Source organism: Bombus bifarius, unplaced genomic scaffold (genome assembly GCF_011952205.1).
Source record: "Bombus bifarius isolate JDL3187 unplaced genomic scaffold, Bbif_JDL3187 scf7180000008006, whole genome shotgun sequence".
NCBI classification, from domain to species: Eukaryota; Metazoa; Arthropoda; class Insecta; order Hymenoptera; family Apidae; genus Bombus; species Bombus bifarius.
Window position 1 is genome coordinate 1,420,753 of NW_022884384.1, and position 102,127 is coordinate 1,522,879.

Consider the following 102,127-nt stretch of genomic DNA (forward strand, 5'->3'; position numbering starts at 1 on the left):
GCGGTTTGCGATAGGCGGTCTGTGCAAACGCAGCGATCACGACGCCGTTGGTAGTCTTGGTGTTGCGTTGGCGCGTATCACCGGGAACGACGATGTACCGGGCGTCGTATTCGTGAACATCGCAGTGCCACACGTCCCATAGACTATGAACCGCGTTCCAACGATTCCACGTTTCGTACGCGGTGACACAGTGTATTGACTGAGCGTGGATTGTGCGCCGCCGACTGATTTGCCGCGGCTGCGCAAATCTGAGCTCGGAGCTGCGGCCTCCGTATATCTACTGGCCTGGTGGTACCGCGTATTCGGGTACTGTACCCTCGTGACTCGTTCCGTACCCTTAGTCCGTGCTCGTGGCACATACACACCGCGTTCGACTCTCGCGTACAATCTAGCAGCCGCGCCGTCGACGCCGACGCCGACGCCGACAATCACCTTCTCTCACGCTGTGCTCCGTTCTCCACGCCGTCGCTACCACCACCATCTCTCACCCTCTCTACTCGCTCGCTCTACTCCTTCCACTTTCGTTCGGCGCTCGGACAACCACAGCCGCGCAACTGGCTCGCTCTCTCGCACCGGACGAAATATACCGCGAGATAAAAACATGTCGATGACAGGCGTCGTGCGGAACGTACCGAAACGTCAGTGCCGGTCCGATTCGGGACGACGCGTCGCGATATAGAGAAAGAGAGAGAGAAAGAGAGACGGAGAGGGAGGAAGAGAGATCATCGCTCATCTGACAGATCACCACGGTCCTTCTGTCTAAAGAAATCGTCGCAGGACACTGTGAAGAAGAATCGACAAATTCGATCGGAATTCCTTTGGTTGAAGAAGAAGAGAGTGGCGATTGAAAATTCGCGTTTATTATCGTGATTATTTTTCTGCCTGCAGTTCCTTTCGTTTGTTCCTTTTGCTTGTTGGTTCGTTGGTAACTTACGGTGTACGGTTTATTCAAATTTCTTATTTAACAACACGGTGATCGTTATTTGTGAACCGATTTATTGCACTACTGGTGGACCTCGAAGACGAGTATCCAGAATATTCAGGGACATAGTGTGTGTCGACGCGTTAAGCGGTTACGGTGTCCTGTGGTTGAGCAGCCACGGCAGCCGGCTACGCTTCTCCATTGGAACGTGTTGTTCATGTGATGAACGTGGTTTAATGGTTGATCCGCTAAAACTCTTCTGGGTTATTACCAACAGCACCTATTTAGGTACGTTGAGTGACACGCTTTCAATATCGTTGATAATCGTTATTTGTCTTTTACGCTATAAGATCACGCACGACACGCTCGCGAAACCAAGCGGAAAAAACAGGGGAAATGAGATAAGGATAGAACCGGGGAAGAGTCACGGTAAAGTAAGTCTCGCGATAAAAAGATACGAAGGCTTTGTTTCTTCCAATACTATCTATCAGGATTTCGCATCACGGACTCGCGAGACTAGCTCGATCTTGAGAAAATTCAACGAGTTCTAGGATACTCGAGGACTTTGCGAGTTCGCTACAGGATCGCCCGTCTTGTAATTAACGAGCTTTGTGTCGGGCAAATTCGTGCGAACGATCCGCAAGTTGCGCAACACGGATTCCTCTTCGTGTATCCCAACAGGTGAACGGCATATTTAACACGATGCGAAACCTGTAGAGAAAAGAAAGTTTTCACGGTCGAGAAGAACGCTCGAGAAATTCTTTCGCATCAGCGTTAGAGTTTTTCGGAAAGCAATTGCAATTTCCGCGGCGAGCCGCCTTATCCGCCGCTCCATTCCATTCGATGCTTCTCTATTCGTCCTCCGGAATATTTGAAACGCGATCTGTTTCCCGCCAGCGGACAAACTTTTCGACAAAAGCTTCAAAGGACGAACCGTGACGAAGGAAGGCGAAAAAGGGGCGAGAAGTGGTGGAACATTTCCGACGAAACGGTGGTCATCCGGCGACGATCAAATTCTCGTTACGTCGTTGCTCGACCAAGTAGCGGAGAGGCAATTGGCGAACGTCACTCCCGATACGAGCGATATCCACCATCCTTTCCGCGTGCAATCATCGATCGAGGTCGCTGTTATTTTCAAAGGATACGATGTGTACACTGTACGTGTACAACGACAACCGGTCCAAGCTTGGTTTGCTTCGCACAATTGGGATATCGTTCCATTCAACCGACGGAAAATCAATTCGGCCTGGTAATTACGATCCGCGCCGACGGAGAAGATATCGGCGACATCGTTGCGTTTGCATCAAGTTGCCATTCTCTCGTGTACCGATCGTTTGTTTTACTTACGTTTCGTCGATCGTGCGACGCGTTGCGGCTCGCCAAACGCGACATTGCCATCGAACGAAGACTTTGCTCGTACCACTGGAAACGGTCAACGAAATTTTCCGTGGTCCGTTTCACCATTCAGCGGTTCCATGCGAACAGTTTAGCAGGCAGAATCGCGAGAATATCGCTTGCTAGCTTATGAACGGTAGCTTCGCAAGATTTAACGTGACCACGCGACGATAAAATTACGTACTGTCTCTGAACGGTCGAGTCGTAGGGCTACGGTTTATCGCTGGATATCCCGGTAAAACGCGTCCTGTTTAAACAATGAGATACACGTTTCGTTACATTCGACGGACGAACGACTCTTGGCCGCGGTTTCTCACAGAAATTCGATTAAGAGTCGGTTCGTTTGATACTATCGTTCTTCTTTGTTCGAAGCTGTTTTTAGCTAGCGTTAAATTCTAATTGTAAGTGGTTCTCCGAGATGAATTCTTCGATAGTTTGATATCCGGATTGAAAACTGGGAAACATTTTTGGGGAATATACAATTTCGATGGTATTTAAATAGTACGGAAATCAGAATTTTCTTGCGATTATATTGGAATTTTTGGTTTCGGAATATCATCCTCCCGCGATCAATTCTTCGATATATATAATAGTTCGATATTTCAATTTATCTCGCATGTTGAAAATGAACGAACAAATTTCGAGAAGAGATCTTATCGTTTTTTAAATTGAATGAAAGTAAAGTTGACGTAATCGGTATTTCCTTGCGATTGCGTCGTAATTCTTGGATGCGGAATGCCATTGGAAATGTTAATTTTCAAACGCTGTTAATGTGTTAATTTGGTAGGTTATGCAGAAACAAGGTGTTTGAAGGGGAACTCGTGTCGTTGGAAGAGATAGATTGGACTGCTGTCAATTACGACGGCTGAAAATTTGCACAATCTACCTTTGTGCAACAGTGTCTTACTAATTATACCGTGCTGTATTTGCTACTTTGAAAGGTGATATAGTTTGAATTTCGACATCGTTTCAATTAATGTTTCAATGAGAAATGCGAAATAAAAGATAATTCCGTCTCAAACTAATTAGATTCAACATCGATTTAGTACACCGAAAAGTATCTTTTAGTTGACTCAATTTATATTCTAAAATAATGCTAGCTACAGTAGCGTATTTGATCTAAAAGAGCCACTAACTATCTGCTTCATGCCTGAACGTAAAATTTAGGATAATCAGTGAACTTGTTTGAAAAGTCAAGTACATTTGAATTTCATTACTTGCACATACGCATTACATTTCATCATAAAGTGAAGTTTTGTAACTGGCGCGTGTAATAAAGCTGCAAGTTTGACATAAATCTGTTCCGAATCGAATATGTGTTTGTCAATGGAATTTGTATTTGTACAGTTCGTATTCGTATACACGCAGTTAGTGTTGTGGTATTTTAATTAAAAAGCTGGCCAATGTTTAATAGAATTGACTCGCAATTTATATCGCGAAATTGTATCGTTGCATAGTTTACCAGGTAGCAAAATTGAAAATTAAATAATGAAGCAGCAAATTTTGCCATTGCAGAAATAATACATTTTTATTACGTTGTTCTTATCTGACTTACAAAAATACAAAATCAAGATTACCAAATACATGAAATCATAAAAATTATAATATTAATGACAAATTATATCGATATAATTGTATTCTATTATTATACCAACAAATAGACGTGTAACGTTATAACAATTCATTTCCTCAAATACGACATTTGAAACAACGAGTCTATTAAAGAGTCTTCATTAGCGAAAAAATTTGCTCAACTAATGTGACACAATGTAATTTTCTTCAATTTATGAACGTAAATCGTCTCGCGACAAACGCTCAACCGTACGTATACAAATTTTTATGCGACAGACTTATTCGCGATGACATTTATTATGAAAAAATAACTATGTATTGTAAAAAACAAAAAAAAAATGAAAAAATGAGAGGGGGTCGAGTGAGATAGCAAATACGATCTCGACTTTTCGTATACTTTCTAATTAGCAAATGTAGGTTAACCGCTTGAAATTTTCAGAAATAAAATTTACATTACAGGTTTGATAAAGTCTCGGGAAGATTTACGATGAAAATTGAATTATCGAATATAATGACGTAAGATGGTTGCGCGAAAGTGCTGATGGAAGCAATTCTTATCGCGTCATTTCTTCGAATTTTTTATTTTCGAAAACTTTCCTGACACGCGTTCATCGAGAGGAATAATTTAGGATACACCACTAACTTCGTGTTTATTAATTATAAGCTGCTGACGCGTTGCTTTTTACAATAATTAATATCGTCAACTTTAATAAATATCCAAAATCATCAACAACAGCGTTGGTGTTACTGCTTACTCATTCTAAATTCATCTTTCATCGTACTGTAAATTCAACTATAAACCAATTAATTTACACGCTACGTTTTATTAACATATATACGAGCAAGACTCTTCGTTTATATCTGTGAATCAACATTTCCAGAAACGTTACAAATGTCGCGTTATTGCAAAATTTGCTGGGGAAAAGGAAGATATAATGTTGTATCACGTTCGTTGACAAGGAAACGTTGCTTTTATTCATTCCGTTTACATACCAATACATGGAAAACTTACACCGAACAGAGCGAAAAGGCATTCAATCATTGCGTTTGTTTCTCTTTCGCCATTGTTCGAGTGATTTAATCCGTTACGAAGCATTTTTCAGTCAGCGCACGTTGAATCGGCTCGATATCGTCAAATACGTGGGTTGCAACGCGTTCCGACCGTTCCAACGCAATGATCCTCGCCAAACAGCGAAGAAAAATTCTCCGGAATACACTTTCGTAGCTGAATTACGAGCAAAGATCGATCTTGGCATGCGCCAAGCATCGTCGAGTTTTTTACATTTGTCAGCATACCAAAAACCACGTAGCTTGCATCGTCCGCGAACTGAACAAACAAACCACGTTTCACGCGCTTCTGTCGGGTTCCGTTGGTCGAACCAGTCGTTTCGTCGCCGAAGACACTCGCTGTTTGACAATCGACAAAAGAATAAACTAGTCGTAGTAATCGTCCCGTGACTGGACAGTGTGAAGCGAACGACGATGATTCGAGAGAGACGAGGAAAGTTACTGTTCGATTTGCTTCGGTAATCTTGGGGCTGCGTCAAAGGTGGTACCCGATGGTTTCTCGCGAGACTCGAAAATTTCGTCAAATTCTTTCAGCGAAACTGGAATCTCACAGATACGCGACAAACATCTGCGATCTAATGTTATCACACCGATCAGAGTCGAGTTTCTAAATCTCCAAGGAACGTCGCTTTCTCCGCTTTGCGCTACCCACAGGACTACCTCAACCTTTATTCTCGAATCACAGAAACCATCCGTTATACTGCAACCACGCGATCAAGTCTGTCGACATGAGAAACGCAGCGTATACGATAGTATGTATCTTCGCGCTTTTCCCCATTGTATCTACCAAGCCTTACGAAATATCCTCGTCTACGAAGTTCCAAGAGATACTTTTCCTAAATTTCGATGTATTAAAAAAGAAATACGAATGAAAGAGATATCAGGTGTTGACAAAAGAACGTCATCGAATACACGCGATATTAATAAAAAAAAAAAAGAAGGAAATGTGAAAAAAGGTAATCCCAAATCGAGAAGATGTTATCCGTCGCCATTGTGCCTGAGGTATATCACGGAGCAAAACTGCGTGGACGTTCATGAAATTGGAAACGGTGCAGAGCTCCGGCATTCAACAGGAGATAATACGCGCTCCAGTATCGTTGGTAGCAGGTGAGATCGATGCCAGCTCTCGAGATGTACGTGACGGTGTGTAGGTGGCTACTCTATAGGTTGCAGAAAGCTTGTACCTCTTTCATCTCTCTCTCTCTCTCTCTGTCGCTATCTTGCATGTTCTTGCATCGACCATCTCTTTCTTGTTGGTGATAAATCGACGCGAAGTGCTCTCGGAAGATCTGTTGAACGACTTTCAAACGACAGGATAAATCATTCATATACTCGCGTTTGTCCGGAAACGGCTGGAAGCAGGCTTTTCGAGAAGAGAGATATCGGTTTAAAGGTGGATCGATTCGGTCTTCCATCCTTTGCCATTGAACGTTATTCGTGCGTCGCGTCGCTTGCGTCGTTCGTTGCGTGTGCTGTCGCTCGCATGGAAAAGTAACCCCCTACGGCGCTCGAACGTCCTCCAGCTTCTTTATGTTCATATTTCACACTTGACAACGCTGATAATTCTCCGTTTTCTAGGACAAACGCGAACGAGCACGTTACATGAAAAATACGGATTTTTCTGCCAATGAAAGGGGGAAAAAGCCATGTGTAAGGAGTTGCGCGGTAACATTCGAACGAAAAATGTAAATGCCTGGCCAGAGAGCTGCCACCAACTTAAATGATAAGGCGACCAACTGATTCGGAAAGAAAGAATAGAGGGTACCGACCCATTTAGACGATTTTTTTCTGTTTCGTTGCGGAATCCGTAACAAGACCGCTTCGAAATATTCATGAGGGAGATTTATTTAAATACGGCAACGAATTGTTATTGGATGATCAGCGAAAGAAAGGAACATCGGATCTTCCGCTTTGTTTTTCGCGTTTCGTGACAATACGTAATCGAGCGATATATAAAGATATTTGCTCAGAAATTATGACTTTATATCACTTTCGTATGTTAGTCTAAGTAGCGTAAGTTATTATTAAAATTTAATTAAAGAGCATAGATTGAAAATGATAAGCAGACTACTGGTGTTTATGCAAATTCATATTTTTATGAACATAGCTAAAGAAATGGAAGTTTAGCGGAGATTTCTTGTATCTCCTCCATTCCCCTCCATCTCCATTCGACAAAACTTAACGAATCTGCTACGCGAAGATTTCAGATAATTTACATCGAGGTCCTAAATTATTTTCAAGCTATTTTAAATTTCGTCAACATCGAGTTTGCCTTATATAATGATTTTCCAACTAATTTTATAAATTTCACTTCACCCATTAATCTAAAATTCACATAACATAATTATACACCGCACCACGAATGATCTCTGTTTATCACGTATTCTTCTCACGCTAATCTCGTCCGTGTTAATATCATAAAATCTCCAATTACTAAACGATGAAAATTTAATAAAAACGCACCGCTCGAAGGCAGTACAGTTTCTCAATTAACCGCAACTTCCCTGTACATTCGATAGGTTGCGACGGAACCGTTTTCTCTTGGATCGTTATCAATTCCGAGTCTTAATTAGCGCGAATCTGATACGCGAATCCGATTCGAAGGTTAATTCAGGCGAATACCATTCGATCGGTTAGTTCTTGTTGGTGTGGCGGGCGTACGTTAGCCACGTTTCGACGTCGCGTCGTCCTATGTACGCGGCGTCAATGGTTTAACTACAAAATCCCAACCAATAATCCGGTTACTTTGATCTGGATTTCTATATTCGAGTACGGTGATTCTAGACGAGGCCGAAACCGAAACCGTGCCATCGCGAACATCCGGTGATTTCATTCGTGAACGACCGGTTTTCTCGGTGAAATAATGCTTCGTGTACATCGTCGCGATTCTGCAGACATCGTACTTACGTCCGCTGGAAACCTTTTTTGGTCCCCGAAACAAGTCGAAGAGAAGGCCATTCCCTACGGCGCGCGAACAATCGATTCTCTACTATCCGGCGAGAAATAAAATCACTTTCTTTTCTATTCCTATACATTTCGTGCCATTCGCGTAAAACGTTGACGACGGAGTTGTTACGTAGACACATTTGTTTGATCGGCTAGAATTTGCCATTTCTCGTGTGAAAATTTGCTGATGCAGACAATTAGCGGATCGCTCGTTCGAGGGATTTTATGAATTCGCTGCTAAGCAACGCGTAATACGTATCTTCAAAGCTGCTTCGATTATTCATGCTCAATGTCGGGGGAATATGTTCGTTCAATTGCTTATTTACTAAGGACGAATGCACTTGTTTCTTTCTGAAGTTGCAGGAATCACTTTTTACTAACCCTTTAGCCTACAACTACGGGCATAGCCCGTAGTACGATGATCCGACCGAACGTAAACTTTGCGAGCACAGCCCGTAGTAGATGATCGGACCAAACGTAAATATATAATATAATATATAATAGCTTGTTTACGTTTTTGGCCCAAAATTCTCGAACGTAAATCGTAGGTTAAGGGGTTAACAAAGTTGTGTATCCATATGTTTATCAATATCGTGTTCCGCCTTCGTGTGTCTGGTGTTTCATAACTTTCTCACAGCTAAATTATCGTTCAATTTGTGAGAAAAATTGCTTTTTACCAAATTATTGGCAATAGGAGCACACTAGCGTTCGTAAAGAAGATTATCGAAAATAAATATAAAATAAATATCACTGGAACATCTTGTACGGAGTATGAGATTATAACGAAAGTGCAAACCGACCGAGAATTCTGACTGTACCGTCTTTCGATTTCGTCACGACGCGTCTCTTTAAAGCTATCTTTCGTTCCCAAAGAAACTAAAATCTCTATTGGGTTGTTTCTTCGTCGAGGGAGCAGGTGTACGCGCTCGAAAGACTCCGGCCGAAGGAATTCTTGCGAATTGTTCGCGATTTGCATAGATATTCGTCGTTTCGCGCGTGTAATTGTAGCGAGAATTACGAAGCATTTAAATTCAATGCATCGTGCCTGTTATGCTCGCCGACTGACGTGAAAAATTTCTATCGATCTTTTCTCGCGACTTGTTCCTTGTTTCGTGGTTTCGTACGCTTCTCGAATGTAAAGAACGGATCGAGAAAATACACTCCTCTAATTGCTACGTCGTTTCTTTGTGCAACGAACGCAGCGGATTCGAGGTACATATTGGACTGACAACTATGTGATTGCGGATTTTGTTATTAGGTGATAATGACAAAATTCAATTCCGATAGAATGTAACGAAACAAGCTGAAATCTTTCTTTTTTTAATTTAAATTGAACTCGTCTTAAACGACTGGCCTCAAATTATTATACGTATATTCGAAATTTCACGGTATTAGGCGATGACCAAGAAATTTCCTGCGACTAATTCTACTTGACCAATGTACAGAGAAGTCTTTGAAATCGGAGCTTTTGAAAGCTGTACTGGCACGGATGTCAATAACGCTAATCTGGGTCAGTTGGAGTGGACGGTGCGCTAAGCACGCGTGTATATGTATGTGTTTCGTAAATAATGCAGAGCATACTAGACGATAGAGAAGGCGAGAAGGTTCCAACCGCGTGGAAAACCACGTTGTTCGTCCACTGAGAGTCCGCTGACCAAATTTCCGTTATTGTAAGAGACACGACGAGTTCGTTCAAATATACAGGATGCACCCGGCTTTAATAGTCAAACTTCGCCGGTGTATTTTGTGAATATAATCCACAAGCAAACGATATTATATATATATACATATATATCATTAATTTTTGCCTGCCGGCTACAAAATGAGATTGATTTACATAGACTTTTTCATTTAACCTTAATATACACTATAATATACACGTGCAAACGATGTTGTATAAATATTGATTATTTAAAACTTCGTTGAAAAAATTAGAATAAAAATAGGAATAGTAAAGAGAGTAACACTTTGGTGTCCAATATTTCACGATACTGGATTTTTATGTGTCAATAGTTTTAAAGAAGGAAGATTTATCAAACGAGTGTTCATACGCGTGGCGCTGATACAAAGAGTCTATCGATTCATTGAGATGAAGCAAAATGAGCTTCATAGAATAATAGATTTTTAGAGGTTCAGTTTGTTACTGTCGTCGGTTTTATTTCGACAGGAGCGATAAATATTTTGAAACGTGATATCGATAGCTAATAATTATATCGATTGCAAACCTATTCTTGTCGTATAGCATCGTAATCGTAAGTCCATTACTGTTTTTTTTACTCCCTCCTACTTCGTATTTTTATTCTAACTTGTTTATTGAATTCCAAATAACCTGCCTTTAGATAAACAACATTTGTCACTTGGTTATATCTACGGAATATATTTACGATATTTGGCTGTTAAACTTTGCGACACTCTGTATATCTAACATCCCCATAGCGAGGGACATTAGAAATATCCTCTCTGAAATTCGTCGCCTTTGACCATTTTTCGGTAAAGCGCGATTACGCGAGACAAGTTGTACAGTTAGATTGCAATTATTTGGATTGTTAAAAGAACATGGAACAGGTCCGTTCGTCTGCTATTCGTCTGCTGTTCGTCTCGAGGAAATTACAGCTACGATGAAACAGTTCTCCGCCTGTGTTCGTCCGCCACGGAAACATTTAAATAACGAACAGGGATTTCGTGACTTATTACAATTATTATTTACCTACTGTGACAAAGAAACTCGAAGATGGAGACGGTTGCAAGGACACGGCAGCAGATGACGACTGTCCCCCTGGTTAATATTATTTCAGACTGTACTTTTTATCGCTTCCTCGCTGATGTGTTTTCTGAGATATTGCTTAGGATTGTGGTGGTGCCATTTTTATTTGCAATTTACGGGGAAATTTCTCGAATAGTAGCAGTATTATTTTACACTATTAATAAGGATGTTTTCCTTGGACCGACTATCGAATATAAATGTTATGTCGTCGATCAAAAAATCCAAAGACCATTTCTAAAGATATACGGTACTTTCTATGATAATATCAAAGATTTGAACTAAACCCGGTCCTTATCGTCGGATGATAGAGCGCTAACTCCTTGGCCAGGTAGCTTAGTCCGTATGAATATCTCGAACAGAAAAGCTATGCTTTAGCATAAGCCCTTGAAAATCCGGAAAATATGAAAACCCAAATTAATAGAGCTTACGAGGAATTCACAGCGAACGTGCCGTGACTTTATGGACACGCTGGAGTATGGCTCGTGCTCATCGCAAGTTATCTTTGAAGTTTTACAGATTTCGATTACTTCCATTCCAATCACATTCACTCGCAACCTTCGTAGTTCGTTTCCGCTTAATTAATTAATACTATCGAACTTCGCGTGTAATTCGACAGCTCGTTCGAATTCGTACCGCAAAATATTCTTGAAACTCGGCCAGTTGGACGGCTTAATAATGGGAATATCGATTTCTCATAAAGAAAAGTTTATTGTACCATGCTTGGCCGAATATAATTTCCCCTAGCATTAGTAATTTAAATATTCCCGAAAAACAACTGATAAGATTCGCGAATAATTCGCAAATCATATTTCGATGAACTTTGTATTCACAGAATACACGCGAGTTGTGATTTCTTCTCGACTGTTCTTTTCATTCCTTGCTTTTTCCTTTACCATTCCTTTCTTTAATGAACACACGTGCTTTTAATGTATGCGTGCGCGTTGATATAAATCAGAGACGCGACTCGCATTCCTGTACCGTAATTTGCGAAATTAAAAATTCTTGCCGTTCGTTATTCTCGTCCAAATCGCGTCACGCTGCGTCGGCGAAGTAGAAAATTTTTCAATGAATTGTCCGATTGCTTTCGATTAAATATTCGCGATTATTCCTTTAAATATCGAAAACTAATGTTTGATATGACAAATTATTTGATTATTTCGTAATCCAAGAAGAGAATACAACAAATTGTTGCCGCAGTCATAAACGCCTGTGACATTCGAAATCCACTCTGATATTTTACGATTGTTCTCACGGAGCTGTACAATTTACCAAAAGAAATACCTCGTCATGATAGAAGCACAAAGTATTATTTCCATTACTTCGCTCTTTCATTTCCAGGGATTACTGTCTCGTGGGCAAATGTTGGAAATATCGATTAAAAAATTACTGTGTGCGCCACTCATTGCCCACCGTACAATTACCAAATAAATTGCCAGAAATAAAATCAGTGGAAAGAAGTTGGCGAAGAATTTCAGTTCGTTAATTAATTCAAACTTTTTTAATTTAACCTCGAAAATGAATCTCGTCAATTATTCGCGATTCAAACAAGGCGCAGAATAGAAATTTACCGAGGCCAAAAGCAATAACGATTCGGCCAATGAATGTAATTCATCAAAATTTGCCTCTGATTGTCAACCGTATATATTTTATTTCGCTTTCCCAACGCTGTTCCTTCCCTTTTCGCCGTGAGTTTCAAACAAAAAAACCGATCAAAGCAGCGATCATCAAAAATGTTCGCCGCGTTAAAAGCAGAACGAATTTAGCTGACGAGATACGGAAGATCTCGCGCGAAAACATCGGTTCGTCCCCAAAGAAATATTTGATATTTCTTTTACGTAAGCGCAGATTTTTGCGGAAATAATTCCTAACGGAATGGAAGTGAATTTTCACGGTGTTCACTTTGTTGCTTTCAGTTTGCTTCGAGTTGTTTTCCTCCACTTTTTTTTTCTCTATACGTGAGACGTGTTTATCAGGTGGAAAGGAGAGAAAAGAGGGAACGAGAGAAATTTGCAATCTCTCATAAGTTGACAGCCACGCGAGGAGAAGAGACGTCATCGTTCAAAGCTTTATTCGTTGAGATTACGCAATGGAAACAAAGTTTCCTTATAATCTCGCTTTTATGAAACGAACGTCGAGATTTATGAAGCGCTCGCGTTTTTACTGGAATTGCGGGGAATTTTTGTAGTTCGTTAACGTTTTGAGAAACGTTCTTCTATAAAATTTATGGAGTGATCGCGTGTTCGATGGAGAATCGTTTGTGGTTTGTTAACGTTTAACGAATTTATAAATCTGCCATTAACTTTGAAATAAGGCTTCCGATTAATAAGGAAGAAGCAGAGAGGATAACTATTTACGCACGATAAATAGTATACGTAATTAATCATAGAAAAAATTACTTTAGATACACACGTTTGTTTGGATAGATTAATATATTTACGGAAGTATCTATAATCTCTCTTTGAACTATTTTATTGCAATACGTCTCGACATCGAAATATCAACATTTAATTATTCATAACTAGACTAGAAAATATATAGAACGCATTTAGTGTTGGAAAATATATAAAATGTTCAAAATAAAATTCTCGTTGTTATCTCTCGTAGGCGAAACAAATTTTTGCCCTTCAGTATTGTTCAAAAAAATGTAAATTTACATAAAGTAGAAATTTGCATTCGCAGTCTGTCTATAACATTTATTCTTCGACTATTCGAAGATATCTATGGCATCACTTGTTTAGTTTCCACAATTCTACATTTTCTCTCTCTACTATCAGCATAACAAAATTGTCGATTTTCTTTGCCACTGAAGCTAACTGAAAATCTAGCGAAAATAATTCTACGCTACTATTTAGCCTCTTAGTGGACGTGATTCTCATTTTCACGTATTATTAAAGAAAATTTTTTATTCTTCAGCATTTTTCTCTTACGTTTGGAACAATGGTAACCATCGTCTCACATTATCCGAAGTCCGGATCTTTTCGAGGCCCATATTGTCCGGTTTTCGCAGAGGAAAAGGAAGTAGACGAACGCCGGGAGAAGGTTTTAATCGTCAAAAAAAAAAAAAAAAGGATAATCGAGGATTAAAATTCAGAAAATCCGCAATTATAAAAATGCTGGAAATTAGAAAGGGCTTAGCCTTCTTTTGGTCGCTAAATATATATTCTACATCCTAAAGATTATATTAAAAATATAATTACAGATAACGATGCTATGAGATGTGTGTGGACGAGTTAACTATATATAAAATGTCAAAGGAAGTTGATACAGAGGTGAAATATTCTCCAAGTCGTTGAAACTGGTTTATGAAAGTTCCAACGATTGAAATAACGGGAAACTTCTTGCAAGTATCAGAAAGTTAATTTCACTCGAGTCCCTATGATTACTTCAGAAAATCTATAAAACTGCTACAAACCCCCAGTGAAAACAATAAAACTGTCTTGAAAACATAACCCTATTAGGCCTTCGAGTATTTTATAGGGCAAAAATCGCTAAAATAGGTTAAACGCTTTTTCATTTGCACCGCGTGGTACATTTGTACCAGGAATATGATAAAGTCAGTTTACAATTCAACCACTACAGAAGCTATTAAGCCCGTTCTCAAGGAACATTCTGCTTCCGTAATGACACGCCCTTAATTATAATCTCATGTAAATAACCACCTTTTCCGCGATTTTCATTTTCCACGTAGCCGTCTTGTCCGATAGTCGGCCATTATTCTCCGAAATTACGACAATTCCTCAGCCGCATTATCTTTTCCCATCGATTTCTCATCATGTCCGTGCATTTAATTCATGCCATGAAAAAGGGGACTCATTAATTTCGCGGAGTTTTCGGTTTGTCGTTCACCGCGTAGATCGATCGGTCACCGCTATCAAACAAAACGTTCCATAATATTAACCAGTTCTGCTACACGAGCTGACGTTCGATGAAATTTACCACGTCAAAAACGATGTTGAATAGTTTGTTTAACCGACGATTTTTCTCGGTCGATGAAGAATACAGAATTTATATTTCGACGAAAAGCAATGTAATGGATTCAGATTCGTTCTACTCTGTCCTGTTGCCAAATAAAAAACTAAAATGGAAGTAAAATCCAGAATATATTCTCTTACGTTTTCCGTGCTTCAGCTTCCATTTTGACAGCGGCAATTTGCTACTTCGGTTTAGCGCTTCCGTTAATTCCCCTTGATTGTAACGGCAAACATTTCGCTTACGTGTTTCCGTGCTCTTGCACGGAATTCTTTACCGGATTAAAGCCCGTAATTTCGACTTATCTTTTCACCTGCATCAAGCGACGTTCCATTCGTCTATTTTCGCTAGTACGTTAGGTCTCAACTGGTGCTACGTTCGCCGTCGAAATAACAATCGGAAAGTAATTCGAAGTATCAGTAAAATAAAATTAGAAGAGAAACAATAAGATAGGAGGATAAAAAAGGAACGAATATCAGGAGAAAGAAAGGTTATAGATCTTTAAATTTCTTTTTCTTATTTTATTCGATCTAGCGAAAAGAACATGATAAGTGTATCATGGATAGCAGAATCAGTTGCTTCGGCTTAAAATTAAAAGCAAATTATTTTAAATTCGCTATCTTCTTACTTTCTCTTTTAATAATTTCACTTTCAGAACTACCGATATCGCTCTTTAAAATAATTTTTCTCGATATCTAATAACTTTAAGTCCAAAGTCAATTTGATGGTGAAAAAGAAGAACTCGCGTGATTCTCTACTACAGTCGAACGAAGAAGAAACGATCGTATCAAAGTTCTCCAGTTTAACTACAGCTGAACAGTCTTTCTGGTTTGTTACTAACCGATATCATTCTTCTTACGAAGGTATTACAGCAGCGAAATCAATACCCCGGCGGACCTATAACCAGAACGTTACAAGCAACTAATTTTGAGAAACTACTCTTGAAAGTTTGAATAAAACAATCGTATACGATCGCCCGAACACGATCGAGTTACGAAACGACTGGCTCCTTTATAGATTTCGAATTCAGTATTCCCTTTAGAGATTTGCCGGCGCACCAGCAATTTCCTCTCCCCCGAGTGAGGGAAATACTAGGAAAATTCCGGGAAATTCGTGTCCTTCTCTAAAACGTACCGATAACTTCACTGTTCCAGTTTCTATTGCAAGATTTGTCCGCTGTGCTGAAAGAAAAAGGTTTTATTACATCGAATTGTAAAAAGTTGAGAAGCTGGCCGAAGACTTTTTTCATCTTCATGTACAATCAATGCGAATTTTGTCTACGGCAAATTATATTTGACTCGTTGCTAAACAAATTTTTCGAATCGAATAAACCTGCTTTGACGTCTTTAATGTTGAATAAAAAAAAAGAAGAAAATTCATCCCTTGCAAATTGATTAAGAAGCTAATGAATTGATTGTTATTTGTAATCAGTAATCAACTTCTGTGATCGTAAATAATTTAACAAGGAATTCGTATCATTTCGATCTGAATACTATCCTCCAGATGTTTACAAATAAATGGTACCTGTGTGTCAATATGTATGCAAAATTCAGCAATTAGCAGCATGTGAAATATTAATATCGGTATCGTACTTTTACCGCGTTAAATATCGATATGTGAAATTAATTGGTATTAAAATAGCTTCCTTTTTTGTAAAAGTATTGAAGGAATCCTTGTTTCTTCCGCAGGACTATTTATTTATTCATTCATAGCTCACGGACGTTGAACATGAATGGATAATTGCTTAAATAAGATTCGTGGAAACGATATACGTACATCGGGAATAATATTTAGCGAATTTAAATGGAGATCGATCGAATAAAACAACGCCAGCGATATTCATAGTATTTCGTTGTTATTCGATTTTCAGTGTCGGGTTAACGCGAATCGAATCAATTTTACCGTGCTTATAATAAGCGAATCAACAATCATGGATTGACAGTACGAGATAATTCGAAATAAGAGAGAAAATAAACATTTTCAAGATATTAATTGTTATAACATCGATTATATCTTTAATAATTTTATCGAATTTCGTGCACTCGTTTAATATTTCAGTTTCATAATAAATCTTCTTCCTTTCGATCATCTCAATCGACGTAGATCAGAAAATCAAGATACGTGGATTTATCGTGTTTTTCCTACGTTGGTGATCTTCGTTTGTAGTTGTATCACTTTTAAACGTATCACGTTCGCTATGTCTTACGTACCATCAACTATATTTAATAAGAGGAATATTTAATCATACTTTGAAATTAATCTCTCCAAATCATCTCAAGATTCAATATGAAATTCGATTTTTTCTTTCGTGATGATTATCAAGGTATTTATGTCGCAACACCGGCGTTTAAACGAGAATTAGTATTTTAATTTTATGATTTTACTGAAAGTGATTTAAAGGTGAAAGATTTTGTTCGTTCGCTTCACCGAGCAAACTTCTCTTGCGTTTCAAACGTTATTTACCTCTTCACCTAACTAATTTCTGGAGTCATTGTTCGAGGAATTCCTGCTTAACTCTCTTCTTTTTCTTTGTCGATAACTTCTAACAAATTCCTGCTATTCGTCCTGTAGGACAATCGGCATAATTGTTAATGGTAATTCCATCGGATCAGCACTATTACAAGAACGTATTTATATTTCTTCTTACGTCACCAGATCCTCTTTCTTTTTCAGTTTGCAGTTCAGGTACTGTCAGCGTACAGTATATTGGCTAACACGTATGGGTGGTTTATCGTTCTTGTTTCGTAACTGTCCGATATTCGCTGAATTTTCTCCTTTACAATGGGGATTTGAAGATCTTCGCGTAATTCCATTTCGTATGTGCCAATGTGTGTCCGACGATACTTTACTTTCTACCTGTATCCTTTCGTGTATGTGCCGTGTCCATGTCAGTTTTCAGACTGGATGGAGTCCCAGGAGTTTTTACCCACTTCGTTTGTGCTATTTCATTCGCTTAACTTAGCAAACAAAATTTCTTTTCAGTATTTCTACGGTGCTCCCCTTCAATGATTCGGTGTCATTCTCGTTTAGAAACGTTGCGGCGTTCTCGTCGCAACGAGAGAAGAGCGCATGCACGTACAAACAATTTCGCGGGATCACGAGCGAAAGTTGTTCGTGTAACGAGCGTGTTTTATTATTTAATCCCCCTTAAACTCTTGCAGATTATGGCACTTACGGCGACTCCTATCCACTGCCATCAGGCCTGCCCTGTTTCCACCGCCGGTGACATCTCCGCGCTAATTAGCATCCACGTTCGCTGGTTTCACCTGTCTGCGAGTTCTCGCGTCAAAACCAACCACTTCGTTCGCCTGTTTTTTGCACTTTCAATTTAGTTTTCGCCAGCGTGTTTCACCGACTCGGCTTTATCGTGGATTACGTGACTCTTTCTTAGAATTTATGAAACTGAAAATGAATCTAGCGTTCCTTGCTTCGATTTTTTGCTTCTCTTTTCACATTTCTCTTACTTTTCTTTAGTTTACGGCTGCAGTTACAGTGGAACGTGTTCTGACAAAGTGTTGTTCAGACGAATGAAACGTCTGCAGACTGAGATGCACTTACTTATAAGAACCTATATATGTACATATGTATGTATTTGAATGCTCGAGTGTATATATCGAATTCGTCAGAACATGCATCCACCACAACCGTGTCTCGATATATTTCATACAAGCTCGTTATTTCCTCGCATCTGTCTTCGTTCCTTCGTCAAAGTACCGCGTCAGCAGTTTACGATTTAATATCTTCTGTCTCCAGTTATTTAACAACGATTTATTTTTTATTTAGGGAAATCGAAGTATCTGCGATAAGTGAAACAACATTGCATAATTTAATTTAGGGTTTGAATATACCTATTCAACACCCGTTATAAGTCGATTACGAATCTTTCGCTTGTTTATCTATTTTTCCTCTGCCATAAAATACCTGCAGTCTTCTAATATCCCATTCTGCGTATATTTAAATGAAACTCGTCATTTCGATTACTCGAGCATTTCGCTTTACATGTAAATTTCGTTATGCAGAATTTTCTGATTATTCGAATTAATGGAGTATGAACTCTTTCGTAATTTTTATTTTTCCCGGAGAACGTATTAATGAGTTATACAACAACAGCAGACAATATATTTGGACAGGAATAAAAGAAAAAAAGAAAGAGAGAGAGAGAGAGAGAGAGAAGCGTATAATACATCGCGAGTAGGGAAATTTTATTAATTTCATACAAATGAAATCCAGCATTAAATGAATTCTTTCGACAGATACGCATTTATAATATTCATTAAATAAAATTCGGAGATTCGTCAGGTTGGGAACATAACGCGAATCGACACGAAATATTCGTTATATTTCTTTTAATGGAAACACATATTTTTAATTAACTTTTAATAAATGCTTTCAGTACGCATATCGATGATGAATGAGCTATCCAAGTTTTAATTGAATTCCTACATCATTTTCTATATCATTTCAAGTTACAATAGTATTCTAAGGCCTGAGATATTTACTTCTTCGAACGACGAAAAGCAATATTTATGTATTCTTACGAAATCGGATATATCATCGAGATCAGAAACCAAACACAAACCGTACGTATTTTCGACCAGCACGCCAAATCGAAACCTCTCGATCCTCTCGTGTTTCGAGCAGTCATATCCAACAAATATTCGATTAAAGCTCCAACAACTCTGGAATAAACGCCGTGGCAGGTGCTTTAATTCTCGTTACAGCGAATCGAATTTGTAACGAGAGGCGGATCAACGAAACTCAAGTAATTCACTACGGACTTCTATTACCAAACCACAACGTTTCTTTTCCTTGAGTCGATAGAACGTTTGCAAACTCGCCAGCCTAAAACTCTCGCGTTACTACGAATTGAATTATCAATTAAATTCGGCTGCAATGAAAATATATTGCAAATTTGTCAAAGATATACGAACTTAACTAATCCCTGATTGAATATGTACGAATAAATAATAAGATGTTCGCTTGGTGCATTCTCGGTGAATTTACATATTTAATTTTGTCGAAAACGGAATTTCAACGAGAAGATATCTTATTCTATATTTTCTACTTATTTTCACGCGTAGGTTAATTTCCTTCGTACTATCCGTTCCCATCGCTTGTTCGAAGAAACTGCTTCTTTTCTATAACTTTGCTATTATATCGTGGGTAAAAAATTATGCTTTTATAATTCCTTGAAAGCTATAGAATGACGTCATATAGATATTTCTGGTGCCTGGACTACACGAAAATGGACCACTTTCTGTCATCTTCCTCTACCGGTATAATAACTTCAGATGCTTTTGTGAGTCGCTGTACACTCGTTGTCCTGTCTATCGAGGTCAGTTTGCTCTCGGAGCTTAGACTGCGTTTAATTTCTCGTCACAATAACCTCGAGCCAGTGCATAATACACGCGAAGCACGCACTTTGCTCCTCTTCGATTTCGGGATTAATAATGTCCCGTACATTCGACTATCACTGTTATCGACAACATTCTGTATCACATTGCTTTGTTACAAGTTAATTAGCGACCAGTTTCATCGTGAACGATGCGCATTGAACTGGCAAGGAAAAAGAGTGGCGATCCCATTTATGTTTAGCGACAACGCGAGATATGCAGCAATTACACCGTGAACGCGGACTTGTGTAGTTTCGCTTCGATAGTTACGTGACGATAAATTTTTCTTTGTTTTCAATGAATTAATATTAATTAAATCCAACACGTTGATTAAATCTACGCACGTTTGCCTTGGTAAGCCCCCTCGTGTATTAGATAATCCGAAAAGTTTCTTTCGTTTCATAAGGTGATAATAGATGAACAACAATTTCTGTTTTATATTATTTTATTGAATCAGGTATGATCCATTTCGTTCTGTTTCTATTATTACGTTCGCACATGGTTCACTAAACTAATATAAAACAAAGAACACTGTGCGTCTATTATTTCCTTATAAAACGAAAGAAACATTTCGGACAACCTAATACAAGGAAAGATGAGTAGAGGATAGAAATCAGGAAGAAAGAAAAATATCTGTAACTTATAATTTCCTTACCCCAAATGTTATCGTTGTTGGATTTTTCTATAATTCTATAAATCGTTATATCATTAGATTGTTTCGAGTTTCATAGCCTACAGTATTTTAATTGAAATGTATTAGTTCGTTTGTAACATTCGAAGAATCTAGATGTTCGAGTATTTCGATATCGAAACGTTCATATACAATGTATACCAAACAGTGTAATACCACTATACATTCACCGTTAGCGGATAAGTTGTAAAATATTCATATCTACTCACCGTATAAAAGTCTTAATTCGCTGTGCGAATTCCTGAATATAAGCGACATTTTCGCGCGGGACAATAACATTCGCTGCGGTGTCCGGTAGTTTAGGGCTGAAATCAAGTTGTTTCACGAGCGAATTGTATCCCGCCAATTTTACACTCGCAATGCAGGCACCGGTGTGCCGAATCACCGCGTACTCCACGTTAGTTCGCGCCGAGTTTTCGCGAAATCTCGCCGAGACTACGCGTCGTATATACATCGTGTATACGTGTACGTACACCGACAAAATTTCGCTTTTCACAAGGTTTATCGTTCCTTGTACGTGTCTATTGTCTCTATTTTCGTTCGCTCTGGTCGGAAAAATACCATCAGCTCCTAATCTGTATCGAAAATTAATTCCACAGCAATGTACGCATACGCACGTAGGTACATACATATCTATATTATATACACGTTTACAGGGATTTTAGAAAGAAAAACATACATACATACATATGTAGTAAAAAAAAAGGAAAAAAAACGAAACGAATCAACGTTCGTGTATGGCTTTTGCGGATCTGGTTAGGAGTGGCCCAGATTTGGTAAATCCAATCCTCGTTTCAGCGCAGTCGCTCGTGCTGTACGCAGCGTTGCAGAATAAGATATAAAAAGAAGAGAGCGTGTATAAACGGAGCGTGCGGTGGCATTTAATTATCGTCTCGGAGCATGGATAAATTCCGGTGAAAGGGCACAGTGATAACGGTCTCAGCTGATCTTTCGAGAAACGCCTATGCGATAAGAGGTAATATTTATTCGATTCGTTGTATGTCCCGTTATCCGATTAGAATCTCTCTTGTACGCCTTATCACGCTATGAAACAACGTCGTTTCTCGTCGTTTCAGCAACGGCGAAACTACGTGAAACTGCGATTGCTTCTTTATTACGTACGATCTTTGCTTACGAGTTTTTCTAACGAAAATTACTTTGTTTTTTTTTTTTCATTGCGAGAAGGATTTTGTCTGATTGAGTATATCTCTTTTGACATTCAGTAATATATAACTCGTAAAAAATCAGGCACTTCATGCGGATCAAAACATCGACAAAACGAAACAAAATACTTGCGAAGCATCGCCAAACGCTGTACAGCGATATGTCGCAATTTTGTCGCTACGCCGTTAGTTTCCACAATTCGCCGTTATCTGCATAGAGGGTAGCGACAGGCCAACGAGGACCAAAATTTCGTTGCACTACGCATTGCTAACTTTTAGTTGCCACCGACTCGTCCGCTATTTATCTCCGGCAACTTTTAATTCTCCACTTTTCCGGACATCTCCTCCGCCGCGTGCACAAATTCAATCCACCCGGTTAATTAGTCGTCGTTGCGGATGTGAATTTGCAGACGATTACAAAACGAATTTCGACGCGTAATTAATCATTGAGAAGTAAGTAAAGGCGGTAAAGCGGGGACGATGATGATTAAGGGTTCCACGACCCAGCTAGAGCTTAATTAAATTATCGTTGTTTTAATTTAATCAGTCGGGCGTGGCTGACGTCCCCAGCTAATCCACTGTGAAAAGTTGACGAACGATCCTTTTCGATCGTCGGTTCCAGCGTTGTTAAACAACGTTACGGTGAATGGCGAGGAACGACTATGACATTGGACTTCTCATCGGTCTGACGTTAATCATCGATGTTTGAAAGCGTCGAATATCAATGAGGATAATTTGATAATACCACGATGAAAAATTGATTTCGACCGAGTGAAGTTCAAATAGTGAAATATTCCAATTATTTTATCTCACTAAAACGATCTATTTTTCTTTTCACAATTTCTATATTTTTATATATCTTATTCTTTGGATTAGATGATGAATAAGTGAAAGTAGATTGCGTGGATTAAATGGCGAAATAGTACGGATATTTAATCCTAGTTAAATCGATATTTCAACAACGTTTTTACTCATATATACATATATATACATATCCTTTTTTTATCGCACCATCTTAAGCAGCGAAATATTGCAAATATTGAAGCGTGGTTGATCTATATGTTTAGCGACATGTACATAGAGGTCATAAGAGAAACACACGACAAGCAATTGAAATGTTCATTTTATCAGAAATTCGGATTCTCGTAAAATATCGTAAAGTCGCTTCCGATCTTCCTTCTACAGATATTTTCACGTTCAAGTTTATACAAAGTCTACAGTTCGAGCGATAGCGTAGGCTCGAAATCTCTAAACACCGAACATCACGTAAACGTAATACAAAATTTCAAATCTCGCGATCGCAGCGTGACTTTCACGTCGGCTCGACGTCCGCGGTTATTAAGTTTGAAGTAGAAAAACTGAATAGCCGGCTAACTAATAGGATTCCATCGATCTCTCAGGAGCTATTACAAAGAACGAGCAGCGATTAAGTCCCACGGGGGAAGAAGATAGCGGCTTTGAGAGAGTCGATGCACGAAGGATCGAAGCTTCGCAGAAAGAAAAAAAAAAAAAAAAAAGGAAAGAAAGGGTAGTCGCGAGGAAGAAGGTAGCGAGCGAGGCTCGAACAAAAACTACAGAGGAGAGGAAAGAATTCTTCGGATAGCTGGTCGTCACGGCAAAGTGGAGAGATCCTCTTGTGAATCTAGCGAGTAGTAAGCTCGCGATGATCGTATCCAACGTTATGAAAAAAAGGTAAAGAGGCAAAAAAGGAAAAATATAAGAAAAAAATATGAATAGAGAAGGGTGTTGGAGTGGGTGGATCTTGAGGATCGCGCTTGAATCCTATGGAGTATAGAGAGAGGCAGAGAAAGTGAAAAAGAGAGAGAGAGAGAGAGGAAAAGAACTTTTCCCCCGAGAAAAGGCTGCCGTTACGTTTATTCGTTATTGGATACGGCACCACGGTCGATTTTATCATGCTTCGGCACGATACTAACGTTAAATCCGTCAGCTCTAGAACCCCTTGCAGAATCTGTGACGGTCATTAAGGTTGGCGCGAAACGCGCATTCCGTAATATATATAGAGATATATATGCGGCGGCACGCAAGTCGATAAGATACTCGTCTGTAAGTTACCGGATCTGGCTTTGCTTGTCTATTTTTATTTATGAAGCAGATCGTCGATATCGTTGCGAAACACGCTCCGTGAGAAACGAACGATACTAGGTTACCGCGGGAGAAATTTTATTTCGGGTAAAGTGAGAAATGGCATGGATTAGGTAAATTGTGGAAATTCAACAGGGAGAATTACCACATTCGCCTATTTAATCAGAGAATTAAAATTTAATTTAGCAAAAAATATATTTTCCGATCAACGATAAATTATTAGCGAACCCAATACGTGAAATCAAGTACTATATCTAATCACTGGCGATACGCGCCGAATTACATTCACGTTTAATATCCCGGCGAATAGAGGATCAGAGTCGGCGAAGTTTACCGGAGCTCCGTGTTTCGCCCTTGGCGCGAGCGTAAAATGGACGCTTGAAATTCACCGTGTCACCACAATTTTCCCCGTTGAAAATCAAATTCCGGTTTTGAGGGGGCGGAACGTGCTCGCGACCACAGGCAATGCCAACCATCGAGCCAAGGAAAGTTTCCTGCTCGACGTTGATAAACGACCCTTCCTTGTGACTTCGCTCGTTACGAACAGTCGAATTTTTACGAGCAAAGCGTCCCTTTAATTCTAAATAAACATTATGAAAACAGAAATTTAGTAACCAACGAAGAATCGAGAAAGCTACAAAGATAAAGTTAATATTACGAGTATACGTATAAGGAAGAAAGGAATTGAGCGTGTGCTACGCGTGTCTGATCTAACATGTGCTCGTACTACTTGCCTGGCAACAGTAGACACGGTATTTACCGATAACTGTTAAATAGTTGATAACAAGAAAAGAACGTATAGACACTTTCTTAATCGTTTCTCACACGGAATAAGACGACTAAACTTTTCCACCGTAAAGTATAACCTGACCCGAACGATTTCAACAAAAAGTTTGCCACGTGTCACCAACGAGAATTCGTGTAACTTTCCGATTTTAAACGGAGGTCGTAGAGGCAGAAAGATTGATCGTGGTGTACACGATTCGTGGACGTGTATCAAAATAATGCGAATTTCGAGGCCGATATTCCCGTGAACTTTTTCAATTTCAAGTTTCGAGCAGCGGTCCAAGTTCTTCCGGTCGCCGTCGACAACACGTGAGAAAGGCGATAAATGGTCACTGGCTTTTCGAAATTAAACTTTACGCAGCTTCAACCCCGAGACTTTGTTGATCTTGAATGCGTGAAGTTGCACGCGTTCCATTGAAAGAAAATCCAAGAACATGTTCGGCCTGAGTCAGATTCCTATCGAATTTTGAAACCTTATCGAACTCTTTGAACCAAGAGCGTTACAAAATTAAGATGAACGAAACGTGGCGCGAAAGGTAATGATATCGCCACGGAAGCTTTGAAAATCTGCTCGTTTGAACAAAATATACAAAACTGTGAAACCATCGTTTCAAACGTTATTCGTAATAACTCGGGCTCGTATAATTGAATCATTAGGCGAACAAAGATCTTTCATCTTTCTCTTTGAATTCGTTATACGATCTCGTTCGAACATTTTATAAACGCGCGTATTTATTAACCAAATGACGAGTGTCTATCGACGCGAGAATACGTCCGATTCGACGGCGCGTTGTGTGTGATTTAATCATAAAGACTCGTTGTACCAACAACGGCAATACGTTTCATTGTTGCCTGTTTACGCGCGATCATTAGACACGGGTCAACAAGCGTCGTTCAACGTTTTAATTAAACGCTTCTCCGACAATTGGACCGGAATACGATTTTCGGGCCGACCATTACGCGTTCCTCGTATTTTCACAGAAGAGCGCAACGCATTATGATACTTGACCATCGAATCATTTTATTCAAAATGCGATACAAGTACATGTTTAAAATCGTGATACAAAAATAGACATGTTTGACGTTTCGTTGCTTCTACTTTTACGTTGACGTCTACATATAATAAGTACATTGTTACGTAACTGATAGAAGCTATAATATTTTATTATTATCGTAAGATTCCGTAAGACGAACAACTTTTTTTATAGAAATTTAACTTCTCGTAATATCGATGTTTCGATCGTGTAACGCTTTGATCTTGTTCAATAAGATTTATCTTATCTAATTGTTTTCGAATATTGTCATTTACCACCATATTGTCATTGACCATATATAATTATGTTTATCAATTCTTTGATAAAATAGCTCCTTTACCGAAACAACGAAATCTTCGATAGAGCTGAAAATGTAAATCGGAAATTGTAGTTGTTTGAATTAACGAAAAAGCTGAACCCTCCGTTAGCAAATACAAAGGAGAAGGAAAGACTCGTTCGATGTTAAATCAGAGGCCGAATTCCCGTTCCAATAGCCGATTGGCCGTGGAATGAACACGATCCAGATATCCGAGGTATTTACGATCGTGAATTTAGGATTTTGTTGAGTTAAGCGTATCAGTTTTGCCGGAACAAATCGGCTTTTGCGAATGAATGTGCAATAATGCCATCCAACTGACGCGTCCAACCAAATTTGTATACGCTATAATTTATTGTCACTTTATTATTCCCTGTCTAATCCTTCTATCGAAACGGTTTATTTTCCTGTATAATTTGAAATGTCATAATTTATAGACGTAAACGATTTATTAAATATTATTTGCATTTATCGGTACGAACTGTTTGAAATGTTAAGAGTTACTTATCCATTCTTTTCTCATAATCTCTTTTGTCACAAATTATTGCAGTTATAAGATCGTTTGAAAATGTATTTTAACATTTGTTAAAGATTTGTGCGAAAGAATATATAACAAAGTGCGTATTGCAAAGAAAGATATAGACCTTTATCAACGTATCTCATAAAAGATCTTTTAAATCGTTGAGAATTCCTGAAAATCTATAAAATTGCCATGGAAATTTATGAATTCTATGAATTACAAGTTTGAACGTTAAATTAGCCGCGAGATCTGCGATAGATAAATTATTTCATATACCATTATTTAGGATGATAAATTTACATATATCGAAAATATGTCTAATTTCTTTTTAACGTGATTGAATATTAAACGAAGTTAAACACAGAATTACTCTTACGATCGAAACGTGTACAGTAGATAATGCATTGATTTGCATAAATTTCCATTCCACCGTTTCTTCAAATTTTGATAAAACAGAGCATTTCTATATACTCTTTTTATTTAGCATATTTTAGACAACGTTTCTCTTCCACCTTTCCAACCGCACATTTAATCTTCTCAAAAACAATCCAGTTTCCAGCGACCTGTGTCAATGTTTATGTTGCATAAAACATGCAACGCGAAATCGTTGTCGTATTTCCTGCTCGAAAATATCCGTCATAACGGAGGTTACGAGGTTTCAACTTTAAAGAAAAAGGTCCTGGATCTCGTTAAAACGAATTTTACGCAAATCATTTTTCAACAGCTTTCGAGCATACAGATTCGTGTCGCATTTCAAATGCGTGGAATATCGTTACCTCGTTTTTCAAGGAGGAGCCGTGTTCGTGACAGTGTCAATACGTCAATCACATTCTGTCTAATAAATAAAATATCTGTGCTGTTTCGTTTTTCCATGCAGGGTTTACAGATCGATACAAGGCTGTCCGTGGTTTTCACTACTTTGTGCGCAATTTAAAATACCAAGATTAAAATTGAAAAATGTATAATAGCTCGATATCGACTTTCAAAACTAGTTTGAAACCTCATTACGTTATATCGTGCAAGTTTCAGTATAGCCTGTGGGACTTCATTTAATTAATTTTCTTCCTTACCCGTCTGTAAATATATGTTACTCGGTTTCTTAGTTACTTGAAAACACTTTACGCTATCAAAATTTGTTTTCATTCCCTGAGACATAGTCTTTGACAGGGATTTCTCATTTATAGTTATACTAATATTGTGATAATACCGAGTGTGACGAGCAGAACTGAATTAAATGAAACTATCGAGCGCCAGGATACGGATCGAAGAATCAGATAGTTCGATACTAATATTTAAGCCACGTGATTATGATTCACGATTCACTCCGCCTGTTCTTATTCTGTGCACGGCTAGCGGAGGGTTTTGGAAGAAGAAGATAAATCTTTCGCTTCGAGACCTGTTTAATGATCGACGCTTTTGCGCAATGAATTCCTTAGAATGGGAAAAATAGGAGAGGCGGGTGTTTCTGCTCTTTGTTTCGTCTACGGGTGTTCAGTTCAGTCAACTGTTTGTAATGTTTGTTTTTAAGCAATGGTTGTAAAAGTGACCTTGGTCAAACAGCGGCTCGACACGACACGACATACGGTTCTCAGATTCAAGGAAGACGAAAGACCAGAATCTAATAAAACTTTGAAACTTTATTTCGCTCGGTTCGTTACAAATGTTGGAAAATTCTGAGAAGGTCTTTAAATAATCTAAAAGGTAATTATTTAACGAAAATAATTACCAACAGAAGTAAATGTTAACAAATTCGCAAAGCTTTATAAAAAATTAACGGAACAATTAACGCGATGGCGATCGATTTGTTTTTTAATCTTTAACTACACGTAAAAGAATTTGGAAAATTAAAGTACTTATCTAATTACAAAATGGAACAATGGATCGAACGATGGTTGGTTGCGTGCTATCTTTAAAATTGTTACGTAGAATTATATTAAAATTAATTATATTCGTAGTTACCAAATTGCGAAATATAACGTATAATATTATAGCTTTGAACTTATCATTCTCAAGAGACGCGACTTATCAAGCTTCTCTCGTATGGTGATAATAAATAGAACTGTAACACGAAGACCTAGTCGGTAGTGTAGGTGGTGAGATGATTTCTGTTTCGTGTCAGTATGTCTTTTCGTTCCCGAGATTCGACGTTTAACTTCTTCGGTACGACGCTCGGCCGTGCGGACACATTCGACGACCGACGACTATAGTAGACGCTCGCACTTTCAAATCTCTCAATTACAACTCTCTCGTCGCTCGTAATGGTCAACGACAGACGTTAATTCAGCATCCTTTTTGTTACTACCACGAAGCACGACGCATTTCCAGGGGAAGAATAGAGGTCACGCTTTTTCAATGGCCACTCAACGATCTGTGAATTTTAAATGCCTGCACTTTGAAGTCACACATCTGCACAGTTAATTGAGATATCGACTTGAAACAAAATGCATTTTAAAGGGCATGCTTCCGTCTGCGTTTCTCAGTTCATCGAACGAACTTTATTCGCTCTATTATTTTTAGTTAATTTTCATTCGCACAATTGCCACACTTTTACGAGTATTTTCCGACATTGTAATTACGTATTTAGAACATTCTTTAGAATATTTATTTATTTATTTGATACTTAGAATTTACAAAAGGAATCGTAATGTGCATTAGAAGATCTTTATACATTGATAAAATAACCAAGTAAGTTTTTATTTCGCCACTTGCAATAAATCTACCGAATATTTCTCTTGCTGTCGCTATTTTAAATATTTTCGTTATATATCATTCTCGTCCCATAAGTATCGAGAGATAGATAAGAAAAATAGCTGCTTAGGAATTGAATGTCGAACGTCATTTATGTTAAAACGGATTTGAGCAAATAAATCAACGTTTGGTAAATCGGGTGGAATGTCGTCATGATGGCGATCGTCGCAATGAAACCGTCAAAGGAAAAGACACGTTTACCGATAAATCAAGCCACGTTCACGAGCCAAGAATAACGATTGCATTGATGTCGTGGAATATTAATGATCCAGATTTGTATCGATTTCTTCGTGAACTATCGCCACGGACCTACTTACAGAGTAATTCTTCGCATAATTTTACAACGAAATGTCTCTTTCGGTGAATTAGCGGGCTACGTAATAAACAGAAAAATGTTTCGTAAGGGCAGAACAATTAGCGTTTGAAAATTTGCTTTGTAAATAGAGAGAAGTTCGATACAGAGAATACAGTCAATACAGAGAAGATGTTCAATTTGATGATGCTAGAGAAAGTAAAAAAATGATCAAAAATTGTTTTATCGACGTTACTTGCCTCTTTTGTACGATATATATTTGTACAGTTGCAAGTGACTGAAGATTTTTCCAAACTACAGCGTTACAGATAAAAATGAAGAAAATTTCATATAGTTTCGCCGAAACACGAATTACGCTAGTTTTTTTAGTTGGATTACGCTATATTTTTCTGTGTGTCGGACGAAAATAAGCGAAAGGATATTATTTACTGTATCCAATTTTTATTTGTAATTGAACTTTGCTCGAACCAACGAAATTCTCCTCCTATCACGTCTATTGAGAAATGCCAGCTTTATTACCGGAACGATAAGCCGAAAGGATCGAAAATTAAAGAATCTTCTTCTCTAATCGTGCACTTGTGTGAAATTAACAAATCTAGAGAAAATGCAATACGCGTGTAATATATTTTTCAAATTCTCCTTCAAGACATCTACACAGTTTTATTCATCCTTGTTCCACGGTTTACGATAAATTGTTTAAATAATCCAATCAATAACAAAAGTATATTAATAATATAATTTTCTGTCGTTGGAAAAATTTACGACGATATCGCGCATTAAAATATGTTAAAAAAGTGTTGCATCTTGTTAAATTTCACCATCGATTCGCTTGACGCAGTAGCTTCATGGATAATTAACAGCGCTATTTTCACGAAAAGGTATAATTGCGAAACCGAATAATTAGAGCTGGCTAATTATAATTCTCCGGGATGCTTGTCTCGCTACGCAAAGCACAGTTCTCCGAGACTAAAATCCTTAATTATCTTCTTTAATACATCTGCCAGAGCGAAGGAAGCAACATAAGCCGGATGTAGAAGTACGTGGTCGCTTCCTTGTACTCTCTACCCTTCCGACCGCTTTTTCCAGTAATTTATAGGAAATTTTCCGGCGAAAAGCTAAGGCGTGTCAGTTTAGCAAGTTCACGCGGTATATTTTGCTGCAATTTCCTTCTATAAATCGTCGTACTTCCGTGGCTCAATCTCGACTATTTCGAAATTCTAGAGATCTGCCCGTAGCATAAGTGTGTCATGCAAAAATAACTGCAATCTGTTCCCTTGGTTAACTGCAGAGCAAGATGAACACGCGATCCTCGCTAGAAAATGAACAGATTACTTTCTAAGCAGATGACAGTGCCTTGTTCTTTTTTACTTTGCTTCTCTTTTGCGAAATTCAACTTCTAACATAATTTCCTGCATATATTAATTTTGAGACGATATTTTCCTAATTCAAATATCGCTCGCCCGATGCCAAAGATAATAAGAAACGCGTAAAAGACGGGCACCATTCGCAACGAATTTATAAATTTATAAACTTTTCTACCTTTCGTATTTTTATTCTACTTTTGAACAAATTTACAGGCAGCAGAATCATAATACGTCTATCTTTCTGTATAGCGTGAACAACAAAGCGCTAAAAATTCCTCCGCATTCTATGTTAACGTAATATGCACTTTGATGTATCACGTTGTTTCTTAGATAAACGTTATTCATCTTGCGTCGTTGATATTTATCGATGCGCTCGTCTCATTCGTATATAGAAAAAAAAATTGACTTCGCGCATTATGCAACCCATTTCAGACTTTGCTATAATTCCATCGAGATATTAATGTTTCCTTAAAATTTTTAAACATTTAAAAATTAAATATTGAAATACAATTGCCGGACCACAACGAGTGCTACTTGTTCTGGATCAACGGTATTTTGTCGAAATCGTTCAAAGAATCGAGATAATCTACGTCTACGGTAAAATATTTTAAGTTAATATACAAATACGAATATACACAGTACAAAATTAATACTAACAATCTAAATTTCGTTCAAAAAGATAACACAGTTGTTACGTTTCCTACGTTTAACTTTTCAGGAATCATATTGCGTCACCGTAGGGAAACAGATTGACACGCTGAACGAAGTTAATTCGTAGCCACATTCCTTCGCTGTTAGCTGTTAGCTGATGGCTTTCGAGATTATGAGATCCCATGATGCAGCTATACAAAGCTATCGATCGTTTGACCGTTTTATTGACAAGCGCGTTCGCATATATCATCGGAGAATTCAAAAGCGTCGATAATCAACAGTGAAAGCTTGAATTTCTTCCTATTGCTTTGAGATACGCATTGCCAAGATTTGTTTAACCCGCGTTTAATCATCGTGCAATTTCGCTCGTACCATCGTACATCGCATTTGGAACTTGTATCGTTGATAGCTTATATTAGACTCGCGTACTGTAAATGCTTCTTCATGTAATGCGGAAATTATGGGCTCGTTTGAATAAGGATCGCTAATTGCTTTGATGTGTACTCACGATTTCGGAGGAAAACGAGACGGATGAACTCGATGCTGATGGAAGCAAACAGATATAATAAAATAGTAATTATACATGTAAGATTATTTCGTAAATGTTGTTCAAATGTAATTTACGGTTTCAAATAATTTCTCGAATCTTCGATATAACATTCTTTATGATATATTAATATTTATACAAATACCTTCTATGTGATATAAAATATTATTTCTTTTTAAATATCATTTTTGTATAACGTAAAACTATAACAAATCTCTATATACGACAAAAAAAATTCAGAAACGCGACTCTAAATTTTGATTTGGACTAACTTTAACGCTGTATAGCGTCGTAAGAATGTGTGAATTATTTTGTCACATAATTCCAAGAGCTACTAAAACAGAAGACCCGCTACGCCGCGAATATTCTTCAACGTTAAAGACGTAACATTTTCTCCACCTTTGTATCAAACTCTCATATAGAACATCGCTAAATATTGAACTTTTCATAATCAGAATTAACCAACGCCCACTAAGCAGGAACATGATAACAGATCGCAAATCGACCGTTCTATGTCGGTCACTTACACAACTAAACGTTCTCTATTTACATTGAAAGGCAGGTTTGCGCGATTTTCCTCGCGCACGCTTCCATACCAGCAATCTCAGTTTCACGTGGCACAGACATCGCGTCGAGCAAGTTTGAAAGCGTCTTAACTACTCTGGAAAGACGCGTGGTCTTCCGTCTGTTGGTTCGCTTCATTATCATACACATATCCAGGTTTAAACTGGTCCTGCGAATGTCAACCAACGCAAACAACGGAGTATAACACTTGCCCGTTAATAGTAATTTCGCGAGCTTACCAGATGACGAAAATGCTTAGCAAAGTGCTGTATGCACTCTGACACGAATGGAATGCAGCTGATGTATTATATATATACATACTTACTACTTGCTGATCGAACGAACCTATGCATATATGTATTACTACGAATTCTTACGTTACTATCTCTGACAAGAAGGAAGTACGACATTGTTCCCAAACTATCAAATAACAGTCAAATAACGAACGATTTTGAGAATCTAATTCGCTGATAATTTTAGATAAATTGCGTCTTCGTAGACAGTTGGGCTTTGGCGAGCTAAACAAAAATGAGAATTACCACATTATTCCCAAACTATCAAATAACAGTCAAGTAACGAGCGATTTTGAGAATCTAATTCGTTGATAATTTTAGATAAATTGCGTCTTCGTAGACAGTTGGGCTTTGGCGAGCTAAACAAAAATGAGAATTGTCAAGGAATATAAATTTTCTGTTTGTAACTTTGTCGCTTTCTATTACGAGTAAACAAATTGATGTATTTTTTTATCTGTTAAATTTGTTGTTAAGTTTTATATACTCGTACAGAGTGTATGATATATCTAGGTCCACATAGGTATATTTATGTATTATACATTCAACTATCTATCAATGTGATACAGTTTTGGGCGTGAAATTATCATTAACGAGCTATCAAATTATCATAGCCTACATATTTATAGCATTTTAATTTGAATATGAAAGATTCATGTGAAACTTCCACAAACATCTTTTCATTTGTCATTGTCTTCGTATTACTCCCTTCCTGTAATACTAGATTTTATGAGAGTCGTATCTCATTCGGTATTTCTCATAATAAATCGATTCACTTTTAGGTATTTTATCCTGTAAAAGGTATATATGTGTATTCTATCCAGTTTGCTTTACATATGTATATTCCCACAGTTCATTCAAGAGCAAAATGCATGAACGATGTACCGAATAAAAAAGTACACCGTATAAACCAGACCGCAATTACACGTGAATTGTGATTGATGGAGACACCGGAAAGCTTTGCAATGTAAATATCAAGGCATTTTTATTTGATCGATCGATATACCGGGTAGAATATACGATTTACTTTGGTTTATTCGTTAGATTTCATCGATTCAACGTTCATCCGGTGCTGCCCCTTTTAAGAAGCTTGCATCACTCGCGTTAATTTAATTTACGTTGATGACGTACGTAAATTAGGTACTTACGTTTAGTTGTTAGAATATTCAGTAAACGAAACAAATTTCCAAGCTGCTTAATTCCCATTTCCATAATTCTATTCACAAATATATGAATTTCCACAAACGTCCACGCTTTACCAATAAAACAACGGAGAAAATAAATCAAACGTATAAGGTCAAAGCGAGTTATCTTTCTCTTGATGTAAATTTTTGGGACGAAGTATAAGTCACGAGGTTTTCGATTTCAAACTTGGCTCTTCACGGTGCTTCTTCCGTGAATAACGATCAGCTTCAGAATTAAAAGCGCTTGCTCGGCTTATCATTTTTTATACTTTGACAAGTAAGGTCCAGGGGAGTTGGTCGAACTAGTTTGCATGTTGACAACCCTATAGCCAGGATGGATGGCCAAGAGGCTTCTAAATAGCAAGTACGATAACTTTAAGTCTGCAGTGTATACTTCGATGTTGAAACCGAACCAGAAATAACATGAAATTTTATATGCGACGATTAGCGACGAAGAAAGATCATATCGAACGATATGTTTCCGTAAACAAAGTAAATATATTTGCTTCTTAAACTGATACAATTGAATATGTTAAATCAATAAATTTCGTTGTTAAATCATGAACAGTTATTAACAGTGTTGGATTAAATTAAATCGATCGTTTTGTTTAAAATTTCCTCTCCCTTGATACGCATTCGTACAAGTTGCAGCAAATCTGTGACGGAAACTTTCAACTAAATTGAAAGCTGTTGGCGATAACTTTGGAAAAAGCACTTCGAAGATTGGAGGGTTTCTCAGATTCTTGAAAATTCTCCTGCAAGTGGCGAAAAACATAATGTTTATTAGCAAAACAAAACTTTACGATAAGAAAGAAAAGTAGAGAGCTGAAAATATGTACTCAAAGTTTGTATGTTAAAATGGAAATATCGTGAATTTAAGAATTTCAGATTGCGCTTTCTGCTTCTTCAAACGGTACACTGAAGCTAGATTTTAGCAATTATCGTTATTCCCAAATCATTACGCAAATAATACGTTCGTTATCCGAATGTTTCATCGTCAAATGAGAAAATTTATTTTCAGAATATCATTTAACATTTTAATACTTCGCGTCTTATCGATCAAATTCATAGCACTGGCAGAGTAAGAAAAACCTATAGAACTTTTTCCGACTTTCTAGGAGCTTCATCCGGGACTGAAAAGCGTCGTGACGTTGGACCCTTCAAAGTCTGTCCTTTTCACGAATACATTAGTTGGACGTAATGTCTGCCTTTCGCGGACGAAAAGTGGATGTGACAGTTTTGTCTTCTTCCTAAAACTTACCAGTCGCTTAGTAATTCTCTTTTCTTGTTCTTTCTGCCTGCCAAGTTGCACGAAGAGGGGAAGACGAGGAAACTTTCCGCGAAGACATAAATTTCTCATCGTTGTTAGACGATAACGCGAACTGGACGATCTAACAAAGATACGTGGCAGCGGTTTGCGGTTTTCCGGTTAATTCACGGGAAATTTCGAGGCAACGGAGCAGCGAAGTCGCCTCGGTTTCCACGGGTTTCCCATTCTGGCTCTTTCCAATTTCCTGTGGGTTACGGGATAGAAACAAAAGTTGCTGCGCGCGTTTCCTCGCCGAGCTGAAACATGGCTTGTACGGTTTCCGGTCTGCTAAGAGACCAGTTTGACACTTTCAACTTGCCGACAGATCGATAAGTGTCGTCGGCGCCGAACAATTTGGTAGTTTGACGAAAGCTGCGAAGCGGTCTTCCAGAGTTTGTCGATTACGTTTTGTCTATAATCGAGATACGAGTTGCGAAAATATTCCTATCCTTAATCGTTCATTTTCCTACAATTCGTCAGAATATCGTTGCGAATTCTAGCTTTGTCATTAATCGTTATTCTTTATTTACAATTATATTCGTCAAGTTACATATTCAGTAAGAACTACACGTCGAGTTCATCGCGTTTGTTCTTTGCTCTTCTCTCAGCGACTGCTCAAATCAAGTATTTGTTGTTAGCCTATTTTGTATCCTTTGATATTCGAAATTCGATAGTTTGTTATGAAGGTTCATAAAATACGTGTCAAGTAACTTTTTGCTACCAATTAGTAGAATAAATTGCTTTTTCTTTTTTTCTTGAAAGAGAACGAGATATCAACAATTAAATTCGACAGTTCTCCTCACTGAGAATTAAATGACACACTGGTCATAAACTTTGTTTTCGTATTATCTCAAAAGTACTACGTACATAGCTCTTTCGTCATGGTGGAAGAACACTTTGACGAAGGATAACATTTTGACGTAAACTTCAATGGCCTTATATTACCAATTTGCTTCCAGATCAATAAGCTTCGCTGAAACCTGGCAACTTGATACGTCTATGATATGCAGAAACTAGTTGCCGAGTTCGCAAAGCACGCCTCATTCCAATACTTGTTAACTGGCCCTTCGCTAATTGCTGCGGATAGTTTGATATCGAGCTAAAAGAGCATTAAATTTTATAAGAACGTGGATAGATAAATTCATTTGATGCGAATGGATAGGTTTTCTTGATCTTTGGATAATTTCCAAAAAAAAAAAAAAAAAATGTTAAAGAATAAAAAAAATCGAGACACTTGGTATTTTTCCATAATTATTATGAATATTCTAGTACGACTCCTTAACCTGATTTTAAAGCTTTTACGGCTTTTAATTTTCGCCTGGTCTGGAATATATTAAGATAAAGTGTTCAACTTTCGTTTCTCGCATACAGAGAAGATTGCTTTTAATTTTTGGAGAATCTACCGTCTAATGTTCCTCCCCGTCGGATTTTTAACTTGGGACGTTACAGAGATCTTTCTAAACCACGTAGCACTCTGTCCGTGAATTTCATATGCAACAAAAGATCGTGAATGGCAATATACAGTTTGTAGTTGTTGGTACATACGTTCGCGATAAGAATCGTCGAAACTTTTTACCGGACGAAAGATTCGAAAGCTTCAGAAGTAATATCTCGATATCTCGGAATAATCTCCGATAGAAGGAAGATTCATAAACTTGCCAATCGTAGTAGCATCGTTGTCCGTACTTTTTAAATATTCCAATCGTTTAAACTTTTTGTTAATTGCTAAACCGAGACCGTCCACGCTAATATAAATCGTTTAAAGACGAAATTTGCAGAGAATGAATTTAATGGAATCGAACGTATAATAAAAATTATAAATATGATTTACGTTTATGGATAGTAAAATTTCTAGTATTATAGAAGCACGGACCGCAGCATTAGATCGTTCGCTAAATTTCTCTAAATGCAATTTCTATGCAGGACCATCGTAACTAAGCTGTGCAACATGAATTTCGACAATCGGAACAAGCTGTAGTCCGCATCAGCGTTCGTCGAACAGTTTCCACGATCAAGATCCCTCCTTTCTTGCCAGACTATCCCAAAACGTTCAACGTGTTTCCCCTTCAACTCGCGTTACTGCATTCTCTGCGCGTTCACGGAAACTACATTTTTCATCGCTGCGTAATCTTGTTATCCCAGGTTCAAGGGGCTGGGTCAAGAAGTGCTTAATAACACGCCTGTAGAAATCATCATTTTCAACGACGGCCCAACTTCTGACACTCGACAAACTGAAAGAATCTTTATCTCAAGCCGATTCGATCAACGGGTAGGAAAGCTCGTCGAATATACGACGAGAAGATTGAAAATATGCCTGTGATGTATTAACGTCATTAAACCTGATGGCCAAGCAAGCAGCAATGGTTCGCGGTTCTTTTTTCCTTTACTTTATTATCGACGGTTCCTTGTGTTTATCGTGCTTTCATAATTGGTTTAGGGGTAAGTTGATTTATGTCTTTCTTTCTTAATGTTTTTGTCGACCAGAATCCTCTTGCACGATACATTTAGCAAGAGACAATGTCACATCAATGTGTTACAAATTACAGATTATACGTATAGTTCAATGGCAATCCATTGCAAATATCAACGTGAATTATAAAAAGTTTAGCGTCGAAGTTTGGTATTCCAATAAAGCAATGGTTTGTTCCTAACCGTGGAAAGTTTTCGAGAAAAACGGTATCCGATCGACTGCGTAATTGAATCTGAAATGATTCTTCTGGTAGATAAACACCGAAGGACTGCAATGTTATTAACTAGAAATACAAATATACGGATCGTAGCGGAGGAATTTATAAAGCATCTTATGTTGAATCACAGTTATTTCGAAAATCCGAATAAATATTATTATACGAGTATTGAGAAATGTGAAACTGGATGAAGAAATTGAAAGAGTACTTTGTCGTTGATGAAATGAAACTGTATCTAGTTGCTTTAACCACTTCCGTATACGGGGAACCTCCGACAAATGGTAAAAAAGAGCCTCTCGATAATTGCGTCGTCATCGTCTTCATCACGGTGTGGAGGAAGCTTAAACGTATTTAACAATCCTGAAATATTTCAGAAAAACTTCCCAAACTTTTCCAAGTATTAAAGTATCGAATTAATAATCTCTGACTAAATCACTAAACGACATCGTTCCTGTTCAATAATTTCTGATAGAAGAAAGTCACGAACTTTCGATAATTCGCGAATCAACGCTGAAGTATTATAAAAAGTCTCGTTACACTTTCTTCCTCTCTGTTACTTCGTTGTTACATCACGCACAATACAAATTTTATTGTTTACTTTGTCCGATTGTAACGACAGCACATGGTCGTGCTGTACACGGCGTCGAGAATGTACACTGCGTCGAGAATGTTTCTGTTTACAAAGGAGTTTATTGAGTCCAGAAAATACAGATTTTAAGTACATTATTCACAATAAACATGAATTTTTGTAATGGTATGTTAGGCAAAGGTACCGATACGCGGCGGTACGACGTAGCCATGCTGTATTATGTTTCGGCGCTTTACATTTTTCGTTGTATGATGCAGTTTTTGGGCTTAAACCTCTGGGGGCGGAGCTTTTTTTTATGTATTTTTTCTTTTTTATTTTTTTTCTGTCCTGAAAAACTTGGTCGCAAAACAGGACGTTAGGTCGCAAAACAGGACGCTACTGCGTCGAGAATGTACACTGCGTTCTCTGATCTTTAAATTTACACTCTATCGATACGATGTAATTCGTCGTAGCCAGGTAAATTTGTATCGCCAAGGTGGTTATCCTCGAAGAACGCTCTACTTATATATTCTTTCAAGTTGTCGAGCAATATCGTTAAAAGCATCGTTTAAGAAAGTTCGCAGTTGGATCGTAGAGTTGGCTGGAAATTGCAGGAGCGAATTTTAATACGGCTTCCCCTTTTCGTAAACTGGCTTCGCGCTCTAAATCGCGTAGAAAATTTTAATATCTTGGCGAAGAATGAGGGACGTGTATAAAAAAGCGGCGATAAAGTTTCGATCGGCCATCGTTGGACGCTCGAACGAGCTGGAAGTTTAAAGAGTTGGGAACAACGTGTGCCAAAAAACCGTACGTATCGGCGCGTTCCACGTTTTATTCGACATTAATGGCCGATCGATAATCCTGTTTGACGCGGAGGCAACGGCAATGGCAATTTACCTTACTTAGTTAACACCGGTTTGCTTACCGCAGAACAAAGAGGTAAATTCCTGAATACTGATAACAAATAGCCGTAATTAACGAGACGTCTGATCCGTAATGCACTTCGTAGCAAATTATTATATTTTATTCGTATTACGAAGCAACGTACTTTTAAATCGACTGTCAATTGATTCGTCGCAATTGTAAGTGGACAAAGTTGTTAGAAATGGGTGAATGGTTTGTTTCGCTTCTTTACGCATTATTCTTGCGTAATTATCTTTCAACTTCCATATTTCTGCAGAATTCCACTGCGATATTCAATATAAAAATTAGCAAACCTATGAAACCTATCAATTTTTTATTTCGTGTAATTACTGAAAACGTGCAGATACCTTTGACGAAATTAATATTATTAGCAAGCCGCATAAGTATTGATTCGTACCGCCAGTACATGAATATTAATATAAATTAATGAGAAGATAACGATGGAAAACGATGCTTATTATCTTCTTATGGAATCAACGAATAATAAACTTCAATTCTTTGTATAAAGGTTAACACGTACTCGTGCGTTAACACGTGTACTTTTAATTTCAGCTTAGTTTAAATTTCAAAGAAAATTATTAATGTTTTTTATACGCATCGAGGAAATATAAATGTGGAAAAGTCAGTCGTTTCAAAAGTCGTGAATTAAAAGGCTTTCCTTATGCTTTGTACCTCTTAAATGAATTTACGTGTTATCATAGAAAATATCATGCCCCAAGTAACTTTTAAACAATTCAACGTGACATCGCGGATGTTGATTTTATACAAACAGTACGGAATATTGAAATTTTGCAAACGATTACTAAATTGTTTTATTGTACATTGAACTGTGCCGCGTACGTTGTATTGGTCTTGTTGAATACGCTGGGAAAAATTTTTGGTTCCACTCTTTTACCGAATAAGTGAAAAAATTGGATTCGCGAACGTAACAAATTTTTTTTAGTTTACGTTAAAATCTAGGATTTCCAGCAGGAAGAGGAAATTTCACCATTTCGACTGTAAAATCGGCTATAAATTTGAAATATAAACAATAAAAAAATATTTAACATCTCCAACAATGCATTCTACTGTTCGACGCAAAACGTATTTTTAAAGGTATTGAAATAAAATCGAAAATGCCTGTTTTTTTTACAATAAAATTCTATATTATTGTTACTAACAACAAGATAAATCGGTTGTTCTCAATACGAATAATATAAAATCTAAAGAGATTAATTGAAAAACCGAATCGGACTACATATAATCTAGGATAAATTTAATCCAAACTATGAAATTAGGTTACTACAGATTTAGATCTAAACAAATAATATTTATGGTTTTCGAAGATTTTTTTTAAATTTCGTTAACTGCTGCATCATCTTTTAGTCACTGGTATTTTTCCGTATACATGGTGCAGGAGAAAACAAATATTTCTATACAATTTTCACTGGCAATTTGCTTACGGTGTTTAAAAAATTTATCATTCAAACGATATTTCTCAAATTCATCACAAAAATATAAATGGAATCATCCTTTATTTACAACTACATATGTATCCCTTAATAAGGAATAAATCGATACTCGCGAATTCTTTCGCCAAATCAGCTATTCAGAGCAATATTTCGTGTAATTAGACTTTTTGCTTGCTACATCGAACCTTGTTACGACTCTTTCGCTTCGAAAATAATTAATTCTTGATCGATCTCGTCGACGATCGATCTGCAGAATCCCATCGAAAGTAGAGAAATCCAAATCATTTTCCAAACAAGGCTAGATAGATAGATAGATAGGTAAAACTTAATCAGCAATTCTTCGTGCTACTGGAATTTCGTCGAGTTATCCGCATTCCTCGTTTTCTTCGTCTTTCTTACGTACGAGCAAAACTAACGACCTATTAAAAGAGAACGCGTGATTTACGAGAGGCCTGCGTTGTCAAGATAATTAACCGATCGAAGAATAAATCTGAAAATCGATTTGGAACAACTTGACTGATGTGAATTTGTGATCGATTATTTATTTATCCGTTTAGGCGAAGAAAATGATTTTGTTTTCTATAAGATTTAAGTTATATCGGTTCGTAGAGAAGAGTGGAATATTGTTCTTGACTAAGTTTTGTAAATTTTACAAAATTGTATTACATCGAATTTGTAATACTCGAAAGCACGATATTTCAAAGTACTTTTCATTGCTTAAAATTAGTCGATTTACGGTAAAGTGTTGCGTAAAGTAGTGCTAGTTTTGCCAAAACAAGCTAATGTCGGCCGCAAATGATAGTTTACTATTTCTCTTACGTTACATAGCCAGATCTCGTTCTCAGTTTCCAAGTTGCTCTGCTAACAATCCAGATCCTCGTAAAGTACGAGTATGCAGTTCACAGCAGCTGATTTTAATGACCCCGTTCAAGTGACAAACTGTGGTTCGTCTCTCGAACGATTATCTAGCGAATCGCGAACAGGCGTGGTTCGCAGATCGTCAGATTTTGCGCCGCGTATCCTGGAAACATTGACAATCAACGAATCTCACTTAATATTTCAAAAAGTTTCATGAAAATACCTAAAATCCTTCAGCGACATAGATGTCATGATTGACATCATCTGGTTCTTCTGCACTGCGAGTCTTTTGTAAATAAGATGTTTTTATATAAAAATACATTACTTTTTTTTTTTAACTAAAAATGATTATTCGTAACGGATTGCGAAACTCGTGTAATTTCTTTCTCTTTTTTACCACGAAGAAAATTATCTATCTATTTATGTCGGAATAAAGACTCCTTATGAATTTGAAAGACGTATCGTAATGAGTTATGATGAAATTAGTATACGCCCGTAGTTTACAGTGAATCGTGAATAGGCGTGGTCGAGAAACATTTTCTGTCGAGAATTTGATATATCGCCGCTGTTCCCTCTAAGTTTCGTTATATTCTTTCGAAGTTTTTTTTACAAACCATTCCCTTCGCTACAACTTTTTAACTCTTCGCTCAAGCAACCAAGTTTAAAGTGTATTATTTATTAGAATTTTCTATTGTATTTAACGTTACCAGTGAGCAACCAACTCAAGACGTAAAATAATAAAAGAAGATTAATATTACAATATTTTCTGCTATCACAAAATTGTTTGTCTATAATTTTCTTCCCGTTTATGCAACCTTACGAAACCTTGTTATTCATGAGAAAGCATCTTAAATTCGACGAATGTCAATAATGCACTGTATTTACCACTTATTAGATCTTCTACAAATATCTACAAATATCTCGTAACTTCTATATTTTTAATATACTTTTTCAAATTGGTTTCAAGTTTTACCAACATAATTACAACCGTCTCGTTGTAGTGCTAATAAACACATACGTATGTCTACATAATATACACATAAAAATTTTCTACGATAAGTGTTTAAACATCTTCGTGAACTACTATCGCGAAGCTCTGACCGTCCGAACATGAAACCGTATGCCAACTCACCCTAACAAATTACAATAAAGAGCCATTAAGCGGGTCGCTAATAACGATAACGTTAAACACGCTCGATAGAGGATTGAGAATGAAGAAGGAGCGTGTGGTCCCTTTAAGCCGGTATATTTCTTGCGGCTAAATCCTGTCACCCTAGCTCTATATCAGCTGTTAGCGTCATAACGTTCCATACTTTACGATGAACAATTCGTCCCCAACGCTTTATCGTCGAGTTTCGGCGTTTACCAACATCACACACCGCTTAAATTAATTAAGTTTACGACATGCTACGAAGTCCCTGAGCGGCGACTGTAGAAATTTCGAGGCAGAACGGTGAATCTCCCTTTGCAGAACGTCACAAGGGAAGCAAAGAAAACGTTGTTTATGAGAACCGTGTCCGGATTACGAAATTTCTTCCCGTCGGTACATTTATCAGCGATAACGAATGGTCGACAGTCGCACAAGTTACGATTCCCACCGGAACGATTTCTCATTAACATCCTGATGTTCCTTATTAACGCGTTCATCGCCGTAATAAGAATCGGTCACGTTGTTTATTCTCCCTCTCGCGCATAAATGTAATATCCCAGCGATGATAATATCTACCGGATAAACGTTCCGGTGTAGATTTTAAGAAGGTTACAGAAGGTTCAGTTGTAATATTTCTTAAAAAACTATGACTTTGTTACCGTTTAGTTTAGTTTTTTTAGTTTAGTTAAACTGCGCGTATGTTCGTGCATTTGCAGAAAAACTTGGGTTGAATTATTCTGACGTTCAAATAGCAAATTATCTCTTCAAATATGTAAGAAGATCGTTCATAACTGTTTTCGTTTAGGTATACAGGTGTTCAGACGATGGACCTGAAAATAGGACCTAGTTTGGAAAAAAGATCCTCGAAAATACGATACAACGTGTTACTTTCTGCCTACGGAATAGGTATCTTTTCTTTTCTGCCTTATTATTGAAATTCATTGGTGTACAGAAGCAGAAGTTTTTAAAAGTTGCTCTCGCCAGAGATATATTTTTTTCGCTTTTTTTCGCAATTTATCATTGTGTCGTAGCTACTCGAGATTAAACGCACTCGGGATATACAGAATCAAAAAGATAATGTTCTACGTTGTACAAATGACGTTCAACCGTGACTTATTTTCCAAATAATCGAGTAATTTTTGTCGTAAAACTCATAAACCACAGTCGACTTTAGAACTCTTCCTTTTCTCAGTTTTAAAGCGTTGTACACACAATTCCATTAGTGTTATCATTAATATACTATAATATAATATATCTCGATGCATATATATATATATGAAGCACAATTACTTTTAATTTCTGATTCGATTATATCAATATCAAATAGTAAATTACGTATCGATCGACGTCTAAATCGCGGCAGCAGTCAACAACTTCAGCAGGCAGTCACTTTAAACCCAAGAGTATGCGGCTTAAACTAATATAAAGCAAACTTTAATTACCGCTAAGTTGAGTAAACATGTTAAAGATGAAAGGTTTGATATTCGTGAGAAATTAATTTTCCGATGGCGAAAACCTGGAGGTATTCTCGTCTTATATCGTATCCATAACTTGTTATTACATTTCTCTACGTTAAACGTTCGCCAAACAACATGAAACAAATGGAGTAATTTACGTTTCTCTTTTTCTTTCGCGTTCTTTTAGATTTATTTCGTTCCAGAGAGAAATAATTAAAATAGCAAATAATGGAAGATTACAGGATCGAAAAAATCTCGTAATAGATTAGTCTGACTATAAATAAAAATTGAAAATATCTCCCTGTTCAGTTTCCGCATTTATCTAGTTCCTTTTGTCTTGCAAATTAACATTGGACGTTTAACATTAACGAACATCGCGTCTCGAAGACACAAAGGATCTTGCTCATTTGTTCCGGTACATTTTCTGACGTAGCCGGAGTTCTTCTCCTTTGATGAAAAGAGTCCGTCTATTTTTCTTTTCGGCGAAACGCAAAATGAGAGCGGCCGACAGACGAGCGGATAGAAAAATTTATTCCACCGGCGAGGAGAGTAATGCCATGGTTTTCGTTTCTGTTGAAGTTAAAATTTGTAGGTCCATAGATATTCATAAGCTGCGGCACGACCAACGAAATTGGCCGGCTAACTGTAAATTATCGCCAGTCTCTCGATAACAAATTTCCATGTTGTTTCCAACACGCATACATTTTCCTCCGATCGCGTTTTTCAAGAGATCTGACATTTGTGTTTAGTTTCAGTTATTTCGTGTTCACCGTGTCACACGGCCGTGCCCACCTGTTTCCAACTGACTTTTCAGTTTTTTCCAGTGATATTATTTGTTCTATTATTAAATGGAAAGTTTATCGCATTCACCGTGATTAATATTGGCGAAGATGGAATTTACTAAAAATTATTCCAACAATCTTCTCTCCGTTACTTTTTTCTCTTAGGTAAAATACCGCTAATAATCGAAAGGATAATCGAAAACCATCAAACGTTTCTAAATTATCACACGTCGTATAGAATCAGAGTGCGAAGAATTATTCTGCGCAATTACACAGATCGAAGCTTCGTTTAAAGCGATACGTACTATAGCGTCATTCGATGCGTGTTCCGTCGTAACGATAATTCATCCTTTCAGGACGCATTTTATTTTGTCAGGTAACCACAATACGAGCGGAAAAATTCTGTCTGAAACATTTCTCAGTGAGCTACTGCTCGTAACCCCGGTAATTGTAGATCAATTAATCAACGACAATGGCAATCCAGACGGTGAGACCGGTTACTGAAAGCCGGCAACGATTCGACTTAATTGGCTGAATTTTGCGTTTTGTCGAGCTGGTGACAAAGCCTGGCTGAATTCGCGCCAACCGGTAAATTGCTAATTTAAATTCTTGCTTATTTTCTTCGGGTTTGAATCGAGCCTTCGCGCTTTTCTTTTCACGTATGCGTCTCTTTTTTGTTCGTATTTCCTTTACGAATCACGGCGACTCTTACGAATCAATGACTCTTTAATCGTGATCGTTCTTCCAACCAGGTATTTCTTCTTAATTTTTCTTCTTTCCATCGTCGAGGCGAACTACGATCGTTCGTTATTTCGTCACACGTTTTTGAAGCCGGCGTTGGGTTGCGAACGAAAGCAGCGATTCAATCGAGGAATCGACTCGTTGCAGGAACAATCGTCGTTCGATTTCAGTTCTGTCTAGTTGACACGCTTGCGTCTGACAGCGAGCATGTGGGAAGCGAACTAACTGCGAAATGAATTGTTCTGGTTCGTGGACAGGTCGTGTTTCGTGATGAACTATTCAATTTCGGGTTTCGAAGCTGTAATCTTCAGATCACGAGGACATCGTACAGAATCTTTTGGAAAAATCATTAAAACTGCTAGGAAAACGATATTGCACGAAAACTGCGTAAACACGCGAAACAGCCAAATGAAAGATTGTAATTAAATTACGACCTTCCGACGTCTCGTACGACGTCCTTTCTTCTAATTTCTTTAGCTCGCAGTGAAATCCAGGAATCTTTCCACAGGACGTTTCTTTATTGACAGACATCGGTGGCAAAAATCTCACCAACATTCGGCAAAAAGCTCTCGCAATGCCTTGATTTCTTGCGCCATTCTCTTCCGTGGAAAACGGCGTAGACACCAGAGACATAAACAAATGAAGCCGGAACAAAAAAAATCCGCACCGTGGCGAGAAAAGAATTTCCGGGACGAAACGCGTTTACCTGACATTTAATTTTCCTGACGACACGCAGCCCCGTCCCTTCCTACTTCCCTCTTTTTTTTTTCTTTTTTTTTTTGCTTTTCCCACTTTTCCGACGCGCGAAATGTTTCCCCTGAATAAGAGCAAGTGGAGTGGAGCTAACTGAGGGACGTACTCAGGGACAGGCGCTTTAAAATCGCTCGTCTAAGCGATGATAAAGATCGTTAGATGAGCGCAGCCGTGTAACACGTATGAGCGCAGATTTGGAACGTATCAAGTTGTTGGAAAAGTTTCTTTCATTTTAGAAGGAAGTAATAGACGCACAATGTTTTTTGTTTTATATTAGTTTATTGTATTATGCACGAACATAATAATAGAAATAGAACGAAATGGATCACACCTAATTCAATAAAACAATATAAAACAGAAATTGTTGTACGTCTATTATCGCCTTATGGAACGAACGAAACTTTTCGGACAAGCTAATAGATTCAAACTCACGTCTGTAAAATAACCCTCTGATACATTCTCTTGTCCGACTTTCTATTTCGAATTATATGACAAATGTAACGAACAAGCTATTCCACATATTACGGACTATTATGAAGTTGTTCGATTATACCCTCGGGAGCTCACTTGATCGAAACAGTTCAGGTGAACGAACAGAAAATTCGAGTCTCGATTCAACGAATCGGTTGGCCAGTTCTTTATCCCGCTTTTCAAGAAGAAGAAGAAGGAGAAATTTCACTGACTGTTGAACGACAAACGATTCGAGACAGGTAGAATTTTTATTTTTGTTTTTTTCTTTTGAGTCGTTCAGTGATAAAGAATGTCCGAAAGAAGTTGACAATGGGAAGAAAGGGAAGGGAAGAAAGAGAGTAAACGTTCGAGTACGTTTCTTTCTTCATTAATGCGAATGGCGCATTCTGCCGGCGGCTAACCTTTGGAATTGATTAAAATCTCGCCAGGAAAGTACATAGTATTATCTTCAAAGCTATTTCCAGTAAATACTCGATATTATTCCTAGTTTTTCGATAACATCCGTTTGTATGATAAAGAGAAATCTTGTCTTTATACTTGTAACGAAGTTTATTACGAATATGGATGACTGTAAAAGTCAGAGATATCAAGATAATTTAATTTAGTAGGTTGAGAAATAGGTTTGCTCGCGTTTATCTTAAAAGAGCACATCGAATATTTATGTACATAACGTGCTCTTCTAAGATAAGTTTCATTTTTGAATCACTAGTTTCTCACTGCAGCTGTATAAGGATATAAATTCATTTCTTCGGTGTTCAAAACGTTAAATATACGAAACGGCTCGATACGTAACAAACACCAAACGTTACACGTTACACGTTTACGATAGAATAGACGAAATTTGAACTGGAAACAAAGAAATGAAGAAATGGCGAAATATAGTAGACTAACTTCTTGTGAAAGCGGCGAAAAGCAATTTAATTTTGAAGCTTTCACAGACAACGTTACAAAATAAATAGAAACAGTGAAAAATTGTACGAATGATGAAAATTTCTAACCGATCTGCGATACGGTATTTCTGTTAAATATTCGCCGGCAAGTCAACTATTTATCTTAAACGTACTCGCAATAATTGAACGGCCTGATTTTCTGTTCCGGAGTTTAATTAAACGTCACGTTGAAAATTCTATTCGTATTTTCTGTCTTCCTGTAATAGCGAGATCGCAGAATTCGCACGGCGGAAGTTTCACTTGTTTCTATATAACGAGCAAAGCTTCGCGCGCCCTATTCATTGAAGCGCACCTCTCACAAACAGTAACAAGTTACATCCGTATCATGATACCATTGCTAATGCTCCGATGTCAAAATCTGGAGTTAATGACTTCGTACTGAATATTTGACGCGTAACGATGTTTAACGACGGTTGAAACATCGGAAATTAGAGCGGAATTATTATACGTAGGAATCGCTAATACGTTTTAAAATCGTAAAATTATGATTATTATATTTCGTACATATTTTTCCATTTTTAAATAATAAATATTTTGACAGTTATAGGTTAAAATAATCGCGAAAGTCAAGCGATAGATTTTCCCTAGAGGAACTTTTACGAATTGAATTTTAATGATCCCCAAGAGAAAATGTAACAAAATACACGACGATTCATGTGCTTGTCATAGAAAAACAATGCCAATGCGGGATACAATATTTTAAACTGACAGTCACGGAAAAACAATAACGATAATTAATGAAGGAACGAGAACAGATGTGGCTGTAAGACCGTTGGGAAACTGTCTTGACTGTCTTGCTCTTTTAGGAAAATGTATACTCCTCTCATTTAATTTATTAAATTGTACTACTGCTACCGGTAAACAAGCAGGGTCTTTAAAAGAAAACAGATTTATCGTTGGGGCAATAACATCTGACGAACGGTAATGGAAAATTATAATGCTTCGAGAGATAAGCTTCCAGTAAAATTGATTTTAATTGTCAATTTAAATCGTGTATCGATAACTAAAAAAAGAAAAAATAACTCCGAATAAAATTAACACTTAATCAATTCTTACGAATATCAAAATTTGACAAAAATAAAGAAATTTTAACGACGTTAAATACCATGAAATTTACAATTTAATATCCATATATTATTATCAAAGAAGAAGAAATTCGAACATATATTGTAATTGATATACTTGAAATTCATATACTTTAAGAAGGATGCAATCTGCTATTCTTAATTGAACAACAACGTCGATAAAAATAAGATTAACAGAAAGTATATGTGACATTATAAGGTTTAACACTAGTAATAATAATAATATAGGAATTAAAAAAATATATCATGAATAATTAAAACATTCTAAGATCTATGACAGCCACCATTCGTTATATCGTTGCAAAGTAAACTTCATCGTCATTTACAAGCTTCTAAGTGCTCTCTAAATTATGTACCGGTAATTCAATCGGTCCATGAAACGTTGATTTACGCAAAGATCATTCGATTTATCTTATCTTATAATTTGTCGCGGTCAGAAACTTTGTAGAAATGAGTTCCAGAATTTTCATTGACCTTTTCGCGCACCGGAAACGTCGCGTACGCAAACAGAAAAGAAACGTTGCGCTCCAGTTTCAGTGGAGGACGTTCATAATGATCGTATAAAAGCGTTGGGCGTCGCGACGCGTTTTGTTCGAGAAAACGTTAAATTCTCCTCGAAAGGTCTCCCCATGACTCTCGTGGATGTCTTCGACCGGTGCAACTTAAATAAATTAAAATGCAACGCTCGTTGAGCGAAACAGTCCAAACGCTTTACGTGCAAACTTCGAGCGAACGAACGTGCACGCACCCGGTGTGTTCTTTCGTCCAATAAAATTATTATGCGAAATATGTCGTCACTGAATGGCTGACAAAAGAAAAATAAGCGTGTTTATAAATTAGTTTTAAACGACTAAGTTTTCCGAAAGGCATGTTTCACGTTGTTGTAGGATTTTATTAGTTATAGTCAATTTTTACGATCCGTAATGCTTCGTTTAAAATGGTAATAATTCACTGAGGTCAGACCAGTTCCATAGATCGAAACGTAGAGAAAAATAACAATTAAAAATATTATTTTCCCAAATTTATCTTAGAATTTCGGATTATTCGTGTCATCTCTTTGTGATAAATAAATCTATGAAAATAGATCCTCCGTTTTTTAAGATGTTGAATCCCAGCCGAATCCTAATTCCTAACTATGAATAATAAAAACTTCGTAGAAAGCAGAGTCGATCAGTTCCGTACCTAAGAGGCTGATACAATAAATATCAGCATATATTATAGAATGGAATGAATATATCACAAACCGATACGCGTTTTATCCTGCTGCATATACGTATAAACAATTTAGTGTTCTCTGTTTGTCAGACACGCAGTCTAAGAGAATTCTATTAATACGCAATTTCGAGCTATCTGGAACAGTAGCAAGAGCTGCTCGAGATCTCGAAGCTCTCTAGTTGATTGGGACATCGAAAGTTACGCCGACCTCGGGAAGATGGAAGGTCTTCGAAGTCTTTAATAGGATGAAGGATCTTGAACGTTTTGAAACCTTCGTGAATAAAGTCTTGAGAATCATAGAGGGCTTCGAGCCAACTAATGCCCGATCCTTTGATACTCTTTCCCTAGAACTTCAGGGCCTGTTAAAAATTTCAAAAGTTTCGGAACCAAACGTGTCAAACGTTGGGCTCTGTGCTTCCGGATCTAATTTTCTGAAAGTACTTTATGACGTTACTCTCTTTCCACGCATTAAAAAAATTCTTTCTTTAGAATGCTTTTTATAGCCATTTTATGCTTTCCTTCAGCTATGGAGGCGTGAGAGCTTTTAATTTAATTCAACGAAACGAGTCGTACGATAGCTACGATGGAAACTGTAAAACTTTTTCTTTTATAGCAGATAAACGATTAAAGCGTGCCTTTTTACATACAATTAAGCAAAGTGAAGGAAAGGACGTGCAAGAGTTTATCTTCTGCAATTTAACTACGAAATATCTACGTAAAGTTGCTGGATATCTTAAAACTTTCAAACACTTTGAAAGTGTTGGAACTAACCACGAGTCTGAAAACAATTTACATCAAAGGTGATTATTGAAAATCATTCTGGTTCAGAAAGCAGTGAAGTTTCAGTTGACACTGCTTAGAATAGCTAAAGATGAAATTCATTTCATAATCTTTGTCGAATTTCACTGTAATTATAAGTATAATAAGTAGAAGTTATAATACAGAAGTTAACTTTTCTAGAAATAACGAGATCTCACGATCTTTTTGTAGTCAAATTTTACGCAAAATTATTTTCAAAAACCAATTCTCATGTGAAAAGAAAATAACAGACGTAACATTTATTTCTATACTTTATGTTTAGAACATACTTATAATTCTTCCTACTTTTAACAGATAAGTAATTTATATTAAAACAATTACCCTATTATTTCAAGCATCAACAATTCGCACAAATTTTCATTCAGAAATTTCAATGAATCCAAGAATCGCTACCGGATAGATATCCTATTACTGTTACACCTTTAATTCCATAAATCTCAAATCTCTTTGCCAAATTACCCCACGGATGTATCAAGTAAAGAGACAAAAAGGGAACCACTGCAAATTAAATGTATCGCTTCGCTTATCTCTCTCGTTGCACTCGTTGTAACATTCACTTAAAAAAGAGGAAAACCTAATAACCAAAGGGAGTTTGATTTTTGCGGTAAATAAAAATTATTGGTGATACTGAAGGTACAATGGTACGGTTGCCTCTGTGGCATATTCGGTGACTGCGCGACCAACGAACAGGATTCGGTGTATACAATGTTTTTCCCTTGAACAGCTGGTGGGATCGATGCTCGATGTTGACTATCTCCGAAGCCTCTGTACCTCCACCAACAGATATAACCAGATTACAAGGCATCGATCTGTGAATAGAACTCGCGTTATCAAATTAAATGTATCCTGGCGCTCGTTCGTCGAATTGCACGTCGAAGATCGGTGTATCGAAAAAAATGCAATATCATCGAAAAAAAAAAACATTTTTTGTAGCGGAGCACGAAGAATTTCATTTCTGTCTTTTGCTTTCATTTCGTTTCGTTCGTTCTTCTCCTCTTGGTTCCTTCTTCTTTCTTTTTTTTTAAATTTGTGTTCTTTGAGAATGGACGAACCGGGAGACGACATGTTCAGTGATCGATTTAATTGTATCGCGCTGTAATCAACGCTTTTAACGTCACTTTTAATGAACCCCCGGTACAGAGAATATTTCGAGGAATCGTAAACAATGATATGGCGTGAAGCACGAATTTCCGAGCTTTACGGAGCGGGACATCGATTTTAGTTGGTACGGTATTATGCGAGACACGTGTATTTGTATTTACGTGTATCACAGGCTGAATATGTATGTATGGAACTAGGTAATTTGGATTCACGTAGCTAAATACGTCTTCGTAAATGAGATCTTAAGTTCATAGTTCTTGCATGATATCATGTCGAAGACGAAGCTGCTTGAACGTAAATTTTAAGGTTCTGTCAATTAGAAAAGTTATATTTAACGTAACGGCGATGCAACGAGTTGCGAAGAATAATAATAATAATATGCTTTTTTTCAATTATTGGTGGTTTGTAATTTTTCATAATTCATACGATAAGCTTCGACTTGTAATTTCTTCCATACAATCTATCGACAGATGTAATTTTTAAACACGATTTGAACCATTCTATTTTATAATGTACTTTTTCATATTGAGATTATTATACCATAAAAAATCGCTAATTTATACTAACTATTATTTCAGAATATTTCATTGAGATAACCTTTTTATCTAAATAATTAAAAAATTCATAAAGTTTAAAGAATAGGGTTTCCTTCGCATTAATAAAATAATCAAAAAAGAGAATTACCTTGTACTTTAAAAGAACGAGAGTTAAAGAAAAGTTCTTGGATATAATATAATGTATTGTTAAACGAGTTACTATTGTTGCACGTTAAATGGAATCGTAAAAATGCAACTGATTCGTCGGTCGATTTCAGTCGGAAAATCATGAATTATTCGAGAAGGTACTTTGTAAATGACAAAGGCTCTAGGCGGCTAACTCGAGGTTTGAAATTGAATTGGCCATTTAAAGGTTAAGTCGAAATACATACCGTATATAACGTCAGGTAGAGTTTCATCTTTTATTCGTAAGTCTTGGAACTGTACTTTTGCAGACATTGAAAAGCATTAAGCCGAAATGAAATGTACTTTTCCTTGAATTTTAAAGCATTCGTACCTTCAGGATGACACACGATTCTCGAACTTTTGTAACTTTTGTTACTTAATGGAAAAACTTTTTCCTAGAAAAAAGGATAACTTTTTTAAATCTGTTTTACTTGATAAGATGCTTCATGGTGCAAGGATGCTGAAATTTTATCCAAGATTAATTACATAAATTGTTTAAAGTAAAGAAAAAAACGAACAGAAGTTTATAAGATTACTACATGTAAAGCAATTAAATCCAAAATTCTTTGAAAATTTAACAATTATATTCATCAAAATATATGTTGATAAACTTTTCATTTAAAGTTACATTTCAAAGTCAAAGATATGCTAGATATAATTTATAGCTAATTTTTTTTTATTATACTATTTAAAAAACAGATAAATATTCCAAATACTTTAGGTCGAAATTTATGTTAATGAGAGTATCAGTTCGTTGTATAGCGTGCCATAAACTGAGGAGTATAGCCTGCGGTGCTAACGCAACGATCGCAATTTCATGGAAAGTGATTATCTACTCTATTATAATTATTCCAAGCGTGTACGACGACAGATTAGCTACTTCCTATTTATGCCATATCACAGGTAAGCATGATTAACCCCGTCTACTAAACGATTGTACGTACAACAAAGAACTGGTAGTCGTTTACCGTGAACGAAACAGTTCTTTATCCACATAAGCCTTGCATTAGCAGTTTATCCGTTATCCGTGTCTTTTCACGATCCTACGTACACGTGTATCTTATAATTAAAAAGATAATAAGAACTGTAATACCAATGGAACTGGAAGTTTTCGCAGAAATAGAAACCTGAAGATTGAAAAAGCAAAAATGACTGGTTCATAAAATAAGATTTGTACAAGTAAGAAAATAAGGAATAAAAAAGTAAATTCTTCTTTCAAATAGACGTCTCAGAAAACACGAGCCAAAATTCTAACACGAATAAATAAGACTTCTTTAATCAAAATTACTTGCAATTAAAATGACTTTTTCAGGATAATAGCAATTACGAAAGAATCGCTAGATGCAAGTTTAAGAGTTCGTATTTCTCTTCGTTGAAAATCAGAAAACTGGCAACGTTAGAAATGTAAAATTACGGGAATAATTTTCTACGTTGTACGGTAAGACGAACGTAATAGAAGCTCATGCGCGATCACAGAAAAGCCGTTGCCAATATTGGTCTCGAGATCGAACATCTTACCCGAAGCTTCTTAGCAGTGAAAACGGATATATCGAAACAGCTTCCCGTCCCGAAGCTTCTATTTCCCTTGGTGATGGTCGGTGTCTTCGGCAATTCCCATCGCGACGACAGTATGCGTGCTTCTGCGTGGTTATTTTCTCGATTAGAATGTGAATATCTCCATGGCCTAGTATCGAAACCAACTTTTCTGCAATTTCCTTCTATTTGCCTCGAAAGTTTCGCGAAATTTCATGTCCTGTGTATCCTATTCAGGTAGCAAATTTTCATCGTTAACGAAAACCGATTCCCCTTTGCTTCTTCGCCGACTTCCCTTTTGTTCCCGATACTGCCTATTTTCTGAATATTTCCTCCTTTCCATCAGTTCGATAAGAGAACAGGATTCCATTGACTTTCTTTAAAAATATCGATTCGTAATGAAAGAGAAGCTTACTGTTGCAAGATTTTATCAACAGCATTTAAATAGTGTTATTTAATTAATTATATAGCGACAAATTATTCGTGAAAAAATATGATATTTCCTGTAATAAATGGAATATAACAAAGTTATAATTTATTTACACACATATTTATCAAGCGTTTAACAGATAGTTGGAATGTCGGCGAATGGAGATAAACATCATCGAATGTTAATTCTTAAAGCTTTCGTTGTATCACTTCCGAGCACTCGTTCATTTCCGACAAAGACACACCGGAGTAAACAAGTTCCTTCCTTTCTTCTCAACTTAATTCGCAAAAACAGAGACAGGTACCATTCCTTCGGCAATCGAATGGTTCGATAAAAATGTGCCTGGAGGAGGTCATCGATAGATGTGTCTGATAGACAAACGAAAGGCTTAAACATAGGCCTTTTACTACTGAGCAGTTAACAACGACACCGAGAAAGTCCCTCTCCGAGTCAATTTTTCTTCGTTCTTTCGTTCCCCTTTCCTTCCTTCCTTCCTTTTCACTCCATTTCTTTCATATCTCTGGCCACCTCCTACTCGCTCATCTCTTCTCTTTTGCTCTCTTATCTCCAACTTTTCTATTTCCAGCTCTTCATCGTCCTTTCCCATTTTTATCCCTTCCACAGTCACATTTTTCTCTCTGTTCACGAATATTCCGGAGATACGCGATCCATCGGTGTAATTCCAACGAAGTTGAGAAAAGCTGCGAGGTCAGTGCAGTGGTCATAAATCTCGTTGGTCGACTCCTTTCGCGACGTGCTATGAGGATCGTTTAAAATTCCAGATTGCCGCTGTTAAAAAGTTTGCTCGTAAGGCGGTGTCGGTAACCAGCGTCGATTCCTCTCATTCCTTTATCCCCCATCCTAGATTCAAGTTCGCCGGAGAACCGCACCCGCGGCTTTACGACAGCGCGCCGTTGACACTTTTACAGTGTCCTAATTCATTGGATCAATGCCCCGGTAATTAGGCTCCATTATGCGGCAAGATGAGTCGTCAAGTTTGTAGTTGAACTTCGGCCCCGTTCTCCGCCACGAAAGAGTCGAACAGCCGCGGAAAACGAAGTTGCGGGGCGGAGACCGAGCTTCGAACTTGCGAAAGTGGATCCCGAAGGAGATTGATGGCACACGCCCGGGAAATTCAACGGCGAACCCTCGACGAATCGTCGACGATCTTTGTCGTGCGATTGCCGAGCTGAATAAATAATCGTCTCGTGAACGAGAGGGCTGTGGCCGCAATTCACCGGGTTACCAGCTGCGTTTAATCAACCCGACTTTTTCTTCCTACTTTTCGTCCGATATCTGTTATTCATGACGCGTCCTCCAAGTTGACTGGTATTACGGTAATATGATTTTAAACAGGGAGCTTCTTTTTGTCGTACGTTACGTGAGACGTAATAACGATCGTGAATACCCTTTTTGCGACTTCATCTAAACGTGTTGGCGCTAGTTAACCTTATTTTCGTTCATATTTCTACATAATAATTCGTTCTGTATCTGCAGTACAACGCTTTACGTAAGCAATTGTATAGTAACAGATAAATAAATGCTTATTATCAAAATTGATTATTATTCAAATTGAAAAGTAGTTTCGAATTTTTTATTATTTAGAATAAAGTATCTACGAGCACATAATGTTACGTTGAGCGTTGCACTCGAGATACAAAACAAATTATTGTGCATACGAACGAAGATAAATCATTACTCCGACAGGAGCTTTAAACACGTTGCAGGTAACGAATTAGTGTGAGCTTTAGCTTTCCTTGGAAGTGTCGTTCATAAATTGTGCTGTTACTGTTCTCAACACCTTAATTACGACACTAAGCTTGAAATTCTGTCTCTTAGTAGCGTTCCTCTATGTTACATCCGTTTCCATTAAATCGTAATTGTCATCAAATTTATCCGCTTCCTATCAGTGTCTCTAACGCTTGCCTTGAAATTTTCTAAAATACAGATGTAGATAACTAAACTGCAGTTAAAACGAAAATGCAATAATTTTAAAGGATTACGACATTAACGTAAATTCGTCGAAGAAATACATACGTATATAGACGTTAAGTATCGCTTGAAATTACGCCATTAAAATGTAAATACTATTTCGAACGTCGATGGACAAGTCACGCTAATTTTTGAAATTTTTCATGTGTCCAATTTCAGACATTTATCACGAATCTATTAAGAAATAATGCAACTTAGAGTGGCAAAAGTTAAGCCATCCTTTACATAATCGTTCATTTTTGGATTCTTCAATTTACCACAATGAGAAATTACTGGCCTCTACTTAGACTTAGACTACTTAGACTTTGAAGATCAAATACCAATGGTTATATTAACTTTCTAATAATCTGCAACATTTATCATCAAGCAAATTGTCCTAAAGCGATACTGTTTCATAGTAGAATCAAGCCTTTTCTAATCATTCGCTTTTGAACTTTGCAATTCGTTCCAAAGCCAAGTTACTTCTCCAATCTCATAAATTAGATTATAAAGCAGAACCTCGTTTTTACAACACAATTTTTCGCCTCCGCTTACACCGTTCCACCAGTAAAGCAAAACGAAGCCAATCTTCACGTATATTCTGCGATATAACTGTACCTTTGAGGCGAAAAATTCCACGAGAAATATCAGAATTTTGCGGAGCACGATGGACGAAATTTTGCGGATTCCAGAATTTGCCGATAATTCTTCCTATAAAATGTTACCTGGCGATAGGCTGCTGCTACTGCAGAGGAGCCACATTGTGTGTCAAAATGGTTGGAGGGTTCGAATTTCGTGTTCTCGACACTCGAATCATAGCAGCTTCGCCCGATGCCACGGATTCCGAGCAAATTCCTGACATACAGGGATGTGTTGCGAATTCTAGATATCACTTTGATTCCACGATGCCTCTGATTCAGTCTCGGCTAATTTCGTGTCAGTACGATGATTCACGAGAGAAACGCTGATAAGTATGAAACAAAGCGTACATTCTTTCGGAGAACTTCGTTAAGGTTGTTGGAACAAATTTTTCTATGATTTGAATTTCAAAAGATGTAACGCGAGAGGAAAAAGGGTGGTTAAGCAATGGGATGCAAAATCCTTTATGCAACTTTATTAGCTCTGTGCGAATACTTTATGATATTACTATAGGAGATGAGTTGCTGGATAACGATGAAATAAAAATTCTTCTATGAATATTAAATAAGTTTTACAATTTTTTAAAAAGCCAACTATTACATAATATTTGTGTATAAAATATACATACATAGGTACCCTTGATCAATCGACGATACAATCTAAATATAAAAGAAATCTACCAACTGAGATTACATAATGACGTTAACGTCCACGTGTATTAACGTACGAGACTTGCAAGTAACTGATCAAATATTAAAATGTAACATGCGTTATGACGTTTTCCATTCCGACATTCGTAACATCCTATCTCTTTTATTTAACGTTTTCTCTTGCGCGTGTTATTTCAATTATAATATAGAATAAAATATTTGTGTCGGCAAAGTAACTGCACAAACCTTTGAAGGCAGCCAAATATTTTTCCCTTTTTTATGTATGAATAAAGCTTCAACGAAATTGAAACGTTACAGTTGCTACGGTCTTCTGAATGATTAGAATACACGAGTTTGAACGTAATAAATCAAGCAAAGAGTATTGAGTGAGCGGACAAAGGACAGGAGCGAACACAGCGGGAATGACCATTTCGTAAAAACGTGAAATAAAGGAAAAGGAACGGTCAACAAGGTCTTGATTGAAGTTTCCAACAGAACAAAAGAATCTTTATTACGAGGTCCATTTTATTTCTGCATATTTTCTTGTAAATACGCAGGATAGAAGTAACAATACGCTACGAGCTAACAATCTAGGACACGCGTATTTGATATGAAAAGTTTTATACTAAATGTACAGATCGCTATAGAATATTTTCAGTAAAAGATTCGATACTTTCATCTTTGATCAAACGCGATAAAAACTATTAATAGATATTCTCTTGAAAGAAAACGAGATATTTTTCTAGGATCATCGTAATTTCTGAAAAGCAGATACTTGCGATAAGACACGTTCTGCTGTAGTTCGAAAGTTTTATCTAATTTACTAGAATACTTTATCGAAGTTCCACATACTCGCGGACTTTATTATAGAAATAGAACGAGAATTTTCATGTTAGTAAGATCGAAGTGGTTCGATAAGACGCGCTAACCACAAAGTCGAAGGAAAGTTCTTACACAAAGATGTGGGTCGAACAAGTTTCTTCCGTGTTTAATTTTTTTCTGTAAATTCCCCAAGGTTCTAACATTATTCCGGAAAAGAATCGCTATATCGCCAATATTTCGTAAGATAAGGTTGATCATAATATCGAGGAATTTAAAAAACTTGAAACGATGTATAAATTATTTTGGAAAAATTACAGAAAAAGTATATGACTCAACAAATTTGTATTATTTTCCGTTAACGGCATTTTTAATATCAAATATAACGGGAAAATTATTAATTTGAAAAATAAAATTTGAGAAACACTGTATAGTAATAGTATGGCATGTTGTGTTAACATATAGAACATTTCCTTGCCGTATCTCGTAATAGGGAACGGTATCTTTAATCTTAAATATAGTCTCTTCTATCTTACAACGCGGTATTAACCAATTCTATTCTGTTTCAAATCTTCGATATCACGTACAAAAGCTAAATCCAACAAGAAATAATCGTTTTTCAAGTCACATTGAAACTATCTTGCATTCCGTTCTTTCCATACACATGGTAGTTCGATTAATCCACAGGCGAATAGTAGTAGTATCTAAATGAAGCTAACAATGTTCAAATAGCAATTAACTCTAATATTATATCTATCAAAATATTTCATATTAGTAGATGTCTTTAATTTCTATCTTTCTTATTGGGGTATTTAGAATCGCATAAACGTCTCGAGTCTTGAATTAACGAACGACTATCGTTTAAAGTAACATTATTGGCAGCTGGGATAAGATATCCCTTCCCTTCGTATGCTTTTTACTCTATGTACTATCCTAAGAATTAAACCGAGTCTCTAAATTCCACAAATTGTCGCAAACCCTGGAACCACCGAAAACTACCAAGCAAAAACTTGCCACTGTCGACTACAATACCACGACAAACCATGATTAAACTACAATTCGTAAAACGATTCGTCTGCAACAATTCTCCTTCTACGAAAAAAGAAACAGGATAAAACACGGCGCGCAGTAATAACTTCACCGAGAACCCGCCTCGTTGCAGAAACAAGATCCGGTCGCGACGAGATTTTACGCAGAGACAGCACACACCGGTCCAGCTAGATTTTATCTGAAAACAGTTTTACCCATGCAAATGGCAAGGCGATCGAATCGACCGGTCACAGGTACACCCTATATATACGTGGCATGTATGAACACACAGGTGCACGGCTCGTAAGCGAGGACGTGATATACTTGGCTCGGACGGCACGTGACACTATTTTTCCCGCGCAATTTATTACCACGGATTTATCACCGGAGATTTATTTCTACGGAAAACAGGAAGGAAATTAAGTCAGGAACCCCGTTTTCTTCTCGTTGGCTAAACTTTATGTACTCCTTTTTTTCTTTCTCTTTGGCCGCGGTTTCATCTTCGCGCGGTGGATCGCGGGGTACCGCGTGTCCCGACACACGTGCTCCGGGGTTCATAGTTGAACAAACGGTCTTACAGAGGCTATAAATCTTTCGTTACGCTCGTCTTATCTGCAGGATTCGTCTCCTTGCCACGTTGCACTGATTTACGACCGGGGATTAATATGTTACCAGAGGCCGCTTCAAGTGGTTAGCCTATCTAATTGTATTTTTTACGCCACTTGAGGGATTTAGGTCACGAATTTGAGGAATGATACTTTTGCAAAAGGGATTTTCATGAAAGATGCCTGGGTCGTGCTTTATATCTTGTACGATTGAATGGCTTTGGTATTCAACCAACGATAAATGTGAATATTATTTCAAAGACTACCGTCCTAACGATGAGAAGGATGTGAAGAAACTTTTACAAAGCTACTGTAGATTTAGACGTAATAGTACATTTTGCTAAATAATACAATAATATAATAATTGTAGTAATTGAACGTTTACACTAATGGATATTATAAATTAGTATGCATCAGTATTATTAATGATAGTGCCATTAGGCACAAATTCTATTATCGTAATTGATTTATGAAAGATATCGTTAAATTGCAAATCATTATGACGTATGAATAATTACTGTACGGTCGTAGTAATAGAAGATATAGATAATTAATGTTCCTACTACAAATATAACTAAACTTTGAACTCGTTAGCCGTAGAAATAAATTAAACGTTATGAGAAGTTATTTGAAATTATAATTGAACAAATAATTGAAATATATTAAATTAGTGGTTGCTAACGTACTGTACGTTAAATATATAACATAGTAATTACGTTACTATTTTTTTATAAATTTCCAAACGACCGTTAAGTACATAGTTATTGGTATAAAAGCTTATACGTATCTCTTGCATCAAGCTTAAGGGAAAATATAACGAATGCGAGTTTTCTGAGAAGCAGACTGAAGGACACAATCAACCTACATTTCTTCTTGATTCGTATGAAAGGGAATGGTCGTTAAATACGTATCACTTCGAATGAACTTTAAAGCAATGTGAACCAGCTCTCGGAAATTGAAACCGTGCGATTAAAAAGTCAAAACTCTTCCGTGAAAATGTGGATAAGTTGGGTTATATACCGTAGGTATTTCTTTACGTTAGAATATTTTCAATGTTAACGATAGACGCCTCGCGGATTTATAAATCGAAATTTTAAATAACCGTAGACGGCTACAAGATATTAGAACGTGGGAAAGTTCTTTTTCTTGTCATTATGTACAGTGTGGGGCGGAAATCGTTGAAATCGACAACCGGGCAGGGAGTGATTCTACGTGCAGAAGTAAGAAAAAGGTTTGATACAGCACTCCTTCATTTCGTTTTCGAGAAAATCAATTTTGAAGATTTGACAGGTATACTTTAACTTGGTTAATTCTAGACCGAACAAAAGTAAATCATCAACAAATAACGAGTTATCGTTCATTCGTTATTTTCACCTGTTTTACGGTTTATTTGTTATATTTTGCAAATACCTTTGCAAAAGACTACTATTTGCAAAAGAATACTATTTTGCAAATACCTTTGCAATACCTAGAACCTTTAATCATCTTTTAATCGCTCGAACAAATTAGCCGAAAGATTGTAAAAAATCGCGTAGATTCGTTCATCATCAAATTATCGGAGTTAACTTAATACAATATCGGTTCTGTCGGATCATCGTGCATCCATTTTTACGCTTTGAACATCCCATTTTTTTTTCTTTTATCTCTGTTTCCGAGTACGGACGAATGGGAAACGTGAAAATGATTTCCCGGTCGGTGAAACGCGAGAAACTTCACGGGCAATCGCGTCGTCCGGAGCGACGCTAACAAGACAAGCGAAAAAAATTCGTTCGCACCTCGTCCAACTTCTCTGCTCTTTCTTTCGTTGCAAGCAATCTCCGTGCGATTGGATACTCGATTACATCATTGTTGCAAACAATTCCAATTAAGCGAAAAGCGCGGCAATCAGGTTTCGAGTTCGTTCTTTTCAGAAGTCTGTCGCGAAAGGTGGCGAAGCGGGAAGGAAAAGAGTAGGAAAGTCAAGAGGGAGGGAAGAAAGAAAGATCGATGAGATCCATTAGTCTTCATTCAACCCTGGCCCTTCTCGTGTCGATCGAAAGTTCGCCTAAATTCTAAACCGTGCCTTAAATTTTCAATCTCGAATTTACAACACGGATTCACGCACGTACGATTTAACACGCCTGCTTCCCCGTTATACGATTTACATTCAACATGCGATTCAACGGCCAAGATTTTCTCCTAATGTTGGAAACGATCGGAGAAACAGAGAAGAGCCTGAACACGTCTGTGAGAACATGTATAGAATTTACGTGGAAGATCCAAGATCTGTGTTTTTGAGTTCCAGATATTTATCCCGCGTTCTTAACGATATACAATTACTTTTTTTTGTTTGTTTGTATTTATACTTTTATATCGTATATGTGCTGTTTATTTGCAATTATATTTTTAAAATTAATCCTGTTTGCATGCGCTACGAGAAGGTATAGAACTTGCATGAAGTTTTAAAAAATGATATCAGAAAACTTTTGACAATTTTAATGTCATGTATCCGGAAGAAAATAACAATAGGTTTATGATTTATGAGAACATCCGAAATCTCGCACTTTATGCTTAATGTTTAATATACACTCGTACGTTCTTCCTCTTTACTCGTTTCTAAAATACATTACATAGAAAGCTTAATATCTCCAGTGATCTCGTACAATATCAAAGGTACTCCAATGAATATCGTCGGTATTATTAGACTACAAACGTTCATAGCTGGTCGAGTGGTATGTGACTAAAATTAGCCTGAACCGAGGCCACCCTAATCATTTACATTAATCGTTTCCTTGGCCATGATCCAACCTCGGTTCCGTGCAAATCGTTTCTAAGCGATTGCTCAGTGCTCACCCTTTGTGTAAGCGTGCCCCGTCACCGTTCTTTATTTCCTCGACGCACACATTTCCCTCGACCTCGTATTGAATGAACGATGGCGAGAGCGAGTCGAAGCAACAGAAATCAAGTATTTTCGAAAGCAATCGAGTGATCCGAGGGAGGGCGCGGTTAAGGATAAGCTTCTCCGGACCGTTGGAGCTTGGAAAGTGGTCGGAAAGGGGTTAGAAGGCGAGTGGGATTGGGGGCTTTATCGATTTCTTACACCGTAGCCCAGTAACGCGTTTTGTACGTCCACAGCGTGGCGTCATTGGGTGTAGCTATTGCTGGTCACGCTACAGAGAAAACAACCCCCGACCATCCTGTGCAACTCCTCGATCTATCGGCCGATAACCGATGGCCTCTCGAACTCGTTAAACTTTTGTTCTGTCGTTCCTCCGTGAATTTAATGGGCGACACGGGACGAGGCAGCGCGTTTCCACGATTTAAGTCCACCGATAAATTTGTAAACTCGCGCCATGCCAAGACGACATCCAGCTTTATTGCCATCGGTCGCGACGAGCAGCTTCGATGCTTTTATGTATGAGAGACCATTAACGTCGATGGAACTTAAAGAGAGAGAGAGAGAGAGAGAAAAAAAAGGATAGAGAAAGATAGAGAAAATTGATTCTATTGTAATCGTGGAATTTTTGTTTCATTGAATCGAATGGAAGTGAAATCATAGCTATGAGATTTAATTTGATCAGTCGATCGTTATCGATATTGAAATTTTATTTTTGCCCGTATTTGGGCATTTTTTTTATTTTTTGTTGTATTCCTAGCAATTGATAGGCTTCGTGTACATGTTTTTATATCATTTATAGTATTGCCGTAGCATGGTAATTCTTGTAATCGTTCGAATAGTAATTTTTTAAAAGAATCACTGTTGCAAACAAAATCATAGTCGTTAATTTGACTGATCAATTATTCGATCAATAATAAAATTTGTATTTTTACACATGCTCTGATAGCTCTATAATTAAAAATAAATAGATTGTATTATGACATATTATAAAACAAATTGATATTTTGTATTACGAATATAGTAAATTATTTTACAATCTTGAAATTCAATTATTACGTGATTAAAATTAAAAGAATTGAACTAAATTTAAATGAATTAAAAATATACGTAAGAGCGTTCACTTGTAATATATTTGAAAATGCTCACTTCATATTTCGATGGAAGATGGAAAATTTCATTTTCTCGATTCTCTAATGTCCATCAAAATTGTGGAACAGCTGTGAAGTCATAGAAAAGGAATTAATTTCACGAAAAACCCGATAGCACGCAAACGGAAAAACATTTTTACAAAATTATTCGCAGAGAAACAAGAGTGCTAAATCGAGTGAGCTACGAACATACCATATACATTAGATGATTCCTGTGCTTTACAGCAAGCCCGCGTCGCGCTTCGATTTCAATTTTCACATCGGCCCCGATTTCGAAGATGTTTACAACGTCGTAACTTCCTTTCGGGAATCAATATCGCAACGATAATAGCGCACGATTGCAAATTCCAATCTTCTCCGTTGGAATAACAGTGACTCTGGGTTTAGCATGGAATTTGCAAATGGGCGCCAACGGAAATCAAGCTTCGTCGAAGCGTTTATCGCGCGGAACATTTGAATAACCCGTTATGATTTATGCAGAAAACTTTCCAAAAAGTAGCACGATCCCCGTAGCACGACCACGCAGCTGACTTTCCACGGAAATGGTGAACGAGAAAAACGGGAAATCGTCGTCCCTCGAGGTTTCGCGCAGTTCTGTTAGTTTCTGATCAAGTTTCATTTCATGAAAACAGAATGTATTTAAATGTCACTCTCGATATCCGGTCGGATCGAAGATTAAAGGCAAAGTTGCTTCTGGCTCTGGGTAGTTTAAACTCTAGAGTCCAGTTAACGATACTTGTGGAAGATTTTACGCAGCTTGGTCGAGCTGTAGCTGCAATTGCTTTAAATTTTGTATCGTTTAAACTGTATACCGACATATTGCGCCACCTCGGACGTTTCTTAAGCAGCGAAATTTTAATATTAAACGTTAAACGTGTAAAAATGCTCGTCAGATCGTTTTGAATCTTTCGATTATCTTGAAATTTCTAACGATTAGCGAGCTTTTTGAAGACTATCGAAAATAAAAATTTATCGTGACTCATAAAAAAGCAAAGCTTTTTAACGATCGTGATAATTATCAATTCGAACGTACTTCGTACTAAATAAATGCAAGTAAAATTTTCCATGTAATTCACTCGATTCGTCATTTTGCCTTGTGGAACTCTTTTTCCAAAAAAAATTCCACGATTGTTTATTCGAATCGTTAAGGTGGACAGATTTTCCGGTAATTCGGTAAATTATGACTGCACGTGTTGTAATAAATTTCAGTTTGTTATCAGAGAAGCGACTAAATGTCGTAACGAAGAGCGCGTAAATTCTATAGAGGGATATGTCGTTGTCTCACAGGAATAGTAATAGTTAACGATCGCATTTGTTAAATGCAGGATCGCTCAGTTTACAGATCACTGACGAGTGATTGCAACCACATTCGAATGCCGATGAGGTACAGCGTTGCAAAACAAGAGCGTTCGATCGAAGAGTAATGACAAATTTAAACCATTCGTACACGAAGTATACGTCAGGTACCTGTTTCACGATATTAAGAAACTAGTAATATCTCGGGTCGTTGATATATTTTACTTGAAATATTTCTTTTAAATAAGAGAATAGCTCTTTTATTAAGATTAATTTTCTTATTTTAAGAAGCCTCTTACCTTAAAATTCTCCTTTCCTTATTAGTTTGCTAATAAGTGCAAAGAGGAAAATATTTGTTCGTTGGAAGTCTGAGATAAACTTTTTCATTCATTAATAGGATAAAGCTTTATGACTACGTAATTTCATTTTTTGTCTTTTTCGTCTAAAAGAGTAAACTAAAAGTTTAAAAACTAAAATAACCAACTAAAATATGTTCGCGATATTTACTGAACAAATAGTAAAGATGAATTTGCGGTTTCGTATAGTGTTTATCTTAAAATTCATGCTAGTGTAGTCAGCAGAGCGTGAAGCAAGAGAAAAATTTCACAAAAGCCAGAGTTCCATATTTTTTTTATCACAAAGAATTTGAATTTGAATCAACCTTTTCAAACCCAATATGTAATCGATCGCTTGTAGAATTTAAATAAAGAAATTTCGAATCAATTCCGACTAATATTACAGATCAACAATTCGATAATGAAACGAATAATATAAAAAATATTATTTCATCCAAATTAAAAAAATAAATAAATTTGAAATAAATCAAATACTACCTTTGTCGATACTTTCAAATATATAAAACGAATCAATTGAATCGATAATTTATTACCAGTCTTTTAGCGAAGTGAGCGATAACGCAAACGAAAATGATAACGCACATAAAATGCTAAAGATTATTCCAACGAAAAGATATAACTTACGTATACCTATTGGCAGGAATCGATCATGTCGTCAGAACTAAAAAATATTCTACAAATAAATCATTTGTTAAATAAATGCAATAAAAGGTATACGCATATCTTGCATATGATTTTCTTTGCCATTCTATCTAAATCTATTATATTTCTTATTTCAATTTACTAAAATTTACATCGCTAAACGATAACTTTTAAGAAGCTTGTTTATTACCTGACACATGATATATAGAATATTATATTTGATTTTGAGAAATTTGATTCGATACATAGAAGAGATATGATATACAGAATATTATTTGAAGATCACTAAACAACTGTGTAAAACTTGCGATATTTATACATACATATACTCCTTTTCAATGAAATTTTAACAAAGAAATTGAGAACATCGGTCGATTAAGCGAAGATTTATTGTCCTTGTTAACATTTCGCGAATCAGTCATTTTAAATCGCAAATAAATTTCACGAGAGCTTGTACGTCTATCCAAACACTCACTGCCGCGGATAGATAGTCACGTAGCACGTTGGCCATTTAGTTATCCACCGTATGGATTGCCGTACCGTTAAAAGTTAACGCGTTCCCCGCCAACGTCTGTCCCTCGTAAATTTTAAATTGCACGCGCCGTGCGAGAGGCGAATTTATTTTACCGCTGCATCCGGCATATTTACTGCGAATCACAATTCACGATCAGAAGAGTCGCGATTCCATCAGCCCTTTCTGTTGAATTGTTTGGGTCATTAAGCTCTTTTGACTTTTTATTATTAGATGCTCCAACGAAATTGTTATCTGTCCATGTTACTATTGATCGTTACTATATGCAGCGAATTCAAACGGCACGAGCCTGTTTCAAATTTTATTTACGCGAAGATACGTTTCGCTGATTTTTATAAATTTACTTAAATACATACATATGTTTCTAACTGTTATGCTGATTATCAAAACCTACTGTATAGGACGATTTAGAGTATCATGAATCGATAGAAGAACTACTAAATTATCTACAATGTTCTAAATGTATCGACATAGATACATTTTTGTAACGGTACTCGAATATGTCCGAAAAATTAGAAATCACGAAATTTTGGCAGAGTACCAAGAGAGAAACGTAGAGTTTCGCAATAAGTCTTCCGTGAAAGTTATTTATTAATATTTAGTACAAGGATCTGCAGTGGACATATTGAAAATATCATGAAACTTTAGCGTCATATATGCGAAAAATTCGGTCATAAATTTTTCTATGAAATATTGGAAGAATGCGATAAATAAAATAAAATGAATATTTTAGAAAATCGATGCTTTTATGAAATACAAGAAAAATGGAACGTCTCTCTAAAAATGTTTTTTATGAAATTTTGATTATAAAATAGTAAGTTTAACACGAAACTATAGCCTGTTGCATTATGAAACATAGTTGCATTATTTATTTTTCTTCCTTACTGCATAGATCGTAATAATACAAATTACGACAATTTAGTATTATATAAAATATCTACAAAAGTTTAAAAATAGCTACTGTATTATTTGCCTAAACGCATAAAACAAATATCAGCGATGGTATAACAAACATAAATTTTAATACATCCGTTTTAATATTATATCATTTGTGTAACGCATTCGAGAAATGTAGTTGCTATAACCATTTGATTTATAATTACTAAACGCTTAGATATACACATAAGTATTACTTATTACCATGGTTCCGTGGTATTCGTATAGATATAATAATCTATACATAGACCACCGTGCACTGGTTTAATATTGTTTGTGGCTAGTGTTGGATATATGAGGTATCCGGTCATTACGCTCTTTTGATGTTTAATTACTAGATACCTAGGTAAATGTTACTTATTACCATACTTGTTAGGTAAATTATAATAATCTGGCTTCCCACACGGCGCAGCGGCGCTCTAATATCCTTTGGAAGATAGTAAATGCATTTCATAAATTCGTAAACGATTTTCCTCTCGTATTTATATCGTTGATATAAATATAAAATTGCTTCGCAATTATATTTGCTTCGCGATAACTTGAAATAAAAAATGTATTTCTAATATTAATACTTGACAAAACTTCATTTTTTCTGTTTAGACATATTCGGAAAGAATTTTTTAATTCATTGGATATGTATCGAATAACGCGTATGAATTATTCTAACAAATATTCTTTAAAAATACGTCTAAGAAAAAGTTTCGGAAAAGAAATTAGTTTACCGTGTGAAAGTTTACTTTTCCTCGTTCGCAATTCGATCTCAGGTTACCTCGTTTCCTAGAATAGTACATACACTTTTTACTCCACGTCATTAAACAGATCGCACGGTGCAACTAAAGCGGAATGTACCGATGTACTACAGTAAACTCTAATTGCACGTTTAACACTAAACCGACTGTGATACTGTTTCCTAAAGTAACGTAGAAAATAAAACGAAAAGGATGGCACCTCTAATTAAATATTAGCTGTATGAAAATTGAAATAAACTTTGACAGCGTCGTATGCGTCACTCGTAGAGAATATCACTTTTCTATTCATCCTCGCGCCATTGCTACAAAATTGACATTTAATCTTCATTTTATAGAAGTACTTTTATTTTTAGATCGCTATCGCATTTTATTTCGAAGTTTTCGCTCCAACTAAAAAATAAACCAAGGCTATAAAATGAAACAGCGTGAGAAAAGAAGAGCGTAGCTGTTTCCAATAATGTAATATCCGTTTACGAGTCTCCCTTTGCACATTGGCATAATTCTACAACCAATTCGACCACATTTTGAAACTACATTTTCATGAACATACGAGCACATCGATCAACAATCGCTATCTTCCTCTCGCATGAAATACTCGGTCGAATTCGACCGAGAAATCCGGATATTGCAGGCGTACCCGCATCCGTCTCCTCTTTTTTCACCACCCTCTCGATGCTCCTCTGCCATCCCATCGCCTCTGGTTAGCAATAAATCGTGGAAAGCCGCGCATTAAGAATTACGGTCGAGCGAAAGTGGGTCACGAATCAATCGAGAGAAGAAAACCGTCGAATTGTTACGGCCGAGTCGGGGTGGTTTTACCCTGCTGGAAAGAGTAATCGCTGCGGAAGGGCCTCGCAGCATAATTAATTCCTCAGCCTTCCTTCAGTGCCTGTTCTTCATTCTGTGTAAACGTTATACCGTGTACCTCAATTTTTTCATCGCTCCACGACGGAAATTAATTTGATGAAACGACAACAAAGATGAAAGGCTATGAATAATATGAAAAAATCGGTGAAAGCACGAAGAATTGGGAACGTGTTTGACAATGTTCCTCTCGTCTTTTTAACGTTATTGCTGCCTATCGGTGGAAATGGATTTTATATTGCTTTTTCTTTTCTTTTCTTTTTTTTTTTTTTTCTAATTCTGATGTAGCGATGCTTTTTGAGAGATTGCGTTTGTTTTTGTGAAGCACAGATAAAAGGACAATGGTGGATTACATTTGACGAACGATGCTTCATTTCGCTTTCTTTTTATTTCGCCTCGAGTGTAATTATATCTTTATTCTGTGTTTCTGTTATTACGTTTCTCTAACTATAATCATCTGCACAATAATCGTGTATACATTACGAGTCGATAAGTTTAAGATTAATTCCTCGTTAATATGATTTAATAAAACTCAAGCATCTTTACCGTACGAAATTAGTGTCCAAACTATGTATACGTGCTAGTATACATAAATAGAGTAGAAATGTATTCAAGTCGTAGTTTCGTAAAATAAGTTGTGCTTCTATCTTCTTAACAAGAAAGTGATAAATTATTTTTAATTCGATCGTCGTAAGCAATTCGTTTATGAGACTTCCTTTACGAAGTTCCAAAGCCAACATACCAATCACAAACTCCTGTCCCATCCTCCATACGCTCGCGCGATACCACAAATTCCACGAACGAAGAATCGCGCGAATCTTCGTCGCAACAAAGACAGCGTTTTCTCAAAGAGATTCCAATCCTTGTCGGTCTGGTTTCCGCAAAAGGCGACTCCTCTTGTTGCACTGTCTTATCCATCCAATGCCATCTAATCGGCTGTGAAAATCCTGAAAAAACGATATCGGTTCGCGCGAAATTCACTCGGTCGAGGCGAATAGTTTTTCTAGCGGGATTAATCGCAAATGGAATTTAGGATTTCCAGTCACGAATGACAGGAAGACAGAAGCACGATTTCGGTATGGTGTGGCGCGCTAATTGACTTAATCAGACGGGTATTTGTCGGGGAAAGAGAATCGAGGGAAGTTAAACTCTCAAAGATAGGCGGAGGCAAATTGCCTGGAGCGATGCTGCATCCAGGGCGTTCAGCAAATTGACGCGAGAATTCATCTTAATAATCCGCCTATTAGTGGCGCGCAGATATGAGATATGTATTTCGGATACATCGTTTCGCTGATGGCAGCCAGTTACACTCTGAATTCTAGCTCGGTGAAAATCAACGCTGGAATACGCTCGAATTTGTTTCGTTCTCGAATAACGGTGATCCTGTCGATGTTAATCATGAAAATTAAACTTCTTCGACCATCATTTTCGTGAAACATGCTATTTTCGTAAAACATGCTTTTTTTTCAAACTGTTGTGAAAACGTTGTTTCTCGCGATGTATTAGGTGCCTGTATTTAGAAAAGTCTGCGAATGGTTGCAGTAGTTAATTTGTACAATTTGTACGGGCAGCAAGGAATTTTAACGAGCGTGTTTTGGAGCTGTTAATGATGTCTGTTGAGAAAAGTTTGAATTTCTATACAATGACGATACGATGACAATACAGCAATTTATTACGAAAACGTTCTTTCTTAACGTCATTAATTTACTGCAACTTTTTATATACCTAATTATATTATGAACTGAACATTTAAGTATAAAATCGAGTAATAATTAACGAAACAAAGTTACCATTTAGTAGCATTTAATCGGAGATTTTCCTCTTCTACCTTAATTTTAGAGAGGTTAGTAAAATGAATAAAAATAAAAAAATAAAAAAAATCAGCTTCACTGATCATATTCTGCGATTTCGTGATAAATCAGTACCCGTCGCTGCTTTCGTAATGAACTTCTGTCTTCGTTTAACTATTTTATCGTGAAGATCGATACCTGGTTTCTCAAATCTCCGATCCGCAACGGAAGCTAATAAATTACCGAACATGAATTTTCCATTAAATTATCTGCATAAATTAACCGTGAAATATCAAGCTCTGGGAACAAGTCGAGAACGCCACGCAATCTTGTTCGTACCCGAATGAAAATCGACAAGTAGGAAATTTCAGTCTGATGTATGCGTTTCGTTGACCTACTATCTGCGCTAAACGTTACAGAGATGAATTACTTGTTCCGCGAAATTGAATTTTGGAATTAGTAACAAATCCAAAACGCGTGTGATCTTCCACCAACTTACCGCTCGTTTGGCACAATCGATTAACATTATTTTTTAATATTAGCGTGCCTGCAATGCGTTGACAGGATGTTTCTTTCGTTCTTGATGGTAGATATATCATTTTTACGTTTCTATTTGCTTAAAAATATAAAAGATCGTAGAAATCGTAACTATTACAAAAACAACAACGATCGTACAACTTGAAACATACTTCAAAATTACTCTATACGACAGAAACGTATTCTTCGTGCAATATAATATTTAAACATTTACGTGAAACGAACAGAATGAATGAAGTGAAATGAGAAGAATCAAGCATTAGTCGCAGAAATGAATTTTTTCCGATTTTTGCGTAAAATGAAAGTTTGATTGTTGGAAAGAACTGACCTAATATACGTAAATGTCATCCGAGAGGGAGAAAAAGTACATGTGTGCGTGCGTGAATGTATGCAAATCTGGAACGTAAAACGTAACAACTGCAGAAATACGTGACATATTTACTTAGTTAAAAACAAAATTAACGACGTAACATCTCTTAAGAAAAATAATAGACCACCATCCTTATTACTTAGAACGCAAACATAAAAAGCGGTATAAAAATGGAGAACTCCTGAGGCAAAGAGCACCACGAATATGCACGCAATATACATGGAAATTACTTGCGAATTTTCAAAGTAGATGTCATGTTATTCTACGTATGTATATGCGATTTTATCCAGCGAACAAAATAAACTTTCCACTCGATGCACAGACTGTTCGCTAGTTTTTTATCGGCAAGTATATATAAGCCTTCGTAAATGATATGACGAGTCTTAGGAAAATCTGGATGGAAACGAATTTGCATCTTGAAGAGACATATCATAAGGAAATACGAGAACAGGCTTTTGAATCTTTCAGAGGGATTACTTTGCAACCCATATTCACTGACTTTCGTATCGTAGCGAGAATGGAACGAAACCTAAACGTGTCTTCCTGCCTTTTGTCTGTTTCAGTGACGAAATTCATTCGTATTGGAATAGCTGACAAGAACGACAATCCGCCTTACTTCGACAAAGGCCTCTACGAGGCTGAAGTAGACGAAAATGAGGATATACAACACACGGTTCTCACTGTCACCGCCAAAGATCACGACGAGTGTAAGTGAACATATATGCAAATGCGCGATCATTTTTCACTTTGATGAACTTCTAAAGCTGGTAGCTCGTAAAAAGAAACGGATGCTGAGGCGTGTAATCGTTTCGTCTGAACGCTAGGTATCAGGAATAAAGGTTTTTAAGAAAGGAAAGTGATCGAGACGTTTGCCATGTCAATATTTAATTAGTTGATCGTTTGTACCGCTGGTTTTGTAAGTTTTCGAAAGTTTTTTGAAGGGAAGATTGTTTTCGTGGTAAAAGAGATAGAACGGAAAAAATATTCTGGAACGTTTGCTTTACTTTTCTAGTGACAAAACAACGCTGTTGCATCGTGGTAAAGATAAATACCACTGTATGAAAACAGCTACAGTTTGTTTTCTTTCTATTTCTCCATGAAAAAATTTTATAAAGCAACGATATTGTAAATTGCAAATTGATATTTTGCGTATGAAGGTAAGATGCGATTCTGTATATTAAAGTAATAATGTTTCGTACATAGTTTTCATAAAATTATAATCCGTAAACGTTCCGATTTGTATAAAAATATCCATGTCATGCTAATCAACTCAACATATATTTAACTACACATCTAGTATCGTATTTTCTAATAAATGGAAATGTCGTCGTCTACCAAACAATGAGAAAAAGTATCTTCGTTTATCGAAGGTATCAGCTCTGACGGAGTACCGATGAAGTTCGCGTCGTATGTCTTCCCTTTATTCCTGATAATGATTTTATACTTCGTCTCGAAGTTCTGTATCCTTAACCTGGCTAACAAGTTTCGCTAAAATCCATCTGCCTCTTCGCCACTCGGATCCAAAGGCACGTAAACTGCTTACAAAACTTTAAATACCAGATGGTTGAAGCAAAGTCACGAAACATATTTATCCGATAGACCTCGATTAAGAACTTAGACGTATGGATTTATTACCTTCTAATAGAACCTGCTTAAGGATACAGTCTTCTTTTCCTTTTTTCCCCGTAAATGAGAAAGAATGTCAGAGGGAAATTGACGTTGACGCTACTTATGATCGAATACGGTCCCTGGGGAAATTTTCCCAGTGAAAATTTAAAGAATGACCATTTTAATAAATCTCACTGTTAGAATCGTAAGTTCGTTGCAAGACAAATGAAATATTTTATTTCGTAGTTGTGCTACTATATTGTTCGATGATAGAATATATATCGTTTCTCGAATATAAACTCGTTGTTCGTTCAGCGAGTTGATAAGCAGAAGAATCTAAGACGTTTCCCTCTGGCGTACACCGATCGTTTTGTAAACGACACACGAACGACAGAGCGACAGGTAACGGAGTCATCGCAATCTCCTAAGGAATTTCATCTGAAAGGATCTTTCTCTGCATTTTACAGCCTCGCGTATTCGATATGAGATTACGAGCGGTAACATAGGCGGTGCATTCGCCGTGAAGAATATGACTGGCGCCATTTACGTCGCAGGTGCATTAGATTACGAAACGAGGAAAAGGGTTAGTACATCATGGTATCACGAACGAAAAGGAAAGACACTGACAGCGGTGGAGAAAAATACAGAAGAATAGAACAAGGAAGTAACAAAAACACAGGGAAATAGATAAAACAGAGAGAAAGAGGAGCGAGAAAGCCTTCGATACGTCCCTGTTTAATCCTTTTAACCGTGTCCCAAGCATCGCGTTTTATCACTCGCGGTCCAATAAAAACCGTGAAATAGTGCGAAAAGTTCCGCGGTTATTGCACGTTTCCTATCCGCTCATTTGTCATTGCTTTAATAAGTCTTTCGTTTCATGTGCTCCGACGTATCGTAGCTATGACATTATCGTAAATTTTGCTGAGAAATCAGATCACTCTGCGCTTCGTTTTAATCAAATTCCCATACCCTGGCGCGGGTCGCGTCGTCAAAACATTCGCTTCGTTTTGGACGGTTCTTCATGAATTCCGAACTTTTCGCATTCCACTTTTATCGTTTTCGTTTCTCCTCTAATTTTCTTCCTTCCATTACTTCTAATCGAGTCAATCGGTCGTATGAATTATTAGGAATACAGAAGAATAAAAAATTACACGAGATCGCACGTTATTCGATAGTTTAGAAATATTTTAAATAGTTTTATCGCTATTCCGTACGATTTATCGTTCTTTGTCGTACGTATTATTTGGTAAAATGAATTCGTTTTATTAATCAAGGTACACGATGTTCACGTTCTATCTGATATTTTATCGCGATTATGAAATATTTTATATTCTTAATATTCAATTTTACGTCGAATTTATGTTAGAAAATTAGAAAAGGGAATGGTCTCTCGCGAGGATTAAAGCACCAATTTACTTGATTAATCTTTTACTTTTTGCCTTGTTTCATTAAAGCGTAAGGTTGTTCAACTTCGTTCGTCCATTCTACGTATTGCTGCAAAAAAGACTTTCATGCTTTAAAAACGGTTTCATCAGTCCACTGTTTTTATAACTTCCATTAAAAAAAAAAGTAATCTCGTTTTTATGAACTTTTTTTTGGTCCATTAAATAGACAGCAGCGCTCGATCTTTATAAACTTTTTTATCAGAACTTCCCGTACCGAGCTTCTCGCGTGCCGCTGGTTTCTGATCTATAAAATGTAACCAAGAGATAAGTTTCGCTGTCAAACGTATGTTTCGTCGAATTCATCCGAAATTTTATCGACAATTTATTTCCTCCGTTGTTTCTACAATAAACTGCTTATTTTTTTACGATCCGTAAATTGTTGCTCGAAAGTTGCATTTCCATTATTCCCAGAAAGAGACCGCTGTCGGTGCAGTAACTCGAGTCAGCTGCAAACGCTGTTATCCACTTGTTCTGCTTTAATCTTACAGTACGAGCTTCGCCTGACCGCGTCTGATAACTTGAAAGAAAATTACACGACGGTCGTGATACACGTGAAGGATGTAAACGATAATCCGCCTGTCTTCGAGCGCCCGACTTACAAAACGCAGATCACAGAGGAAGATGACAGGACTTTGCCTAAACGCGTCCTCGGGGTAATTATTCCATCTATTCTGAAATTGGTTCATAATTTACCAAGCGATTCGTACTCACTTTATAGTTGAATCTTATACTTTGAGGGTCGGAGAACCGACACAAGTGATAAATATTACAACGAATTCTTCGATATTCGTTACCGAATATACGATAGTTTAATTTAAAAAGGAGCCGTGACAAATTCTTATCTTCAGAAATGCGCCAACGTAATTAAATCGTCTAGCTAGTCGATAAATCCTTCTCTTTCTAAGCTGCGTATATTTCAATTGCCTTTACGTATAATTCGGTCAAACGTGATCGTCCTAAATCCCAGGTAAAGAAATAGAATAATAGTAAGAGAATGATGTTATACTGGAAAATTGCTAGCTGGAAAATTGATGGAATTGATTCGTTAAATCGTTCGACGTGAATTCGATCCTTATTTTATCCAATTACGACCAGGCTATCGTTATGTCTTCCCTGTATGTCCTTTATCACGAACTTCTGGATAAAGGAAAATTATAGTATTTGGACAGCAGCACGTTGTATCTACGGGCTAATATAGAATTCAGAACGTAAAATCCCGAATAAAACAAGGCATATGGGACATAAAGTATGGATTGTAGAATATGGAATACATAATACGAAATGTAAAATATGCAGCATAGAGTATAGGACATAATGCATAGAATATAACGTAAAACACGAAATCTACAGATCACGATCAATGGCGTATAAATTTTTCGTCGTATATATTATATTACCTACGTATGACGAGATGAATTAATAGGAAACAAAAGCGAATGTGACATTTTTATTAAACTTGTCGTTTAAGTATACATATTTATGTCAAATCCAGCCAAAAGTATTTAAAATAAAAGTATTTAAAATAATATGAGTGGAAATTATCCACTCTATTCCACGAACGAAATTTTAATTGATTTCATACAGTTTTCATATATTTCGGGGTTTCGTATATTTTGATTGACAGAATAAGAAATTTAACACAATGGCAGGCCTGAATGTGGCAACGAATAACAAATATTTGATATCCAAAACGTTAACTAATTCCTACCAGAGGAATTGAAGAATAATAAGGAGAAGAATTATAAAAATGTTCGTTAAAAAAGACTATAAAGTTATTAGACTTAAATTTTTGGAATATTTTCAAGTTACATATGTGTACAAGTACGATATCGCTTGCAGAACGACCTGGTAATTATAATAATAAATTGCTGAAACAATGTATTTATCGATAATGAATTTTTGACACAGGTCACAGCCACTGATGGGGATAAGGATAGGCCACAGAATATCGTCTACTTTTTAACTGGTCAGGGTATCGATCCTGATAATCCAGCGAATAGCAAATTCGATATCAACCGCACCAGCGGAGAAATTTACGTTCTAAAGGTTCGTTCCATTTGCCAAATTTAATTAACACGAATCAGCGTAAAGATTAGTGTATGTAAAAACTTCGATTCTCGATTACTGATTCTTTTATCGCTAACAACAAATACTTTCTGTCTTTATTAATTTTTTATTTATTAACGATTTTAATACTTGGATGCCAAAAAATTATCGAAACAGGAGAATGCTCGCCACAAACTCCACGTGCCAAATTAAATATTTCTACGTAAGCTCATAAATCCATTAAAACACCTCTCTAAGTACCTTAAAACTTCTACTTCAAATCACCTCTTGCTGCTTTTATACAAAAGTTATTTAATTCGTTCAAAAGTTACGGTTTAAGTTTATTTAAAACTGATACAATGCAGCAGCGAAAGAAAGAAATTAAATTTTCGACGATAAAATCGTGTATTTAATTCGTAGTCCCGGTCGAAAGTACGTTTTGTCGTCAAGAAGTATCGTAGAGGAAAAAATCGCTCAGAAGTTTCAGCGAAGCTTCTTTTATTAAATTTGCCTCGCATCCTAAGTTACTTAGGGTCGTAATCTCGGTGTTACTCCACAGCCACTGGACAGGGATCAACCAAATGGAAGACCGCAGTGGCGATTCACTGTATTTGCTCAAGATGAAGGCGGAGAAGGTTTGGTTGGATATGCTGACGTTCAAGTGAACCTGAAGGACATCAACGACAATGCACCTACGTTCCCACAAGGCATTTATTTCGGGAACGTCACGGAAAACGGAACGGCAGGTAAAGTTAGATTACATTTTCGCTATGAAGGAAATATTGCTTTTTCTTTCACGATGTGTTAACATAGTCTTTGCAATATATGATTTATTCATGATACATTGTTGGAAATATGAGAATGGACAGACACGATTTATATTCAAATAACGTTTAATAATCTAGATTGGCAATCTAGAACAGATGGACATCTTTAAGTATCAATTTAAGGTTTGTGTGAAAACGATTATTGTTAATTGACAGCTCAGTGGTATGTATTAATAAAAATACATTGTTTGTAAAAAAAAAATGAAATAAATACAGAAAGCATCATACGTATTTATCTAGAAAAAAAAAAGAATGAATAGTACATAAGTATTTTAGTATTTTAGTTTTTTACAGTTAAAGATTTTATCATTTACATTGCTTTTTCTATACAAACGATTAAGATCAGTTTTTTCCTTACTTGTTCCCAGGAATGGTTGTAATGACGATGACAGCGGTCGACTATGACGATCCGAGCGAAGGTACAAACGCAAAACTAATTTATTCTATCGAAAAGAATGTCATCGAGGAGGAAACTGGCTCGCCAATTTTTGAAATTGAATCGGAAACCGGTGTGATAAAGACGGCAGTATGCTGTTTGGACAGAGAACGCACGCCAGATTATTCTATACAAGTGGTAGCAATGGATGGAGGGGGGTTAAAGGGTAAGTTAAAAATTAAAATGGAAACTCTGAAAGATCTTTGGAAATTTTAACTCATTAACGCAGAAAGTATAAAGTGTTTTAAAGATAGAAATATCAGATTTATTTCAAATCAGATCTCAAGATCTTTTTGTATTTAATATTTTAAATTTTCCATCTAAAATTGTTTCCTGCTTTAATTACAATGTACTGAGATTTTGATGGCATTTTTCCAATATTTAGGGACGGGGACAGCATCTATACGAGTGAAAGATATAAACGATATGCCTCCGCAATTCACAAAGGAGGAATGGTTTACGGAGGTAGACGAAACGGAAGGTCCAGATTTGCCGGAAATGCCAATTCTTACGGTCACTGTACACGATGAGGATGAGACCAATAAATTCCAGTATAAGGTACTGTTCATTGCGTCACTCGAATCGTTCCTTCGCGTATCTTTCCCCGAATTTCTTAAAGAAATTACGTTAATTGATTTAACAAAAAAGTTTTCTTATAACGGTTGAAGAAAAATAATTGTAGAATTATCGTTTATCGTATTAATTTACAAACGCAGGTGATCGAGAGCAGTGGTTACGGTGCTGATAAATTTACCATGGTAAGAAATAACGATGGCACGGGTTCCTTGAAAATTGTGCAATCGTTGGACTACGAGGACCAATTGCAGAGCAACGGATTCAGATTTAGGATACAAGTTAACGATAAGGTATTTAATTAAAAACTTACACAATTTTATAGATAACTTATATTTTTAAATCTACTGTTATCTTCCTACTCTATGTTCCCATACCCATTCTCCATAAATAATGAGATCATTTTCTAGCATATTTAGTACATTCTTCGTCTTGTTATAAGATAAAGTACGAGTCACGTTGTTTTCTTACATTTTTGTGTTACAATCTTTCAGAAACATATCTCATTCTATTTGTATTTCTATATTTTCAATCAACGATTTTTGGTTTGTGATACTATGCTGTAATATCCTGTACCTCGTAGGGCGAAGACAATGACAACGATAAGTATCACGTTGCCTATTCCTGGGTAGTGGTGAAGCTACGCGACATAAATGATAATCAACCGCAATTCGAGAAGGCGAATATCGAGACCACGGTTCCTGAAAATGCTCGCATTGGAAGCAGTCTCGAAACATTCACAGCCACCGATCCTGATCAGGGTGGTAAGAGCAAAGTGTTCTATTCGATCGATAGAAGTTCCGATCGTAAGAGGCAATTTTCGATCAACGAAAATGGCACGGTATCGATCCAGAGGAGTCTCGACCGCGAAGAAACCCCAAGACATCAGGTAAATCGTAAAACCATATTGTTTATAAAATATTGATCGGATAATAATCGAGTATTATTTATTTAATATTTAGATTATACTACTTAGATTCGAGACAGACCAAACTAAAAATCATTTGTTTCAGGTGAAAATCTTGGCCATCGACGATGGAATTCCACCTAAAACAGCGACAGCCACGTTAACAGTAATCGTACACGACATAAACGATAATCCGCCAAGATTTCTGAAAGATTATAGACCCGTGCTACAGGAACACTCGCAACAGAAAAAAGTAGTAGAGATCTCAGCGACGGATGACGACGATCGATCGAAGAGCAATGGACCACCGTTTACTTTCAGGATGGATCCAAAGGCAGACGATGTGATTCGTGCCAGTTTCAAAGTTGAGAGCGATAACAGTGAGTCTGGATCCAATCCTATTACGTTCCCGTTTCAGTGGAACGTTGTTAGTTGTAGTTCGATAGTTCTCGCTAACAAACGCCGGTTTTCTGTTTCCTTGCAGAGGGAGCGAACGGGGATGGCATGGCTATTGTGTCATCGTTACTATCGTTTAACAGAGAACAACAAAAGGAGTACTTGATACCGATCGTTATCAAAGACACAGGAACTCCATCGATGTCTGGGACCAGTACTTTAACTGTTATTATCGGGGATATTAACGATAACAAAATGCAGCCTGGATCAAAGGACATTTTTGTATATAACTACGCAGTATGTATTTCATTTCTATATTTAAATTTCACATAATTTTCTGTTTATTTTGACTTTTTGGAAGTAAAGGAATTCGTGTTATTTAATATCAGTTTTTATCCCAGAAACTAAGATGTAAATAAAATCAAGATACTATTGCCATACGTGACTTATGTGTGATATAATTACCATGCTATAATTACATAATTACTGTACTTATTTGAAAACTCAATACTATAATACGTTAGAATGAAATAGCACATTAATCTGGCTAAATGAATACTCAAAGAGTTAAAGATTATATTTCAAAGTTATTATTCAATATATAATTATAATTAAAGGTTCGTATAATTTGACTTGGTCGAGTTCGTTTCACAGGGACAATCACCAGACACAGAAATAGGCAGAGTTTACGTATTCGATTTGGACGATTGGGATCTACCGGATAAAAAGTTCTATTGGGAGGGTTTAGAGCACGCTCAATTCAAGCTAGATGAGGACACCGGTATGATTTATTTGAAATCAGGCACTCACGACGGTAGATATCATCTACGTTTCAAAGTCTACGATCGGAAGCACACGCAAACAGATGTCCCAGCAAACGTGACAGTCACGGTGAAAACGATTCCTTTCGAAGCTGTATTAAATTCTGGTTCGGTTCGAATATCTGGTATAACAGACGAAGATTTCATTCGTGTTTGGGATTATAAAGTAATTATTCTATTTAATTATACACTATTAACTCGTTCTTTTTTATATGAAATCTATATTTAATGAATTTTTCATTTTTTCTCCTCCAGTCACAAACTATATCGCGTAGCAAAGCAGAATTATTTAGAGATAAATTGGCGCATTTGTTAAATATCGATAGAGAAAATGTAGACGTGTTTAGCGTTCAATTACGTAGAATGCATCCACCGTTGACAGACGTCAGATTCGCGGCCCACGGATCGCCGTATTACAAGCCTGTAAGATTGAATGGAATCGTACTAATGCATCGTGAAGAAGTAAGTTAATATGAATTAATTCATGGCATTTCAATTTGTTATAGTGTAAATAATTCCAAATTTGCCGTCTAAATCATTTTAAGATTCTAAATCTTCCCATTGAATATTTTTGGCTTCTAATTAAATGGAATATCAGTGAAAATATCAGATTATTATAAATATAGGAATATTGGATTACTTCAGCTTTTAGCAAAATTTTGTATCAGAGATACATCCTTTTCATGACCCTTTTACGTACTAGGGATAAATCCTATTATGAATGAATTATCAACAACGTTCAATCCGATATTATCACATAAATTAATACTTAATGAGGTCAATAACAATATTTCATAAATTGGATATTGTTTTTACTGAAACAAGGATTTCATGAAATGACCTGTTTTATAATTTATAGTAATAAATGAAAGGTCTCCAAATCGCAAAACCAATCAAACTAAAATAAAGGCTAAAATATATTTCACACAATTTGATTAAAAAATAATTTTAATTTAATTAGATCGAGAAAGAGGTCGGTATTAACATAACGATGGTGGGCATCGACGAGTGTTATTACGAGAATGAAGTATGCGAGGGTAGTTGCACAAACACCTTGGATATTAGCAGTTTACCATACATGGTCAATGCAAACAGAACCGCCCTAGTGGGTGTGCGGGTGGATGTAATCGCTGAATGTACATGCGGAGCTCGGAACTTCAGTAAAGGGGAATCATGTAGAAACAGCCCTTGTTATAACGGAGGCCGTTGCGTGGAAGGCCGATTTGGGTTATCGTAAGTCTGACAACTGGTGAAATTTAACATGTGATGTATTACACTAGCATATTAATTTTATTTAATGCATTTTTTATTACGTAGATGTCAGTGTCCTGCTGGATATAATGGTCCAAGATGTCAGCAAACTGCAAGAAGTTTCCGTGGAAATGGCTGGGCTTGGTATCCTGCACTAGAAATGTGCGATAACAGTCATCTGAGCTTCGAATTCATCACTAAGAAACCCGACGGATTACTATTATACAATGGGCCTATTGTTCCTCCTGAGGCTGACGAAATTATGGTTTCTGGTAAGCAAATATAGATCATAAGATAACAATAGATTTCTTAAGGTAATCAATAGCTGCCTCTATGATGTCTTTGCCAGAATTTAAGTCTAATAAATCAGCGATTTTTACAGCAACGAATGAAATAATATACTATTACGTAATGAACGTATTTACAGATTTTATATCCGTTGAACTGGAACGTGGAATACCTCGACTGTTGATAGACTTCGGTTCTGGTACTTTAGAGTTAAAAGTGAAGCCGAAAAGAACTTTGGACGACGGAGAATGGCACAGACTCGACATCTTTTGGAACACGGAGGTCAGAATTATCCTTTAAATCATAATTTAAATATCTCTATATGTGTCAAAATGAGAAAATAAAATTAAAATTATTAAAATGATTTCCTTCTTCTAGAAGGAGAAGGTTATAACTAGATTACATCCAGTTTACAACGATCCCTTATAATTAATTCCACGGAATCCTATTTTATTTTACAGACGGTGAAATTAATCATCGATTATTGCAAATCCGCGGATATCTCAGAACCGGAAGACGGTACGCCACCAGAATTCAACGACACCAGTTGCCAAGCTCAAGGCACCATACCACCCTTCAACGAATATCTAAACGTAAACGCACCACTTCAAATCGGTGGTTTATACGTCGAGCAATTCGATCCAACTCATTACAAGTGGAAGCATATGCCAGTTGGTAAAGGTTTCGATGGCTGCATCAAGAACCTCTTTCACAATAGCAAGCTTTACGATCTAGCACATCCTGGTTTATCGAGAAACAGCGTAGCTGGCTGCCCTCAAACCGAGGAAATCTGCAACAACCAGGAATCCACCTTCCGTTGCTGGGAACACGGTACTTGCGTAGGAAGCTTCACTGAAGCTAGATGTCAATGTAACCCAGGATGGACTGGTCCAGGATGTATGACATCCACTATACCAACGACATTCAAACCACAAAGTTATGTTAAATACGCGTTGTCGTTCGAACCGGATAAATATTCCACTCAAGTACAACTGAGATTCCGCACCCGAGAGGTCCATGGTGAATTGTTTAGAGTCAGCGATCAGCATAATAGAGAATACGCTATTTTGGAGGTGATTATTCACGTTATCGCATTTTAGAAGCGAAAATAATATTCATTTAAATAAAGAAAGGAAACTAGCTAATTAAGTTAATAAAATATTCAATTATAGTTATTGCATCTTTTAATTCCTAGATCAAGGACAGCAGACTGCACTTCCGTTACAATTTGAACAGTCTGAGAACTGAGGAACGAGACATATGGCTGACTGCGATAGCTGTTGATGATGGACAGTGGCATACAGTTAGAGTATCGAGATACGGATCAGCTGCAACTTTGGAATTGGATGGTGGTGAAGGAAGAAGATTCAATGAAACCTTCTCCTTCGAAGGACACCAGTGGCTATTGGTTGACAAACAAGAAGGAGTTTTCGCGGGCGGCAAGGCTGAGTACACTGGAGTTCGGACGTTTGAAGTGTACGCGGATTATCAGAAAGGTAAACATTTTATAATTTTCGATAATCAAATTGAAGAAGAATAGAGATAAAGACTGTGGAAAATGGCATATTCAATTATATATAGACAAAAGTTCTTGAACAGAAAGGTGCAGAATTAAATAGTTAGAAAGGCATTACGTGATAAAATACAAAAAATAAGATGCAATTATAAAAAGACTTCAGTGTTCATAGGATGATGCGAGGAGGAAGTTAATATAATTTTTCGTTTGAACAGGATGTCTCGATGACATAAGACTAGAGGGCAAACATCTTCCATTACCACCCGCTATGAATGGAACACAATGGGGTCAAGCAACAATGGCCAGAAATTTGGAAAGAAACTGTCCTTCGAATAAACCCTGTGCCAACGTCATTTGTCCAGAACCATTCGAATGTATCGATCTTTGGAACGAATATGATTGCACGTAAGTACTGCAAGATTTAAAGAACGCTATCTTTAATTTACATGTTTGTGTACATACGTATGATTTGATAAATCTTATCTTGTCTATGTTCCTAGATGTGGAGAAGGAAGAATTCCATCGCCTGATAGCAAAGGATGCATGGACAAAAACGAATGCATAGATTATCCTTGTTTGAACGGTGGTAGATGTATCAATCAAGATCCACGCTTTAGATATAGATGTATTTGTCCCGATGGTTTCTGGGGAGAAAATTGCGAGCTCGTTCAAGAGGGACAAACATTGAAACTCAGTATGGGAGCTTTGGCAGCTATTTTAGTTTGTCTTTTGATTATTCTTGGTAAGTATCGCGTGGACAAGATGTATTACGCGCGTAAAAAGCTACAGAAAGAAACATAATTTTCTAGAATGAAAAATTACACACTGACTAAAAGAATTCTACTATAGTTAATCAGTATCGTTCCTTTAATATTCCTCGTCCATTATAAATGAAAAGAAAATGTATCTTTACGAAAAAGATAATTAAAAGATCAAAAGAATTAAAAAATCAACTAATACAGAAAGTGATTAATGATATTCGTATTATGTTGTAGTTCTCGTCTTAGTATTTGTCGTCTATAATAGAAGAAGAGAATCTCATATTAAGTACCCTGGGCCTGATGACGACGTGAGAGAAAATATCATCAACTACGATGACGAGGGTGGCGGAGAAGATGATATGACCGCATTCGACATTACCCCGCTTCAAATTCCTATTGGTGGCCCGATTCCAGAAATGGGCGGGAAGCTACCACCATGTAAAATACCCTGTAAGTAATCCTCGTTGTTATATACATCCAAGATAACGGATAATCGGATATTCATACCATTGCAAATATTTTACAGACACACTAGGACCAGAACCAAACGTGGGCATCTTTATAGAAGACCACAAAAAGAGAGCTGACAGTGATCCAAACGCACCACCGTTCGATGACCTACGAAATTATGCATACGAGGGTGGCGGAAGCATCGCAGGTTCATTGTCATCGTTAGCTTCCGGTAAGTACTTCCGTTTTCGTTTAATATTAAAAATGAATGAAAATTAAGATTACCAATTACAGATTCTTTGCAAAAAGGATACTCGACTGTTGCTTGATTCACCTATAAGAGTAAGAAAAATATATGTGAATAATTATTTTAAAATCAACAGGAACAGACGACGAGCAGCACGAGTACGAGTACTTAGGTGCTTGGGGACCGAGATTCGACAAGTTAGCCGACATGTACGGACCGGCGGAAGAAAGCGAAGAAGAAGACTAAGAATATCGTAAAGGATCTCTACAATCTGTAAGCTCGCACGATTTGTACACCCTCGAAGAAACAGTGTTTGCGTGAGCTTAAAAGAGAAGAAGGAAGAAAAGAAAAGAGGAAAAATGAAGAAAGAAACTATCCCCTAAGAAACGTGTGTGCTCGAACGAACTTTCTATTACGAAGACAAGAAAAAAAGAAGACATACGACAGAATCGAAGAAACCGTAAAAACCAGTGTTTTTTGCGTTATTCGAGCAACAAAGACGTTCCGTTTTGTTGATGAAACAAGTGCACGTTTCCAGGCGCATATTCTTTGCGATGTGCACACGCGAACAAGAACGAGGCGGCCACACGGTGTGCGCGATTACGAGAAAATGAAAGAGAGAGAGAGAAAGAGAGAGAAGAATTAACATCATCTGGTCGAAATTTTATAAAAATGAAGCTACTCGTCGATGTCGATGTCGATTTCACGAAAACAGCTTTCCATCCACTTCCCTCAGCCGTAAAAAAAGAAAAAACAAACGAACGTTATCGCAATAAGAATCTCTATCGAATCATGGTCAATCGTCACGACACACCGTAGGTGGCGCATAATTCTCGAAGGGTGTAATACCTATCTGTATAGCACGTTACGCGTATACGTAGTGAATTCGCGCGTGTCAGCCTGCACGCGAGACTTTTCTATTATAATAAAATAAATCTATATATATATATATATTATATATGTACGATTCATTATTTTTAGTCACAGTCATAGTTACTATTTCTCGGTACAACCGTTCTCGATGTCTCGGTATTCGATCGGTTAAAATTATCATCGGCGCGACAGCATCGGTTCTACTGGAATTATATTCGTGAACACGTTACTACTGCCAGCCGTGCGCGTGATAGGTCGTTTCCGTTTTACCTCATCTACATTGGGTCATCAAGTGGCCGTATATGATACTTTCAAGGGCATTTCTCATTTATCCGTCTTCTAAATCCCACTCAACTTATTCATCGTATTCAGATGTTAGCTGACGGGAATTCTTTCGTTTCTTCCGCGAACGCGCACCGGCTAATAGGAACTCCCCGTGTAACGTACCATGAATTCGTATATTGACGTTGTTGAGTATAAGGAAAGAGAGATCTTGAGTAAAATGGTTCATTCGCGACGCCTTCCTGGTTCGCGCGATGCGAACGATCCTAATGTGGTCTATCGTACTAAAAATAGGGATTATTTAAGAGAGAGCGAGAGAACGAAAGAGAGCGAGAGAGAGAGAGAGAGAGCGAGAGAGAGCGCGCGCGAGAGAGAGAGAGAGAGAAAGAGAGAGACACGTTTAGTTGTTGTTCGCGAGTCGTGAACCATCCTCATCGTTGTCATCGTCGCCGTCACCGTCACCCACATTAGTTATTGATAGTATTATTATTGACATTACGATAAATATATATATATATTATAAATATGGATTTATATAAATAAATAAATGAATAAATATAAATAAATAAATATATATATATATATAGAAAGAGAGTTAAAAAAGAGAGAAGCGCACGGTGGAAGACAAAGGGTACTGCAACGTGTGCGGCGCATGAAAGTCCGCATAAACAAATTGAGAATTACCGCGCGCGTATGTAATTATAATTAATATTATATAGCGGTATAAATATAAATATGAATATAAATATATATACATATATATATATATTATACATAAATGAAAAAAACGCATACACACGAAATCACATTGAAAAGAAGATTAAAAAGACAAAAATTAACAAAAAAAAAAAGAGAGAAACAGAGAAAGGAAGAGAAAAGAACCGTAATGGTACGATACGAGGGGCCGGTTGTCGAGAAAAGCTCACGATTCAAGTCTCGACGTAGGGTTAATATTTATTTTCTGTCGATGGTCGAACCGGCCAACAAGTTGCGATTACACGAAAGAAAACAATGGAATGAAAAAGTACGGCGAACAAAGAAAAAAAGAAGAAAGATGAGAAAAATGAGAAGGAAAAGGAATGGAAAGGAGAAAAAGCGGAGGAACGAGGGAAGAGAAAAATCGGCGAGCGTGCGAAAAAGGAAATGACGCGAAAAGTCCCTTCTACGTCGCAGCATCGATGGCGAGTTCGATACCGCAAATAATTTCGTTGCTCGATCAATGCCCTTGATTGATCGTAAGCGAAAAATCGTTTATGCTACGACGATAATAAGGATAGCGTCAACCTAATGCATCTCCATGCATGTGTCTCGACTGATTTGTAAAATTCTCTACGGAAATATTAATAGTCAATTTATCGATTAGGTGAAGCCCCGTCGGATCGAGTGATCCGGGCGTAGTGTTTAAGCACTTGTACGAATATTGTAAGTAACGTCGTGTATTTCGGTGTGCCGGTGCCGCTCGTAACGTGTCGCGATCGGTACCGAGCATCTCTGTATAATTGTCCTACCAAGATTCGTCGTCTTGCGTATCGTTTCCCGGCAATGTTTGTGATATTACGTTTTCCGCGCCCGTTGTCTTCGACGTCCGTTTACGTCTGTTCCTCATGAGCCTCTGAGAACATCGAGAAACACATCGAAATCTCACTTTAAGCTACGTTCACATTGCACGTACATTTCTCCCCCCATATCTCTTTTTTCATTATTTTTCTCTAGATGTTACCAGCCTATATGTTCGCCCGAGATATTCGTTTTTGTACATACGATAACTTATCGCTGTCCCCACTTTTCTTGTGATTATTGAAATTACTTGATTCGAAGATCACGGAGGAAAAGAACGATAAGTCAGGTTTGTTTTTCATACGAGTAATTCTAAAATCCAATACCCTCTCAACTAATCACATATCTATAACCTTCTCTTTTTAACCCCTTTTTAACCACCAAATAACTTCAAGATCAGAAAATCAACAAACTTGTACTTATCGTATTTTTCTCCTGTACTTCTCGTTTCCAAGTATCGCGAGACTTTCTGCCGATTCTCAACTAAATTACGATAGATTGCCACAGGATTCTAGATATTGATAACGTTTCGTTCTCAAATATTCAGCTTAAACGAATCTCTATATTGTTAAGATATCTTCTTATAAAATTGTTTCTAACGATAACATAACATTGGTAATATCAAACAATCCGAATTTCTATTATCACTTCGATTATCCGTAATCGTTCTTTCAACGATTAAACTTTCCATTCTATACTCTCGAAAATGTAGCTGAGTGTTTCTCAAAGATCGTTAATCGGAATTCGTTGCCTGTTTATCAAGCAAAATAGATTTTATCCTTCTCGACATACCGAGACCGCTACACTTCACGTTTCTCGATGTCGACAGGTTCTTTACCATTGAATTATCGTTGTTTCATTATCTCACCGTCCTCCTTCGTAGTACACCATTTCGTTTCTCCGGCCATTCCTATCGTCGACTTTACCCCGCCAAGTAGTTTCTAAGCAGAGACAGTATTCGACGGACTGGCGTTACAGGAGGACGAACGGTTTATCGTTGAGTAACTGATAATGAGTTGAATAGCGCGCGCAAGCGCGCACGTGTGTGTACAGTGGCAAAAAAGAAAAAAGAAGAAGAAAAGGAGAAGAAAAGAAAGACGGTTGTCGCGTGATTTTTGAAAAGAGTAACTCGGGAGATTAGAACGATCCTCGATTTCTTGGAGATTGGCTTTGCAAGAAGGAATTAATAAGTCTCCTGAAAATACATTATTCTAGGACACCTGCCCTTATTTCGTAAACAAACCCAATTAGACGTATACTTTGATCATGCGAAGCCTTATCAAACTATCGGGCATTTTTTTAAATAATAGACACGTTAAAAGGATAATAGGAAATATTACGTTCGTTTCAACATATTGTCGAAAACATAACGTGTATGTACATTCATTTATCAACATCAGGCAGTAGAAACGTGGGTATAGTAAGAACGTCGTTCGTTAAAACGAAGACTATAATTATTCTTCATTGCGTAATTACATATAACCGTAATGGTGTAACATAATTTTAAAGAGATCTAAATGTTAGTAAAGTCAACTTCCGAGACTCACTTTTACAATGCGCAAGTTTACAGCGTCATTCGACAATTTGATAAGAAGCGTCTATCTCCATTCGCTTGACCTAGGCACCTCGAAAAACTTGCGCGATACCTAAAAGGACGCAGAACCTTACGAACAGCAAATCAACGAAAACCTATGCAATTTTTTCGTTCTTATAAAAATTTCATGTCCTTCGCTTACGAAGCGAAGTAAAATTTGTATGTAAAATAACGCCGAATACATTCACTTCGACAATATGAAAACATCTCATATTTGCGATCGAAATGAAACAAATGGTACATCGACGGGCTAGCAAGCTGTGTTTTTTATCGTAACATCTTCGTTAAACTGAAACTCTCGGTATCGTACATTCGTTAGTATATATTTTTATATAACTTTGAAGCGGAAGCAGTTCGTAAGGTGCAAAGGAAATATTGTTCAGAGCCCGCCAACCATCCGATGTAAATATATAATATTTGCAAAACGTGTCAGATTCGTTGAAGATGTATTCGTTACGATTTCATTTGCCACTGATGGAGCGTATTTAGTTGCGAAACGTACAAAAGAAGAAGAGTAGAAGCTGTTGACGCGAGTTTGAGAAAGGATCGATTAGAAAGAAGAAAGAAGAAAACGATCGTTGCGACGAAAACGTTCCTTATCCTCATTCCATAAGATCGTTTTCGTAGTTGGTCGAAAACAATCTCTATTTTTAAGAAATAGAAACTTAAGTAGCTTCGTTTTTAGTAATTAATACGAAATTCTGTAGCCAGCGAATATTTATAAATCTTTCTGTTTCTAACGTATATTTAGAAACGTTTTCTTCGTATTTTCCGTTTATTTATATTTATAAATAACGATTAGTAACATAGCCTGAATTTTGAATAATAGCAATAACGGATTTCTTAATACATTGTAAATGTTCAAAGCGTGTCACGAATGACGAGTAAGTGAGTCTAGAAAAAGGAAATCTGTAAATTTTGTAGAATAATTGTGAATATTTAACGTTTCTTTATGTACGCGATAATTACCAACACTTGTGTCATTTCTATTTTTAACGTCACGACGTATGTATTAACCAATGCACTGATCATAGAATACAATTCATTGTACGAAACGAATTTAATTTCATCGAATCAGCATATCTTTTATACGAAAGAAAGAGAGAAAAAAGGATACTCCTGACAAGACGACAGCGTTCTCAGGATCGATTTACTTTTCAAGCAATATCGTTTGTATTATACACCAGATTTCATGTATTTCGAAAATGATAAACTTTACAGCCGTCGAATTGCTTGAACGACCCAAAGGTCAGCGTCGATCGAACGATATTAAGTTAAGGTACCATTTGAGGCACACACGGCTCAACTTTTTTACCGAAACCGAGTTAGCACGCGAACAAGAACGTCGAAATGTATTTAAGAGTAAACGAGAATGAAAAAAAAAAAAAAATCGAAAAAGAAAGAGCGAAGCGTACTTACGTTTGAGAAGATCTCAAAATCTTGAGATCGGAAAATGACGAACGTAGGTATCGAGTTTTCCGATCGAGGCGAATAATCTGTACAAGAAGAGAAAACGTGAAAAAAAATGGCAGCCACGCGAACTCACGTTACATATCTGTAAAACTTTTTTCCAAGCACTGCCTAATCGTGCACAAAGAACCGAAGCAGCTCATGCCTCGATCTCAAACTAATTGAGATTGAAACGGAACGACGCAAAGATAATATCTACAACGGCACTAGTCCGCTTTGATCGAATGCTCAGCGACGACAGAAACTTTTTCTTCCGGGTTCGGAATTCTTTCTAGCTGTCTTTGTTCGTTTGTGGTCGTCGGAACGCTTTTCAACGAACGCAGTTTGTATTTGCGATGGCGACCGAGTGAAACACGTCTGCGAAAAACGTCGAAAAACGAAACATTGCTCACGAGGATGGGAATATTCGGTTGCATATGCGTACTTGATGTATCTTTTCCTTCCTATTCGATATGAAGTCAAGAATTTGAATATCGATACCGTCTTCTCTTTTTTTAGAGTATCTAGTTACAATAACTTTGAAAGTAATTCTAGTCAAAGAATTAGAATATTTTTAATTAATATATCCTAACATTTTTTTATTAATAGATTAATAATATTTCGATTAATACGTTAATTTTTATTTCAAAATTTCCTTCAGATCCGAGATACATGCTTTTGCCTATATAACTTGCTCTTAATGTTACAATTCATTTAAATACGATTTTTCTTCGATATTGTAATATTTAATATACTCGAGAATATCGTATTACCCTGATTTCATATTACAAAGGATCAAATTAACGTCGCATTGCATCCAACAAAAATATTTCTGGACATCGAGCAAGCAAGTACTTTTTCACATTGTCTTGGTCACCGCTCCACCCCACTGCGACCTTCCTCCCGAAGAAATCTCGATAATTTATAAAAACGAAGAATCAGTGTGGCGCGACACGAGAAACAGAAAAGAAAAAAGAAAGTATATCGAGGAAAATGTAAAAGCACAATCGAGGAGCCGACTTATTATCGTCGGTCAGCGATAATGGATAAATCATTGTAATATATACACTTCGGTGACAAAATGATTGTAACGCTGCCACTGAACACATCCCGTGTAGTACAATTACCGTATATATAGTATTCCACAGTATACTGGTACACACCGTATTATTAATTGAATTGATATTTATTAACGATTAATTATTACATTATTATCACTATATTATCTATACCATTTGTACTTTGCATTTCAGTTGGAATGAAATAAATGCCTTCTTTTTCATAAAAATAAACCAACCGTCGTATTTTAAACAATACAAATCTAGATAAATCCCTAGATAAATTTTCTTCAGTTTTTTCTTTTTCTTTTTTTTTTGGAAATCGCGTCCTTCGACTCGATATTTTTCTTTTGCCTAGTCAGAATGCAGAATGCAAAAATCGCTAACATTTTTATTTTTTTTTTTTTTACAAAGGAGTTTATTGAGTCCAGAAATACAGTTTTTAAGTGCATTATTCACAATAAACATGAATTTTTATAATGGTATGGTACGACGTAGCCATGCTGTATTATTTGTCGGCGCTTTACATTTTTTGTTGTATGATGCGGTTTTTGGGTTTAAGCCTCTGGAGAGCGGAGCTTTTCTTTTTATTTACTTTTTTTTTTTATTTTTTTTTCTGTCCTGAAAAACTTGGTCGCAAAACAGGACGCTCGGTAGCTTGCTTTGCAGAAATCGCTAACTAACGTTACCTTGTGATCATCCTCATAGAAGATAAATTCCATAAATTCCAAGGAAATAGCAGTGATGAAGTATGAAAAAGTACGAGGAAGGAATAGATTTATTCGACACAAAGAATATTCTTTACGAATACTTGCACTCGCAAATATTTAATTTTTTTTTTTCACGTCTGAAATACATCGTTTTTCATTTCGAACAATGTTTTTCCTATACTGTGCATAAGTTCGAAAAATTGCTTAAATCGTCGTCTCTGAAGATAGACGTACAATAGCGTGCAAAAATAATGAAAATAAAATAAGCTAGCGATGTACAAACATTTAATATCGTACGGATATTTAACTGTTGCGATGTTTCGGTGCAACTGTTTAACTGTTCATTTTGAAAATAAATTACTATCAGCGAAAATGCGTGTTTAGAGGAAAAGTTTAGAGGATATGACTGTGAAAGATAAGTATGACGAGAAGATGAGTGAAAGGATGTAGTTAAGAGTCAAGAACCGGTTGAAATTACGTCAATAAGCGTAATATATTCGAATGATTGATTTATCGTTTAATATGCTTTATAATTCTAAAAATATTTCTTACAGTTCCCTCTCTTAGAGTGACTTCGTTCAAAACATTAATTATTAAAATTATCTACTGCTATTAACGCCACTTTTACTATTACTCCTTTTACTGCTTCTCCTACGAACTTTACAACGGCACGCTTTGGTTTCTTCGATTAAAAATGGAAATTCTTGTTCCACTCTTGCCCATAATTTCTCTCGAACGTGAGTTAAGAAATACGTTATTCCATAATCTCTGTAGAAAAACAGATTCAATTTTAAAGTGATATATTTAATCCAGCAATATGTCATTCGTTATATTTATGCAAATTTTTCTCGATCCTCTCACATTCGACGTTACGTACGTATAACATTGTATTTTAACTATATTTACTGATCATTTCTTTTTTTCTTTCTTTCTTTTTTCACGGAAACATTAGAACAGACAATTTCGTTGTACGAGTTACTTTTATTATTAACAATCCACACACGACGAAAGATCGTCTCATAGTTCTAAAGCAATTCGATCCTGCAGCGGCTCTAATCGATTTTTCATTTCGATATTAAACCAGTTTAATTACAACGAAATATATGTAGAAATACTATCGATAAAATAAGATTTATATACTAACTTCAATAAATTTTCTGTCTTATACGGAGTGCGAGGAAATTGTACGTTAAGAAATTTCTTAAGAGTTCTTATATTTAAGAAGGTTTATATTTCTGATTAGCGAAGACTCGGATAAATTGAGGATATTATACAGACAATTCGGAAACAAGACTAGAGAAATAAGAAAATGTAGAAAAATAGTGGGAAAAATGTATGGGAATCGCAACACAGATCAAATAAAGGAAACTTGAAAAATCAGAGAAATTAAAAAGTCAAGGTAGACCGAGTAAACGAAGCAAATGAATCGAACAAATCGATCAATTGGATATAATGGACTTAATCGGTTTAACTTGGTCGTAATTATAAATGAAAATTGTACCTGAGAATAATATAATCCACGGCATCCACAACGTGAAGCGTAACTATAAGAAACGTAATTGACGCGGTGTAAGTTAGAACGATGGTCCAAGATTTATTTGTTAAAAACGAAACCGCTGCATCTTCCAATCCAAACCGTCGAAGTGTCTATTTTTTAAAAATCAAATAAATTCTCGTAAATATCCATCTAATTTTGTAAAGTGTACATTCGTTTCAATTATTTTTAACCTATTTAAATCATTATGTTTATGACATTTCTAAGATGTTACTCTTTTCCTAATATCGTATGGAATATTGAATCGTAATATTACATAACAGATACAGGACGGTAACGTTGTCGATAAGAGGACGTCTATCGGTGTCCAAATACAGGCCAATGCGAATTCCAAGATAAATGCAGTGGCTAAAAACTAAAAATAAGCGAGTCACAAAAAAGTTAGGCAGGTAAATAAAATTGTTACAAAAGGTATTGTTTGAGAGGATGAATGATAAAAATTGGTTATCACACTAACCTCGTACAGTATCAGAAAAACGATTTTTGGTGCGTGAAAAGATCGTGGAAAGAGTGTAGAATTTACGATAATAACGTATATACCAATGCTGAAGAAAACCGAACTAAACGGTGGTCCTGATAGAAGCGATTCGCAATCTTCGTCTTCCATAGCATTGGCGAAACATGTTCGGAAAATCTGAAGTCCGAAAATATTTAGCAAGAGCGCCCAAATGGTATGAAGCAACTTTGCCATTTTCTATTTCTAGTTCTCTTTCTCAAAATAAATATTTCAAATAGATTATTAAAAAGAACCCGTTAAAACGTATTTCACAAATTAATCTACAAGACGTATTGTACGAATCACCTTTCGATTATCGGTGTTCGATAATCGAAAAAACAGATGGCAGCTTTGATCTTTAAATATTCATTCCATTTAAATAAAACTGTGAATGTAATAATCGTAAAAATGTTTAACCTTTGATATGGCGATATAAATTTATCAGGAGTATTTTAAATACGGATAAGAAGCATTATATGCGGTACGATTCATGAGAAATTATTAAAATTTCAGTATGAAAAAATGGACTTTATTAGAAATATACGCGTACATCGATAAATGTAAAAAGTTATACAATAGGCGAATACAAAACAACGAAATTCAATAAGTTACATGTCTGGTTGCTTGTATTTACTTAAGGAATCTGTGCTGCACATAAATTTATATACAAACCAATCTGTCACTTCTGGATTTGCGAAACTGATCCTTTTCCTTTTACATTTACAGAGAGCCAATAGTCCATTAGTTCTTTCCCTAAGTACAAACGACGTATGATCATTACGATTAAATTATTCCTATCGGAAAAATTGTTGACAACTTTACAGTGTAGACTTTCGAGTACGCGATATCGGGACACGTTTTAAACTCTCCTCTTTGTATTCGAAATACATCGTGTTACATTTATATTTGCAGATTTAAATAAAATTGACTCGCGCTGATTAATTTTTTATTTGGTAAACTAAGGAGTTTCTGACTAATTCTAAGAAACTTATAGAACTGTGTCAACGTGTATTAATCGTTCCTCCTAGTAAGCCAGAATAACTATTGTACAATGACAAATAATATTCCTAATAAAGTATGATAAAGATTGGATTAATACCGTACACTGTTGAAACTTCTTTTCCTGGAAATTTAACGCGTAAAGTTTCAATTTGAGAAACGAAAAGAAGAATCGCATAAAAAGGAAAAAAGAAGAAAATTACTGGACCGTGTACGGTACACGATAATTTTAATTATTTAAATTCATTAGATTGTCTGGATTTCTAAATTGTAGTTCAGTTAAATACCTGTACTAAATAATTATTTCGTCATTTAACTGTGAAAGTTTATGTTTAAATCGTTCTACGACATAAGTGTCTTATAAAACTAAACATTACTGGTTCACTACTTGGCCCAAGTGTCCAAAATCGCGTCCAAGGATTCGGTGGCATCCAGCATCCAAACAAACGACAATACGGACATGCAGAAAGCCATATGCGTTGCAGCACAATCTTTCGCCATATAATATGCAAATTCAGTTAAAAACGAGTAGCGACTTAATCCCAATACTGTGTTCAACCATAGCAACTGAAAAATCAGTTTATTTTTGCGATACAGATGCATAAACTAGGGAGATTACAGAGATACGACAAACATTTCGAACGTTGCCTAGTTCCAGAGAATTTTAATAACAAATAACTTTTATGTTAACAAACTCACACATTTACTGGATTCTTGGGTTAAACAATAGATAACGTGCATGAGTGGAACCCAGATAGCACGTGTGGTTAAGTTTGTAGTCAATGCTGCAACCAACATCTAGACGAAAATAAATGTTTCATGAAGTTTGTTTACTATCTTTACTGTCTTTTTCATGTTATTATTATTATTTTCATTATAATCTAAGATATAAAACAATGTGACTGATCTTACGATCGAATATGTAGTTTTATCGCTATTTATAGATGAGAAGTTGAGCAGGAAAATGATAAGTACAAATGAACAAAATCTTTAGTTTGAAAAAATCATGCATAAAGTTAAATTCTAATGTGGATTCTTTCAAACGTTAAAAGAGAGCTGCTTTTCGGGGACAATAAACTTACGCTACTTTTCCACTGAGCTCCTCGTACGTGAAACATGCGCTTAACGTGTGTACAAAATTGTAATTAAAACGTCGTTAAGTTTGTTAAAACATCAAATACCGATACTTACTTCGTAAATGTAAAGAAGTTGAATAGGTGGTTCTTTAAGGGTTCTAGGCCAAAGTCTATATTCCGCTAAGAGGCACAATACGGAAAATATGAAAAGCACCGACGCGTAAGACGGATCGAACGGAGTACTCTCTTCGTCGAAACATAAGCCAATTATGCAAATTTGTCGAAGATGAGTGTACATTCCTGTTACTACCACCGCTACCCAATGAGGATTGATGTATCCTAGATATTCCTTCACCGTATCCATGTCCTGATAATAAACTTTATAGCGTTGTTACGGTAAATCGTATTAATTTCCCATAATCTTTCAGGATGTCTTGTCGTTTGAAAACCAAAACTGAAATGTAAAGAAAATTGATGGAAAAGCAGAGGTCTTTGTTCAAAGCGAAGTTCTCCAAATATGTTCGACTTATGTTGAAACTTTTTCCTTGTAAGAATCTAGAATGACGTCCTTTTCGATCAAACGCGAAAAGAAGTCTTAAGAAATATAAAAAAACACCATTGAGCGGTTGTTGAACAAAGACAAAAAGTAAGTCAATTGAAAGAGGGAAAGACAGAGAGCAAAGGACGACGTACCATTAAATAGTCGTCCGTAAAATCCAAGAATGCATCTGTGATGAGGAAATAACGTGAGGAATATAATTTTCTCCGTATTGTCCTTCTTCTTGACGTAGTATCTCTTTAGGAAAGCTACATATATGCGAACGACGTGTAACATTAAACAAATAACTCTCCTTGACTCGTGGAGAGACAGCGACTGTAATTGTTCGTAAATTAATTTTCTACACCGTCAATTTAACATTCTCGTACATTTCTTCTCTCATCAACGAGGTAGGTTATGACATTTATTCTACGGAGACAACAAAATTCAACGCCTTCTCGAATTTGTTGACGTGGCGGAAAACGAGCGATGACAATTTCACGGCGATACTTTGCAACAAGAAAATTACGAACAACTTTCAGTTTAAAAGTATACTAACTTGGAACGAAAGGTTCGCGTACGTTATCATTAGAAACTCATTAGACAATTTTCAAGTCTTGTATATATTGCAATTCTATAAATTTATGAGAATTTTTAATGTATACAGTATAATGGTTGGTAACTGGTGGTACAAGCGGAAAGGGGGTGATTCTACGCGAAAAAAGAAGTCGAAAATATAGAATAACAATTTTTCGTTCGAGGCTTTGTTTTCGAGAAAATCGACTTTGAATTTTCGCTCGGTACGCGTGCACTTTATCGCGTCTCGTTATAACGGATCGTTGTCTCGATGAAAAAATTAAAAAAAAATTTTTATTCTATATTTTCGATTTCTTTTTTCGCGTAAAATCACCCCCTTTCCTCTTGTACCACCAGTTACCAGCCACCCTGTATATGTAGGTACACAAGTACGGATTTAGAGATGTGCTTCAGAGCACAGTCTACGTTTCAGGTTAATGGGATTTCCTTGTGTTAGGAATTTTCTTATAATCTACGGTCAGTTCTAGATCATAACATTTTTCTTGTTTCCTTCTTTTTATTTTTATACTCTACGTAATTAATCACGAACACCATAACGATACTCGTAGAATTGAATTTTAATTTTATTTCGAATTTGAATTACAATTGAAAGAACCTATTGTTCTTGTAGAATTAATAACCAAACGGAGAAATAATATATTTCGAGAAAAGAAATATCCAAACACTGTTTTTACCAAGATAAGTGCAGGAAAGAAAAAGTCATTCATAAGTATTACTCTTGACTGTGGTGATTCTTAAAGAGGCTTCATTTTCTGAATCGGCGCCGTTTTACTTGAATATCACGCACTCATGCATAATGCATTACATTTGCCGATAGCTTTTCCTCTTGCCAGCAGGAGAACGAATGGCTGCGAATAATACACTATTTCTTCCGCGTCATGCCTCCCCTAAGCATAATCGTTAATCATGTTAACATGATTTTAGTAACAGAAAGTGTAACGTTAAATACATATTGTTTAACGAAACTTGCGAGACATAATTAACAACGGACTTTCTTAAACTTGAAGCGTTCGAATGGAAATTTAGTGAAAATATAAAAACGACGATGATATTGATTTTTCAAAATTCTAATGTTAAATTGAAAAGCAAAGCCTTCTTTATTTACAAAACAATTCGACCAATTACTTTGATATATTTTATCTCTCGCAATCTGAATTCAGGTAAATTTCAATGTTCAATCAAAATGTTGAAATTTTCGTTTTAACTTCCATCGAGCTTTAATGTTAATTTCAATTGAACATAACCATCGTACGAAATATTTCGTGCGAACGTACTCTTCTTTAATCTGGTTTCTAGCATAATCGCTGAACGAAAAGCATGTTGTACATTTTTTCCAATTATACGAAAGAGATACAGTAACGATTAGTAACGTCAAACAGAGACGTATTAATAGCGGTAGAATGATCAAAGCTGTTAAGAGGCAGCTGAATATGATGACTCGAAGCCCGTGGATTCTTGTGGTACAGAATAGACGAACAACTTTAGTCAAAGGAAATGGTGAACCATGAGACACCAGGAAATTGTCTTTCCAGGCTTCGGTCCTTCTCTCTGTTAATGACATTTTCTCCGCTATAAGAATTGACCGAGGGAATCCAAAAGGGCAGTTACAAGAGAAAATGAAATAATTTTACCCTGAAATAAACGAATCCTTTCAAATAAAAGTAAATAATAATTTTATAATTGACTTTAATCGAGTCATAATTTCTAGAATTAAGGTAGAACATTAAAACCATGTATCTTCATATCCTTAAGAGAGGACAGCCGTCATTTTGTGAATTGTGCAATGCCACATTTACAATAAATTCATTCTGCAATAAAAGAGCTATGTAGACAGCAATTCGATATAAAATCCAGTATAATGAACAATTGAAAAGATTATAAATCAATACGAAAGTTGCTAAATTGCTCGAAATGCTGCCAATTATGTAACAATCTGTAATAGTAATTTTCTATTCTTTTAAATAAACACTAAGTTGTTGATGCGACGAAAAAGAAGTCATTTTCATGGAGACACCTGATTTTTAAAGAAGCTTAAATTTATTTGGTCTCGTTAATCGATACAAATTTTCGAAATTGATGCCATCGATCGTCGATGCTCGTACTTCTCGCATAACTAAACTACTAGCTGGAAATGAGTTTGTCGAACTGAGAAATAAAATGGCCTGATATAACGGAGAACATGTCCTTAGAGGCAGAAGATTATCCAAGACGATGGTAGCCATGACGACGGCACAGTGTATCGAGGAAAAGTACATTCGTTTCTTAGCTTTTCGACGACTCGAATCGACTGGCGAATCGAACAGGGAAAATTGAAGGCACAGAAGGAAGCTCGCTCGGGTAAAAGTTGGTAAGAAGAGAAAGAAGAATTCTCTGCTGTCCTCCCTCGATGAGAACTCGGCCACTTTACCCTCTTTTCTCCTTCAACCATCCAGAAATCCCTTTGAACAAGCACCCAGCCATTCCTTTCCCGCATTTATACATTATTCTACCATTCGTCAGATCATGATTTAACCTCGTGATCTATTATTCTTCGTGGGAATTAATACGTCGTCAAGGTAACGATTAAAGTGGATCGTTATAGTGAATTTCTATTACGTTATATTCATCTATCACGACTGATTTGTAATAAAACTTTTTCGTTGCGTGTTATA

The 102,127-nt window shown here is 36.6% G+C and overlaps 3 protein-coding genes across 3 annotated transcripts; 1 reads left to right on the forward strand and 2 right to left on the reverse strand.

The window, feature by feature from the left end:
* Nucleotides 1–1,158: 1,158 nt before the first annotated feature.
* LOC117206444 (neural-cadherin-like) lies at nucleotides 1,159–87,642 on the forward strand. Its single transcript, XM_033445798.1, has 24 exons — nucleotides 1,159–1,210; nucleotides 73,684–73,827; nucleotides 75,196–75,311; nucleotides 76,662–76,826; nucleotides 78,082–78,219; nucleotides 78,779–78,965; nucleotides 79,415–79,648; nucleotides 79,868–80,040; nucleotides 80,199–80,348; nucleotides 80,639–80,944; nucleotides 81,069–81,342; nucleotides 81,447–81,655; nucleotides 82,013–82,345; nucleotides 82,435–82,641; nucleotides 83,141–83,412; nucleotides 83,497–83,702; nucleotides 83,858–84,000; nucleotides 84,180–84,791; nucleotides 84,914–85,214; nucleotides 85,450–85,639; nucleotides 85,735–85,976; nucleotides 86,230–86,445; nucleotides 86,522–86,677; nucleotides 86,829–87,642. Exons 1-24 carry the CDS (start codon nucleotides 1,159–1,161, stop codon nucleotides 86,936–86,938), a joined length of 5,136 nt encoding a protein of 1,711 aa, XP_033301689.1. The 3' UTR covers nucleotides 86,939–87,642.
* Nucleotides 87,643–95,970: 8,328 nt separating this feature from the next.
* On the reverse strand, nucleotides 95,971–96,461 carry LOC117206429. Its single transcript, XM_033445766.1, has 2 exons — nucleotides 96,228–96,461; nucleotides 95,971–96,125 (listed from the first exon to the last, which is right to left on the reverse strand). The coding sequence occupies exons 1-2, from the start codon at nucleotides 96,459–96,461 to the stop codon at nucleotides 95,973–95,975; spliced, it is 387 nt and encodes a 128-aa protein (XP_033301657.1). The 3' UTR covers nucleotides 95,971–95,972.
* Nucleotides 96,462–96,820: 359 nt separating this feature from the next.
* Nucleotides 96,821–98,788, reverse strand: LOC117206391. Its single transcript, XM_033445675.1, has 4 exons — nucleotides 98,457–98,788; nucleotides 97,965–98,063; nucleotides 97,643–97,832; nucleotides 96,821–97,019 (listed from the first exon to the last, which is right to left on the reverse strand). Exons 1-3 carry the CDS (start codon nucleotides 98,703–98,705, stop codon nucleotides 97,650–97,652), a joined length of 531 nt encoding a protein of 176 aa, XP_033301566.1. The 5' UTR covers nucleotides 98,706–98,788; the 3' UTR covers nucleotides 96,821–97,019; nucleotides 97,643–97,649.
* Between the last annotated feature and the right edge of the window lie 3,339 nt (nucleotides 98,789–102,127).

Coding starts and splice junctions, on each gene's coding strand:
- LOC117206444 (XM_033445798.1), top strand. CDS start 1,159: ATGGTTGATCCGCTAAAACTCTTCTGGGTTATTACCAACAGCACCTAT. Junction 1,211..73,683: donor TACCAACAGCACCTATTTAG/GTACGTTGAGTG, acceptor TGTCTGTTTCAG/TGACGAAATTCATTCGTATT. Junction 83,703..83,857: donor TGACGAAATTATGGTTTCTG/GTAAGCAAATAT, acceptor ACGTATTTACAG/ATTTTATATCCGTTGAACTG.
- LOC117206429 (XM_033445766.1), bottom strand. CDS start 96,461: ATGGCAAAGTTGCTTCATACCATTTGGGCGCTCTTGCTAAATATTTTC. Junction 96,126..96,227: donor TTTTTCTGATACTGTACGAG/GTTAGTGTGATA, acceptor GCTTATTTTTAG/TTTTTAGCCACTGCATTTAT.
- LOC117206391 (XM_033445675.1), bottom strand. CDS start 98,705: ATGGATACGGTGAAGGAATATCTAGGATACATCAATCCTCATTGGGTA. Junction 98,064..98,456: donor AACTTCTTTACATTTACGAA/GTAAGTATCGGT, acceptor ATTTTCGTCTAG/ATGTTGGTTGCAGCATTGAC. Junction 97,833..97,964: donor CCCAAGAATCCAGTAAATGT/GTGAGTTTGTTA, acceptor CTGATTTTTCAG/TTGCTATGGTTGAACACAGT.